Here is a 144,179-nt window from a genome sequence, read left to right as displayed (position 1 = left end):
ACACACACACATTCCACATTATAAGCAGCAGGCCACGGTGGCAGATGTAAAATGGATGCAGCATGGCTCTCTCTCTCGCTCTCTCTCTCTCTCTCTCTCTCTCTCTCTCTCGCTCTCTCTCTCTCTCTCTCTCTCTCTCCGTGTTCATGTTTGTCCCATTGCCCTGAGAAATGGAGGGAGAAGTGGCTGAATTTGGCCCGACCCATCAAGATCCAGAGGTAAACATCATGGAGGAGTGTATTAATATTCCATAACACCAACGTATGGAAGATGAGCAGGAAGTTGAAAAGCAACGAGAAGAGCTGGAAACAGGATGTTCAGGAATAAAATAGACAAGAGATGAGACCAGAAACAAAAGTAAGGTAGATGGGAATACTGAGGAGGAAAAGAAAAGAGAAACACAGCGGAGCAAAGGTTTTTTATTTTTTCATCTCACTTTCATTCAATCTCACTTTCTATTTCTCGCCCCTACTGCTGCTCTCATGGGAAAGAAGTTTTGAGTTGCTTGAGCTGTTTTGAGGTGCTGTGAGTATTTATCAGTGTGTGTGTGTGTGTGTGTGTGTGTGTGTGTGTGTGTGTGTGCACGTAGGAGGTGGTAAATTGAGCAGGTGTATCAGGAACAAAGGAGCGCGGAGGATCAGTGAGTCAACTATTGCCATGCTGTGTGTGTTCAAGTGCATTTTGCGAGTGTGTGAGTGTGTGAGTGTGTGTGTGTGTGTGAGAGAGAAGGAGAAAGAGAAGGAGAGAGCGTAATAAAACTGTCGACCTGGGGGGATTTGTCAGGGGAAACAGCACACGACGAATCCCACTTAATGTACAAGTGAATACACACAAGTGCACAAACACCACATGTTATGTTGATTTTTTTTTTTAGGAATTCCAGTAGGCACTCGGTGATGCAAATATGTTTCTGATTGTCTCTTGGTTTGAGGTGAAGGAGTGGCTCTTGACAAACAGAAAGCATTCCAAAAGCTAAGTTTTTATTTCATGAACGTCAGCCTCCATAAACTTTATAAAGCGTCGCGTCTTCTGTTCACATACAGGGGAAGACATATGCCTAAACATTCCGACATATCAACGCTCGCTCATTGTACTGGACACAATGTGTGTGTTACATTATGCAAATCCTATTTGAATGCAATAACCTCTGCACGAGTGAACCAACGATATAATTCGGTTGGAGAAACTTGAGATCCAGATGAAAGAGCTCCATCTTTTTGGGAAACAAAGAATCCTTCAGACATCTTTACAAATGTATTTAGGCAGATACACAATTTGTCAAAAAACAAAATAAAACAACCCCCAACAAACTCGTTTTTGTCTTCCGTTTGAACCCTCGCTTTCAGAACTTTAATGAGGTGCAGCGTGGGTGATGCGTCTCTGTCTCTCACCAGTCTTTTCCTGGATCCCTCCACACTATTCCCCTACCCCAGTCCAGTTAAACTGCCTCCACATTCTACAGGGGGCACCCACAGACACACCTCTTAAAAGCTTGATCAATCAACACACTCTCATCTGTGTTTATTATCTACACCCAACAATTTACATTTGTGACTACGAGCAACCACGGACGCATGAGGCTGAAAGTCACCAGTTGACACGGCCCCTCGTTAAACTGAAACACCTGTTCGAGTTCTGTAGAACTTGAATCCGCTGTTGGAATAATTTATTCTGACAGCCGAACGTGCAACAACCAGACATTTTGAAGCTGCAACAGTTTTAACATGAGCATGCATATTTCTGGAAAGGGTCTTCGTAGTGGTCAGTCCATAACTGTCTGTGAGCACACGTTCTGTATTATAGGGTATGTGGTGAGCTGGGCTGTGGCTGTTCAGTGCTGCCAGACATACAGCAGTTAAAAGATACAGACAGTTTGATTAAAGCAAACGTTTAATTGTCATAAACTTCCACAGTCAGTCAACACAGAAATAATCTTGTAATCAAAATTTCTGCATGTTAGCTGTGCCATCTAATACATTTGTTTTGGTCAGGGTGTATATTTTCTTGTTGTGTTTTGATATATATTTTGCTAATATATTTTTTGTAATAGTGACTAGCACATTTTAAAAGGGGTTTGTTGTCCTATTGGCTGTCAGGAACGATTTATCACCTGCTTGTTTTTTTTATTTTGTATTAGTCACTTCACCTTGTGTGCTTACTGCTTTTAACTCCACTGGGATTCGATCCATGTTCACCATGTTCTTCTGGGGGCGGTGAGACTCATCGCAAAGAGTATTATCCTCAGCAGTCACGAACACACAAAACCAGAGAGAAAAAGAGGAGTCCTGAGGACGCTGTGGAAAATGTACCTTCATGGCGATAACACGCATCGTAACATTCACAACACTTCTTCCCTGGATTTGCACTGGATTTAGAATCAGAATCAGCTTCATTGGCCAATATTGTGTGCACATACAATGAATTTGACTCGTTATTTGCTTTGCATCACCCTCTGTTTGGTCCCTCTGCTGTCTCCGTGCTTTCTGTCCCCAGGGCTCCAGACCTGATTGAGTGTAACTAGCGGCATGGGACACAGCTGGGCCCGGTTGTTGCCCATGCATAAAAACCTTTGATGGCAGAACTCCTCCTCTGTCTCGTGGCTTTTTGGGGTTCTTCTGCACAACATCCAATCTCTACGCCACCGACTTTACAGATTCCTTCCGTCCATTCATTTGACTAATTCTGACTTACTTTTTGGTTTATAAACTACTTTCATTACATTAGAGAGGCAGCCTCTGTTGACATTTTCAAGCATCACTTAAAAACATATTTTGCCATGCCTTTCTTTTTTAACAGCACTTTATCTGTCTTTCAAATCTTTTATGTATTTAGACACATTTAAGTCTAAACTATTTTATATTTTCTTTTTTTTGTCATTTTAAATGTAAAACGTTTTCTTGTTGTTGGAATGCTGTTAAGTAGTCCAACTATTGTTATCCTGTTTCTTTATTCCACTATTTCTTCCGTCCCCCCCATTTTTCGTTGCAACTCTTCTTCTTCTTCATTTTTTAAGCTACAGAAACCGTTCAACTCAAAATGTTCAGCTCCGTCAGCTCATCTCTGCTATGACTTTTTCTATTTCTGACCTTTAAACTTTTTGAATTATTAAGCTTTTAGCAACTTTATTTTTGAATGGGATCTCTATGGAGAATATTTTCAAATCCTCTTAAACGTCTTCATCTTTCAAATCCTTCAACTTCCTCATACTTTCAGCTAAAGACACCATTTCAACTTTCAAATGTTGAGAAAACCCTGAACTATTAATTCATGCCGACATCTTTTTAACTTTTTGAACTGCAGCAATTTAACTTTTATGATTTTTCAGCCCTTTTCTGACTTTATAATGGGTGTGTATTGCACAGCTTAGAGTGCGTGATGTCACCGCTAGAGTGAAGAGCAGCTTGAGATTCTTCTGAAAAAAACATTTGTGTTTTGCCACTGTGTCCACAATCTTCACTCTTCATGCATAATTTCTGGATGTAAAAGTAGCTGATATTGTCCTTGTCGTAGAAAAATTACTGTAGAATCCCACAGATTTCCACATTTGACACAGAAGCCGTGAATTGAGAGGAAAACCAACTTTCTGCTCCATATAGACCAATGTTAAATTTTGCTTCAAAAACATCTTCCACAGAACACGGTACCCCATTTCTAGATCGCCAGTTAAGCCACATTTTTTACACTACAGACACAATTTTTACATGATCTGTTTCTCAAGTCATCCTCCAAATGAGAAAATTTGCCAGAGATATCAGTCTCTCTCTCTCTCGCTCTCTCTAATTCTTTCTTCTCTCTCTCTCTCTCTCTCTAATTCTCTCTCTCTAATTATTTCTTCTCTCTCTCCCTGTCTGTGTCTCTCTCTCTCTCACTAATTCTTTCCTCTTGCTCTCTCTCTCTCTCATACAGTCATTCAGGTCTTAGAGACTTTTCGAGGAACCCCCCCCCACACACACACACCTCATTTCAAAATAAAATCCCAAAAGAGTGAATTCTAACTGAAATGCTTGTGATTAAGCCAGGCATTTAATAACCTATGTTTATGTGTGTCAAACTTTATGATTATGTCTCCTCTCCCCCTCTCCCCCCCACCCAGCCCCACCTTTTCAAAATAAAAGCCCCATGGATTAACTGTATTTAAACAAGCTCAAAATTAGGCTTTTTTGTTAAAAAAAATGAATGCTCTTACTAATACTGTGACAACTACTACTGCTGCTGCTAATATAGTATTACTACTACTTCTACTATAACTTTTGCTGTTGCTACTATTACTACTACTGCTACTGCTATTACTGCTACCATCAATATTATTACTACCACTACTGCTATTACTACCACTATTACTTATACGACAACTGCTACTACTACTATTCATGCTACTAAAAGTAGTAATACTACTACAGCTATTAGTACGACTGCTACTAGTACTACTACTACTGCTACATCTTCTACTGCCATTACTATTACTACTACTACTACTGTGATATTAAATACTATGACCAATACTACAGCTATTACTATGACTACTGATACTATGTCTTCTACTACTTCTTCTAATTACTAATACTTCTACTACTAATAATACTTCTACTACAACTTCTACTACAAATATCACTACTACTACTACTAGTAGTTATTCTAATGCTACTAATACTTCTACTAATAATACTTCTACTACAACTTATACTACTACAAATATCACCACTGATGAATTTTTTTAAGCCACAGAAACTGTTCAAATATCAAAATGTTCAGCTCTTTCAGGAGAGGGGTGATATGACTTTTCAGATTTGTAATCTTTAAACTTTTTGAATTATTAAGCTTTTTGCAATTTGTTTTTGAATTGGATATCTATTTTCAGCAATGTTTTTGCGATTAATTTCAGTTTTCAGCATTCCAACGCATTTTCAGCAGGAAATGCTTTTTCTAGTTTTTAATCATCTTTTGACATTTTTAAATTATACTTAAAATGTAATGCTTTCTTCCTACCACTTTTATTTAACCTGTAAAAGGACGGTTTTACATTTTCATTTCTTTTTAAATGTACAGCACGTTGAGCTACATAGTATATATGAAATGTCGGAGATAATAAAAGATTATTATTATTGTTATTATCATGATAAGTTTACCAGTGTGTCTCCCATTTTTGTCATAGCTTTAGAGCCGGGCTGTGACACACACACACAATAATGCATTGTGTTTGCTTTATTGCAAGGCAGCTCTCTCATTAAAATTCCTGTCGGTGGGTGTGTTAGAAGGTCTCTTTGTGTTTGTGTCGCACCGGTAACTTTTCTTGCAAAGGATTAAGAAAAGTGTCATATTAAGAAAAGAAATGACATTATCGGTGTAAGGTTTTCATGTGACAGATGGGATGTGGGTGTCAATATCTCAGCCTGCGCTGCCTCCTTTATGGATGCATGTTCTGTAGGCGTTCAGACCTTCTTACCTGCATTCTCTCTCTCTCTGCATGTTCCATCATCCCTCCTTCTCTCTTTAACTATGCAGTGAATCTTTGTGGTATTACAGATAAGTCAGGTTAGGAGGGATAGTGTGGTTCTATGTGGGTGTTTAAGAGGGATGGATTGAAATGATGGGGCAAGAGCAAAGAGGTAGAGATAGAGACATTTGTGCATAGCATGCATGCGGGTTATACGCAATTTCACTGAATGTGTGTGCTCTTGACAATGGTACATTTTGTATGCCGCATTTTTTTACACCTTTAAATTTAGATATTACATTTTACAGCACAGGGAGTGTCTTCAAGTCATTATAATCAACACTAATTCTATGGAAGCTTTTGGTGCAGAATTTCTCTATTCTTGACGTATATAGTTTAGTGACCAGACTCTGTGTTGCAGGATGATGTGATGCAAACTGGTCCGAAAAACCTCTTTACATTACATCAGGAGTAATCCCAATAAACACATTTTGCATTAATATGTAGAATATGTAGGCAACAGGACAAGATTTTGGGATCAGAGGCGTACTGGTTTCCGTTTGCCCACGCACATTAGAGCAGGCCTTGGTTGAATGCAGGTAAACCGGCACACTCTCATACCAGCTTGTCACAAACTGACATTTGGACCCTTTCTAACGCACTGGCTAGCCCAGCGCATCAAAATATGATGCTCCACTACTGTCGCGGTAAACACGTTGTGACTTCCAACAAAAGCACTTTGTTAGGCTTAAGAAAAAACATTATTGGTTGGGCTTGAAATGAAAAAGTAAAAGAAATAAGTGCGAAAACGAAGCAAAACATAAACGACGGAACATAAGTACGCAAAACACATCGCAAACATAAATAACGTAACTTTAAAATAGCTCATCACTTTGGGACAGGAACACCGGTCACCTTGTTGAAAGTCCTGTGTTTGTAACAGCTTTATGTTCCTTGGAATCAGCATCACAAACAACCTGACGTGGATCTCACACATCTCCATCCGGGAGAAGAAAGCTCATAAATGGCTGTATTACTTAAGGAAACTTAAGAAGGCAAAATTCCTGTGCCAAGTTCTTGTACATTTTTACAGAGGAGCAATAGAAAGCATCCTGACTGGAAACATTACAAACTGGCATGTGCGCGACCCAGGACAGTTGTCTGGTTTTTTAACAGTCTTTACACTACGTCATCACCTCAGCATTTTCTTTGAGCATCTATTAATGACGTGAATGGGTTACATCATAGTTACTTGAAAGTATGGTACATCTCAATGGCGCCGTGTGTGTCGGTATCAAACACAGAGGGGCAAGAAGAAGAAAGAAAAAGTCTGAGCCGGATATCCGCTGGCTGCACCGGAACCCCAGAAAAATAAGCCCATGGGAGAAGTTTGCCTTCAGTGCTTTCTGCCAGAAATCTCCTTAGGTTTAGGAAACAAACCTAAATTAGGTATAGGATAAGATCATGGTTTGGGTTAAAATAAAGTCCTTGTGGCAGAAAGCCCTGAAGGCAATTGTTCTCCCATGTGCGAAATATTGCCCCTTGCCCAAAGAGGCTTATCCGTCGTCAGAGCGATAGCCAATGGTTTCCAAGATTGCATAAGAAGCAACACATAACTTGTCATTAACACTCCAACTTGCATAGTTTTGAATAGGACGCTATCTTGGAATGTGGTATTCAAAGAACGTACTTTTGACAACGTACTTTGTCATTTTTCATTTGGAGGACTTGTTGTTTTGGTACCAGTAAATAAGAACGTCATCGATTTGGAAGATACAATCAATAACCCCATCTCTAGTATTTCTCTCGAGAACATCAGATGGCAGCAGCTTATCTCACTTTATCCAAGAAGTTAAATGTTTTTTTTAAATGCACATGTGCCCGCTGGGATCCATGGTGTCTGTAGGCGTGTCTCTTTTAGGCCTTAGGTGTTGTTTCGTGTGTGTTGGTGGACTCTCCAACTTAAAGTGTGATATAAAATGAATATGTGGGCAGACATCTGTCTGCCGTTGGCAAAAGTCTGAATTTAAATGCCTTTTGCATCGTGCTGGCCACCTGGACTGTTAGCCCACTTATGCTATGTGTGGCAAAAACTTAGCAATGCTTGCTTTGATCGACTCCAGCTGCCCGGGTTCACATTGTAAACAGTGTAAATGTATTGTTTGCTATACTCTAAATGAAGCCTTTTCGAAATTAAATTAAAGTTCTAACGAGATTTGAGCAGGATATAAAGAATATACACAAAATACTGTTCAAAACGAATGTGAGTCTTTCTGTCCAGGATCCATTATGAACGTTACCAACAGACATTTGCATTGCATGAATGAGTAAGACTGATTAAGACCTGACCAGTTATTTTAGGAAAATATCACTTCAGGCATGTGGCATCAGTGATGAGTCGAGCTTGCCAGTTTTAGCTGGGCATGTTTTTGTCAGCAGGCTCTGCCAACCAAGGTCATACAATTCATGCGGAAATAACAAAATATAAAGTGGAACATTTCAATTCAGTGGGTTTAGGTCAGTGAGACAGAAAATGTGTCAGAAGGAGACGATGCAGGTGAAATGAGATAGAAGATGAATGAATGAATGACACATTGTCAGATATGGAGAGACGGAACAGATGAACAGTGGAGTATTGATTTGGGTTGACACTTGCTTCGGCTAAAAGCTACAGCCAAACTCGTTTCGGTTTCCAAAAAGTCCACGGATTTTCCGATCACTTTCCAAAGATGTTGTGTTCAAATGTGCTAAATACGAGACTGTGAGCATTTCTATTGGCTCTCAAAGGCTCTCAACATTGCGACGGCTGAGCTGGCGGCTAACAGTGCTAACAGTGCTAACAGTGCAAACTACGGCAAAAGTGCTGGCAGAGCTAACAGTGTTTACCAGGGGGAACCGGAGGGTAAGTCCTATGGTTGGACATTATCAGCATTAACCACCATATGAGAGGAGTGCAGATCGGGTCTTGACCTTCGTGGCGCACGCTCACATGCACTAACATGCCTTAAAAGCACACACGGCCATTTTACGTAACAAAGCAAGGAGAAGCTTGTATAACAACACACAACTTACTTGTCTGCTCAAGTAGACATTACTCCACTATATCTTTTACAAAGCAAATAGGTGTGTGCTTCTCTACTAATGCTCTAAAGTTAATGCTGATCTTAAATTTACAATTACATTGGTACTGGTGCTCTTTCCTCCTTCACCCAGTGCTTGTCCCTTTTTGATTGTGTCCTAAATCACTTTATTTTGCTTCCTTTTGTCTAATCTGACTGCAAAAGATACAACATGCAAAGGTGGGAAAGATCAGGAACAATATTTTGCTATTTAGGCCCATATATTTGTTACTGGGGCTTCTTTACAATTTTACTTCTCCTTATTGCTTGAGATAGTTAGTGATTTACGTAAGCAGTGTTGCTTATACTGTAAATAACATTCAAGCTTTTATTCATATATGCCCTTTCTAAAAAATCCTGGAGCTTCCTATGGTAATATCATTGGAGTGCCATTTTTATATTTTTATTCTAATTCTAATGCCGTGTTCCAATCTCTTTTTTTCCATCATGGATTCATTAGAAATAAAATGTGCAGTTTGGGAGCTCAAGAGGGAATAAAGAGGCGGAGAGAGAGAGAGCGAGAGAGAGAGCATGAGGACCTGAGTTCGATAAAGAAAGGAGGAGAAGATGTGGGATTAAAAAAGAAGACATGAGGAAGGAGATGAGAAGAGGAGCTGTCGTGTTGTGAGTGGCTGGAAGATGAGACAAGTGGGCTTGAGACTGAAGTTGCTGTTTTTTTCCTGCACTTCTCCCACCAGCAGTGAGCAGATGTTGGACCCACAGGCCTCTACCAGCATGGAGCCCCTAAAGCTGGCATTGCAGCAAAACACACATCTGCAGCATACATGCTCGTATATATGTGTGTAGCACATATACGAGGTCATAGAGCTGGGTGAATTCACAGTGAAAGCAGTGTCAAGCGCATTGAACGGTTTCATTCCCCCACAGTTGATTGCGGGTTAAAGGTGCAACTGTTATTATTTTGTCAGCTGTTTCTCGTCCCCATTGCTTCATCGGGGTGAATATGTATTTGAATGATGATTAAACTACAAGGCTCATAATGGCATTCCGCATTAATTAGAAAGCAAAATGAGTTTGTGTTTTCCTAATGTAATCCACGACATACTGTAAAACAATCAGTTTCCTATAAAATCCACTCCCAGGGGACGCTATGAGGGTCTCATTTTTCTCGTTGATGATCTCATTTGTTTATGTCCCGTCTGAAAATCAATCCCCTATTGATGGTAAAATGCTACATGAACCTATAATAAAGTGATTTACACATACAGCAAAGCAGCAACTTTGCCGTCTGCCTTAATATCCATAAGAACATGATGACAAAAGTTGACACAAAAACACACGCTCGTGTTTTCATGACTTTTGAGGACATTCCATTGACTTACATTCATTTCCTGGAGACTTACCCTAAACACAACCGCAACCAGCCTTACCCTTACACTAATCTAAACCTAAACCTAAATTTAACCTTATACCCTAATCTTAAACCACGGGTTCAAAATAATGGCTCCTAAAAATAATGATTTCCATAATGGTAACTTGTGTTTTATCCCCATAAAGTAAAAGGCAAATCCCCACAAAGTGACTCTGTAAACAGATTCATGTCCCCACAACATGGATAAAACGCATCCACCCCCGCCACCCCGCCTTCACGCACACGGAAATGACAGCAGGGGCACTGGGTCGATGAACATGTGGCAGAAGATGAGAGGCCACAAGAGTGCATGATAAATATTTGAAGCTTAGCACAGCAGATCTGTAAGCCATCAGTCAATCTGTAGATTCCATGGTGAGATATGTTTGTGAGGCTATTTGTGCGTGTGTGTCGGGGTTGTGGCTGCATGTCAGTGTTTTACACCTGTGAGTTGCAGAGACAGTTTTACAAATATGCGTTTTCGATGCCTTCGTGCAGTGCACTACTGTATATATGACGGCTGCCGGTGTCCCAAATTTAGCCGGAGGTTTCAATACATTTACGAGGCTTCACTTATGGCACACACATCTGCGAGGTCTTGCAGCCTTTGTGTCCTTTTACCACCTGAGCGTTCCCAATGTGAAAAAGGCCAGATCTTCAGAAGAAAGGTCAACGATGCCATCCGGTCAACGGGCCACAGATTGGTCACCGCGCTGCACTGGCAGCTTTTGTAAGTTTTGTAAGCTTTTCCTTTAAGGCCATTGTCCACCAACACTGTCTCACAACAAACACAAGCAGAAAAGGTGATTCCTATTCCAGCCCTGTCTACTAGAAATTACCTTCCCATATAATGAAACTTCAATGTGAATTATGTTTCGAGGGAAACCTATTTTGTCCTGGATTACGTTTGCTTTTGACGTATCACAAATTAGTTTCAAATGAGTTCACTTAAGAAGGGGGTCAGAGTGGCGGAAGGGTCAAAAAACACAGGTCCTTCCACCCAGGAGACCACAGTTTGTCTCGAACCAAGTACTTTTGTTTTCGTTTTGTTTGAATTTTCATCATTTTAAGCCAAACTATGATGTTTTTTACAAAACCTAACCAAATAGTTTTAAAGCGTTTCTTGTTTTGTTTCGTTTCTTAACCACATGTTTCAAACTGTTGACAACTGTGACCAAAAACGTGGGGGAAAACACATTTCCCTTGAAACGGGAATGGGTGCCGCACTATGCACACTGCTCCAGTGTGGTTGCTTTGTATTTATTGTCATTATCTATCACCATCTGAAAGTCCAGCCAGGTTCAATTGAATAATATACTAATATGTTCTCTAAGAAGAGCCTCCCATAAAAAATACAATTGCGCACGAGGATAAAAAAAATGGCAGTAACCTTAGGGAATGCAGTTCAAAGAGAGATCCCCTCCATGGACATCATTAGGAGCAATATCAAAGTAATTACAATTCATCCTGAGGGCAACATGAATATTTGTACCAGATTCCATGGCAACCCATTCATTACCCTCAAAATATTTCAGTCGGAACCAGAACTGTTCAACACGCTCTCATTCCCAATAACATTCAGTCAAATACTGATGGTCAGTGGCCCCACGCTTTAAAATATGACGCTCTAAGTTCCCCTCTAGCGTCAGTTTTGGATGTGTCGGGGACAATGTTTCAGTTTAGGCTCGTTACATCCTTTGTGTCTTTTCAAAGTAAACTTTTGTGTTCACAGGAACACGTACAGTTTCTGCTTGTGAAATACATAATTTTTTTTCAAAATATATCGGTGTTCACAGAAAACTGTTTCTGCTCGTTATCGGCATAGTGTCTTTTCAAAATAAACTTCTGCGTTCAAAGGAAATTAACAGTTTCTGCTCATTATATGAATAGTGGCTTTTCAAAGAAATGTTTTGTTCACAGGAAACGTACAGTTTCTGCTTGTGACATATTTAGGTTTTTTTCAAAATAAACTACCGCGCGTTCACAGGAAGCGTACAGATTCCGCTCTTAACATGCATAGTGTCTTTTCAGAATAAACTTCCGGGTTCACAGGAAACTTACAGTTTCTGCTTGTGACATACATAGTGTCTTTTCAAAATAAACTTCTAATGTAGGTTTACTTCGTTTTGAGGTTGTCTTACACAACAAAACTACTCGTAGGTGAAGGTCAAGATTGTGGTTTGGTTTAAAATAACAATGTTATTGAACAAAACGTTATTGAACAAAACCAAGTTGACTTTGACTTTTGGTTTTGCACCAGACACAAACAGCAGTCTCCTGGGTCTTCTTGCAGGTGGAGCTGGAGGCTGGAGACTTTTTACTTGAACCAAAACTCACCATAAATCAACCATGGGATCAACAAAGTCAGTTGGCTTCATGACCATGAATGTCAGTGCAACACATCATTGCAATCCATCCAATGTTGGTGAGATACATTGACAGACTGACACATCCCCTGAGCCACACCGCTAGTGTGGGTAAGAACAAACCTCAGAGGAGGCAATTAAAAGAGATACCCCCTGTCAGATAGCTATATGAACCATAGGTAGAGAAAAGCAATTAAAAAAAATCATATTAGATTGTGTTGGTGTATGTTCATCTAATCATATGACACAGCTATGACAATAGTGACTTTGTACTGTCGGTATTTTTACTTCTTATTTTGACCATATTGAAGACACAAACAGGTCACATATGTGTGGAAGCACCTGTTTCCTTTCTCATTGGTATTCAGTCCGGTCTACTCAGACGGATACAACAGGACGATATTGGTATTCAGCCCAGTAGTCTGAATTCCGGGTATCGGTACACAGCCCAGCAGTCTGCTGCCCCTGACCTGATGAGCTGAGACGGCTGTCCGTCCAGATCAGAGCTCAGATCCTTTGGGTTGGATTTGTTCTGATGACGGAGCAATCCCCAGATTGTCGCCTTGCGCCAGGCCCTATATGATTGGATCAGCAGGCATGGATGAAGGACTTTGCATGCCTTTGTGTGTGTGTGTGTGTGTGTGTGTGTGTGTGTGTCTCTGATGTATCGGTGTGAGTTTGTATGACCTGAAGCCAAAAACATTGACCCCCGTGTTTCACCTACTGCTTCTTTTTCCTTTCTGGGATTCAACTGTTTTCTTTCATTCTTGTATTTTCTTAGGCTTGACTTGTGGCAGCAACCAAATAGAATCAAATAGACTGACTTGGAATCACATTCAAAAGCGAGGTCTGAGCTCAGGTATTAATTATACATTTGATTTTGCTTGGGAAATTGAGCTTGTGGAAAGGGTTTATAATTGTATTTTTTAACACCACAGAAACATAGAAACAAAATGGGTAAAAAACAAAAACAGATAATCACTTATTCGTGCAAAATCCAAAGTTGAATTAAGATTAAGCAAGTTAATTAAAAGAGAATAATTAAATGATTCCTTAGTGGCTTAGCTAATGCTAGATAAATTACTGTGTATTTTCACATTAGCAATACACAAATGAAAATCCAGTTAATGTATCCCTCAGTTTTTCTGTACTTCCTGATTGTAAGCTTCTTAAATACGGAAGATACAATCTTGTGAATGGGCATAGGCACTGCAGTAAGCTGACAAACCAATCTGCATACCTTGGGGCCTGTTGCCAGAGCTTTTCATTGTAAATCTTCTTCAATAATATTCTCACCTTAAACAGAATTGACCCTTTTCTAAACCCCACCTCCTGCTGTTAGGGCTACCGTGGAGCCCATACTGTCACTAACTGCACCCCCTCAGTAAATATTAAATCTTTTGAAAAACAAAAAAAGCGATTTCAGAAGGTCTTACAATATGTTGGAAGGATATGTCCAGCATGTCAAACTAATTCAGCAACAAAAAACAGGTTAAATAGATAAAGATGGAAGCGAAAGCGTACAGATCACAGTGTAAAAGTGAACCACACATCATCTTACACAACGTTTAACCATGAACAGCATCAAATCCACAAAACCAGCCTGAAGATGAAGAAAATCTGAAACGACTGCATGAGAGTCTATGAAGCAGAGCCGGATAGATGCCGGACCCTGGTCAGAGCTGGCTGATGCTACGCTAGTGACCGGCCAGTGTGCATTCGAGGGACAGGACTCCCATTCGGCTTTGTTTCACCTTCTTGCCCCCGACAGGAAGTTGGACTCCTGAACATTTTTCAAATGAAACTTTAAAATGAAAACCATTTATAGGTGGTCCTGGAGTTTAACAGAAGCTGTCTCCTCGCAACATTGTTTTCCAATAAAACAACCCCCGTCGCCCATCCTTGAGAGTCTCTTCTCAGTCAAACAGCCAAGAGATCAAAACCCCCCTCATGCCGTCCCTCGACATACAGCTGTAGCATTTGTACAAAGCGATCCTCAATCAAAGGTTGAGATACTCGTGTAGATTTGAGTCCGTGTGTGCGCGCGCGTGTGTGTGTATGTGTGTGTGTATGTGCATCCGAATGAGGGGTAATCGAGGCGCTTCATCCCTTAGTTTTGATAAGGGGACTAATGGTGCATGCGGTTGCTGTGGAAACTGTTTGAACATAATAGTACAAGGATCTTCATTCCTCCACACAACACACATAATAGTCTCTCTCTCTCTCTCTCTCTCTCTCTGTCATATGAGAGGGTACTTCTTGCATCGGTGATTTGAAAAGAGGCAGGAGATACATAATGAAGAGTCCACACTTTATCTTCCCAGGTGACCCGGCATTGACGCTGAGAGCGTGTTGGTAAATTGTTAATATTGCGAGGTGCATTGCGCCTTATACATTTGAACGGTTCCTAAATTACATTTTAAATTTAGATGAGCTGCTTCGGTTAGCTGACAAATGTGTTGTCCTGTTTGCTGAGGGAGGGCTCGGAGGCAGTTCAGGAAGGGCCGAGCAGCCAATCGAAACGCACAACGCGTCTTTTCCTTTTTTTCCGCACACAACATGCGCCTGTGTAATGTTTAAGTCTTTGGGCTGTGGAAATTAATTAATAGTCTTTCAATCGGGCACATCCATTATGGCAGGTAATCATGCTAGCAGAAAATATCATCAAATTGAATGTTTGATGATGCTTCTCCAATTTCTTCTGTAAACTCCCAACATTTGCACAGCCACTTCTCGCACAAAACCCCTACCGGTTATTGTCAACAGTCTACCCGTACCGACCCGGCCCACCCACCGACGCTATGCAAATGTCTATGATCTATGCCAATAATGCAGGTACATGCACGATGGAGATATGAGCCTGTAAATGTTTGCAACCAAAATTCAACCCACATACTTCAGCAGCAGTGCACCCAAAAGCCAAATACTTTGTTTTCAGGATCCTCATGTAGGTGCTCCGTATTCTTGCATTCACTGATTTATGTGAGCTAAGTATAGCTCACATAAATCTCCTGACTGGAGTTTGAGATTCAGAGCCCTGGTGCTGCATACACACACACACACACACACACACACACACACACACACACACACACACACACACACACACACACACACACACACACACATATATATATGTTATTTTAAACGATATATATGTCTATGCATATCAGCATGCACCGACTTAAATGGTTTTCAAGGGTTCGTTCAGTCTAACTCTTAGGACCTGCAACAGAAAAATAAATAGATAAATAGAAAGGAAAACCTTGAACATGTGACTTATTCAACTTTGAGCTTGAACCTTCAATCCTCACAATACACACTCAACTTCATACGAGGTCTATTCACGTGGTGCTGAAGAGTGGACGATGTCAAGGGTCAACTGGAGCGGCATTCATGAGAGGAGTGAAAGACGGACTGAAGAAATAAGTCTCACCGGTCACGTCTATCTCACAAGGTGTCTCTCTAGAGCCACGATGTACTGTAGCCATAGCAACTGGCGCCCAGCATCTCCTGAAGGGGAATGCGAGAAAAAAAAGGATCCGTGATTCATATCCAAACAACAACAGCCTGAGAATCCAAATATACTGAGGTAAACAGCCACCCCCAGACAGTCAAGCTGACAGCTGTGAGGAGGAGGGACCATGCATAAAACAAACAAACAAAAACAATCAGCCTTGTCCTCCGTTCGCTCCGCCGGAACCGCATCACTCGTGGTCATTGTTTCTTTGTTTGCCTCTTGTGATCTCAGCCGTGTTCACTCGTAGCGACAAAACTGCATGATGGTAAGAAGTAATAAGTTTGTCATGCCAGCAGAGCGGAATGAAGGACAGTAAGACTGGCAGCTTTAATGCACGCTATGGCCCTGGTCAGAGAAAGGGCCTCACAGCAGCCCGGGGCAGCTTTTTTAGGGGTCGTTCAAAATGACGTGTTTTTTTTTTTTTTTTGCTCCCTCAAATCTATTGTTGTAAATGTAGCGCGAGCTATGCTGTCGCATTGCGCAAGCGTTCCCAAGGGCCTTTTTTTCAGGTCACGACGGCTGCGCTCCGAGATAAAAAATAGTTCAACTTAATTCAACGAGAAGTTAATCCCTTTAGTTTAGGACTACTCGGAGCTTTACTGTCTGTCCCACGGAATATTTGACTTGCTTCACCTTGCCGTCGAAGGACGTCGCAACATCCGGTTGACAGGTCGGACAAATTGTCAAGGACAAATCAAAAACAGTAAAGCTACTGTGAGGGATTCATGGTGCTGGAAATCCATTTATCTTTGTTTAGTTTTGTCGGTGAGACGTACTGTTAAATTACCGCAACTTCATCATCATCATCATCGCAGCGCACAGGTACTCGTTGCTTAGTAACGGTAGGCGCGACAGTAGCGCAACCCTCCCATAGCCTCTTGGATGAATTGATGAAAGTGTCACAGTGGGCATTTTCCACGAGTTTTTAGACGAAACATGTGAACGTAATTGTTTTCAATGACAGCAAAGCGTTTGGCGCGCTGCTTTTGCAACAGGTTTTTCAGCGCCATGGGCTTTCTGCAGTTACAGTTGTCATTTAAGGTGTACTATCAGATATTAGGTAGGGTACTGTTCATGGTTTGGGTCAAGCTAACGTTAGCACTCATTCTTTGGTTGCCTAGCAACAATAAAGTAAAAAGAATCAGCAAACGGCAACAAAAAATAACCTCTGTCTGATGAGTTTTATGTGAGTCACATATAATTGGATGTACGCCAGTCAAAAGAATAACTATCAACCTCCAACTACAGCTGTTTCACCCCACTTTCACCTTCGCAGCAGTGCAACTTTCCATATTTATTACAAAACCATAAACCAGAAGGAACAGCCATGTTTACAGCCGCCGCCCCCCCCCCCCCCCCCCCCCCCAAAAAAAAGAAGAAGGTATGTAGTAAAGAGCTGTTTCATAATAACCAAGATTGGGATCTCTTCATTAGCAAAAGTCACACTCACACTTTGCTATCCAGCCGACTTCGACACATTTTGCCTGCTCAAGTGATCAGCAATCAGTGCCCTGCCTGCTGGGCCCACTGTAGGGCAGCTGTGCCCCATTACCAGTCCCAATCAGAAGCAAAAAGGGAGACATGGTCCCTGGGGGACACCGGGTTGGACTGCGGTGCGACAGTATGTGGAAATGAAGCGCGGAGGTTGCTCTTCCTCTCTCCTGTCCCTGTCTGCACGTCATTCGTTGTGTTGCTAGGTTGCCTTGTCTCTTCTTTTCTCACGTTACTTTTTTGCATTCCTTTTCCATGGTGTTGTTCTTTTCCCATCACTATGTTTACCCTGCCTGGTGCAACGAATCCAACAGATTGACAGCTTCATTTGACAAATGCTTGTTGCGTACGTATTGTTAAATTAGCGCACAGGAGCCGCAGCAAACACACCAGTCAAAGGCCAATTAAAGGTGCAATCGGAACACTGAAGACAGAGTGAGCGAGGCTTCAAAGATCTCCCAACGAGGACGGTGGAAGATAAAGAAAAGCGAGGAAATAAAAGTCGAGGTTATCTTGGTTACAGTGCGAGGTGCTTGTGCGTGTTCAGCAGTCTCTGCATTACAATAGAGAACACGTGGACAAAGACACATTTTCTGTTCTTATTGCAAAAGAGGCCTTTTTTTACTTTTCTGTCAGCTGGAAAAACATCGTTCATGTTATCATGAATTAACTTTGGACTAGACCCAACGTTCATGTCACCAGCTACAATCTCTATTACAGCTTAATGGTGCATGCAATTACTTAGCGTTGGTGATAAAAAACCATACCAATTATGTGTAATTTTATTCAATTATCCTGGTGGTAGAAATCAAGAGCAAGGTGGGAAAAGCAGTCGAGGCAGACACACTGGGTCTGTTTAGCATCCAGTAGGAATAAAAGTACAACTGTCTGTAAAGCTGTCATCAGAAAGAAACAGAAACTGCATGGTCTAGGTTTAAAATGCAGTCCAATACCTTGCTGCAGGAAAAAGGTTCCAGAGTGCTGCGAGACCTGACGGTACATCTCTTCATGTGCGCTGGCTCTCCTCCTGTCCTGTGCGACCACCACATGTTATTAATTGGAAGTGTTTCCTCATCCCAACCTTTCCTCCGTTGTGTCGTTAGAATTAAGTGGTATTTGCACATTCGGGACGATGTAATCTGTTCTTTTGCTGGTGAAGCTCGCTCCGTTTTAAGAGAAGCAAAATGAATCCTATTTCAGAAAGTCATTTCACACATGGGGCCTACTGTACTGGCTCCCCACACAAAGCACCCTCGCCGTGTCTGTCCGTCATATACACTGGTGACTAACCCTCTCCCCCTCTCCCAGCCATCCCGGCGATCGTCTAAATATCAGTGTTTTCCGGGGCTCCTAACGCCTTCCTAAAATAGCATCGCCATCGCTGAGTCTCCGTGGAAAAAGGTGCGCTCCAGAAAAAGGCACGGTGAGTCTGACTCACAGCAGAGGCAGCAGAAACACCATGCCATCCCAAAGCCAATTAAACATGCATGGGGGTGTGTGTGACCTCAAAAGAAATTCGATGGATGGCCAGTCTCTTCCCCCCTTCTTTCCCACTCTGCACCCGTCTGTCACTCTTCTTCTACAGCCCTCTTTTAGCCAATTAGAGTGAATTATTCAGGGTTTCCTGCATGTACCTGTTGAGTGTTTTTTTCTCTCTCTCCAAAGAGCACTCTAAATTGAGGTGAGGAGATGATGAGCAGATGAGGCTTTGCAGACATGGCTGTGCGTGCACACCCATATAGCGGAGGGACCGCTGTCCATTTTGATGTCTCCCCTGAGGTCAGGGCAAGGCTAGAAGCTAATGTGATGGCCTGGAGAAAAACTAATTAGCTTTCTCTTACAGCGAGCCTCGAATCAACTAAGCAACGGCCGGCTGACGATGGATGGATTTCCCGGACGGTACAATTAAAATCCTGTAATTTGACACAATAAATAAATTCCAATGACACGAATTTTAGAATGTGAGGTCATGTGTTCCATTCCATTGTCTACCTAAACTGGAGTGCCAGAACAGGAGATATGCCTCTTGTGCTTCATCATGCCTAACAGTGCAGAAGAAGGAAATGGGATGGAAATCTTGAAATGTCATACCGCATATGGATGGGCTGATTTTCCGCATTATATCAAATTGAAACTCGGCCTTAAATGTCATAGTTGCCTTAATTAACGGAGACCACAATGTAATATCCGTTTCACAATGGGGGCTGCTTGATGCCGTGCCATTCATTCGCATTCATCGCCGACGCCGGATTCCACTTGCGCGGCAGGTTGCATTTGCATTTTTGGGGCCGAGTCGCCGGGAGAGAGGAGCGAGCACACTGAACAGCTTGTGAGCCAATTAATAAACCTTTGCTGACACAAACAAAATGAAAACTTGAGTATGATATGGGCAGCCTCTCATCGCAAATAGCCGTGAAATAGCCACGAAAATGCAATCTATTGGTTTCGTGGACGAAAATAATGCCGATGGAAACTCAATTAGAATTCCTTTTTTCTTGGTGGACACACAAATTAAATGCGTCCACGTGACTCGGCAACAGACAGAGCAAGTGAGTATATCAAATCCAAAAAAGGCCGCTTATGGTGGGCGGGAGGGGAGGTAACACAGGACTTTCAACCACGACAACGGTGTTTGACACCTCGTTGAGGTTTCTATTTCTCAGCCTCGGCTAAAAGAACTGCGAGAACTTTTCTGAACATTCCTCTCGGGACTATTTTCAGCGACGAGCGGCTTTCCAGGAAGAATTCGCTGCTGTGCTCTGTTTGGCTTTTAGTAGTCCCTGCGTTGTAGGCGCCACATTTAGATTCCCCCAGCTTGCCACAGTCATTAATTAATCATACACAATAAACTGATTGATTCCCCCTTTAATTCACAGCCCCTGCTCGTCCTTGCAGCAGTCGCCTGCCTCTTGGTTCGTGAGCCGAGTCTGAGAGACATGTCACCTTGTAAGACACGCTGAATGCCTTCCCTTGAAGGGAGGGAAACAGAGAGAGCGGGAAGATAACACAGCCAGGCAGCACGAACCGATCAGAGCACTCCAGCAGAGATATGACCCACATAGACCGACGCTGGTTCAATCAGCCTGTTGCTGGCAGCGTGGCGGGGAAAGGGAGAGAGCGGGAGTGAAGGAGGGACAGGGGGAGGCTCAGGTGACTCCAGTTAGTTTGGTAAATCCAGCGTGTACTATGAAGAAAAGACCAATGTGCAAACATGCATGCAGGACTCCATTATTTACAAATCTGCGACTACATACACACCCTTAAGTCCATTTTCTTTGTGCGATTCATTCGCTCGTCAGTATACTTTTTCAAAACTGTTGTTTTTCCGACAAATACTTTCACGCAGAACGTGAATATAACACTGTGAAAAAGTGGAACAAGGACGATTTTTCTCAGCATTCGCGCTGCAAATATAGGCATCAACCAATCGCATTGCGGAACGGGTTGAGTTGCGCCTCCGTTATGGAGCAAACAACACGGAGACTCTGTACTCCGAACCAAGATAACAAACTTTATCACGCCTTTCAACCTCAACAAAGGCAGCGCATATGAGATCCACTCCCTCCGTTCCTTCCTTTCACAATAACATCATCGCGCGCCCCATATGTGCAAAGGCCACACACAAGTACTGCTGCTAAGAGCAAATGCGTCGGGCGCTACCACGGTATTGCCAATCTCGCTAGGCACTACGACCAAATGAAAGGAGCGCAAAGGCTGCTCGGTCCTCCCCTCAAGAGGAAAAAACGAATGGAAAGGGTAACCCCGGTGGGATTTACCACAGTCCACCTCGGGAATCATTAAGGGTGGTTATTGCTGGGCAACGCCAAGCCCCTGCTCCCTAAAGGAGGTTCCTACCGCCACACCACATTAAGCAGGTAGTTCTGTGTAAATGTTGAGTTGACAGACCGAGTAGAAGAGGCACATGTCTCAGCAAGAGTAGACCTAGACGCCACAATGCCCATGATGCCAGGGGCCTGAATGAGCCCGAACAATTCATGGATGACAAACAAAAGAGCTGTTTTGTAGCATCCAGTGGGGAGTGATAGGCTTGAAAGAGACAAATGAAACTGATTTCAGGTGGGCTTGTCTTTTATGTACAAGCACACACTTTTAGAGTGCTGGCAGGACTGACTGCAGGATTTGATTGCAGGACCACACCCTGCACTTTTAGACAGAAGCCTGCACTGCCTACATTTTTGGGACGCTCCAGCAAATGCAAGAGAGCTGCCTCATATCAGTGAATATTTTGCAATTCTTGCAATTTTATTTTCATCCAGCATTTGCTTGAGAGTAGAATGGGACAGAGTCTAGGAACCCTTGAAAAAAAGCAGGATCACCAGCCAGTTCTCATTCCCAGGGCGACAAACACAGATGCTTTGTCAGGCCCCTTCGCGTCTGCTATCTGATATATTTGTGATGTTTGTGACAATTTTTCTGCAATTATGTTAGGTTGTTTATGTTTTACTTACTTTACATACTTATTTTAAACCAAACCATGATGTTTTTCTTAAACCTAACTAAGTGGTATTGTTGCCTAAACCTTAGCAAGAGCTTTTAAAAGAAATTCACAGCGTTAACCACGTGTTTACTGCTATGAGTCTGTACGGAGCATGGTTCCGTATATATGCCGAACAACGGCATAGTCAATAGCCCACCTCCTCTCTGCACTGGAGGGAGGAAGGAAAGGACATGCATGTAACCGCGACTGAGGCCGTGTCTTCCTTTCCAAGGTGGCTTGTTCCCGAGAGAGGACGGCTGGCCATCAGTCTGTCCTTCTGGATTATTGGATTCTCCCTGCACATGGACCACCCTCGGAGGTACAAAGCGATCTTTGGGCCATTTTTGCAGAAGCTTGGGGAGGGAACCTAACCTACCTTGCCTGTTGATGTTGCTGCAATCATGCCTTCCAGACACAGAGGGAAATGGCAGAGGACTCGCTGTATTGTCTTCATCTCCAGCAGAACTTCCTTTTAGACGACACAATCTCATCCCTGGGGCACTACAACCAGTGGGTTCGTCATGGTTGTGTCTCTCTTATAATATAAACATATTATATACCAAAACAAGAGCACCGCTGCTGATGTGACACGTTTCTGTACTATCCAGCAGGCCAAACTAGAATGCTATACCTTTCCTGACTTTCTTTATCTCGAGGTGACTGGAAAAGTAGACACCTGTACCATAACATACACAATGTACAGGCGAACAAACGGAATCTTGTGTTGTAATCCGCCTTCTTTTCATTTAGTATCCTACTGTTGTGGCATCGGGGTATACATTACATTCTGCAACACACATTGCTTCAGATGAAAGATGTTACAGCAGGTTTTTGACCTCTGACACAAACATACGCCTATTACCACAACCTGCTCTCAACCTGACCAATGAAGGTTTGGCACACCGGGGCTTTTATGTTGTGCATAGCCTCTTCACAGGTGGTTCGTGTGAAAGTAATTACACTCATCAACGGATCCTTGGGGGTAAATCTGCCATACATATGCAATATGTAAATGGCTTGGAGAGTTAGTCTTAAAGGGACAGTTCACGGCAAAATCAATGATGAACATTGTCTTACCTGTAATGCTATTTATCAGTCCACATTGTTTTGGTGTGAGTTGCCTAGTTTAGCAGATATCGGCCGTAGAGATATCTGCCGTCTCTCCAATAAAATGGAACTAGATGGCACTCGGCTTGTGGTGCACAAAGCAGATGGAAAAATACATTTCAATAACTCAACAGCAATGTTTCGTTCCAGAAATCATGACGCAGTTACTCAAGATAACCCACAGACCGGGGTGTGAACAGTTTCATGTTTCATGTAGGAACTATTTTCTTTCAACCATAGTTCCCTGGCGCTTTGAGCACCGCACGCTGAGTGCCATATAGTCCCATTCCATTTGAGAGAAGACAGACATCTCTACAGCCGATATCCCCCGAACTAGGCGACTCACACCAGAACAATCTGGACTGATGAATAGCACTCCAGTTAAAAGGAACAATATGTGTTTTTGATTTGTTGGTGAACTGTCCCTTTAATGCGATGGAGAACTGTGGCATATGTGCCAGACAGTCAAAGTTCTTCCAAAAAGACAATATTAATATTAATCTATAAACGTTTGCCTTCCCATACAGCAACCGGAGTCTGAATGTTTTTTTACAGAATATTTATCCCAGAATGAAACAAATGTAGCAAAGTGTCAACACACCAGCATTGCCTTATCTTCCGAAATGCCGACAGTAGAACTGATTATCTGAAGTGAAAACACAGTTGGGTTGAACTCAATGTTTGAATGTTTGCATTCAATTTCAACGTAATGACTGATAACACTCAAGAGGCGGGAAAACCGCAAAGCTATGTCAGTAATTTATTTGTTGGCAAACAACTTTCACTGTTACAACAAATATTAGTTATGAGATCATTCAACTTGGAACCCATACAAAAAGAATAAATAATTAGCAATAATATTGTAATTATAATCATGATCATAATAATTTTAAAAAAGAGCCATAAAACAAACCCAGTGCCCTTTTTATTGACTCCTGCCTAAAGCCAGCGTTCTCTCCTCCAAGCCTGTTTTGCCGCCTTCAAACCAATAAACAGATAAATAAATAATTTCTCTCGGGGACATGGAGGGGGGGGGGGGGGGGGGGGGGGGCTTGTGGGATACATGTGCAAGCTACACTTCATACACTTATGATTTTTTAAATAAGTAAACATTGGCTTTCCACATTGGACAGTGCTACCGTGTGCAGAGTTTTCACATCTTCAGTTCACATATATACGGTGTATTTATGGCATTCTTTCAAATAGCGGACATTTTCTTCCTTTTTAGTTTAAGAGAATGACATTTCTTTATCCTCAGCATTCTTCGTCTATACAAGCTCAACCAGCACCGCAAGGTAATATCAATTGGTAGAACATTTGGCAATAGAGAGGGTATGCTCCAAATATCTGATATCTCTGTAAAAACAACAAAAAATCAAAACTTCACCCAGGCTTGTGCCTAAAGGAAGGAAACGCTTTATTCAAGAACAAATGAGATGAGACCCACTTCCAGCAAAGACTAAATGGCAGCATTTCCATAGCAACCGCCTCTTTCATAACTTGGCCACTTCATCGCCTCTTTCGTTTTCCATCTACACAGTGGTAAAGCATATGATAACAGCTGATTTGCAAAAATGTAAGTGACAGTGGTGTGGCTATAAAAGGACCAGAATGAAGTGGGCGTGGGGTATATGCGTATTAATTAAGGAGTGCTTAACTGTCTCTGCGTTTACGGAAAGGAACGACAAAGACGAATTGTTCCTCGCTCGTTCTGCCATCTACACGTGACCAGAACTCCTCGTGACGTTTCAGAACAGCTCCACGGACAAAAGGTTTGCAACTTAAAAAGAAGTTCAAAAAAAGAAAAGACTTGGTCATACGCAACATTTGTATCTGTATCTGTATTCTGTACAATACATAGAAACAGTTTGTGAATTCTTTATAATCCTTTGATAACTGAAAACTTTTACAGAAGAAAGGAGAAGAAACGGAACCCATTCTTTTTTTTTTCTTTTTTTTTTTCCAATTCAGTCTGTTGTAATATGATCTTCCTTCTTTGTTTTTCACTACAACTTTCAGGAATGTTACACCAGCCCAGACACAACTCCAGTTTAGCAGATACGAACGTGAAGGGGAATTCAGAACATCGGATGTGATACGGTTACAGTTCGGTTGCCCAATAAAATAGTTCTTTGGATGATCGGTCGTGAGGGCATATATCGTACATCCTCCACTTGATTGGCAGGTAGTGGGGCGGGGCCTCTTCAAGGCCAGTTTATGTCGCGGACACCGGAGTTCAATACCCTGCTCTGAGGTGGAAACATCATCCCAGCACGTGTCTATAAGAGTGAGACGGAGTGACAGACGAACAGACAGGCAGCCCCTTTTTTAACCAGGGCTGGGGGGCCACGCCTCCCTGTTGTGGTGGTAGTGGAGACTATACGCTATGATCTGCTAGAGGTCCATATTGGGGAACTTGTAGGACTACGGTCAATCCAAGATTCCATATCAAAGAAACAAGTAGGGTGAAATTACAGAATCCCTCCCCCTTCCGCTCCTTGCTAGGGTTTAAAGTTCCGTTTCTGTTTGATGTTCCCTAAAAAGTCTCTCAGAACCGCCCTTTCGCTCGGCACCATTTGTGACAATACATTCAGTCCCCGCTTTCATCAGACCGGCGAATTCCCAACCCTATTGTCATGAGCCACAGTTAATGTCACACACAGTATATCGATCCAGGTGCGGGCCAGCTCAGTCTGTCGGTCAACAACACAGAATGTTTTTCGGAAGATTGGAAGTGTGAGAATGGGCTGGGGAGGGATAGGAGTCTCTCGGTCGGCTCTATAGACTGGTGACCAGGTGGGAAGGGTCTATTGGCGGCTCCTCGGGCGACGAGTCGGACTCGTCCTTGCTGCCGGACACCATGTATCCATCGCTGCCACCGCGGCCCATGTGGTAGTAGCTCTGCAGGTCGTGGAGGTGATTCCTGGAGCCCAGGTTTGGCATGCTCTTGTAATAGACGTCGTCCAGCTCCGGAGCGGTGGCGCTCTTACAGGGCTGCAGCTCGCCGGAGCTGTCCTCCTCCCCGTCCGTTAAGCCGTTCACTTGCCCGTCCGGAAGGTCCGTCAGCACCGGCATGCTGGTGTACAGCGAGTCTCTGTGGTTGGGCGAATGCGTGTGCTCGTCGGTGTGCTCGTTGGTCAGCAGGGGGAAGAAGCTCTCGCTGGTCTCTTGGGGAATGCGCCGCGGCCGGGAGAAGCTGTGCGGCGGTGGCGGAGGCGGCGGGTGGCTGTCGGGCGGAGGGGGCCGCGGCGGCAGGAGCGGGGCGTTGGACTCCTCCCTGATGATCTCCAAACCCAGGTTCTCCTCGTGGGGGAAGGCTGCGGGGTTGTCCAGCACCATTGGCCCGTTGTCCTCTTTACCGCTGCCCACGCACCCACTAACTCCACTGCTGCTGCTGCTGCTGCTACCTCCCGCCATGCTCCCTGAAAATGAACCAGGCAGGAAAAACAGTTACAGCATGTTTCAACAAGGGGTAGTGCTATGGCTGGTACGGTGACATGGGGATGAATTCAGCACTTCACAGTAGACATCTGTGTTAAAAACGACTCAAATGACTAAACATTTTGCTGTTTTGTTTTTAAGTCTGTAATTTGTGCTTTTATGCCTGAAACTTTAATGCTTGGATTTTAATTCTCAGTGGGACTATCCCGGATAAGTAAGAGTTCAATAAAAATACATTTAAAAATACATTTAAAAATACATTTAAAAATACATTTAAAAATACAATAAAGTTAAAAGGTAATGATTTGTTAGTATTGTGTTTATAGGGTGTTTCAGCTGCCCCCAAGTGTCCCAAAAAACTCTGGAACTGCAGGTTTAAAGCCACTGACCACCCACACAGGTATCGTCACCTACGCTGGCTGATTAGACCAGTCATGTTGCTTAGTTCAAAGCTTCAACAACATGTTTTGCAACCCATGTATGTATCAATAGTACGACTGTATTTGTATGCCAGCGAAACGCATACAAAGCAAAGTTTCTCGCCTTCTCCCGGTTTGGAAAATGTTGAGGCACAAAAGTCTTTCAGGCACCCTACTTAGATGTGGACTTTACAAAGAGGTGTCCCCGTCGAAACCTGAAACAACTGAAACCAAAGCAGTCACCTCCGTTGGCCATGCTGCTGTTCACCAGCTTGTTCATCAGGTTGTGGTTGCGCTCGGTGGTGGCCCTCTCGTGGTTGTTGAGGTAGGACGGGATGTAATTGGAGGTCAGCTCCTTGAGGATCTTCTTCTCCAGGGTGGTCTCCTTGTGGTTGCTGTGGGTGCCGTAGCCGCCGCTACGGTCCAGAATCTGGACGCAGTCGCTCAAGTACTCGCTGCTGGCCATGCTGTAGTTGTTGGCGTGGTTGCCATTGAGAGGGAGCGTATCCATCACGCTGGAGTCTCTCGCGTTGTTCAGGATACCCTCTGCGGAACAAATAATCATTTAAAAAAAAAAGTGATTTGTTAGGATTAATGATTAGGATTTCTTAAATAAACTAATTGGAATCCTCAGAAGAGTAGATTTTAATTGTTGTTTGATATCATAGCGTGTGCTGTGAAGTGAGGATTAAAAAGTACCAATGATAATTTTCTCGGAGGGAGAAGTGCTCCGAGCGTCCATAATTCATTCATGAGAAGCCTCAGAAGTACTTTTTATTTTCTCAATTAGAGAGCTCGAATTTCACTGCAAAAATAAGTATGTTCTAGAGTGACATTTAAAGTGATTACATTGTCAGTCATTTTGAGGGCAAACCTATTCCATCTCAGTTCTAACAATTTGCACATTTGATTAACAATATTTCAATTAAATGAGATTCAATTGGAATGCTTCTTTTTTTTTTTTTTTAATACGATGCTCAAGAAAATTGCATATCCTACAAAAGAAATCTGTGACAAATCGAATAAGACAGCCGTGTCACATGCGGAGGAGGTCGATGCTATTGAAGCAGTCGTATAAAATCAAGCCCATACTTGTGTCTCGGTACGGCGCTAATGGGCAGCATGAGGGAGAAGAGAGAAAACAAACAGACGTGAGTTCAAACGCGGAGAGAGACAACTTTCAGCAGCAACAGAATCAACAGTTGGACGGTAATTGGAAGGCCTGATGGACAATGTCTTCACAAAGAAAGCCTGTCTGGTAATCAATATCAAAGTCTGCTTCCCGAGGCCTCGTTGGTAACTTGTTATTATGTGGTCCATTAGTTATTTCATACAGAGAAAACATCAAAAATACATTGGAAACATACAGTAGACGTGCACTAAGCCAAGCAAAGCAAGTCCCAACCGACGCACAGAAAATGACATTTCGAAAAAACACGAAGCACATGCTGCATGAAAGCGACGATCTACACAAAATAATACAAAACACATCATGGCTCCCAAGTAGCTTATAAAACGGCAACATGCGGCGTGTATAGCGCACAATAAATCAGCACGTTATGCTGTTTTGATAAATTGCCGGCGGCATTTTATTTCCCCCCCGTCTCCACGTTGGTGCGCTGTGGCAGCCGCCCCGGTGGGTGTCCTTTGTGCGAGATTGTTGCAGTGTGATTGATCGCCTCCACTCGGGAGCCACAATAAGGCGATATCAGACAGGCGGCCAAAAGTGCATCACAGTAGCACAGTGTTTAAAATGCCATAACCATGCAAAAGCAATGTAGTGCAACATAAAACGATGGATGTTTATAGTAGGAACATCAGGCACACCTTGGGTGTTGTACATGCCCACGGCTGGGTTGTTATAGACTGCCGAGTCCCCCAGGAGAGTGTTATAAGGATTGTTAGTACCATGGGGACGAAGGAGAGCATTAGTTATAAGATGATTAGCCATGGCTCCTGGTACAGGCAGATAGAGAAAAGGGAGAGGAGGAAGAGCAACAGCCGGAGTGGAGAGAGGCGGAAGAGAGAAAGAGGGAGAGAGAGAGAGAGAGAGAGAGAGGGAGGGAGGGAGAGAGAAGTACTCGAGGAAAAGAACAAAACACAAAAAAGGGGCAGAGTGGAGAGGTTGAAGGAGAGAGCACGTAGACGTTGCAGAGTGGAGGTAAGCAAGAGGGGGGGGGAGAGAAAGAGGTAGAGTGAGATGGAAAGGTGAGTGTGTGGAAGAAGGAGGGAGAGAAGAGGACAAGTAAATCAAACAAGCAAACAGTTTTGAGTGCGAAAGCCAAGAAAAAGCTTGACATGTCGTTCTTGCAGCCGCCGCATACAGGCCGAGGGAGGAGAGAGAGAGAGAGAGAGAGAGAGAGAGAGAGAGAGAGGGAGAGAGAGAGAGAAGCGTGGCTTGGAGAAGACTGTGCTGCAGTTCAATATGCTTGAGCAGAGCAGCAGCATGACTACAGGATATTTAATGGACAGTGGGGCCACAGAAAAATGGTCTCGGTGCATTTCCTTCCCCCGGTGGGAGACAGATCATGTACACATGACGACGCTGCACAAGAGCAGAAGGCAAATGGCCGCGACAGCATCCATCCCAGTGTTGCGTCACACCACCCGCTACCTCTACCGCCACTACTAAGTGTGCATGTATGTCATACGGCATCCAAACATCTCTGTGGTGACTTTTTTTGTTTTTGCTAGGAGGCAGAGTGTCGAGGTGTTTTGCAAAAAGAAAATTCCACAACATTTAAGTTGTCTGACTCCTTAATGTAATGTTTTAGGAAACCACAGTTTCGTTCATATTTGTAGGAATTCATGACTACTTCGGAAACGAGAAGTTGGCCAGCGGCCCTGAGCTTGGCTGACGAAATAGAGAATAAATTAGAAAGGCTGAAGAAAGTGCTGTCAGACTTGATTATCTGGTTAAAAAATAAGAAAAATTGGTAAAGAAATAGGTAAATAAATAGATAAAAGAATAAATCGATAAATTAATAGATAAATAAAAAAGTAAAATGTTAAATCGATAAATAAATAGAAAAATAGATTAATTAATTAATTAATAAACAAATACATATGTCAATAGATAAATGTACTTATATACTTTATATATACGGTACTAATTTGCACCCCCACACAACAAAAAAGAGACAAAAGTAATACTATATATTAGACATAATAATGTCTTCAAACTGAACTTTAAAGTTGAAACGAACACATTTTACTCTCTCCCAATTTCAACAAGTCAATCTGCTATCAGCACATCCAATTCATTCCATCCCATCCTTATTCACTCCTAAGCCGCAGTACACAGCCATTCGAAATCGACTGGCTAAGTAGCTCTCTGCACCATACTTTAAAGTGTGAGGGGGGGGGGGGGGGGGTCTAAAGCCCTGCCTCGCTAAGTGTGTGATAATTCAGGCGCTGACACACACCGTGTCTGCTCGGGCATCAATCTGTCATGCTAACAGCTTATTAGTGGCCCGAAGGAAGCGAGGGCCACATCTCGACTTGGAGACTAACAAATGGCAGTGTGTGCTTGTGTGTGTGTGTGTGTTCGTGTGTGTGCGTGTGTCAAAAATGTCTAGGTGTCTATGTCCTCGTTACCCTCGCCCCCAGACAGCTATGCTGATGGAATCCATTCTTACAGCGACTTTCTCTTGAGGGGCAGCTCAGAATACAGTAGAAATACAGCGAGCTGAGCCTAATGCACACTTAAAAAGGCTCTGCAACTAACAGCAGCCTTCCGATGATGAGATGGACATTTCTGGTACTGTGGTGAAAACAGTACATTTGAGAATCGGCAACCTGAAGCGACACGTTTGGCTAATAATAAAGCATTATTTCTAAAAACCTAAAAGTATAATAATATAAGAGACTGATGTAAGGCTCGAGACTCGCACACATACTTCAATGAATTATCACGGACAAATGCTTCAAAAGATGACCCCTAACTCCGGAAGAAGTCAACCTTTGATGCATGCAGCAGAAAAAACATAAAGCATTGAGTCTGTTCTGCTAATCTTCCTCTCTACAAGAACACAGTACCATTATCAGGAGCTTAGCGCTCCTATCACTTCACTAAATGACAGTGCTGCAGGAGCATCCCCCACTATTAAATAAAGTAGATGTGGTGACAGTGATGAGGATGCGAATGCTGCGGTATCCCGCGGTTACCTCTGTTGAGCGTGGCGGAGCTGTTGATGTCTCCGGTGATGAAGGAGGACTCCTGTTTCCTCACGGTGTCGTTCCACATCCGCCTGATGCGACTCTATAGGCGGGAGAAAGGAAGCGAGAGGGGGGAAAAGGGAAGGAGTGGACAAAGACAGAGAGGAGTAGCAATGATGAGAGGGAGAAGGAGGTAAAAACAAAGGAAGAAGCGGGAGGGAAAAGTCAGGAGAGGGAGGACGCGGCGACGAAACATGGTCAGAAACGTAATACATGAAGGTGTGATGTGCAAAAGGAGGGCAGGTTAGTGCGGGAGAGACAGTGAGGGAGAAAGCAAAGAGACGGCCAGCAAGAGAGAAACAGGTGGAGGGGGGGGAATAATCACCCGTCAATGCGACTTATGCTCCATCTGTCAGCATCAATATGTGAAGGTGTAAGTCAGGGTTTGGGCGATCTCACTTTCCACATTTTTAAAGGAACAGTGTGTGACACTTAATTAATTGGCAGAAATGGAATATAATATCCATAACTGTGTTGTATCAGTGTATAATCACCTGAAACGAAGAATCGGTAGTGTTTCAGTCAGCTTAGAAAAAGGCATTTACAGTATATCTACACAGGGAGCGGGTCGTCATTCCACGGAGTCCGCCATCTTGCACCGCCATGTTGGCCTTCCGCGTTTTACGTTATCTGAAGGTTAGGAATGCGTTCTGAAACACGGTACTAAACGAACCTAAATTATTAAAGGCCGGGGGTATTGACCAGGTGACGTGAAGGATACTCGAGTGGACGGCAACCACCCCTGTTACTGTACCTGCGATAACATATTTGGATGGGGACGGGGGGGCTGAGGCTCATGTTGTTGCTTACTATCTGCAACCTCACCACTAGATGCCACTAAATATTACACACTGTTCCTTTAAACAGTTTTTGCCCCCCCCCCCCCCCTATGGCGCTCTCCGGCCTCACCTGGGAGTCTGCTGTGCTGTAGCGTCCAGGTGTGCAGGCAGGTAAGCTCACCTGTGAGCCCGTGGAGTAGCGGCCCGGCGTCCGCGACGTGGTGGTCTTGCTGGAGGAGGAGATGGACGTCTCCACGCTCTTGCCGCTGCAGCAGTGGGTGCGCAGGCATTTGCCGTACTCTTTGCGCACCTAAGCAGCGGAAGGTGAGAGGTGGAGAGAGTTACGGACTGACACACACACACACACACACACACACACATAGATATATGTGTATGTTTAAAAAGCACAGGAATAGACTGATGTTCCACTTTAAACTCGCATGTTTCTAAGATGACGCACCAGAACAGTGTGGAACGGCTTTAACTTGATATAGCGACCCCCTTTAACTTCTTGCACTCAAATTCGTTGCGCAAACATTTACTCCATGAAAAACAATGTGGACATCAACAGATTAACTTCATAACCCCCCCCCCCCCTACAGACACACATCAACATCAACCCCAAATGTTATTACTGCCACAAATCCATCTGAAATGGACGCGTCCCCCCCCCCCTTGAGGGAGACACCTGATGCGGCGCGTACACACTGAACATCTGCATTTAGATCCCAATCAAGTTTCGAACAAACAGGGCCGTGATTGCTTTTTAACAAGCTCGTTGGACTGGCGGGCCGGCCGGCCGTGTGTTTGCCGCGCACTCTGTTTGAACAGCTGTGTAGTGAGCTGCTCCATGCGTCTTGGGAGAAAACGGTGTTGGATGGCGGCCAAAGAAAACCTCAGCACTGTTCTGAGGCCATCTCTCAGGACACCTGATCCCATGGCCTAACACACACTGCACTGCACACACACACACACACACACACACACACACACACACACACAAAGTGCACTTGTTTACTGGTTGTACACTTAAGAATAAAAACTCTCTGCGGGGCTGCAGCCAGATGAGCATTCAGCATCTGATGAATTTTCTTTCCATGTCCTACTCCTCTTCCGTGCTCCCCGGCACTGACAGCATGTGGGAGACTCCCAAAAATATCTCAGGATGTGTAGGCTCTCTTCCCTGGAAGCCACATGTAATTCAAAATACACGGACAATAAAAGTGATGCGTATGTGCTCACAACACCTTGAGTGCAACCAAACGCTGAACATATATAAAGGAGATCATCTTTTTCGAAAAACGAGAGGGGGGATCTCGAGGGGGGAGCTGTGCGTCAATGTGAGTGGGGTTAAAACAGAAAGGAGTGTGTATGCAGACACGTGTTTCTCTCCGTCTGTGTGGAAGATTTGAACAAGCTATATTTGACCACAATCTGTGCTTCACAACACAAGCAGTGATTTTTATAATCCTGCAATTTTTGGAGGGATTTTTCTCGCAAATTTGCCACTTTAATCCTGTAAATTCTGAGTTTTTTTTTCTCCGAATATTATCCCGTTCCCTTGGCTCTGTAATTATTATTGAATTTTCTGTGGACAGAAACACTGTTTGTTACCTGCTACCAAGAGGCCAGACAGACCGTTAAAGAGAGAGAGAAAGTGAGGTGGTCGGTGTGAAAACGAGAGAGAACTAAGCAGCCGGTTGGGGGATACCGAGCCTCCGATCAAACCAGCTCGGCGGGTGTTTTTCGATGCTATGAAGCGCGTCTGCGCAGCTTCGTCCCGCTCACCTTCTTCTGCAGTATGCAGTGAAAGATGAAGATGAACATGCCCTGCAGGGAGTTGAAGATGGTGAAGAGGTAGGCCATGATGACGGTGCTCTCGTTGATGTACATCAGGCCGAAGGCCCAGGTCAGGCCCAGCAGACACAGCAGGGCTATGGCCCCGATCACCCAGGACCTGGAAGAAGAGGGGACACGACTTTAGACGGAGAAATCTGTTAAAAATGTCATTCAATGTGCTATAATCTTGACATTTGTCAGATAATACGTTAAGTATATATTGCAATTTGTAACACGAGAGCATGAGAGGCTCTCTTTTTCATTTTTACTGGATCAGAAAAGCTGTTCGGCCAAGTTTAATGCACGTGGGATCACGAGGCGGGAGAAAGTGGGTCAGCGAGGGTTCATTCGGAGTCCCAGCACCGCGGGAGTAGGATGGAGAAAAACAGTGGGAGGCTTTGCCCTAAAAGAATCCTACTCTTACGAAAAAAAGGGTGAGAGAGGACAGAGAGAGAAAGTGCATGTGATACCATCTCCAGAGAGGGAGGCGGCGGTCAGAAGCCAGCTGACGTCAGCCAAGAGAAGGGCCGACCGCGCGGAACCCCTTCCCAGCTCCGCTGTTCGGAGGGTCGAGAGGCTTTCACAGGCAGGAGTGGGTGCTGGAGTCTGCAACCTCCATTTCTTATAAAGCCTAACATGCAGGAGTGAGTCATTAGGGCCAAATGTCAGAGGAATGTGGTCGTGTCGGGGCATGTGTATGCATCGTAAGTCCCTGTCGGAGCGCGTGCATGCGTGTGTGTGCGAGTGTGTGTGTGAGTGGGCTCCACTGGGCAGTGAGTAGAGGGACATTACAGCCATTATAAATGACATTTCCCACTAAAGGTCACAGTTTTCTGGTCTGTCGAGGCCGCGATGATGGCTGTTAATTTGATTGGCTGACTGGACAGCGATCACCTCTCATGCGAGGAATGGGAGACAAAGGGAGGGTGGGGTGGCGGGGGGGGAGGGTTGGGGCAAGAGGAGAGGAGAGTTTGAGATATTAGAAGAGTTAGCTGGAAGGAAGAGGGAAAGAGGAGGAGAGTAAGTGAGCGAGACCGCCGGTGATTGATTCGATGTTGCCCTCTGTGGCACCGCTCAGGCGAGACAGAAGCTCCAATAAAGCTCGTTTGACGACCCTCTTCGATAAAGGGTACACTCATCCCCCCCCCCACTGTCTCTCCGTTCTACCTTTTCCTACCAGCATCCACGCTATTATAATATTTCAATAGCGCGTCGGGTTTATGGGTCAGAGGGGGATCACGAATCACACATCAACACATAATCCATTCCACAAGGCAGGTTAATGGTAAATTTAGGGATATGCACGGACTCCGGGCAGGTTCTACGGACAAACACGACGACAAGCAAACCAATGACAAATGTCTCCAAGAAGACGAAAGTATCCTGATTGGAGAGAGGCCTTACCGGAGCCAATCCACAACAAAGACAACTTATGGTGGCTTGGATTCAGAAGGAAACAAAAGGAAGAAAGAAAATAATAAGACAAAAAGGAGCATGATGATGATGATGATGATGAACAAGTAAATGAACCACAGTAAAGACATGACTAATGAAGTGAAATATATTAAAATCTACTCAGCCTTTTCGTGTGCTCAAAAAGACAAACGAAAGTCATTAAAAAGGGGAGGAAATAAAATGCGTCACGATCTAAATCGTCTTTGATTTTTCATCTTTCATCAGGGATTTTTTGATTGAGCTCAGTTGGTTTCATGAAACTTGCTTCCCACTTGGAAGACCAACTCAGAACTGCTGTCTTTCAATATACATCGGCAGTAATATTTAAATGATGAATCAAACGGGGTAAGCCACTCCGTGATTTACATGACAAATTCCGAGCTGTGCCTCAGTCGGGCGTCGAGCTAAAGCCACGGCACGCTGTTTGAATTAGACTGGGCCTTTTGTCTTGAGCTGCACTGGAACGAGAAATAACACAATCCTGATTGTTTAGCTTAGTAGACAGAGTTCAGTGGAAATGAAGTCATATTTCGTTCTCTGAGGGCAATGTGAGTTATGACATGACTGGGAAAAATAACGTGATGGATTCAACGAGGAGCATCTTGAACTGATGTGGGACAAAAGTCTGCTTCGTGTTGCTGCTAACATGCAATAAAAAAGGACAATGGACATTAGATTTAAAGGAATAGTACTTGGGGAATACACTTCTTTGCGTCCTTGCTGAGAGTTTTATGAGAAGATGGATGCCACTCTTAACGCTGCGAAATAAATATGAAGTTGGAACCAGCAGCCCATCAGATTGGTTGAGCATAAAGACTAGAAACAGTTAGCCTGGATGTGTTTAAAGGTAACAAAATATAAATTTGCTATTTACATGTTGTTTGTTTGATCATTTAAAAAAGTGTAAAAACTAAAATTTGCAATTTTACATAGGTTGACAACAGGACTATTTGGCACATAATCTCCCGTAAATCCAACGCTTGTTGTTTTTACTCTTTGGTTAATGCGCAAACAAATGGGATATACTATATATATATATATATATATACTATATTAGTGAGCTTTCAAGGAAGGTCTTGGAAGGATAATTTAGTTGGCAACCATTAAGTCTGAAAAGTGAAGCTAATGCAGAAGTACCTTAAACTTGCATTATCGCCACTGGCCAGCAGGGGGCGACTCCTCCGGTTGAAAAAAAAAGAAGTCAGATTGTATGGAGGTCTATGGGAAAATGACTCTACTTCTCTCTTGTTTTATTACCTCAGTAAACATTGTAATCATGAGTTTATTGTCTCAATCTCTAGTTTCAACTCTAGTTTCTTCAAATAGTCAAATAGACCATAAAGCAGGGTAGGCTTTAGGGCGGGACTACCTTGTGATTGACAGGTCTCTACCACAGCGTTGTACAGTCTGAGATTTGTCCGTGTTTCACCTCACAGTGTGTTTGCACTTCATGAAAGTTTCTGGGCGCCTAACTTAGCTCCACCCTCCTGTTTCACTGCTTGCATAATAACAAGTGTGTAACGGCCGAAAACCAAGATGGGGTCGACCAGACTACCAAACAGAAGCCTTCGGAGCTGTAGTCCACATACCAACGGGTGACGGCACTGCGACTACGTCCACTCCTTCTATACAGTGTTTGATTCTGACTGAGTTTGGCGAGCTGTTTGTCCCTGTTTCCAGTCTTTATGCTAAGCTAAGGTAACACACTGCTGGCTCGATACCTCTATATTGAACGGACAGACATGAAAGTCCTCTCTATCTTCAGATTTAACTCTCGTCAAGAAAGCAAACAAGCCTGTATCCCAAAATGGTGAATTATTCCTCCCACACACACACACATACACACACACAAGCATGCATAATCACACTGCATGTACTTACTTGATGTTGTCCAGACATCCAGAGTCTGGTTTGAGAATGGCCGTGTGATGGAACATCTTATAAAGGGCGATGCCGAGGAAGATTACATTCAGCTGAAACACATGCGCACACAAGTTAATATTCTTCAGCAACAAGCCTAATTAAAGACACAATGTCACCACAACAATTCACTCACACTCACACACACACACACACAGTGCATATCATTTTATTTCGACCCCTTCCAGCAGTAATTGGCTCAGGGACACCGTATCAGATCACCAGCCCTTTATGTGCTCAAAATGCTGCAGCTCGAGCATCGGGGGGAAATACAGCAGGCATTACATCCATCGACGGTCAGTTGTTACAAAAGAAAATCCAATTCTCGCCGATGGGGCCTATTTTATCGGCATGGTAATGCACAGATAGGGTGGTCTGACAATGGCCGTGTTACCAATGGCCGTAGAGGCATAACAGAGCGGTCCCACCTGCACCGCTTCCACTTAGATCAGCGACGGCCTGACATTTCCAAAAACGAGTGCCGAGCGTCGGTGTGCATGCTGACATTCACCTAATTGGGAACATGTCCTCATTGCTTTCATTCTCTCTTACCCAAACGCAGCTTTTTAGATGTTATTTTAGCTTTTTCTGTCCGTCTTCCCAGTCGTTCTAACTCTTGTCTGTGTTTACGCCTTTCGAGCTATAACGACCGTTCCCGCTCCTCAGAACGGTTTATTGATATGAAAAGGACAACGGTCGGACTGAGCTCTTCTTCTTCATACTGTGTAACGGGCTGCCTCGTAATAAAGCAGCAACGGCGGCAACATAACTATTGTGGAGTTCTTATCGTAATCTGCGGTTTGCGCTTGATCTCCTTTCCGAAAAGATTTCCATCTCGTTGGAACGTGTGCCCACTTGAGAGTTAATCCACGAGCGGGATTTATTAAGATTGACGTATAAAGTTCCTTCCGCTTCCAACGTACACTGGCGAGGAGCTCCGGCGAACCTCGCCGAGTGACTAATGAACACCTTATATGTAAACTTTCCCGCGCGAACATGTGGCAGTCGACTACTACTGCGCATGGAGAGTGTGTGAGCATGCGCCTGTGTGTGTGTGTGTGTCTCACCATAATGATGAGCGTAGCAGGACCTATAAAGCTCCAGATGAAGTACGTGTCCAATCGCAGCCAGCACCTAGAGAGACAGAGACATGGAGAGAGAGAGAGAGAGAGAGAGAGAGAGAGAGAGTAAGCAAGAGGGAGAGCCATCATGCACAAGAAACAGAAGGGGGGGGGGGGGGGGAGGACGCATTGGGGATTAAAAACATGCTCCGGTCTCCAGATGGATGTAGGGTAGCAAGGATTTACCATCGGAGGACAGGGCATGCATCACAGATACACATGCACACACACACACACATACGCACACACGCACACACACACACACACACACTCACAGGAGGCACGGTGGTGGGAAAAAAAGTAGCACATCACTTTATGCCATTTATCAAATGAATCACGATGGAGGGAGGACAAAAGAAAAAAGTGAGAGGAGAGTTGCGGGATGAAGGGAACAGACTAAACGCACATCACAAACGGAAGGGGGGGGGATGGGGGGTCAGCAAGGGATGAGCTCCCATGATAAATTCACCTTTACCCCCCTTTAAGGGCACATATACTGATTATATATATATATAATATTTATATATATATATATTCGATACACCCACCATCCCCGTGGTCTTGAAAATATGACACGATGGCGTTCATTTAAATAGTGAGTTATGGATGCAGCCCTCACACAGTGGGGCTATTTATGGAGTCTGGGAATGGGCTGACGTTAAAGGAGAGAGGAAGGAGGGGTTGGGGGTGGGGGGGGGGGGGGGGGTGTGCGGACATGCATGAACACACACACACCCTCACACACCCACGCATTCATTCTCTGGCCACAAGGTTAGCATTGCTAGAAGATATACTGCTCTATTCTAAATCATATCAGCCGAACATCTTTACTCGTCAGTGGCAGCAAGCAGGAGAGGGGGAAAAAAGGAGGGAAAGAAAGCGCCTCCCTCCTCCCTCCTCCTCCCCCGAGTGCCCTCCACTGAGGTCAGACCCGACGGGTTGCAGTGGGAAAGGCGCGGAGAGAAGAAAAAAAGCCGCTGGAGCAAAAAATGGCCCACTGATTCATGACCAGCTGCTTTTGCATTATTAATCTTTCAATTTCCAGCACATTAGAGAGCCCTCCATTATGGGTCCGCGGCCGTGTCACTGTATCCTCCATTAGGGCTCCTTTGCGAAGTCACTGCCACCTTCATTATGGGAGGCGAATGAGAATCAGCGCCACTGGCTAATAAGAGGGAGAGGGTGACAAGGTGACACAGCAGGCATGGCAGATGATATTTCCAGAGGTTTTGTCTTGTGTTTCGCCGTGTCAAGACCTGAACTAGCGGCGCCATTTTCGGGGGGTTGGACCGATAAAGGAGTCACAAAACGTACTTCCTGATTTGACTTTCCCATCCAATAAGGACATTAAAGGACGAAAATGGATGGCTTGGGCGAATTTATTTTTTTTCTACAAGAATAAATCATGTTGGGCATAATATCTTTTTCACTCCCACTGATTTTTAGTGTGACTATGCTATTTTCACGAAACACATCACGCCATTTTGCTTCTTTTTTTCCACAGCTAGCTACCGTCTCAAGGCAAGTCTCCCAGCCTGTTAGCTAATGGCACGTGGTCTGATTATTCATCCCGAGCTTGGCATTCCGACTCTCATGTTTTAGTGATCAGAGCCACGATGAAATATTGATCTAAGTTGGCATACGGATTGACGTGGCCTGACGGTTAAACAGTGCTAACTTAAACCCTTTCCCCCCCCCCCCCCCCTATCTTCAAACCGCTAAGATCTGAAAAGAGCAGAGGTCGCGGAAGCGTATGGTGCGCCCGCATGCATTATATGCGTATTATGCGCGAAACATGCATATGCATTGCATGAATAAAATGTTGGCCGCATTAGCGTGACCGGTTCACGCATGTGAAAGGCATATTATGTTAAATCCGTTGTATTTAAGGGTGACCTGTTATGCATGTGCTCCATACGAATGAGATGCCGGCCCACTTCTCCTGGATTCGTGTGTCGGGGTTGGACAAGTCAAGCATGCATGAATACGTAACCGTGTGTGCTCTTAATGTATATGTCCCCCGTCCCTCTGGCGTCCTCTGCACTTTCTCCAGGGGGGGGGGGGGGGGGGGGGGGGAGGCAGCGTGGACGTGTACACACTCTGGCTATTCCATCACTCCCTTTTTTTCCCCGTCCCTCCATTCTTACACTCTCACTCCTATTTCTCCCTCAATCTGCGCCGCTGTGCACTTCCTTCCCGCCCCTTTAAATCCTTCCATATTCACACATTATCGCTGCTGTGCTCACGCTGGCACTCTGCGGCGCTTCATCCTCTGCTTGTCCGCATGCTTCCCTCCCCCCCCCCCCCCCCGCCTCTCTCCCCCTTCTAAACCTCGCCGTATTGACTCTTCAGAAGTGCCACAGCTCGGTGGAGTCCACCGTGGCAGCCAAAATGACAGCAGGCACTCCGGCCTCCCTCCCTCCCTCCCTCTTTTCCTCCCTTCACGCTACGCTCTCCTCCATCCTTACACTCGGTCGGTGCCGTAGCTCCTGTAGTCCACTGCAGCGGAGACGGCCACTATGACAGCAGGCACTCCGTAGCCTGCCAGGTAGAAGTACTTAGTCCTGGAGTGTTCGCTCTCAAACACCTCCACCAGCATGATGTAGAGCTGCACCCCTTCCAGGAACATCCAGGTGAAGGCTGCCAAGAAGAAGAAATGGAGCAGGGCCGCGAAGACCGCACAGGCAATCTGGTGAGAGAGAGAGAGAGAGAGAGAGAGAGAGAGTAGGTGGAGGGGATTTTAAAAAACACACAGTAACACTTTATACGAGAAAATGCACAAGAAGTATTTAATCTGAGTGAGTTGGAAAGTAGAAAAAAAACACACAAACTGTGCGGGCGATAAGAAAGTAATCATTTATCACATTAAAAGAAGGAAATGTGAGGGATTAACAATTGGGCCGCCGGTACTGGAATAGACAGGAGAGGGAGAGGATAGGGTAAACAGAAAGGGGAACTCACAATCACAGCGCACTTTAACAACAATTACAGGCGACAGGCTGACTCAAATTCACTTCCAGATAGCCACATTAGTTGAGCTCCCCTTCACATTTCCCTCCACGTCTACGTCTACGAGTCATCTAAGAAGATAAATGAGGAAATAGAAGTGACAAGTCGGTGCTGCCACCGCCGCTGATTGTCCACATTTCAAACAGAAGTAGCAAAGCACTTCTTTCAAAATGGGCTGAGAGAGAAGGAGAGAAGGAGGGGGACTTCAACACTGTTAAAAATACAATGTGATTTTTTTTTTTGGGTAATGTCAACAATGAACAAAACGAGTGGAACAACTGCAAAAATAACTCATTGGCTCGGCTTGAAAGAGACAAAGCGCACAAACGATTTGGCACTTTTTTGAGAAAAGCCATCAGTTTTCATAATACTGGATAGTTTGGGATTTTATGCCATCTTTAGAGCTGAACTGTATGTTTTAATGACCATAATACTGTGAGCTAATTGTCCAATATAAAAAATCGAAATAGATACCATTGGTACCCACCTGTACCAAGCATCGGTGAGACATTCACACTGAAAGTGAGTAAGTGGGTCTTTAAATCACATTGTTAGTAGCCAGTGGAAAGTGACGGATAAAAGGAATGTAAAAGAGTTAGAGAGGTGGATGATAAAATACTTAGAGAGCCCTGTGAGAGAGTTTCCTGAATGTCAAAGAGACAGAGAAACGCAGAGCAGCAAAGGAGGATGGGCGGCAGGAAAAATGAAAGAGGGGTATCAAACCGGAAACCTCATTAACAATTTTGGCAAACGGATGCAAAGAGAAGAGGGGTGCTTGAGAAAAGCAGGCGGGTCACGTTCATGGCGACGTTCTAATCTACAGAGTCGCTCCTAAATCTTTGGATGGAAGAGCTAACAGACAGACTTTTACAAGTGAGGGGCTTGCAGCGAAAGACAATTACCGAATGTCTGAGAGACAATGAGTTTAGGGGGCGAGGGAGTCACTCATTTCCATTTCTAATGATCGCACAGTGTGGCTTACACACACAAAGACGCGCACACGCACGCACACATGCACAGGTAAAAAAAAGAAAAAAGAAAAAAAAGAGTGTCTGCTTCTGAAAAGTCATTTCGTTTTTCCTGCTGGAATTACTGGCTTAACCGTCTGCGAGCAAAGTGACGCCGAAGATGTTAATGGAGGTCACAAATAGCCACCGGTAATTAACGGCACACACAAATACGGCGGCGCACGTACATGATCCCTCCCATGATCCCTCCCACGCAAACAGAGAATTAGGGTTAGGGTTACCCAGAGAATTATGCAAAACTCTAAAAAATGTTTTCTCATTGAATGCTCAGAGGGACGCGAATAACTGAGGCTGCTCTAATGCTTCAGACGTAGGAGATAAATGATACGGCCCTGAGCACTTCCTCCATGAGACATACGGTCCGCAATGATTCAAACAGCATCAAGGTTTCCTCCAGCATACGTTGACCTTGCCCAGTTTAAAGGACAATGTTTCATCTCACAATCTGACCCATCGGATGTTTTTGTGTAAGTGCTTGCATCCAAGTGAGGTTTAAAGCACTGGTGGACTCAGGGTTCGCACCCCATTTGTGCCCTCATGTTCGAAAGAAACACAGCAAAACAGCCCTCTTGGACACCCCTATGGTAGATCAAATATGATGAAGTGCCCTCTAGGGTGTTCTTCCAGTGGAGAAAACATGATAATATGCCCTCTAGAGTGCTCTATCAATGGAGAAAACATGATCATGTGCCCTCTAGAGTGCTCTATCAATGGAGAAAACATGATAATGTGCCCTCTAGAGTGCTCTGTCAATGGAGAAAACATGATAATGTGCCCTCTAGAGTGCTCTATCAATGGAGAAAACATAATAATGTGCCCTCTAGAGTGCTCTATTAATGGAGGAAACATGATAATCTGCCCTCTAGAGTGCTCTATCAATGGAGGAAACATGATAATGTGCCCTCTAGAGTGCTCTATCAATGGAGGAAACATGATAATGTGCCCTCTAGAGTGCTCTATCAATGGAGAAAACATGATAATGTGCCCTCTAGATTGCTCTATCAATGGAGAAAACATGATAATGTGCCCTCTAGATTGCTCTATCAATGGAGAAAACATGATAATGTGCCCTCTAGATTGCTCTATCAATGGAGAAAACATGATAATGTGCCCTCTAGAGTGCTCTATCAATGGAGGAAACATGATAATGGAGGAAACATGATAATGAAACATGATAATGTGCCCTCTAGAGGGCACATTATCATATTTTCTCCATTGATAGAGCACTCTAGAGTCTAGAGTGCTCTATCAATGGAGAAAACATGATAATGTGCTCTCTAGGGTGCCCTCCCAGTGGAGAAAACATGATGCTGTGCACTAATGGGTGCCCTTAAATGGATAAAATGTGATGCAGTGCCATAAAGGCTGCCATACATGCTAGAAAACATTCCGCGTGCTGGTGCCCTTTTTATTTCATTTTTTTCGCCCCTGCCCCTCAGATCACCTGAGTCCGCCACTGGTCCATACGGATTAAACAACATGGGCTGTGACTGGAATGCAGACCATGGTCGAGCCACAACAGCACTGTGCATCATTAGGGATGGAGATTGATATCGGTTGGATCTTTCCATTTAGATTTTGTTCCTCCTCATCTGCATGCGTTTTTGAGTTGCAAAAGCTGAGTGCAATTCCACACGAGCAGCCGAGGTCATGCATCATTAACTGCAATAGAAAGTCCAATCTGTTAAGGTTTGGGTAGTGGGAGTGGAACATAGAAAGTGAGCAATTAGGTTATAACTAATGAAGTTATTTTAGCTTTTTTTTTTGCACAGGCCTCAATGACTGCAGAGAGCGGCAACACTGTCGGAATGAAATTGAGTCCACTTGAGCCGGTCAACCTGCTACTCCAAAGAAGCTATCAGCAGAGGGCCTAATAACTGCTCTGTGGTAGAGATGTGGAGCATGCTGCATTCATGAACAGGTTCTACTTGAATGCCTCACTGACTCAGAAGGATGAGGATCATTGTATTACTTCCTTGACATTTTGATGCACACAATGACACACTGCCAATACAAAGTGACACAGAGACCCAGAATTATCCCCAAGCTTGGTCTGAACGTCAACATGCATCATCTGAACCGGCCTGGCTCTGCTCATGAGTCGTTTACGACACAGTACTGTATTTCGTAATCTCAGGTTCAATGTGTTTCAATGCAATTGAATTCATGTGAAGTTTCTGTAACACTTTATACGATCCCCATGTCTATACTGCATTATAAACATACTAATAATGCGTTATTACCTGCTTATAGCACTGAGTAATTATAGTTATAAGCACACCTGAATATTCAAAATACTTTATAAAAATAATCAAAACACAATAAAAAGAAAAATACATTATAATACATTATTAATTAAAGTAAAGAATAATTAAAAAAATGTGTCATGTGTTGTTTTTGCATAGGTTAGATGATAATGTTTATTCATTAACTATGAATATTAAACAATTATAACTATACGATAACTACCGTGCTATAAGCAGATTATAACGCATTAAAAGTATGTTATTATAATACTATGTAATTCTTCACCTCTAGCAGTGATGTGTGCACACTCTGGCCTTGCGTGAAACTCTAATATCAACGGTCAAATGCAGGTTGAACTCGTCTTCACTACCCTGCCTCACATGGGCTTTGTTTGTCAGCGTTCTATTTTCTTACAAACATCCCCCTCACAACCAACAGGATTCCCTGGCAAAACGGATAGACTGCAGCTTATTTAGCCTGAGGGGTGGGGATGATTAATAACAGCAACAGAATACTGAAGCACAGCATAAACATCAGCTAAGCTACAACAAAGCAAATACACAAGCCATAATGCATTATCGAGCCAATAAGGAAGTCTCTGTAATATGCACATTGTAAATCCCTTCCTTTGCAACTGGGGACACATAAGAACATTATATTTATAGAGAACCTGACTGTTATAGCAATGCTTTTGTCTGCTTTTCTGCCTTTTGTTGGCAATCCTTTCTGAATTAGCCGCAAACTGTAAAATGATTAATCTGAGGACGGCTCTCACGCTCAGTACAGTAATGATGTTGTGGAAAACTGAGCATGTGCAGTGGCAGCAAACGCCGCCCTTTTCCCGTTCACAACAAACGTTGCATAATCCAGGCTTGTTTGAATACAAAGATATGGTTTATTTCACAGCCTCTCGGAGAAATTTGTGTTTTCTTGTTTTAATCCGGGAACATTTGAACGTAGCAAATCTGCCATTTCTTATTCATGTCTTATACATTCATGTCTTATACATTGAAATGTAGCCTGTGTGCAAAATATTTGCTTGTATTTATCGATTTCATCTCTATTCCAATAAACGATGGACTGTCCACTGCTTACAGTCAAGAGAATAACGTATGCGTGATACCTACCGGTTGATCGGCCCTGTTGATCCCCACCAGGAACAGTGACTCGGCGATGAAGAGGCTGATGCAGAGGTTCTTGTGGATGGTGTTGCGATCACTCTGTAGCCCGCGGAAGAAGCAGAAGGTGAAGATGCAGATGAGCAGGCACACCAGCGACAACAGGATCCCGACCCACGTGATGACGTCCAGCAGCAGGTCGTGCATGCTGTCCGATTTCTGTGGCGAGAGAAGCGACAGACGAGCTTGTTGTGGATTCATTCGATTCGCCATTTGCAGCCACTATATTTAGCTGTGTGTTTCGCTCGGGCTTGCTAGAAACATACACGAGTCATGTTGTCGTGACATGAAACATACTGGAGGAACAGACACACTTCCTCATCCCGTCCCCTCCCCTGACTGAGTCTGTGGTACCGAGCGTTCAGGGCCACAGCGGTACACCGTGTTGCACAGGTGTGCCGGCTCTATCCATCAGTGTCCCCGCAGCCTGGCAGGCGGAGCAATGTTCAACATGGCGCCGGTGTGATGGATCTACTGCCCAAACCCTCACACTGTGTTCACAAAAGGGCCGCCGAGCTAGCTCTGACCATGACCCCTTCAGAAGTAACACACGTCAGCGGCCGGCCCGGAGGGAGAGATCGGGTGTCAGGCGACATCCAGAGTTACGAGAGACAATTTTTGTTGAGGGAGGAACTTAACGTTACAAAAGAGGGGAGACAAAGAAGGCTTATCCCACATGCAGCGGGACAATAAGGTTTTCATCCCACATCGGCTCATGGATATCAACATAAATGGGCCACGTTCACTTTCTGATCAGTCATTTTCACAAAAAAATAGGAGCTGCAGCTTTTGTCTTTCTCATTTCTGTTTTGGAACCTCCAGAGACTGAATGTTTGAAATGCATTCTTCTTTTTGTCAACCCAATGTCATCATCTGGCTTGACGAATCAATTGTAAAACGTTTCTCCTGCCAAGTATGATTACTCAGTACTGGAGAGTCTGGAGAGGTCTAATCTATTTTCCAGATGCCGTGGTCTCCTTCTCTCCCCTCCCCCCCTTTTTTTTCTTTTTGAATCTGTTGACCAGCCTTCGCCAGCCACCGCTAATCGAACGATGAACAACTGACTCTTTGATCCCGCCCATCCCCGGCATGGAAGGCGCCGCAGTGTGAACGCCTACCTTCACTTCCACGTGGGCCATGAGCACCGCGAAGCTGGTGAGGTGTGTGCAGGAGCAGGTGGTGTGCGTGCGATTGGTGGCCAGCAGACGACAGTCCTGGGTAGACCAAAATCCTGTCATGGTGCGCTTGGAGTAGCTCCAGAATGAACAGTTGGGATTGAAGTTCTCTTCTGAATGCTGGGGGCGAGGGAGGGAGGGAGGAGGAGGGAGAGGGAGAAAGCGAGAAGGCGGGGGGGGGGGGAATTGAGAGAGAGAGAGAGAGAGAGAGAGTGAGAGGGACAAAAGGGAGGAGGGGCAGGAGGGGGAGCAAGGAGGCAGAGAACGGATATTTAGTCATGGGGAGGTGGGAGGTAGAAAAGATGGAGCGTCGGGAGAGCCAAGGAAAGTGAGAAAGCGGTGGGAGGAATTGGTGGAGAAAAGGATGGAGAGGAAGGAGGAAGGAACACAGAGAGGGGAGTCAAGCACACACAACAACAAAGCAACAAACAGAAGGGGCAGAATGCAGCAACAAATAAACACGGAGCCGTGGCAGGAGGCGGCGGCGCCGCGTCCGTGATTGCTGTGTGAGATTCTGAAGTGTAGGAGCTGCTTGTGTTGTGTAAACTGATGGAGCTGTGTGTGTGTGTGTGTGTGTGTGTGTGTGTGTGTGTGTGTGTGTGTGTGTGTGCGCGTGGTTTGTAAAGTCACTCTCAAAATGAGCAAGTGAAACAGAGAGGATTTCTTTGCTGCCAACAAGCTGGATCACCAACTGGCTCAACATTTGCTTGGCGAATGAGCAACACAACATACAAAATGTTGCATGGAGCACCGCAATTCATACAGTATGAAGCAATGTGGCATCATACCCTTATTCAGTCTGCAGCTGTGGTCAATACCGGAGCTGTTCTTGTGTCATTTGGGGCACGTCAACGTCAATCAAGTCTGCTCGTGTGAAAGCAATTCCCAATTCTTGTTCAGACACAAGACTTTCAGATCGCTAAACAATGACGCAGCATTATAGCGTTTTCTTGGAATAGGTCCATTCATTTACTTATGCCCACAGCTATAAAAAGCAATTGAAATGTCATATTTTTTGTGAGTCTATCAGTCTCAAGTCTAGAGTCTATCAAAGGATTTTGTTGTTCAGTATTTTTCTTATTGTCAACAAATTCCATGAAAAGAAACCAACAGCGCATTAGTCGATGAGTCAGTACTTTCCGACTTCCCCAACCTGTCTGTGGCGCTTAAGCCCGGGTGACTCATAACCTAATCCTTGAACAGCTATCGGGCACTGTGGGTTTCAGCAAACGTTACTAAAACAAGAGTAAAAAGTCCTTTTTGTGGGAACTATTCTCAGCTGTGGATTAACACACAACTGGTGCTCTAGTGAGTGTTTATAGCACCGGGACGGCATGTGTGGGAAATTGAATCGAAATACAGTGCACAGCCAATGTCAACCAGTTCAACTGTGTGGCACATTTATGGGTGGCAGTGGAGGTGTATGGCAGAGAGGAATAAAGTATTTCAAGTACAAATTTAAAAGAAAATTCTTACCATCTCCACCGGGAGGAGTGTGCGATCGGCCGCGTGTGTGCGTGCGCACGTGAGCGAGTGTGCACCTCTGTATCTGTCCACGGCTAATCCATTTGCAAATGTGAGCTGTGCAAATTTAAGCTGTAATACTCACAAATATATTGGCAAATATAGAGAGCAATGTGAGTCAAATATATCAATGAAGGATAACAATACAAAGTAAACACTCGTGTAAACTGACAACAGCCTTATTGAGCCCTACAATGTGAAAATAGTCACAAGGGATTACACTAGATTGTGCTTGTCCAAAGTCATAGTGATGCCGTTTCAAGTATTTGTACTTTATTAGTACTTGACTGCTTGCCCTATCCTTAAAGAGCAACTGATTTTTTACTTCAACATTACCACCATTGAGTTTCTTGACCCAGTGCAGCACTCCCTATTTTTTCTTAATGGCTTCCGCTGCACAGACACCATCTGCCGTATCCTTTAACCTCCATTTTAGTCCCATTATCTCACCTAAAGTTATCCTTTCATTGATCGCAAAAGAAGTCGTCAACCTGGCGTCTCCCTCACCTGCAGGTGTTTGACAGTGAAGATCACGGGCTCGGACAGGTACACCTTATTGCTCTCCTTGTTGATGGACACCGTGATGACCGGGGAGTTGACGATGACGGAGTAATTGGGGTAGACCGCCTCGCTGCCCAGCCGGAGGCTTGCGTTCTCCGTGGACAGGTAGGCCCCTAAGTTCCTGTACATGACGAAGGCCATCCTGATCTCCCCTGTGAGGAGAACACACGGGAAACACGGGAGAGGTTCGGTTATCGTCGGCTCAATGCATGACGACAGAAATAGACGGCGGATGCGAGAAAGACGCATTGCAAGACGGTTGGACAGAGATAAGGAGGGGGGGGTCACAGACTTCATAGCGAAAGATAATGTGAGATTTCTCTTCTACCGTTTCTGCCGTGCTGCTTGAGGGTGCTGGCTGACAGCTGGATGGCGTTTCCATGTAGCTCTGAGTGAGGGAATGTCAGGTCGGCAAGGTTCCCGTCCGTGCTTAGCCTGGCCACTTCTAGCTCTGGAACACACACACATGAACACACGCAGACACAATGTCAAGTCATAGCACAGCACACATCAGGTTTGTTTTGCAGCCTCTTGTAATAACCATGTTTTCTCACTAAGTGCTTCGCAGCCGAACAAAGAAAAAAAAAGAAGAAAAAAAAAGTCTGACACACATCAAAGTGAAATAACTTCTGTCTCCAGGCAACTGGGTCCAACACATGGAGGTATATAATCCAGCCTCCCGCTTGCATCGTGGGAATCACATTTCTCCATCCAGCTTCGTTAGCACATTTTCCGATCACGGCGGTGTAATGTATTAGATCGAGTTTCTAATTAAGGACTAATTACACCTCCGTCGTATCGCTTGTGCTTCTGAGTGATTTGGTGATTTAGACACTGCTTTCAGGGTAAAAACAGCTCCTTGATCGAATAAACAACACAAGGACGTGCTCGGAAGGAAATGAGAGCGGAGGAGCGGGGGGGGGGGGGAGGAAAGGAAGTTGAGGAAGAAGAACGAGAGAGAGGTAACAAAAAGAAAAAGATAAGAAACAAAAAGGGTATAGTGAGAGAGTAGAGACTAGAGTGGCGAGAAGACTGTATCCTCCCATAGGGTACAACAGATAGGGCACAAAGGCAAGAGATGCTGAGGCCTGGGAGAGGAGGAAATGGATGCAGAGAGATGCAGGCAGGCAGACATAAACACAGACACTGATATGCAAATACTGGCAGAGAGGAAGAGAAACACTGCTCAAGTGTGCCTTACTTGTGCACGAGCCAAGCTAAACACACATGTACACACACACACACACACACACACATCCACGCCCACGCTCAAGCAGCGGGGCATCAAAAACACGCTGAGTCTAATCTAATTAAAGCATCCTTGTCATGACGATCCTCCTCCGAAGAAACACACTCGTTCATTATCGTTGTCACACGTGCACGCTGTTACCGCTGTGTTATCCCTTCAAATCATTGTTTTGGTTCTAATAATAACACCATTTATTCATCTGCCGGGTACTGCGGCGCGCAGTCACACAAACAAATCTAACATGACAATATCACCTGCAGTGGCTTCTTTAAAACGTGTCATTCAAGACAATTCGCTCAGTCTGCACTGAAAGAATTGGAAAATGGGGGGCTTAAAAAAGTGCAGGGAGGAGAGTGGCGAGGGAGGGAGGGAGAGACAGAGCGAGAGAGAGAAGGAAGTGAGGATGGGAGGAGAGGAGAGAGATGAGAGGCGGTTGTGAATAAAAGGGAGAGATAATCACACTGGATCTGCCCACTGGATTAGCTGGGAGGGAAGATTAACGGCACAAAAAAGGAGAGGACGATAATTTCCACAAAAAAGATGATATCCTGTATTTTCTAACTTCCTCAGAGATGTGCTATAGCCTACATCTCGATGACTGTTTATGTAACCACATTCATGTGGTGCGTTCAGGAGGGGGGGGGGGATCGGTGGAGACGCAAGTCTAACAATTATGTAAGGTGAAATTGTGTAGGACGGCAGTTGCTGGTAATGAACCGTTGCTCCTAAACTCAAGGGACAACGAGACAACGTCATGTTGTGAGGACTGTACAATGGAGCCTGTGTCTCCGCTGTCTGTCTGACAGAAAGAGACATACTGTCATGTTATCGCCGCGTCGTGTGACTTAAATGTGATTTCATTGGTTACTGATGCCCTCAAGCACATGCTCATCCACTCTTCTTCTTTCCTCATCATCCTCCGTCCCGCCGCTCCTCCGTCATGACTTTTCATCTCTTAAGTGGGTTGTGCGCACGAGCCCAGTGAATGTGGAGATGAATTGCAGGCACGTTTTTAAATCTCAAATCAGAAGGGGAGTAAACAGGAAGATGATGAAGGGGGAACGTAAGTGATTGCAACTTTACTGGTCATGGGTGCAGATGAAAACCGTTGACTCAAAGGCCCAAAAAGAGGGCTTTTGTTTCTGCCTCATTCTTTGGCCCGATGATGAGAGGATCAGTGAGGAGAGACGCAGGGAGGAGAAAGAGAGAGGACGGGGGGAAAGTGATGTGCACAATGCCATAATAACCAGCTTTGTTCTGCTTTGTCAATTCCGCCTACAAGCTGAGGGAGGCAAATATGGGGAAAATAAATAAATAATAATTCTTGTCCCTGGCAAACAATTCATCCCTGCCTTAGGCCATCTTTTTTCCTTTTGCATTTTGTCAGATGAGGATGGGTCTATGTGGATTTGACCCTTCAAAATCATTCACACAACAACCTGGACCTCTTCATTATGACCTCCGTTTGACAGCTCGACAAGCTCTACATGATAAAGCAGATACGTAGAGCTGGAAATACATTCAGACCACTGAACATGTTGTCTTGGTAATGCCATGAATACATTTTTGCACATAAGTTGTCTGGCAAATGCAATCACAGCTATATTTATTTGAGTTATTATGAGATTATTTTATTTTCTGAGAGTTATTACATTTTTAAAATTCAGGAATATTTTTTGTAACTTTTCTCAGTCAGGGGCAGACTACCAGTCAATGGCGGCAGGCTAGAGCCTGTGTTTTGGTAAAAGAGTTGTGACATTGACTACATTTCCTCAGAATCCTATGGTTGTGTATATTATTCATATAAATAGCCCATTTGCCACTCTTTATCATACTGACACAAAACCGGAAGTTGTTTCCGTTATTCAGAATTTAAACGTTAAAACGCGGTTATTGCTGACGTCCCTTTAAAGGTGCAACAAAAAAAATAGGGTATACCCTTTTTGGTTGATGGTAAAACCTTTTGTAAAGGTTCCACCTGGAACCCTTTCAGAAGGGTTATACCTAAAAGCACCATGTGAATGGTTCTACCCAGAACCCCCTATGATAGTTTCCACTGTTGTAACGGTTCTACCCAGAACCCTCTCAGGAGTTTCTATGCAGAAGCTCTGCACCTTGTAAGGGTGCTTACAAGAATGCATCTCGGGGTTCTTCCCTTTTATATTACAAGGGTTTCATCTAGAACCCAACCAATGGATTCTATCAAGACCCCTTTCTATATTCGAAGGGTTTCATCAATATCCCGTAAGGGCCGGGCTGATCCCACAACAATCATGGTTCACAATCACAGTTTTTTTGGGGGGTATTTTGGCTGGATTGTGAGTGTTTCCTTTCAACACCCATGCTTTTAACAATCATTGAAGAACTCTTCCTTCCAAAAAGGGTTCTTTGGATGAAATGGGTTCTTAATTTTGTGTCACAAAGAACCCTTGGAAAAAAACTTTCTTCAGAAAAGGGTTCTTCAGAAGCAAATGGTTCATGGGAAGAACCTCAGCTCTTCAAGAAGAACTCTTTTGGAAGCCTTATTTCTAGGGGGGCAAAAATATTTTACACTTGTGTTTCAGTCTGAAATTCTTCTTGTCAGAACAATATCTCTTCCCTAAAATCTGCATAATATAAACATACAATCACATAATGCCATAAACATGTTGACATCTTTATCCAATCATTGTATGGGCCTGGTGCTGTTTAGCTCGGATTCATGCGGTCACACTACAAGCTAATCTTGCACGCGTTTCTCTCTTAACCACCTAAACTGTAAAACAATCGGATTATTCTGCCCCACTTCCATTCAAGACCACTCGTGCCCGTTCACATGAGCGTGTGGGTAACTGCGCACATGAGGGATGGTGATACAAGTCGATGCACTGTGAAGTTTTACAGTGTACTTTGTTTCTGGTTTGTATTATAATGTAAGACATAGATCTAAGGCAGCGGGTTCAGTAATGCCTGCTGTCAGCTTTGCCTCTTACTTTGATATTACATCATATTCTTAGATCTTCAGCAGCCTGGGCTGGTTAACGTTATTATAGGATCACTAAAAGGAAGAAAAAAAGAGAAGAAAGAAAGAAAACACTGTGAAATCTAAGAACCACATTTATGCAAAATGAGAACACGTCGTAAAACGCTTCCGTATATTGCGTTGTAATCGGGTAAAGTCAACAAAATAAAAAATGTTGTTTCAGCAGAGCCATGCTTTGTGCTCCTATGATTTAACACCTGAGGAATGCCCATTGCAGCCACACTGTGTAGCTTCACCGGAGCAAATGGAGGTTTAAGTCTCTTGCTTGAGGGAATCTCAACAGCCTCCTTGACGGTTGCATGGTCCAACTGAGTTTGGAGGACAGGGAGGAACCTAAAAAAAAAAAAGACATTGTACTCACGGATGTTGTCAGTGGTCTCCTGCACAGTGTCAGTCTTGAGGAGGTTGTCAGCTAACATAAAAGCCCCAGTCTCCACCGTGTCGAGGAGAAGAGTGGCCGAGTGTAGCTGCCCGCTGGTGGGCAGTTCCCTCCACGCCGCCTGGGCTCTCGGCTGCAGCAAATTATTCACCGTCTCCACCATAGCCTGGGGCAGCAGCAGAAAACACGGCGGTCACACGGAGGAAGCCACTGCTAACACTTTTATCACTTTCGGAGAACGACGCTGATGTAAAGATAAATGCAAAACCCATTCACAGTACAAATAACATCGTTACACCACAACTACTGATGACAGCAGTAAGTGGGATGCAACAGTAAGAATGCAGTGGCTTTTCATTTATCACGCTGATAAATTATGACGCCAGCAAAAAAGAAAATGTTAGCGGTGCAAAATGCGGCATTCCCATGCAGACGTGACAAAGGCAAAAACACAGAAGCTGTGAAATAAAAAGTACAGTTTTGAAAAGCACAGCACAGTTTGATTGCAGCCGTGGCGGGGGCATTTCTGTAGCGCATTACAGAAAAGGCCAGCGCTTTGGTTGGCTCGTGGGGCACAAGCATGCACACTTTTACTACTTCTATTCTCTCTCAATGCACAACGCTGGTTCTGGCTGTTAGTTATTAACGTAGAGTTCACTCCCCGCAGCTGGCACACTACTTTGCCGGGAGCAGAGCAGAACGGGAGCTCCGGAGGAGAAGCTTGCCAGTGGCAGGGAGTGAGGCGGAAGGTTGCACTAGCGAGCTAACGCTAATTCTTGTCTTATTTGTGGTCTGATACACAGTCCATCAACGTACCGTACGTACTTAATGGTGTGATGAAAGACACGCAACAAATGACAACAGACAACACACCAAGATGGGCTTCATTCATGTGTTATGACACTGGTCAATCGTTATCTTGTGTCGGCTATGTGAGGATGTTATTAAATTATCAGCATCAATGGAAGTTGAATTGCTTGCTAGAAGCGAGCTAGCTTTGTTAAGATCAAGTTAAGCAATTTAAATGAATTATGTGAATGTAACACTCCGCCAAGTTAGCATAGTTTGTCTCGCATGTCTCATCAAAGTCACAAATGTTGTTGAAAATAAATTAAGAATTTGACAAGAAGTGAGTTCAATTGTACTTCAAGCCGAATGTAATACAACAGGACAATAACGTTTTCGTTCTGCGTGAACCAATGATCTACTTGGAACGCCTCGCTGCATCTGCAATCAGACCAGTCTCGAAAATCAAGCTCAGCTAATTAGCTGATTGCAATCACCATGTGTCTACACCCCCAAACCTGGTTCATTTCGGTCTACATTTTCTTTATTAAGCAACAGTCTTATCTTTGAGTTGAAAAAACTTGTGCTTGAGGATCTGAGCAGAAATTAGTGTTTTATCAGATAATGTCTGCTGGGTCGTATCCAGCGGTCTTGAATCCAAAAATATGACCAAACGGAGAAGAGTTGGCTCGCGTGGATGAATCGCTCCCCGTGTAACAATACTTATTTTGTCTCCGGCTCACATTCCTTTATGCTCTTAAGAATTCACCTCCTCATTTTCAGACATGAACACCACACACACACACACACACACACAGACAGATACACACACCCGTCTTAAAAGACCCTGGGAGAGATAAAGAAACTGAGAGAAAAGAGAGCCGGTGGAGAAGGGGGGAGAAGAAGGAGAAAGAGGGGAGAGCCTTGGGAGAGCGATAAAACAGTCCAGTGAGTCCGCGGTGACAGGCGTCCGCTGGGAACAGGGGGGGGGGGGAGCGAATACAGGTGCTATCAAACGCACACATCTCACACTGCCTGACTGTCTCTTTATTTTCTCTTTCTACGACTGTAAACCACTGTCCCCGCGAACGCATTACCATCCCTCACTTGTCTCTCTCGCTCTTTCAGCGCTTCTCCCCCCTTGAGGAGGACGGTGGACGGGATGGGGAGGTGAAAGGAAAAAGGAACGCAGGTGCCATTATACAAGCAAGGGGGGGGGGTATTTGTTGTGCTACAAAACGTGCGGTTGTCCTCTGGAATCAGAGCTGCCGGTAATCCCACCTGTTTATTTGTGACATCCACATGTAGATACAGTAAACATCACACACATGAAATGGTTGCTCAGCCAACAAGCTAATATGATAATGTTATGTCCTCTTTTAGCACAATCAGCTAATTAGCTGGAATGCATATCGGATGAGTTTGGGAGGGATACATGTAAACAAAAACTAATTAATCAACTGCTTCAGCAAACAACCAGAATAAGCAGGAGTGGATGTGAAGCGCACACACGTGGGTACACACAGCTACTCGCTTCTGTCTCCCTCGTTTTCATTGGCTGTGACAGAATACGACGAGCTTCTGGGAAAATCCTGTTTCTGCAGTTTCACTAATCAGCATTAATCAATCAATCAATCATTTCAGCCGTGAGACATATCTTTTTTAAACAAAATAACCAAACATTCTCTTGTTCCAGATTTTATACTTTTCTGACTCCATTTCGCAATATTCTCTGACAGTTTATTACCAAAATGGGAATAATTAATGAAAATGGTCATCAAAAATAAAAAATAATCATTAGTTGGAGCCCTAGTGGATGCACACTGTCAACAGTATTATAATGATTAATACTTTCTGTATGTACTTCTAATGATAGCCATTTTTTACACTATCTTCTGCCATTTGACATGCATTTTGTCCACTATATTTTATCAAATGACCCTAAAGTATTTAGACAGCATGCAACTTGTATTATAAAACAATGTGGATAGATCAGAAAGCTATGCAGTAAAAAGTTTGCCTCAGCTGCAGCTGCTTGCTAACACACAGCCCGCCCAGCTCGCTAAGGTGACCCCATATCAAACACACCCACAGTGCGTGCGGACTGGTGCATACTGGGCTCTGGCCAATGTGCAGAACGCTGAAATGCGCCGATCGACGCTGGTGAATTCGACAGCTACTCTCGCTATTTTCGATTGTACCCAGTGACGGTGACTGCAAGTTAGCCTACTTTAGCGCAGCGGGACAGAGAGGCTGAGTGGATTTGATATGTTGACGTTATGCTCTGAGAAGAAACTCGCGAGGCCGAACGGACCCCGGAGTGGATTGAGGGCGCGGCGCTCTGAGAAGAAACTCGCGAGGCCGAACGGACCCCGGAGTGGATTGAGGGCGCGGCGCACGAGACTCTGCGAACGACGTACAAACAGGTGAAAACAGGTGTAATAAAAGAGAAAACAACCACGGTGGTTGTGTGCGAGCGTTCGTGCGCGTGTGTGTCTGCGCGGTGTGCAAAAGCTGTTGCATTTTGTACACGTTCTGCTGTTGATTTTACAACAGGTGTCGGTCATTTCAGTCGCTTCATATTGTTCTCCAACCCGCCGAGGTGCGAATAGATTTTATATTTATTGATTTCATTGTGAGCTTTTATTTTTTTTTTTCTGGTTGTGTAATTGATCGTTATTTGCATTGTGCAGGCTGCAGATTGCTCTTAATACTAAATAAGAATAGAATAGAATAGAAATGTACTTTATTCATCCCCAAGGGGAAATTTGTCTGTGGCAGCAGCAAACAGGGTTACACAATAAAATAAAATATAAATGAATCCTATTGTTGGTTTGGACGGTGGGGTGATGTGTAGTCCTATATGTTGACTTGTAACTCCCTCCACTCCTCTTTCCCCCTTTATTTTTTAAACATAAGGCTTTACCCAGAGTACATTGGAACTTATCTACTTTTTTTTTACACAAATTATTTACATGTACTTGTAATCGAGTACCAGCACATTTATCGTCAGTAACATACTGTACATTTTCCATCCCTGCATTATATTACTGATATAAATGACGGCCCAAACTCCCAATTTGTATGAAATAAGAACTTCCTTGTTAGCTTCTTCTTCTATTGTGGGGAATTGCCCTTTTTAATCTGTGCTCCATTGTGATGTGCATGGATGAGCCCATATACAGAGACATATACATTCCATACATCAAGTGTTTTCATATGTGCTGGTATGTGTGTTGGCATTAAACTGTGTGTGTGTGCCTGTTTGAGGGCGTGCACAAGGGGGGGGGGGGGATTGCAGCGCATCATTCTGCTCCACTTGCTGTACAGTAGCAGCTCCGGCTGCCGGAGAGAGAGAGGAGAGGAGTGCTCTGTGGCGCTCTGCTGATACAACGGCAGTGCCACTGCTTTCTGTTCGCTTAAGTTCACTTTGATGTGTTTTTAGATAACCCCCCCTCCCCCCGTCTCCTCTCTACTCTCATTAAACTTTTTTCATTGCCTTTCATTGAACTTTTGATTATCTCACATTTTCAATTTCACATTATTTTTTTCATTGAAATTTAATTCGCCGGGTGCGGAAATTGGGATCTGGAGAGAGAGAGAGAGAGAGAGAGAGAGAGAGAGAGAGGTAAAGGGGAGAAGAAGGGGTGTGATTTCCTTGAGGTCCAGACATCTCCACATCAGAAACTAGAAGATGGAGTATATCTGTTGTGTGTGTGTGTGTGTGTGTGTGTGTGTGTGTGTGTGTGTGTGTGTGTGTGTGTGTGTGTGTGTGTGTGTGTGTGTGTGAGAGCTCCGGTGCCTGTTGCTGACATTTCTATCAAGTTGAGGACTTGAGGGCTAAAATGGAGACAGGTTTTTTTTTAAAATTTTTTAGAGGCCTTCAAAGAGAGGAGAGACTCTGCAGAGACAGATAAGGGTGTCGTTTGTGTATTACAGAGTAGGCATGTGCACTTGCTCACACACACACACACACACACACACACAGACATGGGCGCCAGTAAATGGGGCAGAAGTGAAATGCTTTGAAGCGTTGGGGTAATCCACCGTAAACAGCAGTGCTAAGACAGACTGGATCTGGGCCGTTCTACTCCCAGCCACACAGTAGGGGGGGGGGGGGGGGGGAAGCATGCGCATGGATGTACAGATATACAGTATGTGCACATACATGCTTTGCAAAATGACGGAGTTGGGATGTTCAGAAGTACCAAAAAAGTGTGTGTGGGGGTCGAGAGCAGAGGGAAAAATGGATTCTTGTCTTGTTTTTCTTTCTCTTTCTCTTTCTAGTCGCCTGGCTGAGCTCTGAGAAAAGTGCATGTTTTGAAAATGTTTCTCATCAGAGGGAGCGGGGCTTATCTGTCAGTTGTTGTTGTTGGGAGTTTGTCTTTTCTGACAGGATGAGTTCGCAGCTAAATCAGGCTTTAAATTCACAGCGCGCCACTTTCTGACCCGCCGTCCATAAATAGAGGGCAAATTAGACATTGTCATTGAGCATCACTGTCTCCTCACTGCGCCCCCCCCCCCCTCACATACCATTTCTCTTTCTGTGACTCTCCTCTCGTTCTCTGTTTAAATCGTACTACACCCCATCTCGCCATCTCCGTTTTTTTCTTTTCTCAGTCTACCTTGCAGACTCCACCTCCCTCCATCAATTCCAGCCTACAGCATGAAAGCCTCTCCACACCACCAACTTCATCATGAATAAATTGCCAATTTAGTATACATGAAACGAGTCCCCAGCTCCCCAAACCAAGCGAGAGAGGAGGAGAGATGAAGTGTGAGCGGGAGAGCGAGAGAAGGAGAGAGAAAGAGAGAGAGAGAGAGAGAGAAGGAAAGAGAATTCAATTATTTGTTTGTCTCTATTAAGAACCCAAACCTCCTGCCCACTCTCCTCACTTGGCAATTAGTGCAGTAGATAATTAACGAGGAGAGGGCAGCACCACGCCACATCCCTAACCACGCATATTTATATCTAGGCAAGAGTAAGAGACTGTTGGTATAATTTTGTTGCACATTGCTGAGGCTAATTATGGAATCGATCCCCCCCCCCTGATGTCCGACCAGCTTGGAAGAGGCGGCGGGAGATCAGTGTCGATGATATGTTTGTGGCGTGCGTGCTAGAGCGCGTGCTAGAGCTCGCATACAGTCCTAAGCCCATGTTCTGCGATGTGACATTGCTGACTGGTGCTGACGTTAAGACTTTTCAGGGAGGGAAGAGCGGGGGGGAGAGAAAAAAAAGCCTGCATCAGGAGAAAAAGAGCTAGCCCATCAAGGATGTGTGTGTAGGGAGGATGCAGAGATACTGTGCAGTCTATCAGCACACGGATGAGAAAGGCGGTGTCCCCTTGATGTTCTGAATAGTGATTATTTCTCTTTTTTGAAGCTGACCAGAAACATGCCCATATAACGTTTCCGTTCAAGGTGTGAGCCCGTGGCATCGACACACACAAACATCAATACAAGCAAGGACGGGGGGGGGGGAATAAATCAACTCTGTGAGCCACAACACACAAGCTATTCTTCTCTTTTTGGTGTTGTTGTCGAAAGCACCGTGACCGAGCAATATGCAACAGTAATATCCATCACGCTTGGTTGTTTCTCGCCCCGGTACAGCAGCAGAGCGGACGTTTCATTGAATGGAGATGGATAGGCAGGCCTGTTTTACAATTCCGCAGACAGAACGGCTGAATAGATGAGCTATTATTGATATCGATCGTGGCCTCATATCAGTGCCATTGATTCTGTAGGGGTGGTGGGATAAAATAGAAAGTGATATTAAAAAGAATGTGAAACCCTTTGAGGTGACTCAAACTTTTTTATTTTTTTTATTTTTTTTGGCACCAGTGATTCTGACACAACACTTGTGGTTCATTGTATCGCTGTCGGATCAACGCCCTCCTCAAAGGGTTGGGGGGGGGTTTGCAAATCACGAGACAACTGCTGCGTAGCGTCGCAACGTGTGATCACACGCACTCACGCAAGCTTGCTTTGCGGAAGCACATGCAGAGTGTGAGGACAGAGGGAGAGAAAGAGAGAGAGAGAAAAAAAACATGGTCTATGGTGTGGCAAAGCAATCAACGATACCAGGAAGTGGAAATACCTGTGTGAAAATCCTGCAGGACCGTTCTCTCTTCTGAAGCTGCAAATTCAAACAGTTCAGCTGTTAGCGAACTCCTCTCAGTCGCACACACGCACACATATATATATACAGTATACACACTCGCGTGCAAAACCACTTCATTAGCATTACAATAAAAACACTTTTGCACGTATTGTTACTACCCCCCCTCACCCCCCCCCCCATTTCCATTCATCCTCCCGTAACCGTCTTTCTCCAGATCGTTTTTCATCATCTTTCCGTTCCTTTTTTTTCTTCATTCTCTGCATCCACTGTCAACTTAATTGATGGCATTAATTACCACACCACTCGTGCGTGATTGGTTGCATGCGACTTCCTTCGCAGAAATTAGCATAATAAGCGGGCGAATTACTCAATTAGGTACATATAATTGGGCCATTGTTGAAAACAAGAGGAACACTTTTCCTCTTCTATGGAGGACTTTTTTTTTCTTTCGCCCACATATTTAACCCTTTTATTTTTAAACAGGCCAATTGGTCAACAGCCAAACGCAGATTAATTTATTCCACTTATTCATGTTGCCAATTTACTTGTATAAGAGGAGGCAGCCGCTGTCAATCTGGCTGCTGAAGCCCGCCTATCACCGTCGACCTCGGCAGAGGAGATCAAGAAACGGTCCGCCCATCCAGTCAGCTGCTCAGCAATGATTTAACTCGCTTTAATCAAATGCCTACATGAACGAAGCACAGAGCTAAGTTCTTTCCTTGTCCACCGGCGTAGTGGAACAGATCCTTCGCCTGGCTCAGGATCCAGTTTCCATTTACGTAATCCCGAAGTAAGTGCTCGAGCCCGCTCGTCGAAAGCATCTCTGCAGCCGTGGCTCAAAAGGCCCGAAGTTCATTAAACAATGAGCTACGACTCATCTCTGTTTTCATCTCGAGCACCGTGTGTTTTAATGAGAACAACTCCCACGGCGAGTCCGAGTTTTTATTAAATTCCGGGTCCTGATCCGAAAAGAGTTGCCAAATACTAAAAGCAGTTATCTATCATTTGTAACTTATTACGAAAGAAGTTCCTCAGAAGAGGAGGAAACAATGTTTAAAAGCAGCTGATTGTCATCTGGAAGAACTTCAGCAAAGATTTTTCGAACCCCAGAAGAGCGAGCGTAAAACCTACATCCGCCAAACTTCATCTCGCCGTTAACTTCTTCTGTCTGTCCCTTTCGCTGATATTCTTTCATTTCACCTGGCATCCTTCCCGCATGAACCATATCCCCCTCACTCAATCACTCGCAACGCATCGACTTTCCAAGTGTTTTTCTCGAGGCAGTACCTTGGTGAGGCTGCGGGCGGCGCTGTCCTTTCCCCCGGGGGTGAGGTTCCTGAGCTGGACGTCCAGCAGCTCCACCAGTTGGGCCATGGCACGCACCGTGGACGGCACGTCGCCGGGGCGCAGGAGGCCTTTGGTCTTCTCCGCCAGCTCCCTGGCCACGATTGCCGCCGTCTCGCCCGACCGGAGCTGGGAGCAAAACAGGGACGGTGAAGAGGGGGACGAAAGAGTACAGTGAAAGACAGATGGGGGGGGGGGGGAGTAAGGGACAGATGGAGAGAGAGAAGTACATGTGGAGGAACGGGCAAGATGCATGTTGGCGTGTTACGCCGATAACACAGACGAGAGTGAATGACCTTATTGGACGTTTCCACTCCCCGACGGCTGTGTAAAAAAATAAGCTCTCGGAACACGGGTCAGGGTTAACAAATGAAGATGGATACGCGGCCGCGGTCCTCCCCCGCAGCTGGTGCGTCTCCATGCGTGAGAACTCGCTCCCGGTAATAGATCCGTAACACACACACACACACACACACACACACACACACACACACCCTCATGCCCTTAAAGCCAGGGCTCGGCGTGTAATCTGTAAGGGGCCAGCGGCGGCGTTCAGACTTACTTTCTGCATGATGTGGTTGACCCATGGCGACGTGCAGTTGCTGAGGTCGGGGCCTTGGGGATCCCAGTAGCCCAAGTGGGCCACGCACACGTATGTGGCCACGCCTTCAAGACAAGCAAAACAAACGGGGTGAGACAGTGCTGACATTCACCAGAGAGACACCAGGATGCTTGAGGTGCCTGGAGTTCACTAAGCTGTGTGTGTGTGGGATGAAAGAAGGATTTAAGAATCATCTTTGTCACATGGCCTAATTGATGAAAGTAGGAGTAGAAGAATTTGTCTACTTACTGTATATATATATACATTACAACATGTACAATAATACTATATATATAGATATAGATAACTGTTACTTACAGAAAAGATGTCATCAGATTACCGCTACATTTGTTGTATCCTCATTTCTGCTTTACATCCAAACTAATGGCAAACTTCCAGCATGCTTCTTTTCTCTTGTCATTATTTGCGTATTTGGTTTTGAGGATATCCAAAATTAAAGGAAAGTAATCAGATTACATTACTCGGAATAGGTTTGTGATTACATTTTGCGTAACGGGTAATAAGTTAATTAGTTAATAGTATCGGATTTCATTTTTAAAGTGACCTTCCCATCGCTGTGTGTGTGTTTGTGTGTGTGTGTTTGTGTGGCACGTAAATCAATTGTCTTTCGTTTTAAATATTTAATTGACAAGTCAATTACTTCACGGCACACATTTAAAAACAGCAAATGTTGACCAAAGGGCTTGACAGAGGCGTTTGAAATCAAACAGCAATTCAAATAAATTGAAAGTACTTGCGTTATATATAATGCACTTCATTGTGTTTTAATGTGTACAACAAATAAATTGACTTGACGACATTGAATTATTGGCGGTAATAGCGAGGTACTTTACATGATAAGGTTTCACCTTCAAGCACACACACAATGTGATGCCCTGTTTGCATCGCTAGCAAGCAGCATGGGTAGTATAGGATGGGGATGGATAGGACATGTGTTGAGAAAAGATCTTGCTGATATCACAAGAACAGCTTTACATTGGACACCAGAAGGGAAAAGAAAAAGAGGCCGACCAAGAAACACACGGAGAAGAACTGTGGAGAAGGAGCTGCAGAGCCTAAACCACTCATGGGGCACCATCCAGCGACTCGCCCAGGACAGACAGGAGTGGAAGACTTTTGTTGCTGCCCTACATGCCAAGAGGCATAAAGGGAAACGATGATACATCTTTAATATACTTTGTACAGGTTAAGGCAGTGATCATAGGCGATGCTGTGCTTTGAAAATGTTTCCACCCTTGCCAATGAAGCATCTCTAACATGGTTGGTTGCGGTTGTTTTTCTACAACAAGGAGAACAAGCAGACTATTTCACGGGGCGAAGCTTTCACACACTCTAACCAACCATTCCCTCGTCCTACCACGTCTCTCTACATTCCACCCACCCGTGCAGTGTCCTTACCCAGCGTCCCTACGGGGCAGGGCTGCTTGGCCATATGGCCTTGCTGCGTCCGGGGCCACGATATGTCGGCCGTCAGCCTCGGATTGCAGAAGTCTTGGGGAGGCAGGGCGGCGGGCTGCGGAGCCGCCGGAGGGGGCTGCACCGGAGGGGAGCGTCCCCCGGCTTTCTGGTTGGTGTCGGGAATCTGGTTGGTGTCCGACGACGAGCCGCCGGCGGGAACCAGGGCGGGCTGGCGAACCGTGGTGGTGGTTCGAAAGCGCTGGCCGGGGGAGGTGGTGATAGGCCGCGGGGTGGTGTAGTAGGGAGGGGAGCGAGTGGTGGTGGTGCGGCCGGTAGACGAAGAGGATGAACCGCCACCGCCAACTGGACCCCCCCCTCCTCTTCCTCCTCCTCCTCCTCCTCCTCCGCGATTAGGAGGCATCATGGGAGGTGGGCGATAGTCTGAAGGGAAAGAGAGATGGTTTAAGTTTACAGAAACACAGCGCCTTAGTTCTTCAACAAAGAGCCGGAGCCCGGAAATGTGTTGGGCAGATTTGTAGGTCCCAACATGACTGGAGTCCGGATGTTTTTCTGAGCTCCACATTCCAGAACATGAGTTCAAAATGTATTCCCAGGAGTCAAAAGTAAGAACAACAGAGTTAAAAGAGCCGCGATCAAGCAAACCACCTGTGTCAGCACCGAGGGATGTGAGCAATGGCGTTCAGCGTAAATGATATTATAGTGGCAGACATCATTTACACAGCACTGAATAGCTGTGACGGAGAGTAGCTCGTGTTTCTGATGAATTCCCAACGTTACCGTTTCATCCCACGTCAACGTAGTCATGTGCCAGATGCCATTTCTTCCTTTTTTCTTTTTTAGTTACTTCAAAGTTAAGGACGTGTTTCCAAACAACAGTGTGTGTGCTGAAGTGGTACAATAGAATGTAGAATTAGGCTTGGGCGAAAGGACGAGATTATCGTTCAATCAATGTTTGTTGGCCATGATAATGGTCCTCGCATGTTCACAAACAACATGCAATTATGCCTGTTGTGAATTGTGCTGTATTGACACCTAGTCTTGCTTTGCTGCGTTGTTGTAGCGTTTCCCAAAAAAGTAACAACATGCGTCTGATTTTGTGTTATTGCGGTTATATAAATGTAATTTATGGTGCCGCCAGATTGCTGCTAGATCACGCGGTTAATACAGGTGCTTGGGAAAGAGTGAGCACTTTTTGACCTCAGTGAAAATGTTGTTTTCTGAAAGGCTAAACGGCGACAAATGCGACTGGGAAAAACGTGGACTGAAGCAATTGTCGTGACGAGGACACATCCCTGTGTCGCTGGCTGTGTGTGTGTGTGTGTGTGTGTGTGTGTGTGTTTGAGAGACGGAGCGGGGGAGGGAAGGTGGATGCCGGTGGACGGTTGCAAGCAATGTTTTTGCAAGCTGTGGATGATAATAATTTGAATGTCAATGTTGTGAAGCTTGTAATTATTTGGTACAGCCCTAATGATTACACATGTAGCCCTAACTCCAGCAGGAAAGATGTCTGCTCTCGTTAGCCGAACAAAAAACTCCCATCAACCCCGAACCATTGGGGCTTTTGCAAAGGCAACAAAAAATAAACATGACGGGGAACATTGGCAGGACCGGACGAGCGGCAATTACTACGTGTTTATTCATCTTTTCTATCTATTGGTCTCAGCATGCTTTTGTGTAAAATAGTGCAAATATAAGTGCAAAGATACTTCTAGCTATGTGCGTCTCCATCGCCAGCTTTGTTCCAAACGATAATGTGTTGTTGTTTTCCTTAAATCCATGTCATCAGCCCGACCTCAGTATGAATTCAGAATCTCCAAGCAAGACAATTGGTTTATCCTGCCAACGTGCACGAGGTCAGCAGCCTCTCCTATGGGACTGGGACACAGCAGTGTCTCTGGCTGCCTAACCTGGCAGAAAAAAACCCTTCTCTCAGTGTCGTGCATGATTCATAACACTTTAATGGCACGCAAGGCAGGGGTGGGGGGGGGTCACTTAAATGCATATGACACACTCTTTTACTGTCAATATTTCATTGTAAAAAGGCTCAATTATTCACGTTCAGGTGACAGAAATAAAGAGCGGGCGGATGAGAGAGGAGAGGGAATAGAGCGTGTGTTTGTGAAGGGTTGGCGTCCTCTTGTGAACGTATACTATAGCGGCTCTATCAACTGCACTTTTATTTTTTATGATACACCCGAGATTGCCTCAAAGTATTTTTGAATAAACACGTCAATTATACTCGAATGAGTATCTTTAGGAACTTGTAATTACAGGAGACAAAAGTTACGTTTGAACCTGCAGAGGTTCCACATTATGTGAATTACGAACGTTAATTGTATCCATTTTATTAAACTACAACCGAGTGATTATGCCAAATCGACGTAAATATACTTTGCCCGCGGATAACAGCCGTGTTTTGACTGCATCTCCCTCTCAGAATATCCATAATATGTGGATTGCCCGAAGTACGCAGGAAGACAACCAAACAGACACAAACACAGAGGCAATGATTACATGCACTTTAACATGAGGAATATAGATTTCATAATCAGTATGCTTAGTTCTGGGCTGAAAATACAAAGGAAACGCAACAGTGCAATGCTCAGTCCAGGGGCCGCTGAACCCGGCCTAAAAACATTTATCCCGCCATCTCCGCGGCCGACCAGCAGCTATGAAAATGATGGTCTTCCTTCTCTGAAGAGCGTGCAACACAGAGACATCGCGCTGCAGGATTCCTGGGAGTCCTTCGGGCCCCCCCCCCCCCCCCTCCCAGATGATGAAATTCTTGATCCCACGATTTTCAGCGCAAATGGAGAGCATGTGTGCTTCCTTACGGGTCCCTGACGTTGAATGGTTGTAGAGTTTATCGTCTCTCAGTGTGTTCAGGAAAGGGGGCGTGATTGTGCAGTTTGTAACTTCCAGTGGGGGGTTTTGGTGTTCTGTATATTGTTTAATTTGGGGTGTGATGTGCAGAAAATGACTTCCCTGCAGTGTTTTTTTGTTTTTGTTGGAACAATGTTGTTTGTGATGCTTTAATCCTCTTCCTTGTTTTAGAGGTGAAGGGAAGTGTGCGGACGTGTGGGAGTTTTAGGAGAGAGTGGGTGGTTTGTATTGTTTACTGTGAACTGAAGTCATCCCTCGCTGTGGATTTTAAGTTTACTCAAAGACTTCTCTCTATCTCCCTCCCTCTGTCGGTCTGGTTGACTGACAGCCATGAAACGCCGCGTACTCTCTTGTTCTCTCCCTCCGCAACCCAATGGAGTGTTTCCGTACCTAAACGCCACGGCTCCCCGTGCCCGAATCACCGCCGCCCCTCCTGTCTCGTGCATTCTCCACGGAACATTGCCATCAATCATGCGTAGCAGCAGAGGCCTAGGGACTGGCTGTCAATCTCTGTGTGTCTGTGTGTGTGTGTACTTATGAAACGGCGAGCGAGTGTGTCTATCTGCGGCCAAACTGGAAGCTCCATTAAAGGTTCTGACACACCAATAGATGAGTGTGTGTTTGAGTGTGTGAGGTTGATGTCTGCTATCATTTAAGTACAGGTCAGAGAACACAGGCAGCTTTCTCTTGACATTTTCCATCCGACTCGATCAGCCGCTCATAACTTTGTTTCTCTGCCACATTTACCTATTTTATTGTCCATATTTCCCATCACTCTCTTTTCAAGCGTGCACGCCCGTGTCTTTAGCCCGTCCTCCTTTGCAAAATAGAAAAAGGAAAGATCTTGTAATGTGATGAATTCATCACCGGCATCACTCAGGACGCCCGCGAAAGCCGCTGTAGGGAACTTCAGGAACATGACATAACGAGCTCATGAAACATTTATAGAGGGGGGGGGGGGGGGGGGAAGGCTCGAGGCTGTACTCGTGGGGACTGACGTATCCTCCGAGCTCAGGAAGCCTCGAGTAAACGCGCCACGACGTCTCCACGATGCCGGCTAAGTCTAAACGTCAGGATGTGATGCATCGAGATGCATTGAGAATGTAAAATAATCCATTTAAAAGAACAATAAATGATCACGGTGGTCCACTGTTGCAGCCGGTGCAACTGTTGCAACTCCCTTTTTGAATTACAATTTGCTTGCAATCATTCATTGCGACATTATTTTGTGAAACAACAACATAATTTGAGCAAATCAATGATACAATGCCACTGACAGCTGTTGAGTTTAAAGTCTCTTCTATTCTACTGGTCACATTCTGTTCAAAGGAGCAAAAAGAAAAGAGTTTCATGCTTCTGAAAGTCCCTGCTGTTTACAAGGTCAAGAATAAACGTTCAACTTCCTTGTTGGAACATATGAGGAGTCCTTAAAACTTCTACTGCTCTTCTGTTCTGTTTGGAATGATTGAAAAGCTCCGGAACAGCTGGAATGTTCAGAGTATTCTACTCTCTATCCGGTTTGTTTTCCCGACCCGCAGCAAGCCCAGGGGAAGGTGAGACAATGGCAGGCTGGCAGTAAACTTGTTCCCGGAGTTGTTCTCTGTCTGTCACCACACCGGCGGGGCCGCAGAGACGCTGTCAGTCAGCCTGATGAAGCTGGCACATGATCATCTGACTTGCAGACACAGAATGTGTGTGCGTGTGTGTGTGTGTGTGTGTGAGCGTCAAACTGTGTGTGTGGCGGTGTTTTTCTGTGCGCCTCTGCTCCGTTTGCCGAGAATGCCCTTGTTGACTTCTCACTCGGTAAACAGAGTGGATCGTGAACCCACAAGCGCCAAAAAGGTAGAAGGCAGGGAGGAGGAGAGGGAGAATGAACTTCCCGCCTGGCAACTTTCCCACATTGGCAGACGGCGAGCGAGAGAGAGAGAGAGAGGGGGGGGGGGGGGGGAGTAAAATGGAAGCAAAGAGAAGAGGGATTTGAATCAAGACAAGTTTCCTGCAGAACTGAGAACAAGTGTCTGTTATACTGCTACGGTCTGCTTCTTAATATGCTAAGATGATTACTTTCTTGCAGTTTTCCTTTAAAAGTTACTGCCTCCATGCCTCCAAACACACACACACACACACACACACACACACACACACACACACACACATCCTGGATCCAGAGGGGTAACAGCAAAACGATAATCTGACTGGAGGGCACAAAGCTTTCTAGGCTAGATGGTAGCGCAGACATTGAACAGGGCTGCATATACTGCGATAACGCACTGCCCCTATGGCTGGAGTGCTCACACACACACACACACACACACACTTGTAAAGACGCAAATGCAGCACACACACTTTTACTTTTCACTAACTGGCGCGCAGAGCTCGCGGCGTGCGGCTCGAGCTCGCTGATAAGACCGAACGGAGCACTTCAAAGCGCCGATACTTGGGAGATAGAGGACAACCTCGCCCCAAAACGGCCGCCGGGCACCGTCGCCACCGCGTTCCACCGGCTAACGTCTCCACACGCGGACGCATCGCCGCTCGGCATGTTGGTTGCGTGAGCCCCCCCCCCCCCTTACTGAGGTCAGAGATGCCTGAGGCAAGTTTGTTGATTAAGTTCTGCCTTCTCAATCGCGGGAAGTTCCCTTCCATCTTTCTTTTTTTGTTTTCCGACTCAATAATGGAGGGAATCATCAGCATATTCATTTAAGAGTCCAGACTGGGGCCTCACCTATTCCAGACATGCGTTGAATTTATGTCAATTCTACGAGGACAACAGGTATGAATACATAGTAGGCATTGAGCAAAATCATATTTCCGTGTTAGGAGAGCTGTAGTGGCGATTTGATATTTTGCTCCCCATAATTCACAATGGCCCATCATTTGAAAATTGACATTGTATCCATTTTGCTACCTCTTGCACTTTTTTTAAACACATTTTTTAAAATGCAATAGAGCACAGCGACACACTCTGCTCACGCTGCTCTCTTCTGTGTTTAGTTACCTCGAGGCTGTGGGTTTTCCCCGTCCACCCCGGTTGTCCTGGCGAGGCCCGCTCAATTTTGGCATGTGATTTATTTGTTTATTTGTTGGCAGAGGGGGAAGAGGCGCCGAGGCCAAATGCACGCGGAGGGCCCGGCTGGGGCAATCCAATCGATAAGGGGACACTGCAGGCAGGGAACAGGTGCACCAGACTCTATGTTACGACACGAGTTCGGTCTCCCCGCGCGTCGCAAACTATTTGGGAATGAGGGAGACGGGGCGGGGAGGGGAGAGGACAGGATGGGAGAGACGAAGGAGGGAGAGGGGGAGTGTAGACGAAGGTGCGAAAGACACCATGCAGTCATGTCAGTAGTAATGCTGGTGTACAGGAGTGTGGACTCCTTTTATCTAGCGGATGACTTGGACCGTTTCATTGGATTTCATAGGATTAGCAACCATACAATTGCTTTTCAAACATATATATATATACTATATATATATATGGTTTCTACTTTGCAAACAAAACATGGTGAATAAGCCCGCCTTCATTTTTGACAGAGCTGAATCATGTCGAGTGGTGTCAAAAAATGTGCTGAGGGTTAGCCTAATCAGTGATCGGGTGAGAGAGGGTCTCCACTTCAACCATTAACTCTTGTTATTCCCTCCACTTTAGCTTGCGGCCAGCATTTCCTGCACTGCTTGGACTTGTCACTTGATTGCACTCTGGTGCCCGAGGAAGGCAAAGAGGGAGGAGGGAGGTGGGAGGTGCGAGGAGGGTGGCGTAAATGAGCGGAGAGGGGCGGAAGACAATAGGAACGCCACGCTTGGCTTCCTTAGGAAATGGAACTCTGTGATTCGGGCCATTAAGAGTTCAAAGGTGAACCTCTAAATTTCCGTAAACTGACAGAGTGGGAAGAGTGGCAAATAGAGGTCATCTCTGTATATTTAAGAGATTAGAATAGAATGCCAGCGTTTGATTACTCTACTAATTCAGTCATTCCCAAAGACAGGAGATTTTATTTGGGTCGCCAAATAAATAGGCAGAATTTCTTCCATAGTCTTTTATTTAACATTTATATCTTTGACCCTTCGCTAAGTCCTGCCCCTTGAGCGCAGACAATCATAGCGTAGCATCGCCAGCTCCAACCAAATATGAGATGATATTAATTCAGCGAGTGCAGTTCGTGACAGTGTGGGCTCCATGGTAAAGTAGCTCTGACAGCTTGACTGAGTAGCAGCTGGGGGTGGGGCTGAGCCAAGGGTCGATTGAGGATATCCTTCAAGACACTTTAAATCTTTCAAGTAATAAATGTGCTATGACAATTGAGTTTTTATTTGTGGTTACATGGATGTCAAGCTAAATCTCAACACTAAAATAACTCTGGAACAGATTTTGCAGTCAAGCTCTGAAATCAATGCATGAAGAATAGGCAGTGCTATTGGGCCTCTCAATATCTTTTTTTTGTTAACTTTCTTGTACTTGGGTATTGTTAAGAAGCAAACTGTCCAGTTTGAGTTATTTTTCACAGCATCATTTAGAGGTGGGAAACATAATCCATAGGTGTGAAACAATGTGGGGGTTGACTTTGAGAAACAGAACTGTAGCAACAACTTTTTTAAAGTTTTGATATATGTGAAAGCATTGAAATAAGCGCGCAAAGAATGAATGTTGCATAAGTTGTTTTGATATAGTCATTATTATAAAATGCTTTTAACACCTTGTAAAACAGTGTACTTCGGTCTCCTTCCGCTGAACTTCTTTAACAGTGTATATGTGATGGAACAAAAATACCTCCAGGGTTGCTCAGGAAACCTTCATAACGACGTGCCTTTCCTCTCACACCGAGGTGTTCAGATGCGCCGTAGAATATGCAATCAGATTGCCTCACCTGAACTGAAGTAGATCCTCAACCTTGAAGTTCATAAGGAGGGGGGTGGCAGGAGAAAATGAGGCCGAAAGACAATAAGTGTGAAGCCGACGGGAAAAGGGCAGCGTGCACGAGTAGCAATCTATTTATCATCATCCCTGTTCGCCCCTCCCTTCATACAGATGCAGATAACATGAATAATTTTGCGACTTTGTTGGGAAACACTTTCTAAAGTGTGGCAAGGCAGACTGGAGATGATAAATTATTCAAATGTTTCATCGGAGCCATGCCGCTTGCGTAGGGCAGGCCTCTATAATATGCATGTAAGAAGACATGATGAAACAACTCCATAAACAGTAGAGCGCGAGAGAGTGTTTGGGGAGCTCGGGGCGGGAGGACGGGGGCGATGCAGAGACAAGTGACTTTGACTCTGTGTAGGCCTCTATAATATATACATCTGAGGACACTCGATGAACTAGCTTTTGAAATCGTGTGATGTGGGAGAGGGAAAAAAGGGAGGGCAGATTAAGACGAAAAAAAACCAAGCGGGAATCACGGAGTTAAAGAAAGATGTCCTGCCATTGTGAGCGCGCGTGTTTGTCTGAGAGAGAAGGGTATTCAACAGGCAAAGAAGAAACACCATTCTTATGTATCAACGGAGGAGAAATATGCATTTCAAAAAGATCATATTCTGCTGCGGCATGTGACGGAATGCATGGGAGTAAACTTTTTATATTGTCTGTTGGAACGAAAATCTGCTTTTTATCATTTCTACCCTGTGATGTTTAAATTCTTATGCTTTAAGCAAACCTCATGTGATGGGGCTAGGTAAAGACATTTACGTTTTTTCAATAATGGGGTTACTTCGAATTATTTGAACACCGAATACTTTAATGGTGCAAAATGCGGGATTCAGAGCATTGATAGAGCAGCAAACAACTATGTGCTTCGTAAGGATATTGTGGAGTAATGTCGTCCTGAGCAGAAAATGAAGTCCCCCCCCCCTCTGTGTATTGTAAGTCTAAGCATATATCTTACTTTGTTGACCATGCTTTGTTGACCATGTTGATATGCGCATTTAGTGCATTTTGGTGCATGTGCACGTCGTCGTAAAAAGCATACCAGTTCCCCCTCAGGTAAACACTGATAACACTCGCCATTTTTACCGTAGTTTGCTCTGTTAGCGCCGTTAGCTGCGAGCCGCCGACTCAGCCGCTGCCATGTAGAGCCATTTAGAAGTAATCAAAATGTTCCAAATCATGTAAATAGCAACTTTAAACACTTTTTCGAAATAATTTTTTTTGCTTGTCTCAAAAAAAAGTTAATAAATTAAATAAATAAGTTCTATTACAAGCACCAACACTGCAACTGCTAAAAGGTAGTAGTGCAGAATTTGCAAAGTTCGGACTTAACTGAAGATACATCTGATCAACATATAAACTGCAGTGTCCAAACAGTGCAAATGTATCAGTATGACCTTTTTGTAAGTGTCCAGTGAGCTGCCATTGTTCGCCAGTTGGACGGACAAAACACAGTAATTGGTGCTGTCTGTGTTGCACGCCAGTTGCACTCAGTCCTCAGTGGCCCACTCTTACTCCACGGCCCATTTCCTGTCTCATTTTCTACCTTTTAAGAAGTCCATAATAGCCGAAACAAAAACAAGGCGAGCATTATGCCACATCAGTAATAAGTGGAAACCCTCAGAATGGCCTCTTTCCTTGGCCTGTTTCCTGAACTGAGTATGAAAAAGAACAAAAAGTAAACACAGCAGGGCTGGAACATGGAAGATTTACCTTTACAGTAGACGCTGACTAATTTATACTGATCCTAAACAGAAAAGCACAGACACAATATAGAAAAACATAGGGTCTGCATTCAACAACAAAATCAGACTTGAATGAATCGACTTGTTACCGCGTTTTCTGACGAATGGGAAAATCATGCAGTTAAGGGGGTTAATTTATTCCTCGTCTTCATTGAGTGAGGGAGCGGAGCGAGGAGGGGAGTAAAGGAGCGGGGCGGCATTGATTGTATGCATTTATCTCCCGCTGGTCAGCACTCTGGCTTGTTGCTGTGCACTGGAGGTCATTCTCCACATTGAATCCCCATTGATCTCCTCTTGAGAGCCTTCTGACACACCCCCAAAGCTCCATTATGAGAGTGATCACACTCCTAAAGCGTGCACCAATAAACACGTGTGCACGTTCATGAATAGAGCAACACAAAACCCATGCCGCAAGTACATTAGCACGTTTTTTTGCACAAGGGCATGTGCATCATTATGCATGCACAAACAACCGCACACATTTCCGCAGCGAGGCCCCCCGTCCCCCCCCCCCCCTCCCTTCACACTCGCACACTGATCGGTAGAAACCAAGTTTAACGCTGCCTCTCTCAATAATTCCTTGTACTGCGCCTCCTAACTGCGTGTAAGAGCATGCATTAATTCAGACATCATTTAATAAGACACCCAGCCAGACTGCCTTGACCACTCCATAGAAAGGTGCTGAAAGGCAATTACGCTGGGCAAATAGCCCTTCAGGCTCCAGGGGCCTAAGCCCTTCCATCCAGAGGAAGGGAGGAGGGGAGAGGAGAGGGGGTGGGGGGGTGGACTTTAAACACCAGAGTTGAAAGAGTCACTCTGGGTTACACAGTATTCCTCGACCTTTAAGTCAGACGCAGCGATGGTGGATCTAAATGAGTCGACCTGCAAACTGGAGTCACGACCTACCCGACCTGGGTCGAAAATGGGTCAAAACAAACTGTCAACACAACATTGGCACATTATCACCTCATAAAATGACTGTTGCAAGCGCGTTAGCAAACAGCTACGTATTTATGCATTGAGCAGGCTAACGTAAGTACAATATTCCTTCTCCTTTTTGCTCTGTTTTGGTCTCCACCAACGCCTTCGGAAAATACTTGACTTTTAGCAGCCAGATGCTCCACAATGTCCACCAGCTGGCTAACCTTTTCTGTATGCTACCTGCAAACCGCCAACAATCAGTTTGTCAAAGTTGTTTGTTAAAAACGGCTGACTGCGATGGTGTTTTAGGGGTAATATGTATGTGACTCCATTGGCAGATTTGGGTCTCTGTGAAGAGATAAACCTTTCAACAGCAGCGTTGTATAAATGAGTCAACAATAAAGCAACTTCAAACACAGGTTGAAGTGTCCTCAGCCCGTCATCATAAGTGGATGTCCTGTATGAAAGCGGTATCGGTTCCTGCTCCCTCCAGACACTCCTGGCTCCGTTCTCGAGGAGTGCATTACAATTAAAGTAAAGCCGCTGGGGGGGAACCAAAGAGAAGGCTGGCAAGTGGTACAGTAAAAGGCAAGAGGCATTTACAGTATGTAAGGCTCAGCATAATATCATTAGAGTTATATTCCTCTAAAGGTGCAGATCAAGGTGGTCTTTACAAGTTATTCCTTTGGTTGACTTAAGCAGGAACGTTTGCAGCTCTGCAGACAATTTAAATGGCACTGGTATATCCAGGACTCTCTAAAAGTTTTTTGTTGCTTTGTTTTTTAATTCTGCAGAAACACGTAGATACCATGGGTGGGGGGTGGTGGGGGATCAGTCATAATTGAGAATCGTGAAGGCACAGATGGTGCTTTTCCTTTTTCTTCCTCCTTTAAGTCATTTTGCAGAATTAATTATTAGAGGAAGATTAGTGGCTGTAAGTATTCCGCATGTCACAACAACAGAAAAAGCATTCATCATTATGAATGTTAAAATGAATGGATATTAAAAGCATTACGAATATGCCAAGGTATTCCACATGAAGAATATCACAGCCTGTCCAATACATTTAGCTGGGAACAGTACCCAAGTCTGCAGCTTTTTCCTGCTTATTACCCATGGTACTAAGTACAAAAAAGTACTTATGAATGGCAGGAGGAGGAGGGGGAAGGTGGAAAAGTGAATCGGGTTGAAAGTGGGACCTACCATTGTTGCCGAAGTCCAGCGAGTACTTGACCACGTGGTAGTTATTCCACACGTACAGCAGGTTGTCCCTTGGGTTGTAATCCACTGCAGCGATGTACTGGTAGGAATTCGGGAACGGTATGCCAACCGTCACCTCCTTGCTCTTATCCGTGTTGTACATGTAGTCGATTTTGTTCCCCGTCCCTTCGTTGTCGTCGTCTTCGTAGACGGTCTTGACCACGTACAGGACTCCGCAGATCATGAACGCGTTGGACGCGGATCGTTTGTCGTAGCTGGTGTCCCACGAGCCCTCGATGCGCAGGGTGTAGGGGTTGAGCTGGCTCACCACGATGCGCCCGTTGTTCTGCTCCGTCGCGTAGATCACCCACAGCCCGTTCTCATCCACCGCCAGATCGATGTCAGACTTGCCCCCCCAGCGGTAAGGCGAGGTGTCGTGGTAGTTGGCGTTGGCGATGATGGCCTCGCCGCTCTTGATGCGGGTGCGCAGGTCGAACTTGACAATGTTGCGGGTGCGCTCCTTATTGAAGAACAGCGCGCCGTCGTAGACGACAAAACCGGTCCCATCCACCCGGTGTGGCAGTTTGTAGGTGGTGGTGGGACGGCCCGCGATGAAGTCCTCCTTTGACGAGTACTCTGTCAGCGTGTCCGTGCGGTACGGCGTCCAAGGCATGTAGTAGATCTTGTCCGAGGCCTGCAGCGGGTCTTTGCACCACGCGCCAGACTGGTGGTCCGACTCGAAGAGATGCTCACTTTGGTACACTCCTCGCAGAATGCCAGGGCAGAGAAATACTGATGGAACAAATAACAACGCATTAGATCCATTTTTGCCAACAAAATGCCAACCATTTTCTCCCCGGATTTTGTGACAGTGCCTGGAAACGTTTGCCTCTTTTTATGAATGTCGAATTGTGTTGCAACTCAAGCTTAACCACCAGTGAGTGACGATGACACGATAGGCCTACTGTGTTGTGATTCGGATGTTGTATAGTTACTGTCATTCTTAAGAACAGCAACAGCATGCCTCCCATTCAACAGATAATGCCCTGCTCTCACAGCTAAGAGAAAAAGAGAAAATGGCACATTTTGTTCTACTCCCCACCCCTTTCCTTCAATTCCCTGCTTCTCCCTCCTCATTAGTCTCATAGCTGTTTCTTTCTTTATCCTTCCCTTTCTATCTCTGTCAGGAGCAACCAACTGTAGAGCCAAACATGCCTTTTATCGCCTGCTGTTTCTGCAATTGTTACAACAATTCATTTCCCACTCGGTTTGCGGTATTCCCATCTTTGAATACCGGGGTCATGTTTTACGAGTGATGTGGGAGACGCAGTAAATTCTGGGAAGCCAGTGCGACAGAAGTGGTGGGGACCTTTTTGTAATTTAACTGGAATGTCGTCCCATACACAGAGAGACGGGCCAGATGTGCACTGTGGTCTCCCAATCCGTCCCCAATAACAATTTCCGATCCCACGCAAAAAAAGGGGGGGGGGGGGGGGGGGCGGGAATGTTGATTGAGTTTCCAAAAAGGGAAAGCATTTTGAAAATATTAAATGTCAATGTGATTCTCTGTCCATTGGCCCCTCATAAAAACGTGCTCGACCCGCGTTGAGTTTGTTGAGTGACATTCTGCGCGATACCATGAAATAATATGGGCCCGGAGTGTGTCTAATGAGAACCAGTGTTTCTAAATTGCCTCTATAGATCTCTGAGATCAAGCTGGCTTAAAATAGCAGCAGTGACTTTGAAAGGGATGTCATTCCGCCACGAGGTACAAAACGCTTCAGGCGCTGGAATCAAAAAGTGACACCCCCAACCCCGCCGTTTTTGTTTTTTGTTTTTTTTGCATGCGTGAATGCGGGCCGTGCTCATTTCACAGGCTTACCTTTTTGTTCCACTTCTGCATTTGAAGAGGGGGAGAAAAAAAGAGACAGAGAGAGAGACAAGAGACAAAAATAGATTAATGATGCAATAATAAGGAAATCATGATAATACAATCTCAGATCTTCATAATCATTCTCATATTTCATCCTAACCTTGTGAGAGTGCCAGGATGCTCTCCATGTGTGATCGGTAATAACATTACGTAAGCGTCTCAGGGGGCTGCGCTGCAACAGCGTAGCTATCTGACAGTAATGCATCTCGCATATGTCCCGCACACATTTGGGGGGGGGGGGGGCAGACACAGAGAGAGGCAGAGGAATGCTGATAGCACAATTCACAGGAGCTATGGCGACTCTATAGTGCGGGACGAAATAGATAACGAGCTCTTTAACGTATGCTAATAGCAACAGAGCAACGAAAACCGGAAAATTGATTTGATCACATTGCGTTTCAGTGGACCGCCCCCCCCCCGCCACATTAAAACGCTTCCTGTGTGTCACCTACTCTGCGCGACTCTGTGTATGAGCGCCTACTGAATGCACCCCCTCCCCCCCCCCAACAACCAATTCCCCATCACATCCAAACCGCTATCTCTTAGAGCTTCGGCGGAGTCGCCCCGCAACGAAACGTGCACACTCATATGGAGCCTCTTAAACATATGAATTCCATACCACCTTGCTCCCAGGGGGGACTGAGTGGAATGTGAACATGGCAGAAACCTAATCCTGCAGACAGTGCCCTTGTGTCTTTCAAGACCGTTAGAGACCGGCTAAATGGAACCGGTCCCCCGAGAGAGGAGAGGATTGGAGGGGAGGGAAGAGGAGACGGTCCTCAAAGGAAAAACATTTGGAAGGACTTCCGGATGGCACGTGTTTATTTATTAATCTATATATATGTATACACAGCACAAGTGCTGTACATATTGCATGGTCCATGCATAAATTCCTTACATCCAAAAGTCATCACCAGCCTAGAGACGTGTATATATACAAACACTTGTGATGCGCAGAAACATGCACACACACACACACACACACACATCAAATCCTCGTCTCATGAAAAATGCATGGTAACTGGTGCGGCTTAGCACAACTCCCCGATAAATAAGCAATCTCTGGGAGGAGATCGTGTTAAACCTAAAACAAGTGTGTGCGTGTGTGTGTGTGTGTGTGTGTGCATGTGTGTGTGTGTGCCGTTACTAGTAAAGATATAAAACGGTTCACCACGATGAAGCAGTTCCCCTGTGAGAGAAAGCTGTGAGAGAGAGCAGATAGTGTGTCCGTGCAGAGCATGGAACGACGGATATTGATGTAGCGAACACACACACACACACATAAACAATACAAAGAGACACATTGTGGTTGAGTCGAGGGGGATTAATGACACAGAACAACAAGGACACCTGAGGTACTTATACAGCCTTCCCAGACACAAAGCAAAAACGCGCAGTTCAAGGTTGACAGCGGCTAATAGATTTCAAAGTGAAAGTGTGGCAGCAACACGTACACCAAATGGCAAACAAAATGTCACACAAATGTCATTCAATTTGTGCCGGCGCTTGTTGTTTTGCCGGATTAGGGGACGACCCCGTCGGTGACCTCATCGCCAGATTTGGTTTTGTCCTCCGTTTCCCCCCCCCCCCCACAAATCGCAGCCGTTCATCGGCTGGATTCGACAGAGTGCACACATACAGTAGGCCGGCTGGCACGTTCAATGAAAGGTTTTCCCAAGGTCGGCTCAACCACGCTGCGACAGCTGAGAGGCCTTTTGTGGCGCTGCCCATTTAGCAACAGGAGTGCTGAGAAGAAAAGAAAAGCATGGACTACGACAACTTAACTTCTTTCCAGAAACGTGTCAGAGAGAGTATCTTTGACCGATCGTTTAGCAAAACCACTTAGACTGCACTATTGACCAGTTCAAAAAAAAGCAAAAAAAAGCTCCTCTCATTTATTCCTAGCAAGGCTTCGGATGAAATTAGAAAACAACGGCCCTAACAGAAGCGCTCTGCTGTGACAGCGTGTCGCTTGTCTCGTTTCATATTCGTTAAAAATCATCTAAATATTCATTAGTATCTGCGTTACTTTCTCCTCTCAATCTTTTCCCTGAACTTTAATCACATAAACAGCTCGGATGCCTGCTCCGTCTTCTCTCTCTCTGTTTCACACTCGCACAGAAGCCGCGTAAAGCCGACTGTGCCGCGGTGTGAAGATCATTAGCATTTTCATTGAAAGCATATGGTTTATTAAGTAGGTATTCATTGAGGAGGAAAGACTGGCTGTGTGTGTGTGTGTGTGTGTGTGTGTGTGTGTGTGTGTGTGTGTGTGTGTGCGTGTGTGTGTGTGTGTTTGCGTGGGCACGCTCGTGTTCCTGCAGACGAGTGGTGACAGCGGTCCTCACCACCACTATCTCTCTGATCTCCGATCAGCCCAGCTAAAGCCCAAGGTCATTTATGCCCCCCCCCCCCCTTGCCCCTCTCGCTCCATTATTCTATTATTCCTCTCCGTCCTCACTCCGTCCTCGCTCGCCCCCTTCACGCTGGGCCCCTTCTCCTCGTTCTCCATCACGTCCTCTGTATCCCGCCCCCCTCCTCCCTCACCCTCAAACCCAAACCCTGTCCACCTCTCCCACCGTGTCCTTTTTTTTTCCTTTATCAGTTAATTCAGTCTTTCTGCTCTTCGTCTGCTGCCCTCGTCTAACCTATTTCCTCTCTCTATCTCCGTCTCGGCCGTCGCTCTCGCTCCCTTTTCGCTTCAGTCTCTCTCTCTCTCTCTCCCTCTCTCTCTCCTTACTGTCTCTTTTGGTTCCCGTCCATCTTTTCCCCTCGATGTCTCCAGCAAGCACGCAAGCGCGCACACAAACACTCACATATAGAGTAAACTGTACATGCACGCACAAGGACAGAATCCTGGCCAATTGTTTCCACGACAACACACACACACACACACACACACACGCACACGCGTGGCTCTTCTCATGTTATCATGATGAAGTTATTCCAAGGGTCCAATCTGACAGAAGTCTTTAATTGGACAGACAAGAAGGTGATTTTATCTTTTAATTAGCTCTCCTACTGAGCCATGTCTATTGTCTAAAATAGACTGCATGGGTATTGCATAACATATCACTGGCTTTTCTGATTAATACACTAAATGAGGTAGTAGGCTAATTGCTTCATAATGACAGTCGGAGAGACGGGGGTCCGCTGCATGAAGATGAGGAAATGGATAGACACACAATCCCGGCCTTTTTTCTTTTAACATGACCACGAATGATACGATACTAATCATCATATGTCTTTTTTCTTTTTTCTCTGCAGCATTAACTCATCTGCAGAGATGAACATGCATCTGCCGCGGAGAAGTACTTTGTACAGTAGCGTGCTAATGTATTGGATATTTATAGTCCGCCTGCAGTGCCATGAACAAGTATACACAGGTGGCAAATTATTGCCAAAGCTAGCCGGGCTAGTTTTGGCACACGACCGCCACACACTCGTACCGCGAAGAGAGCCAGAGAGTGAAAAGGGAGAGAGAGAGAGAGAGAGAGAGAGAGAGAGCACTTCATTTTAGCTTTGGAAAAGAGCCAAAAAAACCTGCAGTGCAAAAGGGAGGAGAGATGAGGAGCTATGAAGGTAGAGCAAGCCAAAACAAATCTTCAAGGGAAAAAAAATGAAAAAAGGAGGGGGGGGGGGGCACAATTTCCCAGAAAAACGGAGCCGCACATAATTTAATTAGCTGTTTTACAACCCACTTTGAGATTTGTTTACAATATCCATGTAGTGGGAAAAATCAGTGCTGAGGGGAAAAGTACATCTGCAGCATGAGGTGGTGCCTCTTTTGGCTCATTTTCGTGTCCGTGCAGTCGTTGTCTAATCAGCACCCAGCCAGCCTCAGAGGTGGGGGGGGGGGCCTACTTAAGTTACGGACGTCCCCCCCCTTGACGTTACAGCCATTTGAGTGCACTAAAGCCAACCCTGCCTCCAGATGTAAATACGATGATTTGTTGCTGAGTGTTTTAGGAACGCGTCGGTTTGAGTACACGCTCGTATATTTCAGAAGACGAGCCTCCTATTATTGATCCCTCTTGATTTATGGCAACATTTTGGAGATGTATCGCCGCTTAATGTCTTGCAAAATGTACCTTTCACAACAATGCAGCTGACAGCATTGATTTGCTGCGCCAAGCACGCCTTGATCGTACTCGGGCTGGATCTCCGGTCTGAATGTCAGCGAGCCAGAGTATCTTGTTCTAAGGTTCACTAAGAACACGATTACGCCCCTTCAAGGAAAATTGATTTCATAAATATTTTAAGGATGCGCTATGAGGGCTCTGTGCAGGGCCTTGCCTTGCAAAGCTTGAGGTATTCTCAGACAAAACTAATCTTAAGTCTGGAGGCATGGTGTCCAAAAACTAGGGGTGGGAAACCTTTCGATTGAGAGGGCTATGGTCACTGTAAAACCATTATAAATTCTTCTTGATGCGTCAACATTTTTCCACACATGATTTTTTTCTCACTGTGACTATCCGCTATTTTAAAAACACAGCATATTTGTAATGATCCATCATTAAAAAAACAGATGAATTTACTTCTATTGTCTTATATTAATTCATTACATTACAGTCATTTAGCTTTTATCCAAAGCGACTTACAATTCAGATTGTATTGTATTGACAATTCTATCATATTTCTACACCGTAGGCACAGCTACGGGAGCAATTTTTGGGGTTAAGTGTCGACATGCAAATAGCAGAGCCGGAGCCGGGGTTTGAACCCTCAAAGAGTTGAAAGACGGCCCTGCTATCCACTTAGCCACCCTCAATATAATATAATTACATAATTCAGCATGTGCTGAGTTATTTAACATACAAAGCTGCCCTTATTCACTCATGAATACAAAAATAACGCTTTCTGGAACATGCAACACAAAAACCATACATGTGCGCGGTTACGGTGACACATGATTTTGAGTTATACGTTGGCGTATAACTACTATCCTCCCCGCTTTCCTCGGTGATTCCGTGACTTTAGCTTTGGTTTGGTTGTATTTCTGTGTCCGTAAAAACGTTGAGATTAATGTTTTATCTCGGTTCCAAAGTGTGCAACACAGCACGAAAGCTCTGATTCTCAATGGCTGAGAAGCAAATCGTTGGCAAAAAGAAGTTGCAGTCCACTTTGTGATTTGCTTCGTCCTTTCAGAGTTTTGGCGGAAGAAGAAGAAGCGAAATGCTTCAAAACGTTAGCTTTAAAGCCAAGTGGTGCCCGTCGGATCGTATCCATATTTGGCTGCTCAAGTGCAGGCACCCTCACCAAAACTCAGTGTATTACGTGTATTACGTGTATTACGTGTATTACGTGTATTACGTCTGTTGCGTTCACTGGCAGCGGTAGGAACGGACAGCCCGGTGTCACAGAATTGTTACAGGCGATCATAACGTCGATGCAGACTTTTCTGCAGCGAGTCATAATCGTTCAGGAGAGAATCGTGACGCATCTAAGACAGGTTACCGAAATGTAGTTTATACAACGGCGTTTGAGCGCAATTGTAGGTAAAAGAAAATTGATTACTACGGAGCCGTGGGGAGGGGGTAATATTTGGAGAACAAAACTCTCAATTTGCGAGATTATGAATTCACAATTTCGGGAAAAATAAAGTTGGATATTCTCTGAGGTTGAAGCGGCAAATCAACGAGAAAAGAAAACACAAATTTGCGAGGTTATAAAGTCATGAATTTACGACAGAACAACCTACACATTTGCAACATTAGAAATTCATACATTCATAAGAAAAACACTTTTTTAAAGGTTAAAGGAGGTTAAATTGGTAAATTTACTGAAAAAAGTCGTAGATTTATGAGAAAAATACTCTAAGATTAAAGTGGGAAATCTAGGAGAAAACAAATCATGAATTTGTACATATGTTGTTTTTTGTCCCTACAATGGCCCGAACAAGACGATAAGTTTGACCTTTGTTTTTCTTTACAACGCTGAGCAACATGGCGAAACACACCCACAGGAGCCAGGTAGTGTATCATCACAGTGCTACCTGATCCAGCCCCAACACTTAGTCAGTACACGAAAACTGCTAATGTACTGTCAAAGGCTCTCTCTCCCTCCCTCCCTCCCTCCCTCTCTCTCCAATGCTCCATCGCTCTCCATCTCTATCTTTTCCTCCCATGTCTCCACCTCTGTTAGCTGAGCTCTCTAATGACTTTGGTTTCAGACAGGCATGCGACTCATCTTCCTTTTGCGCCGAGTTGTTCCTGAGCTCCCGCTCCTTCCAGCCATTCATCTACGAAACGCGCAGTCCTGTATTTTTATTTCAAACGGAACAGAAAACACACACCTACACACACCCTCGACGCTCGCGCTGTGTATGGCGCACGAGTGCGTGCGCGCGTGCACTCGGAGGGGGCATTAAGCAGGTATCAGGTTGTGTTTCCATCTGCTCCAGAGAGGGCTCTGATAGTCCTATTATTTAATCTGCTGGTCATTCTAGACGCCAGGCAAGGGCCGTTTAGCCGGACATAATTGAATGCTTCAGTGTGAGAGATCACCTTGGCCGTCTGCACGCGCCGTCGTGCCAGGGCTGTACGCTCGGACACAAAAAAATAAAGTTTCTGGGATTTCTGCAGCTCGGAAACGAAAGAAAAAAAAATCTGTTCAATCATTTGTTATTGTAGGAAGACTACAAGACTTTTTTACTACATTCAGTGCCTGTAACTTGTTTACTTTTTGAGTAACATGTTCTCTATAAATGTTTTATAATTTTGGCAGAATGTTTTTTTTTTGTAAGGTTTTCCACCACATGTGGCAAAAAAAAATCAAATATGACTGCTGTCGAACAAAGTGAAACACTTGAGATTTGGCTTTTTTTGTAAAAACAGACACAGAAGCAGCATTTTTCGCTTTGCCTTTGGACAAACCCTCCAAGCAGGAATGCAGTGTTAAATAAACATCAAAGGCAAATAGACGTCTTTAATTCACTCAGCCTCCACCCTGAATCCTCATGCATTTATTATGCAATGAGCTGTAACCTAGATTTTGGGGGAAACTCTGCTGGTTCAAAAAAGAAAAAGTTTCCCAGTTGTTGTTATATTTAGCGACTACGTCCCGTGAACGTTTCACTCCAGTGAATACGACCTCCCAGTCTGTTATCTTGCAGTCAAAGGTCAAATCACCATCTGCCGTCATTGGAGACCATCCGTCTCTCTCGTCCTTCCTCCCTTGGAGTTTCCCAGTGAACGGTGTCTCCCATATACAGGGACTGTGACTTTTGATGAATCGGTTTAAAAGGCGTTTTCAGAATTTAACTTTAGAAAACAGCAAATATGTACTGAGATCTTAAAAATGAGATTATTTCAAAGACATCTGCGTTGACAACCAGGATGAATGTTGTCACTGAAAGACATGGACTGTATTCAAGGAGGGGACAGAGTCCCAGTGATGTCATTCCTTGGTGTGTACTATGGTCCCCATTTTCATTCATTTCCCTCTGCATCTTTGTTTTGCAACCAGAAGTGACACGAGATCCTAGAGCCAGTTCAACGCAATGCTGAATAAGACATTTTAAGAAATTACATTTTTACAAATAACTTTCATGAATTGAAAAAAGTAGTGCCATTACAGAGATAAGAGGTCAAAATACTGTCAAAATACAAATTTTTAGTTCCTAAAAAATAAAAAAGGGACTTACTGTATGGGACACACTCATATTGGACCTCCAGGTACTTGTATGTGCCAGGGCAGGGGTCGGGGAAGACGTCGGGCCCAGCCACCACTGCACACTGCGTACGGTTGTTGCATCTGCAACGGGAAGAGACACACATGTCAGCCGAACACATTCAGATGCACGGATACAGTAAATGCTCCGAAACAGACGCTGGCAGATGAGTCTTTTGAAGGCCAAAGCACTCGATAAAACAGAACACAGACATGGTCTATACACCGAGATGTTTTTTATCCCCTCATACAGTTCGCTCCACTCACCCTGACGGTCGAGAGTCATCTGTGTTTAAGGGCCCTTTAGGTTGACAAAAGAGCACACAATGTGTCCTTACTGGTACCTGGAGTGGACATTACATTAATGGAATCCTTGAGTTCGCTCGAGCACAAGGTGGTCCACAATGGCGACTGAAGAGCCGGCTGTGTGTATGTGTGTGTGTGTGTGTGTGTGTGTGTGTGTGTGTGTGTGTGTGTGTGTGTGTGTGTGTGTGTGTGTGTGTGTGTGCGCAGCAGTGAGAACAATAACATATGGCTTTAACATTATTTTTCTCCAGACTCCAGATAATTCATTTTAATTATCAAGGGGGGGGCCCTCTCCTCTGACACACAAAAAGTAAGTATTCCTCACTCTTATTGATGCGGGTTGGCAGCACACCATGTATATTCACTACAGGCCTGTGGGGGATCGTGTTGTCACGCATGTACAGTCGACGTGCAGTTATAAAAAATGCACACGTGACATTTATGTGATAGTAATTAAACATGCTGCAGGCCCGGTCCTCACAGGGAAAGATGAATGAATGAATGAATGAATTTTATTTATATAGCGCTTTTCACAGACAGTACTATCACAAAGTGCTTAACAGAGCAGACATTTAAAAGCATAAAAAACACAATGTGACCCAAGGGTCAATAAATTATCTACACAGAGTGAATAAAAAAAATGTTAAAGAATAAAATTAAAATAAAATAAAAATGTAAAACATATTTTAAGAGCAGGTCTAGGACATGGGTTTACTTTTACACAAACGCCAGCCTAAACAGGTGGGTTTTTAGCTGGCTTTTAAAAGTATCCACAGTATCTGCGAGGCGCAGAGAAGATGATTTGTCGGCGGACGGCTGGAGCCCATAAAGTATCACGACAGATGCACGTAATGACATGAAAAATGCCACCGCGTGCCGAAGTGCCACTTTGTCTCAGTGACCCGTCCTGGTTTTAAATAATTCATTGAAACAACGCGAGTGAAGAACTGCATCACATGCGGGACCAAAAGGCCCCATTTCAAGAAGGCCGACGAGTATTTTCTTTCAATTAGTACAACTCTCCCGTCTGTCCCACTTTCCCGGCGCACCTGTCAAACAGACGACATTTACATTTTTAAAAAAATTCTCCCATTGAGACATATATATATTTTTTAACGAGTGAACCGAAACCCCTCAAGTCTCTTTTCTTACAGTATCGTTCCATTTTGCATAATGGAATATGCATGAGAGCTAACTTAATTTTCAGTTCAATATTCACTTAAAAACACAGAGAGCCAACACACACACACACACACACACACACACACATGCGTATTGGTGTGTATCGGGGGCGTCTGTGGTCAAAGTGAGAGAGGGGGTTATGGAAGTTTAAAAGGTTTAAAACTCCAATGTGTCGCACTGCCTGTCATATTCTAATAACAACACCCGCCAGTCTCCTGTTCTTTCCTCCTCCCTCGCCTTCTTTTTTCTCGCCTCTGTGCTTTTTAATTTCTTGCCCCGTTGCCTTCATCATCGGTCACCTGTCATCAGTGCAAGTTGTGGACTGGGGGGGGGTTGAAGGGACAGACAAACTGAGACGCAACTTTGCTCGCAACACATGACCGTCTGACGCGACTGGCTGGCCCACAATGGTGAATCAGAGCGCAAAGAAACCTATTTAATGACCTCACATGTAGCGCAAACCCCCACCCCCCTCCTGTAGTTATGATGTCATCAAGCCGCGACAAGCGATTAGAGCTACATGTTTCTCTCAAAATGTACTCCCCCCGCCCCCCCCCCCCCCCCAAAAAAAAGCCGCGGCCGTTAAGTGTAGGATTGAATATTTCCCCACACTCAACCTTTAGGACAAAAAAAAAAAAACACGACAAGTGTTTCTTGGTGGGATTATAAAAAATAAAAAATAAATAAAAGTCTCATTTCTAAAGAAGAAGGGAGAAACAAAAATTTAAAAAGCCAACTGACAGGATGCTAGCGGACCCGGCAGCGAGGTCGTTGCACGAAGCCGACAGAACGCATAAATATGTGAAATGAAGAAACTTTCGGTTTTTGCACTAGCTGTGCGTAATTGTGTGTGTTTGTGTTTGTTTCTACTCTATGCTCCAGCCAAAAAACAAAAAGACTCCCTAGGACTTTCACGGCTAAGTCATGCAGCACCGAAGGTTATTGACTGCTATTTAAAATAGAGGGTATAGTGCAGGGGTGTCAAACTCATTTTCACTCTGGGGCCACATCAGCATCACGGTCGCCCTCAAAGGGTTGTAAAGGGTTGTAAATGTAAGACGGTGTAAATGTAACTACGGTACTCCTAACATATTGAGTTTAGTTTCCCGGGATATCTGTGACTTCCACAACACGTACTTCCAGTTGTGTGATTTCTCCTCCGCCATTGTTTCCTGTTGCTGGTGCAAAATGCATTCTGGGATATTTGGCTGTCCCAAGTACAGACAAGTCACCTCCGATGCATCCCGGGTAAAATGGGCAGAGCGAGCCACATCCGGGCATTAGGACCGTGCTTGGCTCGATGTGAACTTTGAATTGGAACAGTACTTGGGCTGAGACTGATGACGTTTCAGTGCAGAGAAGTACGCATGTTGAGAAAGGCACGATCACTTGTTGGAAATCCTCTTTATGGGTTGTTGCATCTCCTGTCCACCTATTGTGATAGTTTTAATGTCGGCACACATGCTATCTCATCACTTCGACTTTCTATCTCATAATTTCGACCATGGGGATATTTTTATTTTCACATCTAACTTTAAATTTTTGTAAAAAATAAAAATTATTAATTTATTTTTTTTGCTGGCGGATTGGCGGGCCACATGAAATGACGTGGCGGGCCGTATGTTTGACACCCCTGGTATAGTGCAAAGATTCAACATAATCTCCCTCCGCTATCGTTCCCTCTTCCTCCGTCTATTACTGTCCGCACCACCTTTTTCTCTCTTCCGTCACCCCGCACTCTTCTAAGCCAAGATAAGAAACCAATTTCTCCCTCGGCCTTTGTCTTCATCCGAACCCGCCGAGGAATTATTCCTCTCCGTTCCTCCGTCTTTGTCTCTCATTCCGACTGTGTGTTTATCTGCCTTAAACCCACTTCGCAGCAGTTTTTTTTCCCGAAGTCACACCCAGATATATGCGGCGGGCCTCTTATTACTTGCTTCCCTCTCCCTCCGTGTCCATCCTCTCTCACTCCCACCCCCCACACTTTTACCATCGTTCCTGCCTCCCTTCGGGGCGTCATCTCCAGCCTCCCTCTGTTCCTCCCTCGATCCCTCCATCCTCAGCAAAGCCTGTGCTGACATCACCGCTCCGTCTGAGCCAGCAATCTGAGTCAGATCCAAAAAACACTCCCTCATGTCCCCAGTACCGCCGTCTCTTTCTCACTCTCATTCCAGCCCAACAACACATAAAGACAAAGAAAATCCCCCAAATTCACCTCCTCTCTGCGCTCTGACCCACAAAGTAGATGCAGAACATGAACCTCTTATGTTTCCCCCCGCATTCTTTTAAACCCAAATAGCTCTTTATTTTTTCCCTGTGTGGTATTTCTTGGTGTTGGCAGAAATGCTTCTTTTTTAAATGTTTTTTTAATTAGCATGACTACATCAAAACAAGGCAGTGGCCTGGATACCGCCTACGCCTGCTGGCTTTCTTCCCCGCGACGTGCAACACTTGCACCGACACACAAACAAAACCCACTCGCTAACAAAAGTCGATGGCGTGGCAGGCGGGGAGAGGGAACGCAGCGACGCTGCAGCGGGTGCCGCCGCTGTCATCGTCTCTGATGTTTTTTCTCCCCCACTTTGTTTGGCAGACCTCCCGTCACTCCGTCTCGGTCTCCATCTCCCCGTACAAACACGACCGAGCGACTGATGGTTTGATGAGGCTGACGGAGTGTGTGTGTGTGCGTGCATATGTGCTAGAACATGCGTGTGTCTGCTGGCAGATGTACGACGGAATAAATACTTGCCCGTGTGTGTGTGTGTGCGCGCGCGTCCGGCTGCGTGTGTGCTTGTGCTCGAGTGCAGATGTGTTGGAGAACTATATAATTACAGAGCGAGTGAGAGCTGGGAGCTAATCCTCGTGAGTTAAAAGAGGTGTCTGAGAGTGAGTGAAGCACAAAGCCTTGGCGCGGCCCTCCGGAACCCACATCCCAATGCAGTCGGGCCGCTCCGCGACGGCGTCTGAGTCATCCGCAGCACTGTGAGCATGCTTACCACATACAAAAACTCTTTGCAATGGCGTCTGAGTGTCAAACACGCACTGACAAAAGCCGGAAAATTCTAAATTCTAAATTTGTACATGCGTCCAAACGCATGTACAAACATTGTAAAACACCCATGCTGCGGCCAATATCGCATACTATGCAATACATACTCATTATGTGTGATGTTGTTCAACGTTGTATGATTCAGCATGAATATGCATCTTTGTTGGACACACTGAACTGTAATTGTCAGGTGTCAACCTCCCGGTCTGCCGAGTAAAGCTGGTATGGAGGTGTCTTAAAACTTGCATTCTCTCTAATGGCCAGCAGGGGGCGACTCCTCTGGTTTCAAAGCGAAGTCAGATTGTATAGAAGTCTATGAGAAGATGACTCTACTTCTCTCTTGATTTATTTCCTCAGTAAACATTGTAAACATGAGTTTGGTTGAACTCAGCTCCGCCCTCACATGTCGCTTCTGGTTGCAAAAAAACCAAGATGGCGATGTCCAAAATGCCAAACTCTAGGCTTCAAAATGGCGGGCGACAAACCAATGGGTGACGTCAAGGTGACTACGTTCACTTCTTATACACAGTATGTAATTACAGAGCAGTGGCGTGACTCTATTGAATGTCTATTTCATAGGGAATGGGCTATTGGGCACTGCAAACATATATTCCCAATTTCCTTATTTTTTTTAAATTAGACCTTTACATATTGAAGAACAGAGAACAGAGCTCATACTTTGTAACGTGTTTCGTAGCGGCATTACTGAGCCTCTATTGGCTTCTCTTTGCAAACGCTACGTTCAGACTGCAGCACATGTGTGACTCGTATCTGTTTAACGGCACAAATCACATGGAATCAGATCTTCAATCTGGATTCGGCCACTTTCACATGTGGATGCATGTCTTGATTTGTTTGCAATGCGACCTCATTCTGAAGAGTCATGCCAAAAGTCCTGCTACTTATACGTCAGTCTAAATCGGTATTCGGCAATTCTGAGCTGGATGGAGTCACTTGGTGAATGCAAAAAGGGAAGACGGCTGCGATGGAGGTAGTCAGGTGTATTATTATTATTGGTAGTATTATTCCTCCACACATAACATCACATTGAAGAAATAATATGAACTGCCAGAATCTGATCTGAACAATTAATCAGAATTGAACTTGAAGGCTTGCAGCATGAACACAGCCAAACCTGCAGGAACATCGATGGTTGAGAAGATTAAGAAATCTCTCTCCGTTAGAGTCGGAACATGCCGATCGGACTAATACTAACACTGTGGGGGAACTTGTAGAAGACGGATGGGAAACACTTCATTTTTTTCTGCTGTTGACATTGATTAACGCATGAACCCAGAACGAGGAAGAGGAAATGGAGATAGTTCAGCAGAGACTGAACATATTTGAAACAGAAACATAAAAAGCGGAAAATAAATGATTTTATGTCAAAGTACAAAGTGTTATTCACACATGTGATCACATTGTTCACTGAAAACAAGAATACGTTTTGTTTTTTCTCTCCGCTTTATAAAATCTTGTGACCTTGAGAGATTATTTCTTCATGAATAACATACCTCCAATATTTTCTCCAATGTTTAATGTTGAGAAATGGAGCTGCAGTTTGATTTGAGGCAATAAAAAACACAGCGTTAGGCAGAATTTAGTTCCACAGAGACTATACAGCATTATCGTCGAGCACTGTATCAGTATTGTTACAAGCCTAAAAATATTTCCCATGGACAAATGTGAGGGTCCTGGGACAGAGGATGTCGTATGTGTACAGATTGGAAAGCCCTAAATTTGTGATTTTGGGCGATACAAAAAATATTAAATTGAATTAAATAAAAGAAGATACGTTTTATAAAATTGAATTCTATTAAAATCCCAAAACCGGGAAAAGTCAACCAGTTGGTAAAAACATGAATTCAAATTCTGTAAATAACAAAAGGAAGAGGCGAGAGATGATTTCACTGGGCTCTTTTTGTCCGAGGGAGTTCAGGAAAACCCATTTGACAGCAGAAAGAGCAGAGTTACTGTATCTAGCTACAGGATAAAAAGCTGTTAGGCTGGCCGTACACTCTCTCCCTCTCTCACGCACACACACACGCACACGCACTACATATGAGATTCCTCTGCTACTGCCCTCATTTCTGCTTTATTAGCTCCCTGATGTGGTTACACACACACACACACACACGTATAGTGCTATCCGGAGATGGACAAATGGAGTGATGGAAACGATGGAAGGATGCAGACGAACAGGGATGTAGTAAGTAATTGAGGAGTGGTGCTGGGGTTTTGGATGGCGGTAAAAGAAAAGGGAGGAAGAGACGGGGATGTGTTGTTTGTGTGTGTGTGTGTGTGAGTCCATATATATATACGTCTACCCCGGGGTATAGCATAGCGCACGCCACCAACACACCACGCTTGTGAAGAAAATGACAGATCCGTCTCTCTTGTTCTCTTTCTCCCACACCGCCACACACTCACACACACACACACACACACACACACACACCGCCACACGCTCCTCTGCGTTTTTGTCAGCTCTCTTGCAGCCTGTCAAACGAGCCACAGGTAGAATAATGTTGTTTTTCCCCACTGGAAAAAACATAAAATAATAAATGAAATAAAATGTGTTACATTATTAATATTTTTGGCTGGAGGATGTCATTCTCTCCCGTTTTTCTACCATTCTGACTGAGCACTTCAAGTGGCATTGTTAACATACAATGCATACTATACTGTGTGTACCATGAATACTGTATGTATTCTCTGTGTGTGCACCCCCCCCCCCCCCCTTCAGAACCTGCCATCTTCATGCCAGGTGGGAATGAACCGAGTATGAATACTTACTGCATACTTTTTCTATTAACTTTGCACTGCTGCATGCGGTACACCTTCAGTTATTATCATACTGCTTCGTCACACTTGATCTTTGACCCTCTTGCTCATATATCTGCAGCGCAGAGGATTGTGGGTCGGAATAGCCAGAAAAGCATTTTGGCTTGCATGCTGCAGAATGCGACCTGGTGCAGTAAGAACATCCTGGTACTTTAGTCATACTGGACTCACTCTTTTTCTGGCATACTAAGTCGTATATATGAAGCATGTTAATTCAGCCTTTTAAAACCGACCTTTGTTGTCTGTGATTGTGAATCACAGTTACATTCTGTCTGCAGGACATTATCTTTAATGTTACTGAACTGCTTTACAAGAAAAACAAGGGATTGGTAATAATATTTAATGTGTTTTAACACACAAACACATTATGGCCTCTCTCTTGCAAGCACGGCTCACGGCAGAGTACAGTTTTCTGAGCCCCGCAATCCCTCCTCCCCTCCCCTGCTCCTCTCCTCTTCCACCGGTAACCATAGCAACCTCCACGTCGTCCGATTCCAGGACACACTCGGGGAGTCGTCCTCCCGATTCCACCCAGCAACATTCCCCTGCCGTGCGTTTCTCCCCCTGCCTTTCCATCCGTGTGTCCCGTCTTTCTACACGGTTTAACCAAAGACCACCTGCCTTGCACAAAATCCCCCCATAAAGCTAAAAGACGAGCAGCGTGTCGGACAGCCGGGCTGTCGCTCTCGGTTGGGCGAAAAGCAGAGAGGCGCTCGACACGCAGCCGCCCCGGACGACAGAGCACCGAGACACTGTCTCACAGGATTTAGTCAGACTCACCTCATGATGCACACATGAAAAAAGAGTATATGCACATGTGTGTGTATGTGTGTGTGCATGTGTGTGTGGGCAGGAGGGCCGTTACATGTGTCCTGGTTTAGTTATGCACGTCAATGTCAAAGTATCAAGTCAGTCACTGTCTACTTGTCTGAGGCGCTGATTCACATGCTAGTCTCTGGATGTGTCAGGCTTTATGTGTGCGTGTGTGTGTTTGTATGTGAGAGAGAGAGAGAGCGAGAGAGAGAGAGAGAGAGAGCGGCATCGAGACCTTTCCTGAAACCGTTCTCAGGCAGCCGTGCGGCTTAGGTGCTCGGCGAAGCATGATAACTAAGGTTAGCAGAACTGCGGTGTCGGCAGGAAACGGGTCAGACGGCGGGGACTTTGATATGTGGAAGTACAGAGGCTCGGGCAGAGCGCCACAGCTGTCAGTCAGGGTGGGGAAAACAAAACGGTGCGCGAGCGGGCGGATGGAGAACGCAGCTCTACGTGTAAGGGGCAGTGATATTTTGTCATGACGAGCTTAAAAAAAACAGAAAAAACTTGAATATTTGAATATTTCAGGACCGACTGTGTGCCGGAATCTCTCCATCTTTAAGTGTGCCTGCACTTCTAAGTTCTCTAGATATATGCATCTATCTGTGTGTGTGTGTATGTGTACATTTGCATGCATGTGTGTGGGCCCTAATTACCGCACTGAGCAAGGGTGACAGTTGGGCCCCCAGGGTGCCGCAGGGCATCTCCTGTAACCGTGGTGATTGTGTGGCACGCACACACACACACACACACACACACACACGCACACACACATTAAATAGGACATTTCCAGATATGACCTCCTTCAGCGGGGAAGCATGGTAGTTAATGGGGAGAGGAGAGACGAAGAGCGAGCAGGCTGAGACAGAAAAACAGTCGGGAGAGATAATAATGAGACATAATTGTAACGTAGGGGTGTAACGGGTCACAAAATTCACGGTTGGGTTCGGTACGATACAGTGGAGCCACGGTTCAGTACAGTAGAAAACTATAAATGCCAGAGAAATGTACTTGATTTTAAAATATATTTATTCATTACAACTAACATCATAAAGTTATTCTTTGACTTTGAACAATGATGGAACTATACCTGAGTGACCCATCTTCTGGGGTGTCTTCTTAGCAACACATCAGCATAAAAAACAAAAACTGCTCCTTAATGTTATGCAGTATTGTTACTTACATCTTGCTTACATCTTGTATTGTTACTTACATCTTGCAAAAGAGATTTTTAATCTCAATGGGACTACCTGGTTAAATAAAGGTTTTTTTTAAAAAACCAACGTATTCAAACGTATTCGGTTCGTCATGCGTACCGAACCGTGAGCCTCGTACCGAACGGTTCAATACGAATATGCGTATTGTTACACCCCTAATAATTGTAAATATCCTGGTGAGTCCACCTCTGCAAGACATCACACACACACGCAAAACACACAGTAGCCGCAGCCTCGGCGCAAAGCTCCAATTTAGCAGATAATGTTGTTTTTGTTCTTGGAGTCACTGTGCTGGAATAATGATCAAAAATGTAAGATTGATGTAAGGTTTAGAGCTCTCATTTCTCCATCTGTGTTTACAGAGATAGATTAGAATCAAACGTGGAGGACGGATGAAGTGCAGGAATGCGCCGGGGAAAAAAATATATATATATAAAAAGCGGCAGACTGTTTGACATAGTTCAATGGTTGCAGTGCACGGCCAGCACTAGATCGCAGTCTATGATTCAAGAGGTTTCCTATAATTCAGAGAGTCAAAGGAAAAGAACTTCAGAGGTTTTCTTTAGGATCCCTCGTGAAATGGTTCAAAGGGCTCGCTCACCAGCCTGGATGGACGCATCTGCGTGCACATACATTACACACACACGCACACACGTTCACGAGCTAGCACACTAGCCCGGTTGCTTTGAAGGCCGAGACTCGGTTCCAAAGAGACAGGCTGCCAGAAGAAGTTGACCGTGCTCGGGACCTGATGAGCAACTCTCTCAATTTCTCTTTGAGCCCGTTGGTGAAGGCATGCGTGCGTACTCATTGGCGCATGTGCACACAGGGCTGGCGCATAGCTGTGGGTTTGCAGCGATTGTGCACCTATGGTTGCCCGAGGGGAAGGGGGGAGAGGGGGGGTGGGGCTGCTGCTGCTGCAGGCTGGGGGATCATCTAATTCTGCAACCAGCTGTGCATTTGGTCAGGACGATGCTTAGTTTTAGAAAACATGCTGTAACATGCAGATAACATGCTGCAGCCCCCTGGACTTCAGCCGCAGCCTCACCTTTCCCCCTGGGCTGGGGGGGGAAAAATAAAGAAAAGGGAATCGAAAACGAAAAACAGATGGTGAGGGAGAAAGGAAAAGTGACAGAGAGGATGAGAAGCAATTTAAGGAATGAGGGGAGGGGGAAAAAATGGAGTGCCAAAAAATGGAGATATGAAGAGCTTGACGGATAGGAGAATAATAAATGAAAGACGTTGTTATTTAACACTTCCAAAAGCAGAGGGAGGGATGGGGGAGGCAACTCCCTTGTCTTTCTTGTCAACGTGGTTTCTCTTTGCGTTGAGGGACTTCTTCAAGGGGGGAAGGATGGAGCAGGAGAGAGAAAGAAAGGGACATGTGCAAACAAGGGGACACGTTGGGAGAGACGGTAAAGAGGTGTTGGGGGGGGAGGGAGGAGGGGCACTGTCACATTGTTCACAGTGTCTGCTCCTTCCAGCCTCAAGTACCCGAAAGGATGCGTGAGATGGAGAGAGAAGGCCAGCGAAAGCGCTCCGGTATCAGTAAAGGGACAAGGAGCGCATTAAGTCACTTTTATGTCAGCGGATCGCTATAACTTGGGAGGCATGGCAACATTTTGGCTCCCAGTCAAAATGCCCGTGTACAATGGAACAGGCCAAACCTTGTGATTCTTCAGTTGTCTTGACGTCGCTAACTTTTCTCCCCCAGTGACACTTCAACCCAGCCACACCCTCGGCTGTAGCCAACTCAGCCGCTTGGAAAAAACAACAGTGAAAGTGATACATTTATTTTTTGGGAAACACACCTAGAGTGCAGCGGCGCTTGGGTTGAACTTAATAAAACAATAAATATAGGAAACATGTGTACATTTTCTTAATTTAAAGTGCAGGATCCGACTTTGGGAGCATTTCAATTGCGTCTGAACGGCTCTCAACCACAGACTGTATATGAGATGTGGACGTAGTCATTGTGACGTCACCCATTGGTTTGTGGACGGCATGTTGTTGTTTTTTGCAACCGATGAACGGAAGTTGCCATATTTGGAATGCGGAGTTGTGACGTAGTGGCAGCGAACTGTCAATCACAGTAAGCCCGCCCTAAAGCCTACCCTGCTTTGTGTATTGCCATATTGAAGAAGACTTGAAACTAGCTTTAGATCATAAACTCATGTTCACAATGTTTACTGAAGTAATAAATCAAGTGGGTCATTTTCTCATAGACTTCGATACAGTCTGATTTATTTTTGCACAGGACGAGTCTCCCCCTGCTGGTCAATAGAGAGAAGCTTCACTCGGCAGAGCAGGAGGTTGTCGCCGGCGTCTCACAGCTAACGGTGCTAACGTTGCAAAATGTAAATGCTTACGGCGTTAACCTGAGCGGTTACCGAAGACTTGGTGCTACACTTCCTCCACACTGCAGCCGGTCGAGGTGGCGCTATCGGCTGTAACCGCCGTGTGAGAGCAGTGCAGAGCGGTGGCCGCGAGCTAGCCAGCGGGGCACGCTAACACGCGTGCAAAGAACGCCTGGACGGCCCGGCTATGTCAACAAAGCAAGGAGGAGATTGGATAACAACAAACACAAAAAGAGAGCGACTTCATTGTCTGGTCTGGTAGACATTACTCCACTATATCTTACATAGCAAATTTTGGTTTGCTGCAATATTAATGCTCTGAATGTAGAATACAGCTGCTTTAAATAATAAGGGTAAAACGGAAAACAACATAGAAGTGAGCTGCAACCTTAAGACAAAGAATGCTCAGGAGCCATTTTGAAATAGAGGCATCTCAGTTCAAAACACGATAAGAACAGAGTGAGTCATTGAACTGGGGCCGGCATATCGCTAAAACAGATTAAGCGGAACTTTCATGGCCGCTGCTTCGTTTCCCCTTCAACCCAGTGTGTCCCAATGGGGAGATAATCGGGGAAATGCAGCGCTATCGGGTCCTCTGTAGGTAGCCTGAGAAGCCTTGTGAGACCCTCTGGAGATATGAGGCTTTGATATCAAGACCAATTATGTGGTGTGGGGCGTGCACACACACACACACACACACACACACACACACACACACACACACACCCTGGCCTTGGAGAGTGGTGGAGAGGAAAACAAAAGGGAGAATGTGACACTGAGGAAACACTGGGCAGACGGAACATGCTCTGATTTTATCAGCCAGTTGAGCTGGGGATCGAAAAAAACCAGAGACGCTACAGACATAGAGGGAATGAGAGAGTGGAAGGCAGTCGGGCCGAAGCACACTGACGAAGAGGGGGTATGAGAAAGAGCTAAAAAAAATATATTGAAATGCACGCACGGACACACAAGCCCCCAACACAGCCTCCAGTGCACATTAACAAGCATGAGCACACACTCAAGGATTTCGCCTCAACGTAACGCCGGTGCTTTAAAACGCATGAGCATTGCAGCATTATAGGCACAGACACAAACAGGCTCAGTCTTGCAACAAACACGCACGGAAAATATATGTGATAAACAGTTTTATCCAGTCTGAGTCTCCTCCGCGGAGGATCCCTCAAGATTAAGTCTGGCCTCTGGCTCTGCTAATTGGAGCTTAAAATCTGGTGTAGCCCCTGGGCAGTGTATGCTGTGTGTGGCACATGCTGTGAGTATCTGTGTGTGTGTGTGTATGTGTGTGTGTGTGTGTGGACGCATGTGTATAAATTATGGATGGCTAGGGACACACAAGCTGCAGCTGCCGGAGCGAGCGGAGAGGAGGCCGAGCCAGGCCAGAGCAATCGCAATCAGAGCGCTGCCACAGAACAGAGACAGGTGGTTCGATGGAGAGAGAGAGGAAGACGACAGCAGCAATACTGGGACAGGAAAAGAGCACTGAAAGTTGGGTGACGCGTGAAAAGATAGAGATACTAATGGTGACGTCAGTGAATAATTTATATACGGACGTTCTCATTACACAGAGCATTGCTTTCCCCTCGTCGCTATTTTTGTTTTGCTATTATTTTTCAGCTCGCGCTCATGATCATACCTGCACCGCGTATAGGTTGTAGGTATGATGTATGCCGTTCTAGTCGTACCTGTCACTGTTGACCGAGCTTTTTTTTTTTTTAGCTGTCAATAATTTGAATTGCTGTTTCGTCATGACTAGTTTCACCCAAAATGTGAATATCATGCAGCCGAAAAGTTCTTTTTTTTGGGAACATTTTTTTTTTTTTAGCTTTCTTTCGCATCCATGAAACAAATATGTCAACCAATCACATTGTGTGGAATGGACATATATTACACCAACTTCAACAAAGGGCAACACAGACCTGATCCCACGTAGTCAGTATATCCACATCAGTGATGACTATTTTATCAAAAATCTTATAATTAAACATTTTGTAGAAGCATACAATAGTCAACTCTACAATTTTGTCTCAATATTGATATTGCGGTATGTGGTATTTGGTGTTACGCTGAATTTTTAACATCAAAACGATGTATTGTAACCCCTGTTCAATGCTATACTGCTGACTCTGAGGAGCCCTCTGTCTGTCTTCGGCTGCTGAGCTCCTAATGGCACTGTCAGGAGAGGAGGCTATCACACGGGCCAGCTGTAGAGGAAGTGTTACTTGAGCAACTCCCATTGTGTGATAAGGTTTCTACAGCTGTATGGTCGCTGTACCGCATGAACAGGAACAGAGAGGGTGCGTGACTCACGGGTTACGCCGCTTTCCACAGAATTTCCATCACCTTTCTCCTCTTATTTCTTATTTTTTACCCCCCCCCCCCCCGTTACACTACATTAGACAGGCGTGTGTCCTTTCTCTTCGCTTTCACCCACACACAAACACACACACACACACATACACTGACCTGAGCGACATGATCTTGTACGCGTCGGGCAGGTAGCAGCGGGTGTTCTCCATCTGGGCGGGGTCAGAGTCGCAGATCTTGTCGTCGGTGCGGCCGTAGTTGGCGCTCTCGATCATGATGACGTCCGTGCCCGGGCAGCGCAGCTCGATGGGGTAGGACTCGCAGGAGAGCTCCCTCCGCACCACCGCCATGGGGATCGGGGCGCGGCCGAAGGCTGGACACACAAAAGAGGATCGCTTGATGATACCCGCTGAAAACACACACTATTTGTGGAGCTGTCCTTTGAAAAATGTGCACTGGAGGACTAAATTGTACAAGCACAGATTGTGTTCCACTAAGACTGCATTTGTACCCTTGTCATATCAACTAATTATCCACACTATATGAAAACGATAACACCACGGACGAATATTTATCAGGGCATGTCCACTGTCGCGAGTGAGTCGACTTGGTAATTACTGTTTTGCAGTTAGCAGTTTTAGACATCACTCCAGATAGAGAGTAAATTGCCTGGCTTTTTTTAGTGGTGCCGAGATGAATCTAAAGATGGCAATGCCTCGTTATTCTCAGGAGTTCCAAATTTGATGCAAACATCCACTCTTACTGTACTGAAGCAGGGAGAGTTAACATGTCAGTAGTTCCAATGAGATTGGAGCTACTGATCTGCCCCAGATCTTTTTTTATTTATTTATTTTATTTCCTGCTGTTGCTTTGCTCCATTGCTTGTTTGATGATGAAGGCTCTCGGATGATGAAACATCTGCAAGACCAAACAGCAATCAAGCTTCCATTGACTAATCACGTCTAGATATCTTATGACCTGAACGTCTGGCGATGTTCACAAAGGCAGACGGCAGCAGCTTCCGCACCACAGTCCTCACCTGTGGTGCAGAGAGACATGGGATATGAACAGCCCTGTGCTCTTAAAAGTCCCAAGACAATAAACACTGCAATCACAAAATGCAACTGTAGATAATACAAAACAAAGAGTGCTTCGGGAGAAAGCGCCTCTGGGATGCCTCACCTTGCAGCAGGTGCCGCTGTCACCGTAAGACTTTTTTGGCTTGTCACGGCGGTAAAAGTGCAGGTGACACACATTTTGTTTCAGGATGGCTCAGTGTCCCAGTGAGCCATGACACTGAGCCGTCACACACAATACCTGGACCCTGAAACCCTGAATGCAGTCGTTTTTAAAGTTATCGATGACACCTGTGCTTTTCCTGCTGTGACGAGTCGAAATGTCTGCTGTGAAAAAGGTCCCTCTTGGCTGTAATGTGATATGGATCTCATGCGGTTTATTGTGTCAAGTCGGTGCTGAATGCGGTAAATATCAATCAGAATGTTTCCTTAAGAACATGAACAACGGGTATCTTTGTCATCTCGGCCAGGATGATCATGCGATCAGGCGTGTGCGTGTGTGTGTGTGTGAGTGTGCACCTCTGTGTCTGTCCACGGCTAATCTCTGTTGCAGAGTCATTTGGGTGGCCAGTTATGGCTGCATGTGGTCGCGGCGACTCACACAGTGCTGAGAACATCACTGCTACTCGCAGCTACGCAGTCAGACAGCTTGACGAGGTTTGTTTTTGGCACGATTGTATGAAATATCTTTTCCGACCACTTGGAGCTGATTGCGTGCTTACATCGGTGCTTCTTTTTTTAATTGGAATGAAGTGTGTTTTATGACGCTTCACAGCCCACTGGTGTCTAGACGGGGAGTTGGCCAGTTTTGGGCCGATACAGATGTGGTCATTGCAGACACACCTGGCAGAGATCCGCACTCGTACACCTTTCTATAGTTGGAAGAGTATACCATTAAAACATTGTTGAATTTAATAAATTACTTAAAACTATTTCTGATGTTTTATTTGTTGATTTTCATGAATGGGTTAAAAGATAATGCTGGAGTTATTTTTTATCTTTCCTAACAAACCCTATGAATCTACATTCTGGTACCCTGTCTTATCCTCCCATCAGTTATTGACTTTGTGGTCACAGCCTTATATAACTTCTGCTTCTATGCCATAAAACTCCACCGTCATCCGATTACGAATGCAATACAAATGGCTCTTCATTTTGTCCTCATCCTTTTAATCATGTGTTTATTAACACTCTACAAATTGTCTTGTGATTATAAGGCCGTGCTATCGATGCTCTCGGGCTGGATGGCCCCAGGGACTTCGGTTGTTGTGGTGAAGCCTGGATGTTGTTATTCTCTGTTCCTGAGAGCAACGAGTCCTGGGAGCACCAGCCGTCCTCCCTTGATAGATGGATAGGTTATCAGCCGAGGTGCTCTCGCTCGTGTTGTACGCCTTTGTCATCCCCTAGCCCTGCTGCGATCGCAGTGTCGTTTTTATTGTTTCATTTCATATTCACCTCATATTGTCACAGGCTACCCCTACCCAAGGACCACGACTGAGAATTTAAGCTATATCAGGTGCAATATACATGATATGCATTGTCCCTGTCGAATAAACAAATAGAATATATTAAGTCTGCAGTTTGTGTATATACAGGCCCGGTGATCGTGACTGCTTGTTGTTCTGTCACTTTCCTTTTCATTGACGAATTCATCCTGTCAAGGCCTTTCCGAATCATTTCTCAAAAGCAAACGCGCAAACACGCGGCGAGCGCACGACCGCCCAACAATCAGGCCTCCGAACATCCCTGAAAAGCGAGGCACGCCATCACCTCCCTTTGCTCTCCCTGTCACGATAACCATAGCAACCCTGTCCTCCTTCCCCCTTTGCGCTGTCATTGGCTGGGGGAGCGTCATGGTTACACGAATGCGGCAAAGAATCTGAATGAGCTCGATGACACTCTGGCCGGGCCCTATTTTAATACTGCCCTTCACCACAACACACACATACATGCGGTGAGTGATGACTGTACCTGAGGGAACTACATTGATAAGGACAGGCGCTAGCTCAGAGATAAGACTGATATATAAGTGACATTTACTGAAAATGTCCTTTCTAATGAACACACACACACGTACATCACTGCAGGCTGTGATTATACTTTAAGCACACATTCAGATAGGATGTGTGTCTCAGTAGGGGCTGAAGATTTGAGGAACTTTTTGTGTGTGTGTGTGTGTGTGTGTGTGTGTGTGTGTGTGTGTGAGGGGGAGCGCTTAGGGCAGTGGGTCATAATTCTGTTCATAGGAGTGTTCGTTTATTAGTTTCACAATGGCCACGTCACGTCCGCCTCCGTGAGCACGAATGTGAATTTGTGAAGAAAGGGGGGTTAACCGAAGCGCGAGCGGATCAATACGCCGTATTGTACGGCAGCTGTCTAGACTGGCTTTGGATCAGATGTCGTACAGTGTTGCCTTACAGGGTATAAAGAGAGCATTATGGCACAAACACACACGAGATTCAAATAAGGGGTCTATCTGTATTCCAATTAAAAGCCACTCTTGCCTTCATACGCTGCAGTAAATGCTCTGTCCTGTCTCATCTGTCACCGTTTGATTCATCTATTTATATCAGCTGCCTCACCTATAAAACATGCACTGTTTGAATCTGTCTTTTTTTTTTTTTTTCTCTGCACACAAACAATCATGTGCAGTCACGCAGCACCTCTTCTGATACAGACGCGTAAAGCCGCCGATGTTTACCCCTCCGTCTCCGCACACAGGCCGTTAAGGTGTGAGCCGGCGAGCGCATGTTAATGTGTCTGTCATTAGTCGTCTAGGAGTGGGTGACAGAAACCTGGCAGCAGCAGACAGCTCGGGCGATCTTATTCAGACACTCTCATTGCCTCGGGGGCGTCGGGCAGGGGGGGGGGGGGGGGGGGCTGAGACAAAAGGCAATCGATTTTTACATTTGGGCCAACAACGAGAGAGTGGCGAAGGAGGTGGATGGATGGAAAAGGAGGAGAAGGCGAGAGAGAAGGGGAGAGAGATTTTAAAAGGTGATCTCTCACTCTGATCGCCAAACCAGTGCTGGTGTCTGCGATGTGGAGTTAGAACAAACAATATCCACCAGAGTTATGATTTTTGAAAGGATATTTAGTTTTTTCTTGCTGTCAATAAATCCCATTAAAAAAAATGTACCAACAATGACTTGATCCTAGTAACAAATACTGCCTGTGTAGCCAAATATAGCTTCTTCCGCTATGCTACAGTGCTCCGTTGTTGTCCAAAAACAAGTAGTTTTTGCTCACCAGCTAAAGGCTGGTTGGACTTAACGTATGATGGAAAAGCATCCGCCCACTTCAGCCTGTGTAATTTCATTGAGGCGAACTTCTGGTCAGGGACCTTCCTCCCTTGGGACTATTGAAAAAGGAACCCAACGAAAGAAGTTGCCTCAATAAATATTGCAGATGTTTTTTCCTGTAATCGTCCAAAACACACCATAGTACTGGGGTTCTTTGTTAGGATGACCATGGGCATTTGAAATGTATTTTTCAATTCTAAGCTTGTAGAATTTAGTTTTTTTGGTGAGGAACTTGAATAAATCCATTTGTTTCAAGGAGATATTTTCACAGCAAAACCGATATTAGAAAGGGAACTGTGATCCGTTTAACTTGTTAACACTATCGCCACAAATCATTTGAATTGTGTATTCTATGCAAATAACCACTATAGATAAAACTAACAAAGTAAAAAGATAGCATATAGAATTTTTTTGAGGATTGAAATAATAATAATATATTTTTTGGACTATTTCCGTTCAGTGGTAAAAAAAATAAAAAGTATTAAGCCTCGCTGTCGTAGTTATTAGGAAATTGGAATCAGAAAAAATCGCCCTCGGCCGGTCAGACTTTTGCGGCAAGAAAATCACAATCTGTGCATCTCTGACGGAAAGTATTGCGTAGCGGAAGGATGTTGTTTTCTTTTGTTTTCTTGTCAACGAATACCATGAAAAGAGCCTCACCTGTGAACAATGTGAAATGTTTTTTTCTGTGACTTTTGTCCCAAAAAAACAATTCTATGCTTTCCTTTTCTTTTATTTGTCTCCACGTAACCCTGAAATGATGACAAGACGCAGCTCTGCGGGAAAGACGGAGCTGCTCTCTGCTGTGTGTCTAAACTGTCTTTGTTTCAACTAATCCCCGCTCAGTATAAACAGCACCATTTGCATATGTCGACTTATTCTTTAGACATTGATGCAAATACCTTTGACTGAAACTCATCTCTCCGTGTTGAGGCAAAGCCCTCTGTGTTTGCGTGTGTCTAAGTGGCGGCCTGTGAACACTTCGTGTGTGTGTGTGTGTGTGTGTGTGTGTGTGTGTGTGTGCTCGACTGTTTATGTGTGTGTTTTTTTAAGGAGGATCTGTGTCTCCACGGGTGTACAGTATTTCGGTGTTCAAAGTATATCATCTGTGCACATGCTTGTCGGCAGGTATGTGTACAAGAAGATGCTTGAGTGTGTGTGTGCGTGTGTTTGCACATGTGGCGGCAGTTTTTCCTCCACAACAGCGTGATTGACAGCAGCCATTAATAGGATTAAGTCCAAGTGGGCCAGAGCTCCCTGTAGCAGTCTTCAAAGCCCACCGTCACGGGGGAGAGGAGGAAACACACAGACAGCCTACTGTGTGTACGTGTGTGCACGCAGTCTAAATGTATGTGTGTGTGTGTGTGTGTGGGTGTGTGTGTGTGAGGGAAGTTAGAAGAGCTGGAGAATGTGCACTGCAATAATATAGAAGATACGTGTAAACGAGAGTAAGTGAGTTAAGGGTTTCGCAGCTGCAGTGTTGCTTTGGTGTGTGTGTGTGTGTGTGTGGGGGAGTTGAATGAGTCAAAGTCTACAGTCATTACTGCAATTTGTGGTTGCGGGCATGTAAAGTCAATCCGAACATGTGGAACCAAACTTTATAGTCTGTAAAAAAAATGTCTTTTTGTCTGCCAGTGTGTGCAGATCCCCCCCCCCCCTCCCATTAGCAGCCATTTAAAACGTCCCAATTAGCCGTGAAAGTGAGCCGCCGTGAGCAACACCTGGACCCCAAGACCGAAGCACATGAATGGATTTCAGCCCATCGTTAATTGTATCATCTACACCTGTGCTAAATCCGACTGTGACATTTCAAAAACCCATTCCATGAACAATGGGCTGAATCCCGTCCAGCTCCTCTGCGAGGTCCACAGTGTCGCATGCAGTTTCTGGCGCTAACGCTAAGCTAGCTAGTCGGTGGTCAGTATACCTTTAAACCGCTGGCTGGCTACAAATTAGCATCTCATTTTCTCTTTGAACATGCGTTCAATTGAAAATAACAAAACAACGATAAAAAACAACTTGCCAACACTTTAGTACATTTACAGTACAGGCCGACAAACCAGCACCGCCTCAAAAATGTGTATCTGTGCTGCGTGTGGTCCCGTTTCTTACCGACGGCGATGGAGGCAAACAAGGTCGAGACGAAGAGCAGGCATCTGGTCCACATGACGTCTGCGGTTGACCTGGAAGTAAATACGGTGGCACTTCCTGCTGAGCCCAGACGGTCTTGTGGCGAGCTGTTTTCCTCACAGCTCAGTGTTCCTGACACCATACAGGCCCTGCAGAATGGACGCACAGAGGGGGGTTTGTTCACTTGGATGCCTTATCTCTCTGTGCATAGGACATATATATATATATATATATACACTGTTACACATGGCTATGCTCTCTGTATAATAACACAATGCGATCCGGTATCTGTAACGCTTGTGTTACGTAACAATAGTGGCGAATGTCCCTTCATTTTGTTATTGTGTAGAAAAGTGAGTACAAAACAAGTACAGACAAGTACATGAACACATTAACGACTGAAGACATTTTACAGAGTAAGACAAAGACAGACGTCAGAAACAAAGGGGACAAAAGCAAACACAGGTTTAGACTGAAGAACATCCAAACGTCTTGAACATGAAAGAAGTTGTTACACTTGCAGAGTTTATGCAGCGGAGGGAAACATTTCCCTGACATCCTGTTACTCTATTTACTTCTGACGGATGGATGCTTCAACAAAAGCAACACTTTAAGGTCAACGCAGCTTCCTGTAGACGTGTTCCAGGAGACTAGACAGGAATCAATAATTATGCTGAAAGAATGATGGAATGATTCAGAAGCATATGGTTGTTGTCAAAACCCGAGGCCAAGTTTCTAGTTCGTAGAATATCAAGTAAATTCGATTTGGGCTGGCAGTTCATCGAGCATTCCTTTTGGGACCATTTATCAGTGCGCTATATATAGACATGTCGATCAATAAAAAGTAGCAGATAAGGTCGATAATCGTCAAACTGATCCCCTCAATTATGCATGTTTGCACACTGCTAGATGGCAAACATTGTGCATTATGTAACTGACAACAGCTGGGGCACTATTTTTTTTAATTTCACAGGTATTCGTTTGAGACGCAACCGAGTATTTCATCCGTCGTGAAGTTGTACGAGACAAATATGTATAAATGGATACTTCACAAGACAACAGACCCTATGCAGAATGATCCGCGAGACTTTGCGACAATGATGCCGCTGTCTGTCTCAGGTTTCGCCAGCACTTTGAAATTCTGCATCGGCATCAAAGTGTGAAATGTATTGATGTTCCGATCTAATTGTTCATTTCATGGTCCATCAGCGATAAACAATTACTAGGACGGTGGTCTTTAAGAGTATTTATAGCAGTGGCAGACTGGTGAGCATCACTCCCCCCCCCCCCCCCCCCTGAAGTTATTAAGCCGACCCGCGTTGTTCAACCGACAACTCTCGTTCTTTCTGCAACCCTGACATCTGATGTTTACCCGTTTTCTTTGTAAAAGACTGAGTTGTGCGTTCGTATCACGTTGTCTGCAGAAGGGTCACCGCATCACATTTAGTCATTACGCAATCGTCCTCGTTGATGTGAACAGTACACATTCTATTTTCCACGGGAGCAGTTCAAAAGGTAACAGCAGTCCTGTTTTGAGCCTAAATGTTCACAGTTCTCAAGGGAACCCAGCTCCGAATAAACAGTGAGCGTGTGCGTGTGTGTGTGTGTGTGTCAGACCGAGCAAGAGAGGGACTGCAGAAATTTGCAACAGCAAGGGACAGATGGAGCAAAGCTGACAGCCAGAGCCATGGGAAATGCATCATGTGTAACAGAGACTATTGATCAGTGTGACCATATCATTTTTGGCCCAGGAGAGACTGAGACAATAGCCGGCTATCTCCATCGTGCTCTCGCTGCGAGGGCCGAAATCTCTGCGTTGGCAGCGGTCCCCGCCTCGGATATTGTTGTAAAAGCTACAACTGCTGCTCTGACAATACCAGATTTTATTCATAGAAACTGTCTTATTAGAATGACAGGGACATTTCCGTAAACACCAGAGAGTCACAAGGAGATATGTATGATGCATCTTCGGAACATCTACAATGACAGGACAGATATACAGATGCACCCAGAGGCATATCTCTGGGAACAGACACACACCAGAGACGGACAGCACAAGAAGTTATCGTTGTCAAAACAAATCGTCGAAATTGAAAATCCATTTTAAATGCTTGCGACAAAAACAACTTCAAATTGGTTTGAGCAAAGTCAGAGCGGTTGTAGGAAACATGTTTTATTGCATTTAAGTCCATTTTTTGGTTTATGTTCAAAATACATCCTCTGATTTATTGGCACAAATCGAAAAAAACATTTCTCTTAAATCCTTTAAATTCTTTAAATTTGCTTGTTATCAGCTGAGATAATCATCTTCAATATCTGAAGGTCTTTTTTTGGGGGGGGGGGGGGGTATGTGATCTTTATTTAACCAGGCTTTTAACCGTTTTTTGTCACACAAACCAAAACAGAAGCAAACAGAAGGAGCAGTGAGGCCTTAAACTGCCACTTTGGATCGTCCTCGGGCTTTCTAGCAGACCCTTACGAACACTTTCTCAATTATCAGGTGGCGCGACTGATTGGACGATTTCATATCTCCGCAAACAGTTCCCCTGACGAATCCATCAAGCGATGGAATCGCAGTAGACCCCAACCTCCGCTTCAACAACTCAACAGGCTTCTGATTGATTGGTCCCTAACTCGGTTGAACGCGCGCCATCTGACCAGCTGTCTCCCGAGCCGCAGACGCAGGAGGCGCGCGCTGACATATGGCCGAACGCCACCAGCCGCAGAGTTCATCACTGTTCCATAATTCAAAAGCTATTCCATCACCCCGCGTGCCGCACAGGTCATCGGTTAATTAACCCTCTCGTCTCCACCATCCTTTTACCAGACGATGGATGTGTGCCGGCGGTCCCCTGGAGGCAAGCACCGGGACTAATCCGAGCTCAAAGTCGAGTTCATAATTCAGCGGGGCGCCGTGCTCCCATATGCTCGGGTAATGACGTGCGGATATGCAGTCCAGAGTGCACACGGCACGGTGATCGCCCCAAAGCGTTGCCCCACGCCTCCAACCTGTTTCCTTCATGCGTCCATCGGTTAATAGATTACGAGTAAACAGAAGGTAATGCCGCTGATTATCAGAACATGTGCGATTGCGCCCCGGTACTCATCAGACCACGTGTGTGTGCGTGCGAGGTTTCGCGAACATCTCGTGGCCCCGTCTGAACCCGCTCAAGATAAAATGGCGGAGCCGTTTCATGTTTGAGGTTAACTCAGTATTTTTCCGATCCTGAGCGAACCGCGTCCCGGCGGAGGCCCTTCCCTGGCAGATGAGCGGCATCTGCATAAAACCGAGCAAAACACCATCTAATAAGCAGCATCAGACCAAAACAAATAGCCCGTCCCCTGGATCAAAGTCCTCCACCTGCTGTCTCCATCCGTCTATGGCCCAGCTACATCTGCTCGCTCGAAGGTTGGCAGTTATTACAGAAATATAATCATCCTTTCAGAAATATTTTTGCATCGGCATCAACGGAGCTGTTGCCGGGGCCACTGCACTCGCAAGACTGTATTGCATGCATCCATGGACTAATTGATGGCTGATTCTATGCACCGAGGGCAGCCTGACCCTGTGTGTGTGTGTGTGTGTGTGTGTTTGTCCCCTAACGAGAGAGTCCTTCCTGTCACAGCCTCCTCATCCGAGGATTCTCTCTTTCACTAATGAGTGTTGACCGCACTGGGCTACTTTGTCACCGCACGTGCACACGCACTTACACTCGCAAGTGCCCTCACACACCCACATGTTCACACACACACAAACACACACACACACATGCTTATTGCGAGGAGACCAGATGCCCTACTCCCTCAGCCTCCAGGCAGAGAGTCTCATATGTGTCCAAGCAGCGTGAGTAGTTGACGCCGTGTGTTTGCCTGAAAGAATACACCAAGGGCTCGACGAATAAACGCCAACCCAAAGTTTTAAAACTCGCATGTGAATGTTATACGTCTCTGGCTTTTTTTGTGATAGGTGAGAAAGGAAGGAGCCGATCTGGCGTCGTCTAGTATGTGCTGCATTTGTCAACATTGAGAGGAATAATGAAGTTTGCCGTCTTGGTCCAGCTTCCGTGTTGTTGTTTAGTAAATAAAGACGAGAACCTGCAATATCCTGCTTTATGGTCTATTTGACTCTAAATGGACCATAGTTCACTCAATGAACATCATGCTGTATTGAAACGAGAGATTGAGTCCAGAAACTCATGTTTACTGAGGGAAGAAGCTCAGCAGCCTATGCGTCTCCCCCCCCCCCCCCCCTTGCCATTTCTCCTCATTTAGTTTTTCTTCAGCTGTTTCTTTTCCTCCCCCCTCTTTAGACTCTTCAGTTGTTCATTCTTTGCTCTGTTGGAGAGAACTCTGAGCGGAACAAAGCTCAGGGGGCCATGCAACGTGTTCAGTAAAATGGCATGTGTCCGCCGAGCCACGCTAAATTACCTCCAGTTGGCTTGCTAGGGTAGGTTTAACCACTGTGGACCGTTTCTCTCTCTCGCTCTGTGTGTGTGTGTGTGTGTGTGTGTGTGTGTGTGTGTGTGTGTGTGTGTGTGTGTGTGTGTGTGTGTGTGTGTGTGTGTGTGTGTGAGAGTGTGATGGAGAGGGTTGGACTGAGGCTGTGTGGGTGAGTGTGAGTGGGTACGGGTCGTGTGGCAAATTATCATCAGCGCAGGTGGACAGGCTGGGAGAATTTTGATTAGAGTGACCATGCACACACACACACACACACACACACACACACACACACACACACAATTCAGGTAGCTAATTTGTCAGTAAGGAGCTGAAGAGATGAGTAATCAGTGTAGCCTGGTGGGAGTCTGGCCTGTGCACGGCCTATAATTAGAGACACAAGATGCAAGCCGGCGCGTGCGTGCAAAGAAACACACGTGCACGCAGTCGCGCTCAACACACTCACTGCGACAGGAGTGATTTTTTTTTGCGTAATCGGCCCCGCGCTGATGACGCCAATACTTAGCAAGCGAGTGGCTCGGCAAAAAACACACTGCCAGCTCCCGACAATATGGATGTCTCGACATGTCGGCCCACAACATGTATCCATACTGTTGCCTGGCTGTGCCGGGGTGTTTTGGGGAAGGGGGAGTCATGGGGGTCCCATACAAGCCCCCTCGAAGCACATTAAAATCACAATTAACGAGTCAAATTCAAAAACATTTTCATTTTAAAAAGGGTTATGTCCCTTTAAAATCATTTCCACACCAAAAGTAGTTCAAACGCTCTCGGCTGCGCACCTCATCCTCTCCCACCGCGTTAGACATTCTACGGACGTCAGAATATTACATCTGGGGAGGCTCCGGCTTTGACCGGACCACTGCCGTTTCCGCACGGCTGCCTCTGGCTGCTCAGAGGACGCTCCCTGAAATCCGATGCACCCAGAAGAAAAAAGGAAACGGCCTTGAAAAACCCACCGCCGACAACGACCTCGTCTGCGAGGCACTGCCGTTTTGATTCCTGCACCGCCTGCCGGCTAGACACCGCGCTCTGTTCTGCTCCGCTCTGAACTTTCTAATGCTCCAGTCTAATCAACTCTGCGCACCCATCCTCCCTCCCTCCATCCCTCCCTGGTGAGACAAGACAGGCTAGGGCGGAGATGTGCAAAGGGAGAATCGGAGGGAGGGGAGGTGGAGAACAGAAGGGAGGGGAGAGATGAAATATACGAGATGGGGGGGGGGGGGGCTGAATAAGATAATGGAGGAGATGAGGTCAGGAAGGAAAAAAGGCTGAGGATGATAGAGATGGAAAGATGGGATAAAGGAGGGGATGGAGACAGAGAGGCTGGAGGGAGGCAGCGGGAGAGATAGGGAGTGACAAAAGCGATCAGAGTGAGCCGAGGAGAATCTTAAAGCAAGTTAATAACCGAAGGCATTTATCTTTTTCTTCCCTGTACCCTCAAATACTTGGACAAATATTCGTAACACAAAACCTGTCGACATCAGATCGTGGTATAAAAAGATCAAGTGCTGAATGTTATGGAAGAATTACATCTCAAACCACAACTATACTTCCCTGCAAAGCATGGAACTAGCTGCGTAGGCCTGGAGTGGGGGTGTGGGGTGGGGTCGGATAAATGGTGGGGTTGGATGTCCGAGGGGGGGCACCGACCTAGTATGCCAGCTGGGCAGCAAGCTCACATCCTGCAGCCAAAAGTCCCCTTGTTAATGGGACGGATTAAAGAATAAAAATAACAATAATATACTTGGGCGGACATTAATATACCTGGGCGGCCCGCCCAAGTAAAGTCAATGTGTGGGGAACCACTGTGTGTTTAAAACCAGCCTACTTTAGTGTAGCAGGCTGTCATCACACTTACATATCCCACAGAGACCAGTAAAGAATGAGTTCCATGAATTCCATACTGATTTTTTAATAGGATAGCCTTATCTGATGTCTAGCCCCGCCCATATATGGTAGCGAAGACCAGAATCCGACTTTTTTTACATCTACTCTGCCACATAAAAACGATCACGGACTAGAAATGTACAGCAAAACACAAAGCTAGTTAAGGCTAGCCGAAGAGTAGCCACTGCTAGTCTCTGCTAAAGCTAATTTACAGACTTTTTCCGACCTGATTCCTGTCATGGTTATCGATTTGGATGCTTTACATCAGATTTTGATGCTTTACATCAGTTAATTTCAGTACTTGGGGTTGTGTTATCACATCTCCAGATAAATTAGTCCTGCTAAACGCTAACTAGCCTAGCTTTAACGCGCCTGTACATTGTCCAATCACACAGTGCACACCCTTTTTTATCACCTATTTAATGTAGTCACTACCGTCCACATTTTGCGAGGTGCTACAATGTATAACAATAATATTATTAATTTAAGCAAATTGAATTGTTGCAAATTGGAGTTATTCGTCATTCTTTGTCATGTTAGTGGGGGTTGATTCATGCGAGAATCATTGGCTAACGACGCCGCTGGAAAAAAAACACAAAGCACAAATAAACAAATGAATGCAGGAAACCAGAACTGTGCCATGTGAAAAGCCAGCACACAGTCATGCGCACGCCTTTCAATTCTGTGTGGCAGTGCAGCTGTGTAACCCATAAGGGGGGATGGGGGGGGAGAGTTAATGGTTTACAAAACTGCCTCTGATACAATCAATTATGTCGGCGAGAGATGCAGTGATGCTGATTCTACCACCGCTGTTCTTCCCCTCCCTTTGATTTATCCGTCAACTCCTTCATGCCAACCTCTCTCTCTTTCTCCCTCTCTCTCTCTCTCTCCCTTCCCTCCCTCTCTCCATCACCGGGCTCCGAACCCAGTACTGTCACAATGGATTCTGTCAAAGCCGTGCCTTAAAGCCAGTGGCGGGGCGAGGCAACGTTTGTGTGAGTCTGTGCGAGTGATTGTGTTCGGCTAGACACTGGGGGAGAGAGAAGGGGGAGAGGAAGTTGTCATGTACAGTACAGAGAACAGCCACCTCAGCAGCGAATAACGCTGCATCAAAGAGGAGACAGGCGGGCCGGCAGGATACGACACTCGTGGCCTAGATTTAAACCCTCATGAAGAGGCTTGTTTAGCAGGAGAATGCACTCAAATGTTCAAACGGAGCCTTTTTTTTATAGCTTTTTTTTTCCCAATTCATCAATTATGTTTTCAGTTCCGCTCTCTTCCCTCAATTTATTGTCGCCGCCTGTTGTTATCCTGCATCAAGTCCTGTTTTGCTTATCTGCGTTTAACTTTTTCTTGCGTCGTCTCTCCTCCGTCCCTTCTGTCATCCGCCCTCGTTAAATCCAGCTCCCTCTTGTCGCTCCGTGAAGAAGATTAAAAACATGTTTTGCCGACATCCATTGTTCCCCATTTCTAAATAACCTCACAATAAAAAGACTTGAGAAGAGTCTAGATGGAACCTAAATCATGAGATTCCGACTAAGGCGGTATTTGTTGTTTGTTCCCACCCCCCCAAACGCCCGCGAGATCCCAGTACGTTCCAACACATGAAAACTTTTCAAAGATTTGTTTCCGAATCAGCAAATTAAAGTTCAAAAAGTCTGACATTGTTTATTCCACTGATTCAGTCAGAGAGAGAGAGAAAAAAAAATTGATTTCTGCATAAGAGATTAGGACCAAAGCTTGCATCGCAGAGCGAATATGAACTGTGTATATCAGAGCTCTGAAATATTTATTTCAAAAAAGGCCTTTCTCGGGGCGCTTACTGGGCCCTGTTCATAATTGAATAATGCATAAGCACCAACACTGGTATATAAATATAAAAGGAGGCACTTAACGCTGGATTGCCTAACTGCTGAGACAATGTCATTGGAAATCTCTCACAGGTATAGCGGAGTAGCTAAATCTTTTTGAGTCACGTTGGAGGCCGAGCATGACAGATGTCCACGGAGATTTGGGGAGCATCTGCCAGCAAACTGGTTTTGTTAGATACTGCGTTGTCACTTCACACCACGGAAACAAAAGCGCAAAATAACATGTCAAGCGGAGAAATATAAAAAATATAAAATAAATCCATACTTATTATTATGGTTCCCATGCTGGGTTGACGCTGAGCTGTAGTTTTAAGCTGGGGGGGGGGGGGGGAAAGGGGTTTGGCATATCATTGGATTAAGGTTCAGTCTCTTGGAGGAAGCATTCCTGTGTTACCATACATATGTTAAAGACCCATCTTAGAGGCACCCCCCCCCCCTTATGCATTGTATCCACTTTCTTTGTAATGACATTCAATGGTGTTTGAAATGCAGGCCTGTAAGAACCGCTGTCCCGTGATTGCGAGGCAACGTGAATATTTCCCGCACCAGCACAAGATGATAAGCCGCATCCATCACTTTTCCCGAAATGGCACGAAAACGGATGACACAATGAGCTCCGGCGGGATGTATGGGCGGTGATTCTGAAGCAATCAATGGAGACAGCAATAGGTAAACACAGTGCTAAATGTCAGCTACGGTGATTGCGCCCGCCACAATATCATCTCGGGGCGGGAGACCCAAATAACCAAAATCAATAATCTAATCATTTCTTATTCAAATCACGCACGGTAGAGGTCTGGATCTTATTGCACTTTCATATCCCCGGTGTGCAGATGTATTCCAATCAACAAGCCAGAGCGGCCAGATGCATTGACAATACAGCAATTCAAAGGTGGGTGGACTGCAAATGTTACTGTGCGTCTCCATCCTGAAATAGACTTTTGAATGTTTATTTGTTTCCCTGTATCTGATTGATGCTGATGTACATGTCATATGCCATACTTTATACATAATACATGTCTTGTTGTTGCTTTGTATAATGCTATTGCAATGATACCCAAAAGGGCATTTTGCACAACGTTATGTGCTTCACATAAGTTTTGTATTTTAAAAGTGACACGTACTATATTTTATATTACAATGAATCTGAATCAGCTTTTATTGGCCACATATGCGTGCACAAACATGGGATTTGATTCAGTCGGTTTGCATCTCTCTCAGTGTACTTGCACAGAAATAGAATAACAGCCAAGGGACAAAAATCTGGACAGATTGAGGTAAATAACAGACAGGACTGCTACACAAGCAGTGGAAAAAAAATAGGTGTACAGGTAAATACTATGAAAATGTGTTTGTACAAAGCACCGAAGACAAACAATATAACATGCAATAAAAACGACTGTATTAAAGTCAAGTGTTGTAAACACAAATTGTAAAGAATACAAATAGACTTTTAGAGATCCTAGATCACGTTTGTTTTGCTGACGATACTAATTGACGATCATTGATGATCCATATTGGCAGATACAGATCCCTTTGTTGTTTGATCTGCTCTGAAGTCCATGTAAAGCATCAAAAACGATGTTATCCTGTTACTTTGTTATAGTCATCTATGGTGTTTTTTTTTTTGTTCTTTATAAAAACACACAATTCAAATGATTAGGAAACAAAAGATTGTATTTTTATGGATTCAAACAAATCTTGTCAGTAGTTTTAATGATGTATTATAAGCTGCTGGAGTTATTGTAAACAGCTCATAATTCATCTCTAATATCTATTTATGTTGCTGCGAAAACGTCTCCTTCAAAGAGCTGGATTTATTCAAGATTCTCACAAACACTACATTTTACGAGATTACAACGTTATAATTTACCTTCACCCAATGCTCATTTTCACTGAACAGAGCCTGAACGCATCATAAAGTAACCAACGGGAGCCTTGTTCGTTAGCCGTTAGCGGTGCTGTCATCGTTACTAACCCTTCTTGTGTACAACGAAACACAGATTGGTTGTTTACAATGTAACATTCTCAGAGATCGGCGACGAGAAAAGAATAAATGATACATTATTGAATTACATTATTGATATTAATAATAGTCATTTTATAACTATGATTGACAAACTAAACACCAGCTGCCAATTGCGCTTTCGCGTCGGCCACTGTATTTCCACTACACGCTTGGCAGACACTGCACCTTTAATTGAGCATTATGGTAAATATTTGATCTTCTTTTGCTGCTTAGACCTCATATTCAGGTTGGAACAGTGATTCCCTTTCAAAATTGTAATTCTGGATAGATTCAGGTTCGGAAAAGGCAAGTTGAATGTATGGGTCGCAAAAGGATGCCAGCTGGGTAATCTTTTCCTACAATAACTGAAAATGCACACAAAAAGCACATTCATACGATGTATTCTTCCTTCATAATGGGGAGGATCGTTTATTCCTGTGTTTCTTTGTGTATTTACTGTAAGTTTTGCCAATTATAGCGTTTCTTAACTTTTTAATTTTAGGTATCCGGCTTTCCAGTGCCTGCAAGGACGGACTTAACGCAGGCTTGTAATACTTCCCCCAACTGGTGTTTTCCCCTGAATCCATGCTGAAGCGCCCGAATAGAACAACAAACCTCTACAGTACGCGATAGGGATAATTGAACCGGTAAACACACACGTGGAGGGCAAACATCTGGGAGCGCATCTGCTCCATCATCACACACCGAGCCCGTTGGAAATCTACGCTCACAATACACCCTAGCTCCTGCTTCACACAATTAGCACCGTTTCACAAGCAGAACAGCCGCAAATGCGAGAGGAGGCAGCGGGGAAGACAGAATCGTAAGTGCCGTAACTTGTTTTGCTTTGCACAAATAAGACTTATCCTTCCAGGAATACGCCGGCCCCAAATAGATGCTTTTCCTCCAAGTTGTTGACAAAAAACATCTCAGTGGAGACCGTTCCCTGTTGTCAAGTGTACACGGAGGCTGCACTCAGGTGGCCATGTGTGTGTAAGTGGTGTGAGTCTTTGTTTATGCATTTACGTCACCGTGTGTGTTTGATCAGGTTTGTGTGTTTTCTCCCCTGATGCCCTGCCTCGATCCAAGGAGGGTTAAGAGAAAAAAAAAGAGTGCACAAGGGACAGACAACAGGATGCTCGGCAACCAGGCAGCAGACGACGCTCAAAGTGCCTGTGTTGACAATAAACAGCAGATCCGGGATGAACGGAATTCATCTCGACTCGTCACCGACACAGCTCGACACTCAAAGCTGTGAAGTCATAAAGCCTCGTTTAGCGTGGCTCGTGGGAGAGAACACATTTGTGCTGCATGAACGGCAGAGGGAGGAAGGTCGGACCATATTCACACATTGACGCGGTCACACCTGGGAGCGCCGCGGCCTCGGCCGTCTCGTGCCATCGGGGCACCGAGCCGCTCCACTGGACCGGTTAAAGGTTAAGTGTGCCCGGGGTCGCGGCCCTGTGGTGGGAGTTGTTTTTTGGGAGGGGGAGGTTGAGCCGCCAGGATTTTCACAGCTACTGTACCGCTCAGATTTTTTAAACTGTGACCTTTTAGTCACAAGCTCGTTCCCTCCGAGGTTATCTGTTACTGCGGGTCAGTACGTGAGCGGTGGGGCAGAATGTGGAGACGCCGCACCGAGATAGACGGGCCGCCTTCTGCTGTTGTTTACGTGCGGAGATGTGTAGCCCTTCAAGACAGTTTGAAACATGAGTCATCGGTTTGCTATCTCTCATGACAAAGAAAAACATAAGTCCTCAAATGAAAAATGACCGATTATGAAATCATCAAAACGGTTTCTACTCTAGTTTCAAATTGTTTTTACAATATAACCCCCCCATATAACCCCCCCCCCCCATATATTCCAATATCAATATACCGTATATTGTAAGTATATCAAATAGATGCAAAATCACATGCTAAGAGATCAAACGAATGTTCAAAGCATTCTTCACTGTCACACAATACACGCCACCTTTACCAATGTTAACTCATGTTATAAACACACTTATAATGCGTTATACATTCAACTTTATTTCCAGACACATGAGTGGCATCATTATCGTTATATGTACTCATAAATATTCACAAAAAATAAAACAATCATAAGTCATTATAAAGAATATAATGACTTGTTATAATGTCTTTATAATTTCGGGTCACTCACTGACATATAATGCATTGTGTTTTATTAATGCATTATAATCACTTTTATAATGCATTACAATGTGATTATAAGTTACTCTAAATGGTCATTGTTTGCTTTCAGTGTAAATTAATAGAAATTATATTTTTCTCAAAACTCAAAACATAACTTTTTTAGAGTAACTTATGATCACATTTTAAAGCATTATAACAGCGATTGTAATGCAATAATATGTATTAAAACTATGGGAATTAAACTGTACTGTGTAAAACAAATGTCGGTGAGTGACCGGCCATGATGAAGTATGATGTAATTCATTATAAACTGCTTCATCATGCGTTATGATTATTGTTATAAAGCGGTATAAATATATTAACATGTGTAATGAACACATGTTTATAACGCACGACAGACATTGGTGTCATAGAAGTGTTGGACGGTTCGGTTTGTGGTGCTGTTGATCTGTATTGCATTACACTGAACATTGCTGTGCATTATTAAGTGTTTCCATTATTTTGGCCTTTGTGCAAAACAAAAACTTCAACATGTAATTTAGTTATTTTTTCATGACAGCTTGTTCATGACTATTTACTTATGGTTCTGTTGAAAGTCAATACATGACGGTGTTGATTAATCAGCCAACCCTGACAGATACATCGGTAGATCAACTTTTTAATTTAGTGGTTACCCCGGCAACTCATCTCTCAATGTCCTCCTCCATTACAGTATCTTCCAGGTCTAGTGTTTCAGAGACATCTGCCTCATGCCCGGCCCTGGGCGTGTATGTTTGCGTGTGTGTGTGTGTGTGTGTGTGCATGCATGTGTGTGTGTGTGTGTGTGCGTGTGCATGCGTGTGGATTTGCCGTTGTCTGTTTGTGTGCACGCATGCACACAAGGGAAGACGGCTGAGTCTAATTGGACAAACCCATCTGCTGATTCTGGAAAACAGGCCTGCATCTTAAATAAACAAACGGTTACTGAGGAAAAATACACAGGCACAGACACACACGCACACACACACACACACACACACACATACGCCGCAAGTGCCTGCCTCAAAGCCTTCAACTTGGACCCCGAACAATCTGGCCCCTCTGGCAGCTGTGTGGACGGCATTGACTGGCATGGTTTACAATATGGACTCCATTGTCTTAGGACAAAGGCCTCTCCACTCAAAGCAAAGGTCACATTATAAGACAATACGCCTGTTCATGGGGTGTGGCGACAGGGGGGTGGCGAAGGAGAGTGTGTGTGTGTGACGTCATGTGCAACTTGTGTAAGGGCTGCCTCAGCTAGAATTGTAATTATTCTAATAAGAGTACTCCATTTTAATATGAATGAATCCAAAATATAAATTTTTTCAATGACTTATTCCCTCTTTTTTTTTTTAAAGATGGACTTAATGAAAGACATTTTTCCATCACCTTAACTTAATGGTACGTTCAGTTTCTCACCTCGTTTTCAGTCGCAGCATGTTACATGAACGCACCGTGCCCAGATGAGCTTTCTATCTGCTCACAGTATCAGTCCACGCATCCGCTTACAGCGCTGCCGCTCGACTCGCTTCACACGCAATCGCTGTTTAACCCTGCCAAACCGATACGGATCGCCTTTCAATCCGCGCTCTCATGAGCAATGTGGAAAATGAAGGGCTGCGTGTTTTGTGCGTGCGGAGCGGGAAACACCTGTTCCACACATTTCTACCCCGTCCCCGTCCCCCCTTAAACGAAGAATGATATATCCCCCTTTCCTGTTGTTCTTTCTTTGCACTCATTGTCACTGTGAAATAAAGACAAAACGCAGCCCCGTTATCACAGAATTAGATTTCAAAGCAAGCATCCTGGGTCATATGAGAGTCGAGGAAGGAAAGCATGCGGGGTGACACACAAACACACACACACACACACACACACACACTGGACAGGAAGTGCATTTCAAATGGAAACACAAACTCGCCACGTTCACACAGTCATTAAATACATTAAAACTAAGAAAACGCTGAGGTAATGACAATAAAGACGTTTTTAAGCTTCAAACTAAAATAAAAAAGCTCAAACCAAAGATGAACCACACTGACACAACCTCTATTACCAAAAATAAATGAATAAACTTTAAGAAATTCAAAAACTATTCAATGTGTCCTTGTGTAATACACTCAAGTAAAGATGACCTTAGCCGTTAAATAGATAAAGTTTAACTGACTGCATAGCAAACTGGCAACCAAACACACACACACACACACACACACACACACACACACACACACACACACACAGAGCATCCTCATTCACATGACTCTGAGGCGGCTCAATCAATTAAGAAGAGGATCCTGGATGAAAACATGGCCTCTGGGTTTTCATACAGCAAAGATGTGTAAGAAATTTGAGTAAAAAACTGTAGTTAGTAGATATAATAAAAGTGTTTAATAATTCATAATTAATAATTCATAGTTAGTCATAATCATAAGGGTTTTGAGAATGCATAATTAAGATAAACATAAGCATGAAACTTCTGCCAAGTGCAGAAGTATAACTTTTATTTTGAAGGATTATTATAGAAGGGTTTAAAACGTAACTGACAGTCATTGAATGTGATGATGAACTCAGAGCCAGACAGTAGAATACACTCCTGGAGGATAGCCAATAGGAATCGAGATAAATGGAGAGGAGGTGTTATCGAACAGATGTGGGAGGTTTAATTTAAGCCTTTTTCCTCTCTCGTGTCATGGCTCTCGGAGGACGGACGTGTTTTTCACCTGAGAAGCTGAGTTGAGGTTTTTTGCAAATGGGGTTTTATTGTTTTAATATGTCATAGGAGTGTACACTCCAATGTATAACTGTAAATGTACTTACATCAGTGGAATTAAATTCCTTATAATTGTAAACCAGTTTGGGTAGCGTTATTATCGCAGCGTGTGTCGACGGCACAAAGCCGGCCACATGGCAGTCACATGGCTGGCTCCGGCCTCCCCTTTGTTATGAGGTAAAAATACTACCGTAACAAATTTGGCGAACCCCAGATGGGACGGTCTTGCCGGCCTCGCTGTGTGTGCTGACGGCGACGTTAGTCAAGCAGACAATCCTGGGCCCACAATATCGGTCGGCAGAGCCGTTTCATGAAATCTGTGAGTTAGCTACTAGGAATCTTAGAGGAATCTCTGCTTGGCTAAGCGCTGCTAACGGCTAGCTCCGTTGCCGGTGGGTACGTTCCAACAGAGGGAGGCCATGTCCACTGAGGTAAGTACGATTTACTGTCTGAAGTATGATGAACTTAAGGGATTAGTCAAGAGTATAAGGATCCTAAGAATTAATTAAAGACGGACAGCGCTGTGTAAGTAAGTAAATCACCACATTGGAATCAAGCAAGCTGTGGTACGGGCGATACTGCTTTGCTCATGCTGGGAGCCTCCTTCGGCCCAACATAAGTATTGTTAGGCCTGCAGATAGCTAGTTTAAAGCAGGTATGTGACTTGGCGGACTGAAATATCTTGCCATTCCGACTTAGGGGTGCGAGCCTTTGTTGTGTGGCCCAAGAATCTTCGGGCTTTGAGCATACGCTGCTTAGTGAGCTAGGCTAGCGGGAGTTAGCTTCTGAGGCCGCAGGCACCGGGAAAGACACTCTTGCTAGCTTTGGCTGTGAATATAATTAGTGGATCATGTGGGTGATTCAGAGACGTAGAATAAGGGCTTTGGTGAAACTAGACAGACTGGGTGAGTGGTTTGTGGCGTTGGAAGTGAATAACTCGCGTTTCATATACGTAACAGTGAGCTCAGGTCCGGCGGAGCTAAAGCCCGTTAACCGGAGGTTTAAGGGTTAATAATAACAATAATACGTGTGACTAGTCTGTGTTTTAGCAGCGTGGAGATACGTTTAAAATGATGACTAAATAAGTCCAATAATACGTGTGACTAGTCTGTGTTTTAGCAGCGTGGAAATACGTTTAAAATGATTGATATTGCATGACCGCGCTGTGGGGAGCTAACGCTAGCTACGTGTAGCTCCGGCGTTGCGGTACGATGTATGTAAAATAAGTGCTTATAAAATAAAATAACGGCTGGATTGAGAGAGGAGACAGAAGGCGTATGAGTGGAATTAAAGTGTGGGATTTTGGTGATACTTGTGTGTGCGTACGCTTTATCAGAAGCTCCGTTTTTTCGTTAGCATTGCGGATAGCATATCTGTAAAAAAGCCGGTTTCATGACAACTTCCGGTTTGGCGCAGAACAACTTCCGGTCCGGCGCAGACGGCAAGGCAAGTTTATTTATATAGCACATTTCAGGGTGCTTCGCATAGAACCATTAGGAGCATCAAAACATAGGGCAAAAGAAAAGGAGATTTAAAAACAATTAAACAGAAGGAGTAACTGCTAGTTAATGATAATAATAATATTAAACCTAGTGTTTTGAATCTGTCATTACATTAGTACTAAAAGAGACTGACATCTGGTGACTTAGAGAGACAATCACAGCATAGTTTTATGCCACCCAGTGGCTTCCTAGATAAATTACACAAAACAGTCTTAGAAATTCATTGTCTATGACCTTTGTGCTTACATCCTGACTTTAGTTTTAATTAAGCAGTATAACTTTAGTTGTTGACTTTGGTTTTAATTCAGCATTTTAACAAAGATTAATGGTTTCAGTTGTTCTTCAATTCTTGAACTTAATTGTGACTCAGTATTGTGCAGACCAGAGTGTAAGTGCAGTTCAACAGTTTGACTTACATTGGTATTTCTGATTGAATATCTTTGAACACAGTTATTGATTTTTAAAGTTGAATTTAATATTTAATTGATTAATTATTCATTGTTTTTTAATTTCATTTTACTTCCAATTTTAAACCTTTCGAATTCTGATTTGGAACTGGATTGTGATTGTGATTCTGATTTAGATGTTGAGTTTGATTTCGGAATTCCAGCTTCAATTTTGGATTCGAGATTCCTTCACATATCCAGTATTGACTAATTTTGGTACATTTACTATTTTACATAGTTCCTAAGAATCAATTTTGACACGGACGGCGCAACATATTTGAGAGATCGTTGACCTCTCTTACACTACAGACGTATGCTAACATTTACTGCTGAACTTTTGGCAGTTCTGTGTTTGTTTCAGTCAAGGTGCGTGGTTGAGCGGATCCCAGTTTTGGAGTCAGCGGCCACACGCCATACAGCACAGAGGGTGAGTTGACTTTGATTCAGGTGATGACAAGCATGCACATTTAATACACACATTTGAATACTCCTAGGCTGCATAATGTTTACATTAAAGAAGCAGAGTAAGGAAGTAGGAGCACTGGTAAGAAGACTAAAATGTGAAGTAACAGAAGTAGAACGCATTAGAAAAGATTTGCAACAGCAGATAGAGGAAAGACGAGCAGAAAGTAAAGAAGACGAGGATATAAAGAGAATGCAGCGGCGACTGCTGAAACTGCAAGTAGCAGAGGTCGACAGAGAATTAAATAGAAAAGTTCAGGCCAAGAAACAGATGATAGCAGCAGAAGCCCAGCAGCAACAAAATCTAGCAGTACCAGCCCCCACGGTGGTGTACAATCAGCCCCCACCACGATGCAGAAGTGGTGCATCCAACAGAGGGAGAGGTAACGATAAAGGGGGGCGTGGGGGTCTTGTAAGTAAAGGAGTGTGCTACGTATGTGGGAGAGAAGGTCATTGGGTAAGAGATTGCCCACATAAAAGGAGAGGAAGACAGATCAGTGCAGCACCACAACATGCTCCGTTCCCACCACAACATCAGCAGCACCTACGACCAGGTCCAGCTGGACCTCCTCCCATGAGACATCAACAGATGCCCATGCTGTCACCAGGACCATGGGGAGGTTCAGGGTATAGCCAAGATACATAGATGGTTGCCATGTGATCCCTTACAGCAGAGATATCGAGGTGAAGGGGGAATATGGTAAGGTGTCAAACAGATATGGTAAGGTGTCAAACATTTTTTGTAGATCCACATTTAGAATCGTTTTCAGTAAAGGTGCCACTCACAAATTTTGAGATTTAATAACGTCATGATAAACCACAACTAGACTTGCTAACTCTAGAAATTGAGAAATATACGGGAGCTCGAACTAACATGAGCCGAGTGTTGTTTCCTCAGGTGACAAACGCAGAAGCAGCAGCTGACGAAAGGAAGCAGGCTGATGTGTCACCAGGCAGTCTGGTGTGGATAAAAGTCCACAAACGCAAGTGGAGTGAACCAAGGTGGACCGGTCCATGGGAGGTAGTATTGGCAACCTCACATGACACCACCTCACTCACTGTGCAGCAGCGAAGGTAACGAGTAAGACACTCGCAGAGACAGGATTGAACATCAGACAGGAAAATTTGAAGCCAAAGACACCTCAAAAGAGGGGTTTAGACAGTACTGAAGATGACGTTTTCCCCACAGTTTAAGCGAGGGCGTCCATTAGGAGACTCTAGGGTCAGTGGGTTATGGAAGTCTCTAATTACTTTCTTCCTGATTTCAGTAGCTTCCCTCTTAGTATGTGGAATTAACCACAGACAGGAACCAGATCACATGCATGACTACATCAGGATTCGACATTTAGCCTCAGTAGCTAATCAAACCGATCTTAGACCACGTAGAGAGGCTTCTCTGACGACACTCACCTATGAAAATGTAACTCTCACTCTTATGTTCAAAGAAGGTACAACATCAACGGTCCAGTTCGACTTCTGTGAAGTAATTTCCAGTCCCAAGTATGAACACGCCTGCGGGTGGATGACCAAAACCGTGTGCATCATAACTGACGAGTGTGGGCCTGCCACACATAAGTATGGGAAGCTGTTATCATATTATGCCTGTGATGTGTACAAAGGGGGTGGGTAGATGTAATCCTTAAGACTTACCTAAATTGACTGACTGAGGACTTTACGTAGTACAGGGAAAGGCTACTGATAGTCCTGCCCCACAAGGGCTCATTAGGATTATTGTTAAGCCTGTAAAAGACCAGGTTCGACATACGACTGACGCAGAGAATGAGGTAAGGGGTGGAAACCGGAATGGCAGATGGGAATTTATGGTGGGTACAATATACGGCTTCAAGCCAGTAGTACAGATTGTATTGTGTGTTTAGGATCTAGACCCCTAGCAACACCAGTTCCTTCAAGATTCAGACTCCTAAGTCCTGAATTAGTTGTATTTTAACTCTGTTTACTGATGACACTTTGCCCCTCCAACACACTTGTCAGAGGCTGCACTGGCATTACCCACCTGTAGAATATAATACCCCACCTCTGTTCAAAGTTACAGAGGGTCCATTTGATTGTATAGTCTCAGATACCGCTAAGGGCCCAATGTAGGTAGTATTATTGCAAATTAAAGCAAATTGTAGCAACAGTCACCTATATCTTGCCTGTCACTGATGCAACTTATGGAGAACTCATCTCTCCACGCCCACATGCTAACAGAAGATCCAAAAGAGATGCCGGCGGCCCGAAGGGGGCCTTTGATGACCAAGTGTACATAAGATGTCATAAGACTGCCAAGGGGGGTGTCTAATGACTTTCAAGCCAGAAATCAAATAGCAGCAGATTTAGAATCTGTTTTCTCTCAGAGGGTGATGATTAATAAAAATGTCGATTGGATCAACTACATTTACTATAACCAACAGCGTTTTGTAAACTTCACCAGTGACGCCATATCAGGACTGCATGCACAGCTGGCGAAGACTAGTTTAATGACCTTGCAGAACAGAATGGCATTAGATATGATTTAGCAGAGAAAAGTGGCGTGTGCCAGATGTTTGGGTCTGCGTGCTGTACTTTCATTCCAAATAACACAGCTCCTGATGGATCGGTGACCAGGGCTCTGGAGGGACTGACAGCACTCAGCCAAGAGCTAGCAGACAACTCTGGTGTCACGGATCCGTTCACCGACGGGTTGGGAAGTATGCTTAGCCAGTGAAAACATACATTTTTGGCAATCGTAATTATTCTGTGTGCTGTCATCATAAGCCTCCGAGTTGTCTGTGGATGGGGGTTCCCGTGCATCCGTGGACCTCTACAGGGGTTTATTGTTTCACCGATGAGCCAGACACCAGTCCAGGGCAACCAATTATGTGTCGGGGATGAGGGAGAATTGGAGCTTCTGATGGCCACAGTCTAGATGAGGCCACCAGCGGTGCCATAGCGGAACTTCACAAGCGGTTCCTGACCATCCTCTCGGAGATCCTGAAGGACCTGATAAAGGCCCAGATGGACTTCTAACACATCCGGTGAGATATTGGAAATTTGGGAAATAGACTGATTGTTCTGGATGAGTAATTTGAGATTTTATTTTTAATTAATGGGTTATAATGGGATTTTAGGGTGTAAAGATTAAGAAATGTAATTTTGACAGGTGTAAAAGAACAGTCAAGGCTTCTCAGTATGTGTTCTCTAGCCTACAGGCTGTATCCTGATCCTGCCAGCCCCAAGACATGGAAGGCAGTGATTTTCAACGCAGTCGATCTTTTCCTTTGTTACGGATTCTATCTTTCCCTTTTTAAATTTTCCTTTTTGTCTTCCTTTTACGGACTCAATTTTTCCCTTTTTTACGGATTAAATTTTCCTTTTTCGTCTTCCTTCTACGGACTCAATTTTGAAACGAACTGAACAGAAATACTTGAAATGATATCTGTGTGCATGAATTGTTTGCCTCTGTTTAGATAGATAGGAAGCCTCTCCCTGGATTGAGTAGGGGGGAGGTCTCCAGGGACATTTGAAAAACTAACTACATTCGAGTAGCTAACTCACAGTGAACTGTGAGTTAGGGGGGAATTGTAAGAAATTTGAGTAAAAAACTGTAGTTAGTAGATATAATAAAAGTGTTTAATAATTCATAATTAATAATTCATAGTTAGTCATAATCATAAGGGTTTTGAGAATGCATAATTAAGATAAACATAAGCATGAAACTTCTGCCAAGTGCAGAAGTATAACTTTTATTTTGAAGGATTATTATAGAAGGGTTTAAAACGTAACTGACAGTCATTGAATGTGATGATGAACTCAGAGCCAGACAGTAGAATACACTCCTGGAGGATAGCCAATAGGAATCGAGATAAATGGAGAGGAGGTGTTATCGAACAGATGTGGGAGGTTTAATTTAAGCCTTTTTCCTCTCTCGTGTCATGGCTCTCGGAGGACGGACGTGTTTTTCACCTGAGAAGCTGAGTTGAGGTTTTTTGCAAATGGGGTTTTATTGTTTTAATATGTCATAGGAGTGTACACTCCAATGTATAACTGTAAATGTACTTACATCAGTGGAATTAAATTCCTTATAATTGTAAACCAGTTTGGGTAGCGTTATTATCGCAGCGTGTGTCGACGGCACAAAGCCGGCCACATGGCAGTCACATGGCTGGCTCCGGCCTCCCCTTTGTTATGAGGTAAAAATACTACCGTAACAGATGCAACCTATTTCTCCTGCCGTTGGGGGGGAAAAACCTGCTGTGACGCTCCGACTTGCTGTCAATACCCGAGAGCTGCGCCCTCCCCCCACGTCAATAAATTGAACGTGCGATTCATCAGCCCGACTCTAGGAGACAGTATTTCTAATTAAAAAGGAGCTCGTAAACTTAACGTTTTACAGGCCAAGCTCAGCAGTGAGTGGCTTCATGGGCGGATGAAGGGCCGGGCATTTGCGGTTTAAGTCCCGTCGATGTCACAGTTAATGTGCTGTTTCAGTTTTTGCGCTTCATTATATTCTCTCTGGCTCTTTGGGCGCACACCTTCTTCGCTGTTCCATCCTCGTTCAACCCCGACTGTGGTCCGCTGCGTTCCCTTTGAAGCTCGGTGGCTCATATCTGATTGGATTACCGGTTTGAGAGGACACATTTGTCGGGGGCCAATTAGAGCGCTCCTGTGGCATCACAGATGGAATACTGGGCTCTCTGGGGGGGGGGGCGACGCTGGGTCATATTTGGGTTCTAGAAAGCATGATGCATACTGTAGATTCTGCAAAAACAAGTGAGTGTATATATATATATATCTATATATATTTGTGTGACTACCCCCCAGGCCTAAATGAGCCTGCTGTAAAATAAGAATGCATCCTGAGTCAACATCCCTTGGTTTAAATGTGCCTAAAATCGTCGCAGGGGTGAGATACACAAAAATATTCTTACCAGTTGTGGTGTACTCTGCTTGGTCAAAGTGAAATGAAACCCCCCAGAGAATCACATCTCAATGGCGGCTGGACGTCCGAGTCCTGCAGAGAGAGAGAGAGAGAGAGAAATGGAGGAGAGGAGAAAATAAAGAGAGGGGGAAAAGGGTGGGGGTGTTATTCAAGCTCAGTGAACTGAAGTCGCTGTCATTTTTCACAATAGAGACGGATAGCCATAATATGTAGTGAACGTGTGGGGTGCGATGTGATTAATGGACCACCCCCTCGCCCCCCTTTCACACACGATGTGAATGGCCACTCAAACGCAAGAACCAGGTCGTTCGCGAGCCACTTCCGCTCGTGATCGCTTGTTTAGTATTTGAGTGTGTGTGTGTGTGTGTGTGTGTGTGTGTGCGTGTGTCTGTGCGCGTGCAACGCGCCTCGTAATGACCTCTTAAGTGTCAGGGTATCAAAGTCTATAATGGTCCATCTCGGCGCTGGCTGGCGGTTTACAGCTTAAAAAGCTCTCTCGCGCCATGATAACTGGTTTATATGGGTGGCATTTCACTGCCAAATGCCAGAGACACTTTTCGGAAAAGGGAAATTGTTAGCTCTGTTACTAGAACGTAGAGTGGCAGTTATTCACAGTTAGAATGCCTCTTATATCTTTTTTTTTTTTACTATCCGTGCCCCCCCCCCCCCCCCCATCTCCCCATCTACCCTTCTGCATCGTCCCCTTTTTACCATTACTGTGTTTTCTTCACAATATTCTCCCTTCTGCCTCGGCGACACCCTTTCTGGCTTCCCCTTTTTATTCCCTCTCTTTCGCTCTCTCTTCACTCCCCCACCCCTCCCCCTACCTATTTCTCTTGAGTGTAAACTCGGCAGCCTCATCTCACCAGGGTCAGTACGTGTGTTGCGACTTGACGGTGCACGAGGCAAACGCCATATATCTGTTTGGCCTCGGATTTCCTCTTCCAGAGTCTTTTGTCTGCATGCTTTCCAAGGCTTTTTTTTTGACAGGCCCACAACAACAAGTGCATCAACATACTGTAATAACACACACACTCACATACATAATGTCAGAGCCTGCAGCTCTGTGGAGCTTTCAGGCAGTGTTGTAATTGGGTCTATTAGCCGGTGCAGGAGGCCGGGAGAGCCATATCTATACGCGCGGGTGGTCAGATGCTGTGCAAAAAGCGGTGTGACTGCATTTGTGCACACGCTTGCGTTTGCACGTATTCAAGCGGAAGACCACGCACCACCGCATGTAATATGCGCACGCACGCACTACCATGAGGGAGAATTGCCAGAGGCAACGCAGCATCTGCGAGAAATAAGTTGGGCGCTAAGCCCCCCCCCCCCACCGCCACCCACCTATGCAGCACCTTCATTCATGTCTGGCTTGCTTGCCCTCCTTCAAACACGTTATGCATTATTCACACGGAGCCGGTCGACAATGGAGGGATCGATGAATGAGGGATTGGAGGGAGAGGGTTTGGAAAACAATAGGCGGGGGAAAGAGAGTTTTCATTAGGACTCATTTACGTGACGTGGGAAAGGGGAAAGGGGGAGAAAAGTCCATGCATACATCAGCGGCGCACCTTCGATTTGTTCCATCACTGAAGAGGGATTTTTCATTAAGTCCTGATTTGTTCTGTCTTTCTGCTGTCGGACGGCACACGTCTTCAGTTTGGGAATCTTCAACTGGATGAAACAAGTGTTTCATTTTACCCAAAGACACACCAATCGAGTGTCACGAAGGAATCACATTCCTTATTGCATGATTGCAGGAGGCTTGCAGTGTCACGTCCAGTGTTAAAAGTCAGTGCCAGTGCAGGAGGCGGTACGCCCGTTAGAGAGGCGGTAGGTAAGGATGTTGAGGTCGGGATGCATCGAGATTCTGCATCGGTGCGGTGACGGAACATAACCGTGCGTTTGGTTCCATTTCAGCTTAGAGTCTGCCGGACGCTCAACAGTCCGCTAGCTTGTCGCTCCTGCTACTAACATCAGCAGAAAACACGTGCATGCAGGCTAAAATTCAACTGTGGTGTCCTGTCAGAAGATGCAGTGACTTAAACGAAGGAGTCCGCAATCCGCTAGACCAGGGGGGTCACCAACCCTCATGAGACTGAGAGCTTTCTGAAGGGTAGAGAGTTATGTGTCTACTTTTTTGATATAATCTTCCCGAATTATAAATTAGCTCTGTGTACCTTTTTAAATTATGAATTTCATACATTTAATAGGCCACATATATTAGGGACTGTCATTGTTCACTGATTACTGTTAATGATTCCTCATAATCATTGCATGCAAGTTTAATAACATCTCTCTGATTATCATAAATGAATCTCTTTCAAAATTTCAAAGTCACACCACATCGCGTTTGTCACATTTGTTATTGTGTAGCAAAGCAGTTTGTTTTTTTCCACAACTAAAAGTGGCCAGCTGAAGAACTTTGGTTGCGTCCGGTTGCCGTGATACGGAATACCTGCGGAAGTAAAGATGTCGGCACAAGGTAGAGTACAAGCCCTGGTTGAAGGGAAGGCTGAAGCAGGTATGGGAGAGAGGACGGAGTGGACTACTTTCCTCAGCAGTGATTGGACAGATGGGTAAAAAGTGACGCAGCGTTTTACCCGAAAGTTTATAATTTTTTTTTGCTCCTGGTGTCTTTGACCGAACAATACCGGTGACTCGTGCTACATTTAGAACAAGCCTGCCGGCGACTCATTGGCTCCCTGCAGGCGGCCGAGGCACTCACGGCGTTGGATACCTCTGCGCTAGGCTAATTTGTGCAGTTTATTCAGTGCCCTGTCTTTAGAGCTGCTATGTGAAAACCTGATATTTTGTACATTACAGCACACATGTGATGCACTGCAGAAGGATTTAGGTTTTGTTTTTGTCAAATTGTGTGCTCTGAGTTGGCCCACACCGATACTGGTGTTGAAAAAAAGCAGCTTTTTATGTTATAGACTGTTGTAGTGTGATTTGAAAGCACTTTCTAAATAACAAGATTCGTATTAATCGATGAAAAAGTAGCCATGTGGAGAGGTATAGAATATTGAGCATGTGATACCTCAAGATGCATTTGCCTTTTCAAGATTCACACCACTACAGTCTCTCTCGAAATGATTTCTTCTGATGAAAGAATTTAGAGGACTAAGTTGGAAAAGCAGGCAAGCAGGACACAGTATTTTCTCTAATTTTCTTTTTTTGTTTGTTGCTGCTGTTGGAGATTTTGCTAACCATGTCAACATTTGATTGAATGAATGTCTATATTGATACCAACAGATCGCTCAATTTCCCTACTAAGGTACATTTTCCCGCCAGCAGCCGTAGGAGCAGACTATACCGCTTTGAGTACAGGGTTAAGATTTAACACTGTTTGAGTTTATATGGGGATGATAGCAGCACGATTTTGATCAAATGAAGGTGAGAGGGCTCCTCTGAGAGCAACCAGCAGCTATGAGAGCTATGGGAGGGGCGCTGGCTGAGAGGGTTTTGGACGGCGAGTAGCCTGGCTGAACGATAGATGGACGGGATGAGAAGAAGGAAGAGTTAATTAACATGACTCCACAGTATGCTTTTATAATGGTTTTTCAGGTATACCCCTTTGTAATTACGCTTCGAAACAGATTGCGCCACAAGACACCAGATATCCCGTTGATGCCTGTTGGTGGAGATTCATGGCGCTTCCCGAGGGGAACTCTGCTACGCCTTCCTTTTTTCTTTTTAAAGGGAGGCGTCCCCCTATACAGTCACGCTAAAACCATAATTCTCCCCCTTGGATTCCATATAAGCATGAAGAATATGGAGCAACAGTGTACTGTAGATGGTCTACCCAGGCGTAAAATGAAAGAGTCTTGTCTTTGTGCCCCACATAAATCTTTGAAAGAGAGAGAAAAGAAAGAGAGAGAGCGAGAGAGATGGGTGATGAGAAAGGGAGGTGTACATGATGAAACAAAAAAAAAACTGGTTGATTTGTCCGGTGATTGTGAACCGATGAACTGTCATGAACTCTACTCAACCCTGGACAATGAGACGTTTCAAGCCATGCGTGCACACACACACACACAAAGAAAAAGACGCAGGCCGACATATATCGTCCCACCCATGAGAATAGCTTACAGTAATTGCCTGACATGGGTTTTACACACAGATTGGTTTCTAAAATACCAAATATCATTTATCAAAGGCTTGCTTCAGCACACCCTCACTCCGCAATAAAGGTCCTCGCCCAATTCCCTCTCATCTTGATACATGTGATGGATGCCGCCTCATCTATCATACGCGCACCGTATGAGAGAGAGCCAATCAGGGGATCGAAAACGCACGTAAGCACACTGCAGGAGAGCAGGCCGTACAATTTCTTACATGGTTAGAAAACAGACGCGTGGTCGGTGTAAGTTATTGCTGCAGACCCACGGGCCAGAGCGGTGCTCATCTGTCTGTGACTATCAGGGCTCCCTTGCAAAAACACGGAGGTGGTAAAATGGTTTTATTGCAAAAATGTGAAAGATATGTCAGGGACGAATTGACGGGTGCTGAAACATGCCAAAGGGGCGCGGTGCTTTTATCTTAAGTGAGTTGCAACGTCCTCTGCAGAAAACCACACAGAACCACACAGCTCAGCTTATTTTTGACTCGTGCGTTTTGAATGTGCTAAGTGGGACCCAGCAGATGATCTCAGCACCGTGCTCTCACAGAGGTGTTCACCAGCCAGTTACAGATTTGTTTTTTTGAAAATCTTGTTCTTGATTTTGGGACAATGACATGGCTGGAAAGTATTGTTGTTAAACATTGTAGAGAATTATATTTACCGTTTATCAACCATGTTATTGACTCATGTTATTTGAATCTTGCTGGCATAATGTTAGCTTTGTGCTAGCGTTACGCTATCTTGACGTTGATTTGGAGACAATAAAATGGCTGGCTTAGCTAGCCTTGTTGTTAAACATGCTATTAAATTATATGTACAGTTTGTCAACCATAGGCAATGTTATTTACTTTGAATCTTTCTAGCGTTATCTTTATGCTCGTTTTATGATGTGAAGTATTTGGGGAGGATGACATGGCTGGATAGCTAGCTAGTCTTGTTAAACATAATGTGATATTTACCATTTGTCAAACATAAGCAGTGTTATTGACAGTGAATCTTGCTAGCATAACGTTAGCTTTCTGGCTTGTAGCTGAGCTAAAGCGTTCTATGAGCTGAAGGGACTAGAAATACCTCCCTTTGCCAAGTCGCATCAAAGGTCTGTCCTATTTACTGGAGCAGTGAACAACGTTTCCATTGCAATCATTACCATCCCATGAGAACCTATGGGTAGGGTTGGGTATCGTTTGGGGTTTTTTCGATACCGGTGCAAAAACGATACTTTTAAAACGATACCGGTGCCTAAACGGTGCCTGAACCGATACATTTTTCTTCAAATTGAACAATATATTAACTGTTTAAAGTATACTATAAATATAAATAAATACTAATAATTATTTTGCAGAAATATGAGCATATTTTCCTTCTCTGGCAAAATACGACACGTCTCATGACTTATTTTATTTTACCAGTTGGTGGCGGTAATGCGCCAATTCGTCATTTGCCAACCTCCAGTACACCTAAAAGGAGAAGAAGAAGCTTTGGCGTGCCTGTGTTGTTGTGCTTATGAGCGGCAGCGCTAAATACCCCGTTGTAATAATACCGTGAGTGAGGAGCTGAGGACCGAGTCATCGGAGTAGTGTAAAAAAAGTATTTCAATCGGCTCAGGCACCGAAAGGAAGCACCGAAATCTGTGTTGCGTTTCGGTCCGGTAGATACGGGACGTATAGGAACCGGTGCCATATTGGCACCGAGTTTCGGTACCCAACCCTACCAATGGGATGGTAATGATTGTTCCAGGTATTGCCAAATCCTCAGGGTTGCCAGGGCAATGGAGTGAAAGGCGTGGAAAAAAACTTTTAATTCGATTTTTGGTTGCAAAATGCATGAAAATATAAATCAATTGACTTTTTTGTTCTTTGTCAAGTGACCGCTGCAACGTTGGACGGTGCAGGCCTCCGCATCGTCTATCAAGTCCTGATAATGGATACCTCGGCTCGCATTATCCATTACTCAGACAAAGCTAGTCCGCTCGATAACATGAGGAGAGGAACACAAAACAGCGCAAATGATGTGCACGTGCATTATCAAGCCATTGATCACTACTACATCTGTTAATATCTCTGTTCCATCAAGCATAACCATCTAGTCGCCCTCCTTCAGCCTATCACACTGCACCATCAAACTAAGCTCCGGATCAATACTCCCTGGCACATGTTCTCACTCTCAAAAGACTTGGAATGAAAACGCCATTCAATATTGCTCAAGATCGCAGCTGTGCCACCGAACTGGCACAATAAATGACAATATTCTATGTATTTTTTTAAATTCCCCATCTAACGACCAGTCGCATCAAATCACAGCACTATGAGTTGGATCGTTCTGTCTGGTTTATGCTGAAAGGAATCAGATGAACAGGGAGTGGAAGATGTATGTAATGCAGTTAAAGTAAAAGCCCAGTAAGCAGGAAATTTAAGAGGGGCCTGGGGATGATGGTATTACAGCAGACACTGATTGTGGACAATCTGCTGAAGAAGGAAAAGATATGGAAAAAATCATTGGATGCAGTATGGTGGATGTAAGAGGCGTGTGAACGCATGAAAAGCCGGAGGGGGGGGGGGGTGCGGAAGAGGAAATATTGCAATAAATTGCCAATCTGTAAAGAATCCGGTGTGCTCTGTGCAACTGTTGTAAGTTGAAGTAAACGGTCCTCGAAATACAATGTCATTACAACAATCAAACCAGAATTCCCCTTCCATTGTCTCAGTCGACCAACCCGGTCCTTTTATTCCAATCCGTCTCCTTAACAATACTGCATTTCCAGAATCCTGCAGCAGTTTCCTCCATTGATAAGAAATACTGTGCCATACCGCGGCACCGGTTGAGTTATGCCCCCAGCCCCACAATGACCTCATTGTTCACTGCCCCATAATTCAAATCTGCTCCGCCGTGTTGCATCACATTGTGTGTGTGACTCATTTCCGAGCACCCCATTCTCTCAACAAGCCCCGGCCTCCACAGAACGCCACACAGTCGACCGCACAAACGACACACAGATGCACACTGTGGCGCACTGCCTTTAACGCTTGCGTAATGCACAGCTTGCGCTCACACAAGCAGCAATGCGCTGTTTCAAATGAACTGAATCTTGGGACGAGGGGAGGAGGGGCTGCACTATTGTATATGATTTCCTGAGACCAAAATAATCTGCGGGCCTTGGAGTGAGCTTACTTCCAATCACTCTGGCCTTGTACACTGATTCTCCATTCAGCTCCCGAATGGCACTATGTGTGTGTCACTAAATATACAGCTGCCGGCTGCGTCGGTGCGTGGCTCTCTCCGGGTGCGCGAGCTTATAAGTGTGTGTGTGTGTGTGTGTGAGAGAGAGAGAGAGAGAGAGCGAGACTGGTGGTAATTGATGTGTGTCGCAATGATGTGTGTTAAGAGCATCAGTGGGAAGAAATGTATTGGCGCGAGCCCGTGCGTGTGTGTGTCTTCTATCGAGTGTTGACAGCTTGGAGTGGGGCGCGGGGAGGTGAAGGGCACAGAGGAGGAGCGTGGACAGGAGATGTGTTGACTGCAAGAACAAGTGTGTGTTTTGTTTTTTTCCTTTCTTTGTGGAGAGGGATAACAACTAGGGAGTGAGTGAGGTTTTCCAAGAACAATGGGCGGTGTGGATACAGTAGCTAACGTAGCGAGTAGCTGCTTAAACATGTAGTTCAGAGACAAATCGAGTGCGGAATAAAAGAAAAAATTGTATTTTACGACTTCAGCCGCAACGTTTACATCGTTATTGTAATCGGTGCACAGTGTCGCTTGAGGCGAAATTAGATTTTGTCAGGATCCAGGATCCCTGTCTGACCCGTTGTGTGTTTCCCCTGATCTCCTCTCCTCATGTGTTCTGTCATTCCCCCGTTTGTTATTGTGTGCCATGTGCTCTGTGTTTGTCCTCTGCCTCCAGACACCTCCCATGGCCGCACCCTCGATTGTGCACAGCTGAGGACACTCCAGCCGATCACCTCCTGCAGCCTGACACACCAGACTCAGGGCCCACTACTGAGTCCCCTGTCTCTATATAGACTCTGGTCCTGCAGTCTGGGGTTGTCAGGTCGTACCGTCTTTCACCCGCTTCAACCCCGTGGCATCCTCTGCCCTCCTTGTGTTCTGTGTCTTGTGTAACTTCTGTCTCCTGTGGTCTTGCGTTTGGGTCCTACCTGTGAACTCCCGTGACAGATTTGGCGGGCTAAGAGCAGCGGTTTAGAAAATCAACAGCGTTGCATGCAGCCATCTTTCTCGGGTGTGTTATCGAGAATAATCGTATGAAAACAAAACGACACAACCGGACCCTTTTCACTGCATCCTCACTCCAGGAGGCACTGGAGCGCACTGGCACTTCACAATGGCTCAGCAACAGCCATCATCTTCACTTGATTGGGCCCCGTTTCAAGAGTGTGCTACAAGGTGTTTCACAGCCAATAAAGCCACGATAAACAAAAGACGATGACTGGACTAAAAATATTCAGGGTCCGCCGCCGAAGAAACAACGGGTCGACCGGTCAGAGCAAAACAAATCAAAGTCTTTTATTGTGAGATGTGACATTGATTTTTCAACACCTAAGCCTCTCTGATTGATCACTCCGAAGGAAAGGCAACGGGATCGTGGAGTACGAGCCATCAGCGCGTGTGTTTTCTCTTTACAGTGGCCAATTCATTACATCGAATATCTCTCTCCTTTTTTTATGGAAGGAAAGTAGCAGGAAGTACAAAGTGGGGACGAGCCAAAGACGACATCACATCGGCACAATTTAGATGTGCTAATAAATGGCTGGTGGTTTGGGGAATTCATTAACACTGATTGATTTCTCAATCATTTTTATGTGAGGTGGATCACAACCTGAGGTCCTTAGCCTTCCTTTAATTTGGCTGTTACAGAACGCTGATGAAAAACAAGATGCAATCAAACCTTTGACGGCTTTCCAACCTGTTCAACAGCTCTGCTTTTGCTACTTGTTGCAGTTACACAAGAAAATGTGTTATTTTTTTATCATTGGAATTGTTATTGTTATCATAATTATTATTATTATTATCAGAGATGTGTGTGAAAATGACTGTGACGGTTTCCTAAAGCCCAAGGTGATGTCTGTCAAAGGGCTTGTGTCGTCCAAACAACACTCCAAATCAAAGGATCCCAACAATATTTTCAGGATTCAGAAGCTGGGGCTAGGTAATGTCAATATAAAAAAAACTTAAAGGAGACATATCGTGCTCATTTCCAAGTTCATACTTATATTTTGGGTTTCTACTCGAACATGTTTGCATGTTTTGATGTCCAAAAAACTCTTTATTTTTCTCGTACTGTCTGTCTGAATATACCTGTATTCACCCTCCGTCTGAAACGCTCCGTTTTCGCACGTTTTAACGGAAATGCATTGCTAGGCAACGGCCAGGATCCGCACAGTTTCCCGCAGTCTTCAAAGAATATATATTTCTTTCATGGCGTTGTATTCTATCCTTTATTTTTTTTTATGTCTGCCGTGTGCAGTGCTTTGTGACTGCTGCTCGTTTTGATAAGTGCTAAATAACCATAATTATAATTATTAGTATCAACCACACAAGATGTGTTTTTATATTAAACCTTCTTTGCACAACGTGACACTAATAGCCTACGATCTCGTGATACATATTACAATTACATGGAAGATTTGGATTTTCTACAAAACGTGGCGTTTGTCTTCAAAACTGAGAGCCAATCGGCTCTTTGATCAGGCGACAGCAGAGGCGTTTCCCATCATGCCCTGCGGCCCCCTCGATCTCGTGTGGTTATCGTTGCCCACGTGCGCATGACGTCAGAGCAAGTCGGGATAAAAGTCGGTACACACATCTAATGCACTGTACGGGGATCTGTGCCAATCTGGCTCACGTCAAACATCGTGACATCACAACCGTAGACGTAAAATCCAGAAGGCTCAAAGGCACGGTGTCTGAATACGGGCTGTGAGTGTGGATTGGGCTTTTTGATACTTTCGTAGTATTTATACAGCACCCAGACCTGTTTAAAGAAATGAAAATCTCACTTTATGGACAATATGGAACCTTTCAAATAGAATCTGTCATTCCACTAAACCGTTTATTATCATTTAATCCCGTGCCAGCGGGTTACATCGAACACTCTCTGAAACATCTTTCTTCTTTGACCTGCACTTTGGAAACATTGATTTGGAAACCATGGCTGATTTAGCATCAGTTTCCTGCCAAACAATGCAATAATCATCGAGCAGGACTACAATGTGCCTCGCCTGCAAAGGGCCCCGTCAACACGAGCAGTCAGGCCGCCAGTGTACCACCCCCCCCCCCCCCCGAATCGGCCCCAAATCCCAGACAGATAATAGGCCGTGGTGGTTCCAGCAGAAAGCCCTCCAACCGTTCCATATCAAGGCAGGAGTAAGACATCTCTCTCTGGAGGGCCGTAGTAGTCGAGGCCATAGGAGCAATGAGTCGGTGAATAGCCAGAGATCTGACAGCCAGTCGTGTGGCTGCTGGTCCCCCCCCCCCCCCCCCCCCACCCCCCTCCCCTTTCTAAATTATAATCAGGTAGCAAAGCAACGGCACGGTCCACTTGCATGGTCTCCACATCTAGCAGGCTGGAATGATATTGAGGGCAGGCTCCACAACTTTACAGAGAGGTGAACTGAGCCGCCGAGGGAGGAAGGGTGCGTTAACACATGACCGAGAGCTTTAGGTGGACGAGCAAGAAAAAAAAAATCGCTATTTCGATAACGGTGAGAGAGAGCGACCATCCGGCGAGAGAGAGGCCTTTTTTTGAATGGGGGTAAAACCCGGCACACAATGCGGGGGGGGGGGGGGGGGTCGAGGCGAGAACCGTCATCAAATTCGGCAGCTCTGCTTTCGCTGGAACTTCATATTATTATTGCAGCATTTTAAGACTTTTTCTTGCAGCTTAAGCCACGAGATTGACAAATGTATTTATGCAGGAAGGCCTCGGTTGTCTCCGTGAGCACAATAAACACCGCCGTCTGTTTATCTACAAGGCTCTCTGACATGCAGACCTTTTACCTCGCTGCGCATAAATTAACGCAACAGAGGAGTGGAACTGCAAATTCTTGAGGAAATGACGCTTGTTAGAGTGGCAGTTCAGGGGGAAGGCGGGCCCTTAGGTTCCGTGGGCCCCGCTAAAACAGAATTAATTGCACAAAGCGTGGAAGTTGGACTCTCTGATAACCCCTGACGACGGAAATGGAGACACAAGTGTGTGATTGCCGAGGTGTGTTTTCATTATCTGGAGGTCTGGATGTTTAATCTTTGATCCACTTATTCAAATCGCAGGCCGCTTCCATTACAGGGTCAGTCAGATATTGTTCTTGGGAGCCGTGTAAATCCTAAAACCAAATATTGTGTTCCATCAACAGCTCCAAACAAAGAAAGTCAGCCCCGCTCAGTCAATGAAGCGAAACAATCCAAATTAGCACAACCATCGTCCTCCCCCCCCCCCCCCCTTTCCATCTCCAACATGGGGCTTTCCTCTTCCTCGTGCATCATCACAAGTGGAATGAATCGGTGACCTGATTAAAGTGAGGACACACAGACCTGCTGTCAGCAGAATGCTTTGATTGCTGCCGTTGCACGTCGCACAGCTTCAGGTGCTTTTTGTTTTTTCTTAAAAGTTCTGCACGCCTGGCCGTTTACTCGACATGACCCGAGGTGCCCTTTGACACGTTCGCGCTGTGATTTCAGACTGACACCCTTTAGAGGCCATCCCCAGCCGTTAAACATCCCCCGGAGCAGGTGTGACATCGGACAACGGAAAGAAAAACAAAACGCAAAACAGAAGTTTTTTTTTCTTTCTCAACCGTTTAAAACAAAGAACATCACTTAAGACACAAGCAGATGATTTCGTGATATCCATCTCACCCACAAACACGATAATCTCCTTGGAGACGGGTCGGCGCTTTGAACGGAACGCCGCGCTTCTCTCACCTGCAGCCCTGACAGTTGAGCAGACATGCTGTCCAGCCAATCTAAAGCGCCAACAAACCACAGTGTTGCGCTGAACATGGAGTTTGCACATGCACACAATATATGTTCTCTGCTTTGGATGGCAGAGGGGGGGGGGGGGGTTAGCCACCCAAGCAGACACAGCAGACTGCCACTGAGAGCTGCTTCGATTGCAAGATATGTGCATTTATGTGCAGCCCACTTAAAAGGATAAATCATGTCGTTCATCATCAGCGTGGGGGCACAGTAACATCGATATTTGTTTGTTTTTTAGCAAGGTGATCCTCTCAGTTCAGGTCAAGATCGAAGAACTGTGCAACCTTCAGCAGATCTCAGTTACACATCAAGGTCATCTGCACACACAAAACCCACAACCCTGGACGCCTCCTCCGTAAATAAGAGCCGTTGCTTCTTTGTTTTTACCCCGTGAATGCGCATGATTGACGTATCCCGGTGCACTGGCCCCTTTTTTTTTTTTTTTGTCTTCCAGAGTATGGCTCTCCGGATTCCCGATTCCGGACTGCGGTTCGGCACGGCAGCCCGCACAAAATGAGCTCACTGCATTCCAATACACCCCCCCCCCCCACACACACACACACACACACACACCTTCCCAAAAAGCGGCAGGTGAACGGCTTTTATCCGCCGAACCATCGCGGCCAAAGGTTTGTCACTTCGCGCCCTCCTCCAGCGACGCAGACGCACGCAGCCACATAATGACAATCGCGTACACAAACCCGCCTTTAATATGATCGCGTTGATTATCGGGAGGGTAATGGGAGTCATGAGCCCGTCACCTCGCCTGACAGCGACATGCTCGCATCCGAGCAACGCCCCATCTAGCCAACAAGTCGCCGGAGCATCATGTGTGCGAATACGGCTAACTACATTACATTATCACCCCCCCACACCACCACCACCACCATCCTCGTCCAGTAAGGGCCACTTTCCGCTCCCCTTAAGTACAAGGCCACATTCCCATGGGCATCCGTGAGAACCAAAAGTCAGCCTGCTATAGCTTTCAGATGCGATGCACGCAGCGGTTTGCCGACGTTCACCAGCGATGTCTGCAAATGAATGTAAAAAAATCACAATCTGTGCAGGAATAGAGAGAGGATCCTTACCGTGTCATCAGTCGCAGCGGTATAGGCGCATACATACACATCCAGCGCACGGCGGAGTCAGGAATAACCCCCCTTTTTCTGCGCTCTTTTTTTCATACAGTCCTCCGGATCTCGGATGGAAATATATATTTCCCAGTCGATTAAATAATTTCACCGATTGGCCGCCTCGACTCCTTGGCTCTGTGTGTTTGTGCCGCAATTTTAAAAAAACAAAAGAAACTAACAACGACCGTGGGTAAATCTTACCGAAAGAAAGGATGGAGATGAAGCTGAGGATGTCATGAACCGGCGGCTGCGTGCTTAGTATCCCGATCAGCGCGCGCACGGGAGGAGGTATAGGCGATCGCGTCCGTACAAATGGACTAAGTCCAGTGGAGTGCTGGAAGAGGACAGAGGCGTATCTCTCTTTCTCTCTCTCTCTCTCTCTCTCTCTCTCTCTCTCTCTCTCTCTCTCTCTCTCTGGCTGTCTGTGTCCCGTGCTCCCTCCCTCCCCTTTCTTTCTCTCTTTATCTTCCGCGGCTGCCTTTATGTTCTACTGACTTCAGGTGAAGTCCACAGGCGCGGAGCGCAGTGGAGCGCAGCGGAGCAGAGGACCGTGGTCAACAAACACACGCACACACACGCCCACACACGTGCACTTACACGCACGCACACAGTGAGGGAGAGAGAGAGGGGTCAGAAAAAACAAACCAATTTGGAGGCGCGGTGGATGCTCGGTTGATCGAGCGCAGCGAAAGGAGCGTTGCGTTGCAGGCGGGCGGGGAGCCGGGGAGGAGGAGGCGGGGTGGGGGGGGGGGGGAGCGAGAGACGAATTGGGGGTGTGTGCTGGAAAACATGGAACTGGATCTGGCTCCTTAAATCTCTGGAGCAAGGGCTCCACCTGCAGTGTGAAAGCGCACAGGGGTTCCCAAACTTTTCACGGTTTAACTTTTTTGTTTGTTTTATTGCATACATTTAGACCCACCACCGGATATGACATTGACTCAAGGAGACCCGATTTGGTGTGTGATTGCGTAATTGTGCCTGTCTGGTGACAACGGCAATAGTTCCAAACATTGTCACATTCTCTTCAAAATACAGAGGAACAAGTCAAATTGGTGATCTCCTGCAACCCACTCTGCAGGTCTTAGTTTAGGGTTAAAAAAGCCAGAAATGAGAGGTAAAATCAAGAAAAACAATGTGTGTAATCCATCCAGGGCATATACGTAAACATAATGAATCAATTGCATGTAACATTAAATCAATGTGCGTAATATCCTTCCATAGCAACCGTGTAGTTCCGGGTATTGGCATGCGCATTACGACGTTTTGACTTCATTCTTTGGAAAGTTGATATATGGAGGTGTGGGACAGGGCCTGTGTTGGCCTTTATCAGTTTGGAGTCCTCATAATATTCATAGTTTAGTTAAGTTTATTTGCAGAATTCTAAAATACACAAACATAACGGAGAGAAATTATATCCCGGTAAAAATGCAGAAAAGACACTGGGTTTATTTGAAGCCTCCACCTATAATGGTAAAAATACACAATATTATACAAAACAAATTATATACATAAGATATCACTGTTTAATAATATTCCCAAAGTATTTGAACAAGTTCTAATTGCAGAGTTCTCCACTGAAATGCCTTAGCAGGATTACTGCGGGCTATGTGGATGAGCTCTCTTGTTGCCTGAAGATCACACGGGTGACATGCGCACTGCGCGGAGCGCTCTCCAGCCGCAGGACGCACAAATGCTGGGGGGGGGGGCGGACAAAGCGCGCAGCGTGCTTCTCGATGTCTTACCGTCTCCCAATAAGCTGTTATGACCTGTACCATCGGCGAAGCGTCCTCCTCGGTACACGCCGCAGGTAAATTTACACCCCACGGACCGGCGGAGGAGGTGCTGGACGCGCTGCGCTAGGGGAGCGGACCTGTTGATATAGAGCCCACCGGCGCTGCAATGGAGGTGAGAGGAGGCTTTCTGCAACAGGGCGCTTCTGAACTGTCCGTCTGTTCGTCACGGTGATAGCTCTAATGCGCCCGGGTCATTTTTAAAGAAATGAACAGACCACCTTGTTGATTACATATCAAATTAGTGCGTAATGGGCCCAATTACTGTAAATCATTCATTTGTATTGCTTTTTTTATTTGTATCATTCTGACGCCATCGCTTGAACATCAACAGGTATTTAGATATATATTTAATTAGGGCATATGAAGGGCATATGAGTGCTGCCACTGCCTACCAATGCCTATCAATGCCAACCCCTAATTTGATTTCAGATGAGACGTTGTCATTTCCAGCCCATCGTTTTATTTCTTCTGCAAATCAAATCATGTCAATGGTATCATGCTTTGATGCTATACAGGCTACACACACACACACACACACACGCACACACAAACACACCCTCGAGTCAGGTCGGGAGGGGGATGTGTGTCGCCGTTAATTACCGTCACTGACTGATAAAGCCCTTTGGAGAAGATTTAAATCCGGCTAAAGAGTATTAGTTGACAAGCAAGGCGCTCACAAACAAGCAGGCCTCGGTAGAGAGGAGGATGTAGAGGTGAAATGATACAGATGTAAAAATAATTTTTTTTCCTGCTAAAATTGTGATAATGAGAATCACCTTGGCACTGTTAATTAAATACATTGTTTTTGTGTTTGTGTTGTTGTTCATTTTGCAGGCGCCAAGCAGAGAAGAATGTAACTGAAACAGGAAAGTCACGAAGACACGATTCAACCTCCCCCCCCCCCCCCCCCCCCTCCCCACACACACAAGAATCCGCCAAGGCCGCGATGGACATCATGGGTACGCGCATTCAGTTTAAAGCCCAACATGTTCCAGTA

General features: G+C 45.0%; 2 protein-coding genes across 2 annotated transcripts in view; one reads left to right on the top strand and one right to left on the bottom strand.

The window, feature by feature from the left end:
* Window positions 1–23,654: 23,654 nt before the first annotated feature.
* adgrl3.1 (adhesion G protein-coupled receptor L3.1) lies at window positions 23,655–141,499 on the bottom strand. Its single transcript, XM_079277853.1, has 26 exons — window positions 141,345–141,499; window positions 128,134–128,216; window positions 105,621–105,787; window positions 99,290–99,503; window positions 85,015–85,124; window positions 77,322–77,336; window positions 75,443–76,231; window positions 63,746–64,186; window positions 62,288–62,391; window positions 61,669–61,854; window positions 60,358–60,396; window positions 53,454–53,637; window positions 49,150–49,272; window positions 48,768–48,973; window positions 46,680–46,856; window positions 45,511–45,720; window positions 40,568–40,788; window positions 38,046–38,112; window positions 36,940–37,031; window positions 33,553–33,721; window positions 31,946–32,074; window positions 30,935–31,028; window positions 28,595–28,633; window positions 27,860–27,877; window positions 27,011–27,313; window positions 23,655–26,329 (listed from the first exon to the last, which is right to left on the bottom strand). Exons 3-26 carry the CDS (start codon window positions 105,778–105,780, stop codon window positions 25,686–25,688), a joined length of 4,734 nt encoding a protein of 1,577 aa, XP_079133979.1. The 5' UTR covers window positions 105,781–105,787; window positions 128,134–128,216; window positions 141,345–141,499; the 3' UTR covers window positions 23,655–25,685.
* A 2,629-nt stretch (window positions 141,500–144,128) lies between these two features.
* Window positions 144,129–144,179, top strand: part of LOC306784581 (multiple PDZ domain protein) — a gene marked incomplete at both ends in the record, with an annotated part of 32,452 nt that continues 32,401 nt past the window's right edge. The window contains one exon of the mRNA XM_079278613.1: window positions 144,129–144,141. Coding sequence (XP_079134739.1) covers window positions 144,129–144,141 — 13 coding nt within the window. The remainder of the gene's footprint in view (window positions 144,142–144,179) is intronic.

Source organism: Melanostigma gelatinosum (genome assembly GCF_949748355.1).
Source record: "Melanostigma gelatinosum genome assembly, chromosome: 11".
Classification (NCBI taxonomy): domain Eukaryota; kingdom Metazoa; phylum Chordata; class Actinopteri; order Perciformes; family Zoarcidae; genus Melanostigma; species Melanostigma gelatinosum.
The sequence above is the reverse complement of the archived record's forward strand: the minus strand, read 5'-3'. Positions and strand labels throughout refer to the sequence as shown.

Bases quoted from the DNA above. Each gene is read 5' to 3' on its own strand.
- adgrl3.1 (XM_079277853.1), bottom strand. From the start codon at position 105,780: ATGGTGTCAGGAACACTGAGCTGTGAGGAAAACAGCTCGCCACAAGAC. The intron at 64,187-75,442 runs GTAGGTCCCACT...CTTTCCCTTCAG, and splicing joins GCTGGACTTCGGCAACAATG to ACTATCGCCCACCTCCCATG. The intron at 48,974-49,149 runs GTAGAAGAGAAA...TTCTCCTCACAG, and splicing joins CAAGCAGCACGGCAGAAACG to GGGAGATCAGGATGGCCTTC.